Source organism: Emydura macquarii, unplaced genomic scaffold, assembly GCF_026122565.2.
Source record: "Emydura macquarii macquarii isolate MOO-44397 ecotype Brisbane River unplaced genomic scaffold, CSIRO-AGI_Emac_v2 contig_2768, whole genome shotgun sequence".
Classification (NCBI taxonomy): domain Eukaryota; kingdom Metazoa; phylum Chordata; order Testudines; family Chelidae; genus Emydura; species Emydura macquarii.
In genome coordinates, this window is record NW_027132905.1 from 17,011,602 (window position 1) to 17,155,780 (window position 144,179).

At 44.5% G+C, this 144,179-nt stretch overlaps 1 protein-coding gene and 1 long non-coding RNA gene across 3 annotated transcripts; one reads left to right on the forward strand and one right to left on the reverse strand.

Moving 5' to 3' along the window:
* Positions 1 to 55,284: 55,284 nt before the first annotated feature.
* ADRB2 (adrenoceptor beta 2) lies at positions 55,285 to 110,832 on the forward strand. Of its 2 annotated transcripts, none has more exons than XM_067566386.1 (2): positions 55,285 to 57,081; positions 58,030 to 67,580. In XM_067566386.1, the coding sequence occupies exons 1-2, from the start codon at positions 55,899 to 55,901 to the stop codon at positions 58,092 to 58,094; spliced, it is 1,248 nt and encodes a 415-aa protein (XP_067422487.1). In that variant the 5' UTR covers positions 55,285 to 55,898; the 3' UTR covers positions 58,095 to 67,580. The 2 variants fall into 2 exon arrangements, with proteins under 2 accessions (XP_067422487.1, XP_067422488.1); XM_067566387.1 differs by lacking the exon at positions 58,030 to 67,580 and adding an exon at positions 109,133 to 110,832 and having other exon boundaries at positions 55,291 to 57,081.
* LOC137165218 (uncharacterized) lies at positions 67,929 to 69,275 on the reverse strand. Its single transcript, XR_010923302.1, has 2 exons — positions 69,010 to 69,275; positions 67,929 to 68,368 (listed from the first exon to the last, which is right to left on the reverse strand). It is a non-coding gene; the product is annotated as an uncharacterized lncRNA (long non-coding RNA).
* Positions 110,833 to 144,179: the final 33,347 nt, after the last annotated feature.

A 144,179-nucleotide genomic window follows, 5' to 3' on the forward strand; every position in this document is an offset into this window, starting at 1 on the left:
CGAGAGTTAGTAATCTAAATAAATAATTAAAAAGGAATGGGTTAAGCATTAAAACCATTATTGACATTGCTGTGTGCTGTGCTACAATGGGGCCATGGGCTCCTCAGAACTTGGCTTGGCTTGCATAGGCCCCAGCCTGCAGTGTGGGTCTGGCATGCCTGGGTGATAGGATGCGCCATATAAAGGGGTGAAGCAACAGGTATGCTCCCCTTGTCTCTGGAGAGCAGAGGGAGGCAACCCTTCTCTCTGAGGCTGCACGCCACTCAGTGCTCCTCCTAAGGCAGTGCAGCTCTGCACTGCCTTTAACACAGAACTGGGCCTAACTGGCATGATCTAGCCCTCAGTGAAGGAATCAGTGCAGACAAAAGCCACTTCGCATCTGACACTCCTCCTTAGCTCAGTCCCTGGTAAATATGCCACCCTAAAATGGAGAGAATTCCTGGGAGGGCCTTGACAACTGGGCTTTGGAAAAAGCAGCCCTGAGCGAGATCCCTTAGAAGCAGGACTTTTCTGGGATTCTAGCAGAAACACTCGTTTCTCCAAAGGCACATGAGCTGGGGGGTTGTTTTATACACCCTCGATTAGCAGAAGAGTGCACAAGAGAATCTCCAGCATTTTATTTTCAAAATTCCTTAACACCCTCATTCTTCTGTCCTGCCTCTGGTGTGGTTCTGGGTTGAGGTTAATGAATAAAGTCGGCTAAGTATAGTTGCACATCATCCTTTCTTTGGGGACTTTGCTTCTGATAGAAACCCTGGCTTTTGGCATGATTTGAATGAAGCAGTACTTCTTACTTAGCTGCATTAACCCAGGCAAGGATCACAGGAATGTTTTAAGGAGAGACTTGAATGGAGAAAAGCAAGTGAGCAATTCTGAAGAAACAATGACACCATCCCTTTCGGAGATAAGGCAATGGGATCTCAGAGAAAATATTTAAGGTCTATCTGCTTCTATACGGTTGAACATAGCATGGCGGTAAGAAGATCAAATTGGTCTTCAGACTCTTCTCACTCCACTCCGTGTCTTAGCTCTTTCTCTGGGCTGCAGCTGGCCAAGAAGTCTTGCCGTTCAGAGCTGCAGGCTTTTTGGGATTAGCAGGCAAAATGGCAAGGGGCCCAGCGGCTTTGGGCACAACAATGTATCAGCCTTTTAATCTGTTCTCGTTGGGGGTTTATCTAGCTGCAGCCTGGGAAAATGTGTCTTTAAATGGCACTGAAGATTAGAATTGGAGGATTCTGGGGTCAGATGAAAGGGGCTAAATGGAAGGGAACTGAAGAGGAAAACAAGTGTCAGGCATGTTCTCACAAAACATAGATAATGAGCCTCATCGTAATAAAACTGGTCAGACGTGTGTAGAAAAGGAGCTCACAAGGATGGTGAGCGCAGGCAGGTGCTGTAACATACAAATATTTGGTTTCACACTTTTGCTTACACTCTTTTGTAACTGTGTCTGTTTTGTATACCTCACTTATGAGGATGACAGAGGAAGGTAGAGTGTTGTTCTAATGACCTGCATGGATCTAGAGACAGGCTCTCCTGAGACTAATCGTGGCTCTGCCACTGATTCCTGAGTTCTAATCCCAGTTCTGCCACTGACTCGCTTTGTAGCCCAAGATAAACGATCCCTGTACAAAACCTGAAATAATGGGTCTTACACAGGAGAGCACTACAGGGCTTGGGCGGACATGAAAACACTCCTTCTAGAGCATGGCGCTCCAGCTAGCTCCTACCACAAACCAGGGGCTGCAGCAATGTCTGCTCCGCTGTGCCCTCCCTCTATTCCCAGATGCAGGTGTTTAGATTAGTGGACTAGCAGTTAAATTAATGATGGGAGACTGAGTTGTCTAACCCAGACAAGGTTGGGCTGTGGACATTGTGAAGAACAAAGGGTGTGAATCAGCTCTGAGGGAGCAGGGAGCAACAAACCACCCCCTCTCTCGCTAAAGATCTAGAGGAAGCAGAATCCAGCATTCTTCAGCCAGACGGAAAGTCCTCATCGTGTGGGGCTTTCTGAGAGTAGGAGTAAAGTGAAGACAAACAAAGGACAACCCCAACTCGCCCGGGAAACAGATGTAACTCTAAGCAGGGTATATAACACCTTGAACCTCAAAAAATCACACAACTCCTTGCAAACGTATCAGACTTCATACACTGTCAAAACAGCACATAGGGATCCCTTCATTTGTCAGTGAACTGCAGCTGCTTCTGGTGTGGACCACAAGAGCGTATTAGCAGTGCACAGCCAGCAACACTTTACAGAAGTTTAAAATGGGTTTATATCCCAGTACACATCCAGCTGAAACCTCAGTGAGAAAGTAATTACCCAAGTTAGAATTGAGCCTGCAGTACAGTGCTAACACCCGCTGCTGTTGCCAACAACACCACAGGACCTTATAATGAGCCCAGGCTGCCTGCCAGGATCTGAGTTTTAACATTAAATGTAAAAACCAGCACTTCCTCCATCAGCAGAGAAACCCCTGCCACTTTTGCAGGAGTTGTACTTAGTGCTTTCTAATGCTATTCTGTTTTGTAACATCTAGCTCTCTGGTTACACCTCAGGGTAGGGCTGCAGGAAGGCAATTGGGAAACTAAGGCCTTGTCTACACTAGCACTTATGCTGGCAAAATGTTGTCAGTCAGGGGTGTGAAAAAACGCCCGCTAAGCGACATAAATTTTGCCAGCATAAGTGCTTGTGTAGCCATGTTGTGTTGATGGGAGAGAGCTCTCCTGCCAACATACTAAAACCACCTAAATGAGCAGCGGTAGCTATGTCGGCGGGAGAGTGTCTCCCACCGACGTAGCACAAGTTCACACAAGCACTTATGCCAGCAACATTTATGTCACTCAAGGGGGTGTTTTTTCACATCCCTGAGCAACAAAAGTTTTGCTGGAATAAGAAATAAGGAGTTTTCTTGCTTCACTAAGTGTTTCAGTAACAAAAGAAAATCCCCGTAGATTTGTTTATTCAAAGAGAGATTAAAAAGTCTCACGCTATATCAGCGTGACAAGTTCTGCTTTGGCAAAACAACACAAAAATAACAAACAGACGAAGAAGACGGGAGACTAATAACCCCGTGTCACACCAAAGAGCTTAGGATTTGTTATTCTAACACCTTTGGAGTCAATGAAACTCCGTTCTGTATGGCACTTGCTGGGATTGTGCCTAGAGTAACAAATTAGAAGGACTTTGGAGAAGAGAAACAAATGGGTTAAAGGATTGGAGGTACTGAATTGTGAGGAAAGTTTAAAAAGAAATATATTAACCAAATGATAATAAGGGGACAATACAACTATGTGCAATTTGTGAAAGGTGTAAAAACCAAGGAGATAAGGGAATTGTTCAGGATCACCTAAGGGATGTAACCTGGAATAATAGGATGAGCTTAATGGAAGGATATTAATTAACTAATTAAATTAAAATGATTAACTAAAGGAAAGTTCAGGCTGAATGTCAGAAAAAAATTTCTAATGGTAAAATCCACTAGGCTGTGGGATATCTCCCGAGAAAGGTTGGAAGCACCACTGGCTGAGCCATTTAAAACTAGACAAAACAACTTGAGAAGACACTACTGGATACAGTCCTACATTGGCAGGGCAATAGGCTAGCTGATCTACTAGGTTTGTTCCATCTCTGACTCCTATGCTAATGATTGTTTTAAACATTGAATGATGTTAATTTCTACCCAACCTGAACTACAGGGTGTTCCTCTTTCTCACAGCACCCATCCTTAAAAGTCATATTGCAGCCACGGTCCTTCCAGTCTAGGTCAGTCCATAGAGCCTGCTTTGCTTATCTGGGACTGACAAACTACCCCCAATGCTCTCAGTGTTCCCATCTTTAATCCTTGCTGTGTATTCACCTCTTGATGACAAACAAAACATAATTCTCAGGTCACTAATGTTATAGATTCATAGAGAATCTTTGAAGAGTCATTAATTTTTTTATTAATTTACTTCTTTGATACATTTTTTCACAGTTATACCTTGAACCCAAGGCGATTCATAGGCCTGATGCCCTGAGAAAGTGTTGCAGGTCCTTGCCCCACCCTGCTTAGCTGTGTGTGTCATGCTATAACAAAGGTCTGGACAATTTGGAAAGAGCCCAGAGGAGAGGAACAAGAGCAATAAAAGATTTGGAGAGGTTTAGAAACTCGACCTGTGAAGAAAGATTAAAAACTGGGCATGTTTAATCTTAAGAAAAAAAAATTAAGGGGGACCCGATAACAGTCCTCAAGCATGTTAAGAGATGTTATATATAGGAGTGGGATCAATTGTCCTTCATGTCCACTGAAGATAGGAGAAGAAGTAATCAGTTTAATCTGCAGCAAGGGAGCTTTAGGTTAGATATTAGGCAGAACTTTCTAATTAGAAGGGTAGTTAGGCTCTGGAACAGACTTCCAAAGGAGGTTGGGGGATCTCTGTCATGGGAAGTTTATAAGAACAGTTTGGACAAACAGCTATCAGAGCTATCACAGGCATTGGACCAGATGACCTCTCTAGGTGCCTTCCAGCCGTACATTTCTAAGATTTCTATGATTCTATGGAAAGCTTCAACCCTATTCCTCCAAGTGGACATTAACTTCATGTGATACACCTCAGGAGATCTTGCTTGTGGTAGCTGGGTGTCAGCTCTTGTACCAGCACTAGCTTTTCGGCTAGTCAAGCATTCTCCTCAGGGCTCGCTACCAGGCCTACTTTTGCTTCACAGATTTACAATAGGTGCACCCTGATCCCGCTGAAGAGCTTCCTCCCCTTTAGTGGCCAGCACCTGCCACTAGACACTCACAGTAAATATGAGTTGTTGCTACTCCCAAGGGCATAGCATACACACACCAGTTTGTTTGATTCAACTGAGTAGCAATTCCTATATAATAACACAACACTGGAATCTATTTATAGTGAAAACAAATATAAGTTTATTAACAAAGGTTAAGATGTAAGAGATAGTGAGCAAGAGTAATAAGAACAATAGGTTACAAATAAAACAAAAGTATAACATGCATTCTAAAGACTAAAACTTCTTAACAGGCAACAACCCTTGTCTAAAGCAGTCTTATCTTACCTAAGCCTTTTCTGCAGCATTTCACCCTGTTTTCATGGATGTAACTGCACTGCCTGGTTACCCACTCAAGTGCAGGATAAAAGAGAGGTCTTGGTGCCTTCTTCTTATAACAAAAAGTTCATTGTCTTTGTTTCAGGAGTCAGGATGACCCCCATGGGGTTCAGACTCCAGCATGCTCTCCTCTGGTGAGTTCACATCCCCCATCAAAATGTTTTTGCTGTTGACTTTACATGCAGTTGGGGCTTGCTTTGTGTTGGCTTTACAATGCTTAATTTACATTGGAGACCGTGGCGGATAGGTGAATTCACATTCCTTTGTCTGGCTCAGCCTGCTTGCCAGCCCTGCCTGGGACATAGATTCTAGATATATTTTCAATACATACATACATCTTCTTAAATATCACCTCTGCATACATCACACCATGATGAGGAGGATTGGTGTGATGTAAGCGTCCATGACTCATCTCTCATAACCCTTTTTGGGTAAATACTATGAAAGCAGTGTGTTAGGTGGAGTGAATTTGTTAGGCCTGAGAGGAGCTGCTGTTACAGAACAGTGACCCCCGTGCCAGTTGGCATTGAGGGGCTCTTAAGGGCACATTACCTCCCATGTCTTACATATGACACTCCTGTTCATACACCCCAGAATGATACTGGACTTTTTTCAAAACTGCATCACATTGTTGACTCCTATTGAATTTGTGATCTATGATAACCTCAGATCCTTTTCTCAGTATTACTGCTGAGCCAGTTATTCCCCATTTTGTAATTTGATTTTTCCTTCCCAAGTGTGGTACTTTGCCCTTGCCTTTATTGAATTTCATCCTGTTGATTTCAGGCCAGTTCTCCAATTTGTCAAGGTTGTTTTGAATTCTTTTCCTCCAGAGTGCTTGCAACCCCTCTCAGGTTGGTGTCAGCCATACATTTTACATGCATACTTTCCATTCCATTATCCTAATCATTAATGAAAATATTGATTAGAACCAGGCTCAGAACAGATTCCTGTAGGGCCCCACTGGATACATCCTCCCTCCCGCCCCCCAGTTTCACAGCAAACCATTGATAACTACTCTTTGTGTAGTCTTTCTACCAGTTTTGCACCCATTTTACAGCAATTTAATCTAATTCACATTTCCCTAGTTTGCATATGAGATTGTCATGTGGGATGTGTCAAAAACCTTACTAAGATCAAGATATAGCATGTGTATTGGACAAAGTGAGATGACATACTTAGGAAAATAAGAGTCCTTTAGAATATTGGGGAAAGCTGGTGAGTGACTCTTGATGAGTGACTCTAATATCAAGTTCCAGAGGGGTAGCTGTGTTAGTCTGTATACAGCAAAAACAACGAGAGTTCTGTAGCACTTTAAAGACTAACAAATTTAATTTCTGCAGGCATAAGCATTTGTGGGCTGCAACCCACTTCGCAGAAATTAAATTTGTTAGTCTTTAAAGTGCTACAAGACTCTCGTTGGTTTTGCTGTATACAGACTAACACAGCTACCCCTCTGGAACTTTTTAAGGAAAGGTTCATCTCATTTCAACCACAATTCCTAGCCAAGAGAAAGCTGAAGCATTCAAGAATTGCACAAAGAGGTCCTCAGTGCTATGGTGCTCTCCATTGTAGTGGTGCGTGTCAGATCCCTTTTGCTCACTAAATATTTTAATACATTTTCCCAGGGGCCAGGTTATCTTATAATTGCAGGTTTCTTACATTTTCCTCTGAGGCAGCTTGTACAGATCACTGTTGGAGACAAGATATATGACTAGATAGACAACAGGTCCGATCCAGTCCGGCACTTACTATGTCCCTATGTAAATCTTCAACACAGTTAAATAATAATTATACTTCCCCTACTACAGCAACTTTCAACTGAGATTCTCAAAATTGTTTATATAGACTTCAGGAAATTAAGTCTCTTTATGTTGTTGGATTTTAATATTTCCTCTAGTTTACAGGGAAAATTGAGGCACCCAGAAGGAAGTTACTTGTCCCCAAGTGAGTCGGTTAACAATGAAAATCCACTGTGAGATTCTCACACTAAAATCAACTCTAGAACCTGGAAAATTCCTTATGGGCTATCCGGTGGCTGGCACATTGGCTGGTATTGTGCCATGGCAGTATTTACACTCAATAATATTCACAATCCTATTGAATTAGGAAATCAAGCCACAGGGGAACAATAGAACTTTTCCAACACTAACTGAGACAACGGTGGGTGTCTGAAGTCTGCTGACTGACATGACTTGTTTGTGTGCTCGGCTTCATTTTTTATTCTTTTGGCAGAGATGTGGAAAGAGTTTTCCAGTCTCATCAGACTCTTCCAGTCCCCTAATCCTCATGTGAATTTGGCCTTGAGATTAAACCCAAAAACCCATCTTCTAGCTTCCCCACTGTGACTTGCTGAACCTGAGTCGGGATTCAGTCACTCACTCTCCAGATTGGGCTGGGCTGGGAGTGTAATGAAGGCAGCAGGCTTGGCTCTGGATGAAGAAGAAAGGCTTTGTATCTCTCTCCTGTGACAACCCCCACTCCCTCCAGCCCCTATTGCTAAACTCCATGCTCCTTGAGATGATTGCTATGACAGAGACTTTGAGGGTTGGTGGCAGGAATAAAGAGAATGGAGGAAGCCCTCAAAATGTGTTTCTACCCACACAAGAGAATGTCTGTGGGACCTAATTACCTGGGCTACACTGGTGCAGGGAAGTACAAAACTCACTTCCTCTCATCAGTGATGCTCCCCACATCTCAGTGGAAATTCTCCCACCACCACCACTCTGCAGGAGGCTGGTGCTGTCCTTCCTTGAGGTTTCTGCCTGAGGAGGGCAGCTTTCTTGTCCACTGGTCGTTCCATGAGACAGACTTTCCACTGCTGTGCCAAGTTGAGTCAGGCAGCAAAGCACAGGTCCATGTGGCCTAATACTTGGTTTATAATCCCCTCAATGGACAGAATAATTACCTCTGAGGGGTTTATAGTTCTACTGCCCAGAGAGCCGGTTGCTGCTGTTTGTTGTTCTGAAGTTAGAGGCAATGGTGTGGGGCTGGAACTGATCTGGCTTTAGAAGCCTATCTCTTCACTTCTAATTAGTTGTTCTGGATTGCCGCTGGTTTGTTTTCTCATTCCATCATCCATTCCAACATGTTAGATCATCATTAAAACAATCTGAGGGTAGGTGGTGGGGATTTGGTTTGGCAGCAAACAGAAACCAGACCCAGTAGCTGTCACAGTTTGGCAGAAGACAGAGATTCTGACAGAAGCTGGAATCAACTCAAGACAATCCCTAGGAATGACACCAGACCATGTAGTTTGTGTTTCAAACAGAAAATGCAAATGATAATTAGTACATGTCTGCCTACAAGAAAACCTGAGGACAGAAACAGTCTGCTTGAGATTTATTCCTCCTTGGAAACCATTCCTCAAAGGTTTGGCGCTGTCTGATATATTATTTCTATGTGTATCACACCTTCAAGCCTGGGGAAGGATGACAGCATACCTTCTCTGTCAGCCAATGCCCTCCTGCTCCATTGTTCTATGTCAAATAAGGTTAGCTCAGGAAGGGTCACCCCCTCCCATGAAAGTTGTAATTCCCAGAGTGACCCAATAGCATTGGTGAAGACTGATTGGATAACGCTGTGACAGGCACGTGCAGAGGTACCACCTTTTGGAATTTTCACTTATCAAGCACCATAGATTTTCCAGTGTGGCTGTAGTCACAAGTGAGGTGTTAATAAGAGTGGCAAAGAAACTCTTCCCAGGCAGATGACTCGTGTGTGTGTGTGTGTGTGTGTGCGCGTGCATAATAAGCTTCAACAACCACCTATGTATAATTCCCATCCTGTCCTGCTCTGGTGGACTTTGCTCTGCTCTACTGCCCTCAGCACAACACATCACAGAGGAAGGGAATTAATGTTACTTAGTATTTGGCTGTTTTCCCCAGATTAGATGTTGTTGACTCATTAGGCAGCTGTGTAACTTTTTCTGAAAGGTTAAAGGTTTCCAATCAACCTGGTTGGGAGCTGAGAAAGACCTGCAGACTAATGACCCAAACGGATTGAATACGCCCTTTTGCAAGCTACCACAGCAAATCTCTTGTGAAGGACCATGGTCACAACAGTACTTATAATAAATTTTATTATGAATAATTAACAAATACTTAGCCCTTCTTGGCACTTTCCCCATCCAAGGAGGTGTGTTACGAATGTTAATGAAGTGGAGTGAGTTTCTAAAAAGTTCTTACTCTGTGGTTAGGGGTGCCGGCTGAGGGAATAACAAACTCGTCCAAACCCTTATTAAACAGAGTAGACGGTGACCCAGTGTAGTTCGCTCTTTTTATCATCCCACCAAGCCCTTAACATGGATCAAAAAGCCAAAATGTCCTTTTCTGATAAGAGTGCCAATGTGAAGTTGATTACTTTGGAACACAAAGTCCTCTGCCCGGGAAGCTACAGTCAATATTTAGTGAAACCAATGTTGATGACACATGACACCACTTTCTGGACTCTTTCTGGACTCACTGCCCAAGTCCTAACATCAAAGAGATATTACTTCTTTTCTCTATCTGTTGAATGTGTTCATGGGGATAGTGTAATGCTGCAAAATGGTCCATTCTTTCCATTAGGCTCTCTGGGCCAAGTCCTGTCCTCAGTTACGCCTGTGTATTTTCATTAATCCAGTGGGGTTTAATGGGTGTAAATGAGAAAATTGACCTACCAGTTTTATCTATCAACTTTTTCCTCATTTCCTTTGTTACTTACAGAAGAGTAACAATAGGGTTGGCTGCTGATGATCAAACTGCCTGCATCTTTCAGAAAACACCATGTTTAATTACTCAGAAGAGCCTGCCAATAAGGGAAACATCAGGTTACTGAATCCAACAGTAACAAGGAATCCTTTGAATAATGTTCTTCCTGAACTTCAGTGGTTATTGCTGCTGATTCCTGCTAACTGGATTCTTTCTGTTGCTTATTCACATCTTTAATGCCACAGTGGCAAGATGCAGTAATTCTGATGTCATTGATTTAGAGTATCAGACTATAAATTTAAATCAAGGTTTGAATAAGAAAAAATACATAAATTTGGACTTAAAATGAGTATAGACCTTGTAATGAGGTGCAGATGAGAGACATTTACTTGATGGAAATAGAGATTGATATTGTCAGGATGAGACACTGACAACCATTTATGGATAATGATAATTCAATAGCACAGATATGACAGATATGGAAACTTTCTTATAGATGTAGTAATAAACTGCATTGATTTATCATTTGGCATCTGAAAGGAGCATTAAGATTTAGAAGAGAATTTGGTCTTTCTACAGTTCCTTTTATCCTCCCATATCCCAAATCAATTAAGAGAGCATTGGGTTAGATGCTAGTTATGCAGTGATAGCGTGGGTAAATTTAGAAGATATTATGTGCTCAATAACAGCTCACACACAGCCTTGGACATTGCAACTTGTTTTATTGAGAAAGAGAGTGCTGGCCATATCACTTGGTTATCCATTAATATTTTGCAAATGAGACACTGGCTGTGGAGAACTACCAGATGTGATGCTGGCTGGATTAAGGGGACCATTTATGATATTTAACATCAATATTTCAAAATTACAATAATTCATATGAGACAGGCCATATCAGATACCGTTAGAAAGGTCATAATTTGCTAAGTCTGATGATATTGTTTATGTGCATATGTCATATTTGTATTGGAAGTTATGTATATGTTTGATGTAGCTGTATTTCAACTTGTGCTGTGTTTCTGGGCGACACCCCAGATAGGATGGCTGCAGCACTAGACTGCTTAATGGCCCATTAAGGAAACTCACAGTGGGAGAAGCCAGGGATACACCTGATGAGTCACCAGGACTTACGCATGTGACCCTGGACTCCATCTTATTCCTGTAAATTTCCACAAGCAGGATGGAAAAGACCAAGGGACATAAAAGGCACCTGTACCAATGTTGTCTTCAGTCATTAGTCTTCACCTACCTCTGGATCAAATCATCTACAACTGAAGCTGTGAAACAAAGGACTGAGATGAGACCAATCCAGGTACTGGATGTATACCAGAGGGACTATACAAGCCTGCAAACTCCGCAATTCTACTGATAACTTTATATATATGGACTTTCAAATCATTTGTATCTATTTGATTGCTTTAATCATTTCACATTTCTCTTATGGCCGGTTTCTTTCCTTTTATAATAAACCTTTAGTTTTAGTTACTAAAGGATTGGCTGGCAGCGTGGTATTTTGGGTAAGATTCAAATTTATATTGATCTGGTACTGTGGCTGACCCTTTGGGGACAGGAGAACCTTTTTGGTAAAGAGCATAGAATTTTAAATAACTTATCTCTTTACTGGACCTAGTGGCTTATTGGAAGCCAGAGCCTGAAATGCAGTAAAAGGGGCTGTGTATATTTTGTTTTAGCTTCTTGGTAACCAGTGTAGGGAATCAGAAGCACCATTTGCAGCTGGTTGGAAGTCTGACTTCAGTGTCACCCACTAGTGCTGGGAGAATCTACTCTCCTTTTGCAGCCTGCCCTGACCTTGGCATTTTCAGGTGGTCTACCCTAGGCATGGATGGGTCACACCAGGGATTGGCACATCAGAGACCTCTGTTTAACATCTCATCTGTAGGATGTAATCTGAAGGTTAAAAATACCCTAGACACTCAAGACAGACTACTATACCTCTGTCTCTCTTGCTTTCCATTTCTTTGCATCATGTCTCCCACCATCTAGGGCATTGTTTTTCATTGCGAAGTGAAGAAGGGATGCATAGAGTTTGCCAAAGTGAAGAATCTTTAATAAATGCCAGACTGTTGTGCTCTTGAGTCCTTGATCTCTCTGGCCTCTTCGAATCTGTAAATGGTCCCATCTTGATAGCCAGTGATAGAGCTAAAGCTCTTCACAAACACTTGTATGGTAAAGAAAACAACAAATCAGCAGAAAGTAGGTTATCTATCAAACTGATCTTTCAGACCACCCGCCTGCCTCCTAAACCAATAGACTTTTGACATTCCTCTGGAGCAGCAACAATGATTGGCAGAGGCTGTCCGAGGTGGGGATGGAGGAAGGAGTGTGTGACAGTCAGAGACAGTGCTTACAAGCAGGAGTCATAGGTACTGAATTTGTCATCTTGTCTTCTCCCTCTTGATCTAAATTCAGCTAACAGAGGTAGAGTCAGACCAAAGACTCATGAAACAAGTGGGAGGCAGCAAACAAGCGCTCCCCTGCAACAGTTCGAGGGAACATGGGGAAGTCTTTGCCTCTGGCTGAGTCTGTAGGAGCTGTGCTAGGCTTGCCTCTGCTGGAAGTCGTTCTGTGCATGCTTTCCACCATACAGATGCATCAATGTTGCACAGCTGATGCCGCTGCGTTGCCAACTTGCCTGAAGCCTGGCAGCTGCACCTAATTTGTATTGAAAAGAGAAAATTTCAGACAACCTGGTGTTCAGTAAATAGTAGCAGCCCAGGGAACCTACAGGGAGCCATCATGCAATGATCCATCTTGAGATGAACAGCCTTTTGCTAGGATCAATCATTAATCTTTCTTCATAAATCATTCCCTCAAATCCTGTAATAATTTCTGGTACTTTTCTCTTAATTCCTTCCATTTTATGCAATGTCTTTCTCATTTCAAGTTGCTTAGAACTGGAGCCCATATTCCTGAAGAGGTCTCACTTGAGCCAGAAAGAGTGTGTGACTTATCTCTTGGTTCTTGACTGACCTCCATCATTACAGAAGCTGAGTGTCCGTCACACGATGATTCTATGTATGCAGATCAAAATCACATTGACCCTTTTTGTTGCCAGTCACTCACAGAGCAAACATATCTAATTTGTTGTCCACTATCACCCCAAAATGCTTTTCAGCTTTACCTACACCCATGTTTATTGCATTACTACAATTCTGTGAAAGTTCTGGGAACCTAATGAGCCTTTTGCTGTTTTACCTCTGTTCTTGTCTTTCAGAATAAATAAAGTTATAGGGGTACATCTGTGATATAAAATAGGGCCCAATCAGAACTGGAATGTGGTGTAGCTTTTGATATCTTACAGTATTCTTATCAGCAAGTTAAAGAAGTATGGGTTGGATGAAAGGCTATAAAATATAGTTTCAGCTGGGAAACCCCTATCAGTTTCTGTTGTGGCTTTCCCAGACAAAATAGTGCCATTCAGCAGCAAGATGAAAGACCTTTTCCTGTTCACATTCACTATCTAATCCTGTCATAATCTGCTAACCTTCTGACTCACAATATGAACACTGATGTATTAGGCACAATATTTTATGTAAAGTTTTTATTCCTGTTCACCCAGATGTTATTCTTCAAGTTCTTAGAGTCTCTGGTGAATACTGTGCCAGATTTCTGCTCTCAGTCACATCAGTATAAATTTGAAATAACTCAGTTGCCTTTGATGGTGTAACTCTGGGTTAATGTAAGCGTAACTGAGAGCAGAGTCTGGCCCAAGAAGTCTTACTCCCAGACAAAATAGTGCCGTTCAGCAGCAAGATGAAAGACCTTTTCCTGTTCACATTCACTATCTAATCCTGTCATAATCTGCTAACCTTCTGACTCACAATATGAACACTGAATTAGGCACAATATTTTATGTAAAGTTTTTATTCCTGTTCACCCAGATGTTAGAAATAGTCTCTGTGAATACTGTGCCAGTCTTACTAAAAATAACAATTCTCCCTGGGAACTCAGAGCACATGGAAGGTTTTTCTAGCTCACTGGACCCAAGTAGTGTCCTCTGCCCTCCTCACTAGACTTAAGCAACAACCTGATATTTGCATGCCATTATTTGTATAGTTTATTATTTTTATGCCATGTTTTGCTTTTAATTAGAGAGTTCTGATTCAGTTCTAAAACAAAAAAACCTACCAACCCCAATATTTGAACAGGATGATTTGGTTAAATATTGGGGCCAAATTCTCTCCTGCTGTGAACCCATTAAAGTAAATGGAGTTAAGTCAGCATAGCACTGAGCAGTAGAATTTGCATCTGAACTAGAACAATTATGTTTTTTAAAATACTAGATTCAAGGATTAATAATATATTTTGGGGTCTGGCATGGTGTTGGCAGATGGTGAGCTGGTTACACACACGCACACAAAGTTCTGCCAATGCACCTTCTCCAGACCTTATTTTAACCCAGGAATACCAGTTATGGTGGTGACATAGTACTGTAGTGCTCACATACAAAGCTTTGGTTAAATATGGGATCAATCAATCAGAGTACTAAAGAACTAAAAACCTTCAAATACGTATTCAGGTAAGATTTGCGATACCCACGTGTTTTCATTTACCATAGCTCCCAAAATGGATCATCGCTGGTACTTTCTCACAGCAAAGACACTGATTACATACATTGAAATAAGAATTCCATCTATGTTAGTGTAGGCTGGTGGCACGGTCCAGCCAGAGGCGTCGTGATCCTTCCTCGGGCCCAGGCTCCCAGGGAGGCCACAGCGCTTTGGTCTAGGGGGATAAGCTGATGGCTTACTAGTCTTTGGCCCCAGCCCCCGGCGGGATGGGTTTCTATGGCAGTCTGTAGCCCCCTGGCCCTCATGTAGGGCAGGGTTGGTAAGGAGTCCACGACCCCCGCCTTCCAACAGGCAGGGCAGACCAGCAGTCTATTGCCCCAGCCCTCAGGCAGGGCAGGGCAGGCAAAACAGTCTATAGCCCCCGGCCTTCCCACAGGTGGGGCTAGCAAGTATCTGGTGCCCCTGGCCCTCAGACCAGGAGGGGCAGGCAAAGCAGTTTACAGCCCCCAGCCCTCAAGCTGGGCAGGGCTGGTGAAGTAGTCAGTAGTCCCCGGCCTTCCAACAGGTGGGGTGGGCCAGCTCAGTTGTCTGCAGCCCCTGGCTTTCCAGGAGGTGGGGCAGGCAAAGCAGTCTACAGCCCCCAGCCTTATTGGCAGGTGGGGCTGGAAAAGCTTAGCCACCTCTGGGTGCTCAGAGGAAGCCAAGCACTCCCAAGGAGGTTAGGGAAGGGGGGAGGGTGACGCAGGCCCACCCGACTCCACTGCATCCCAGCTCAGGGCCCTATCAGTGGGAAAACAGTTTGCCACTGAGTCAGCAGGCCTCCAGCTGCAACACACTGACAGGGTTTTGCCCCTGACTCAACCACTTGCTAGTTGGCTGGCCTTTTATACTGGCCCTTCCTGTCCTGGCTCTGCCTCTTTTCTCCTGGGTTGTTTGGCCTGCAGGGCCTTGTTCTGTCCAGCAGGGGCATTGTGACCCTTCCTTGGGCCCAGGCTCTGAGGAAGGCTACAGCACCTTCCTACAGTTATCTACAATAAGAGACATCAGGGTCTTGCTCAGTCTTTAGTTTGGTGAATTGTAGCTTCTTTTGGGGCCTCCATAGCTCCTACATGGCCCCCTTCTAGTCCAAACAAAACAAAACTGCTAATTATTTTGGTATGCCACCTCATTCTTCTGCATCCCTCCACTGGCAACCCCTGTTTCACTATCTGAAGTTCAAGCAGGGCTGGATTTAGGGCCAGGTGACCCAGGTGACTGCCTGGGGTGCCAGGCTTGTGGGGGCGCACCCGGCTTGGGGTGCTGTTTTTGTTGTTAGCGACAAAAGGGAAAACAGAATGTTTGAAGTAAAATGTTTCAGGCATTCCGTATGTGGATTCATTTTTCACTAACCTCCTAGAATGTTCTGGACCTTTGTAGAATCTCATGGAATCTTCCAGACTTTCTGAGAACTACATTTTCCTCAAACCTCCTAGAATGTCGTTAGCCATGCCTCCCACGGATATATAAGGGATGGGGCATCACCAGTCAGTCAGTGAGATATAAGAACTAAGTGATGTGAAGTGAGAGCCCAGCTGTGATATTGTGAACCTTGTTTAATTGTGAAAGTGTACATGTGCGTTGGGAGAGGTTGGGGGGGGCGAAGATGGGAGGGGTCGCTGAAATGGATGGGGGAAGTGCCAAAGACTCTCCTTGCCTGGGGCTGGCCCTGAGTTCAAGCCTCTTGTCCTCATCCCCAAGGCCCATCACATCTGTGCCTCTCCCAGCTTGTCCATTCTTGTCTCTTATTACATTAGCCCTTCCCCTGCCCCTCCTGCTGTGCCAGCGATGCTGGCCTCATCCACGCCATTGTCAGAGTCTCATACAAACCCCTCTAAAAGAATATGTGCTCATGTCATTAAAGACTGTCTTAATTCTGGCCTTTCCTAACTTTTGAGTGCTTGACTTTTCAACCTTGATGTTCTTTTTGTGCAATATTTTAACATAATAGATATAAAAGATATGTATATATTTGACAGTATCCTTCTTCATTCTTTCACTTCTCTTCTTGCATTGTAAGCTCTGGGGGGCAAGGACTGTATATGTGTTTATACAGCTTTTAGCACGATGGAGCCCTTCTCGTGACTTTGGTCTCTGGAGGCTACTGAGCTATAAATATTAATTAGCAACCATCTGTGCACAGGAGAGTGTCAGACACAGCTCAGGAAACAGAAAGCCACAGACGTTATCGAAAGATCCTCTCATCCACACACAAGAGGTTGCAACAAGAGGAAACCCTCAAACTTTGACTTTTGTTTAAGTTAAGATTTAAAATTGTTTCATATTTCGCTTCTGACTTGACAAGAATCCTCATGGGTCTGCTTCTGAAAGAGAAATCCATAGGGCTCCAGATGGGGTCATGTGAGCTCTCAGCTGACTTTCCCCGCAGATGACAAGTACATATTTAATTCTATTCTATTCTCATTTGAAATCTAGTTCTTTCTAAAATTCTTTATCTGTGTCTTTACCCATCACCTAAGTTTCTCCTGGATCATTCTACACTGGTATCCTTTTTTAATGGAAGGGAACGACTGGACAATGATAAGTGTAGCAAATTATTGACTGTGATGTCAGATGTAAAGGAGATAGACTGGAAATAAAATGATCTGAGTTAGTGGCTCTACCACCAATCTTTGGGCAAATCCCTCATATCTCTGTGCATTGCCCCCCCCCCCCCATCTGTAAATTGGGGATACTAATACAGATCTACCTCACAAGGGTGTTGTGATGATAAATTCAATAATACCTGAGGTTTGCTCAGATACTAAGGTCATGATGGCCAAAGAAAAACCTAAAAACAAAATAAAAAATAACAAAAGTTCCCACGGCAAAGATGCCAGCGCCTGATGCCCTGTCCCGGCTGCGGTGAATGAAAATAAATGAGATGGATAATACCTGGAAGAGTGTGTCAATGAGTTCCAGTGGAACACTCCCTGCTACATTCCTGCAGTGGCTGGAATGTTGCGGAGTTGACAGAATTCCACAGCCCAGCTCAAAGGCTTCAAAGGCTGCAGCTATTTCCTTTGAGTCATCATGGTGAAAGAGCTGATAAGGCTGGGCCAAGAGTCAGTGTGATGCTCATCACTGTCTGTATCTGTTTGAGAGTATGGAGCTCTCAAGAGTGTTGTCACTTGGGGTTGGGCAGGAGTGTCAGACTCCGTGTGCTTCGTGTTACAGGTTGGGCACTCATTCACTCCATGTACACACATGGGTTAGGTTTCACTATGGATTGCCTCCTGTTGGGAATGTTTTCTCAGTGGAAATGATGCCAGTGAGAACTTGTTGAAGGAGGGGACTTGGGAGAATACAGTCCCTCTTCTGCACCATTAGGAGTCATGTGACAGGTGAAGGTCTGAAGGTGCCATTTACATAAGCTCCAGTACTCAGAACACGTCTTTGAACCTCTTGAGGTTCCTCCACATTCATTCCTTGCCCAGCAGCCTTTGGCACCATCTCTCATGCCACAGGATTGCAATGCCCCATAAACACCTTGTGACACAGGTTTCCAACACCACAAAACACTGGGAATGCTCTGGTACCCTGACATGGCCCAGAAGACCCTGTAAGAAGAATCCTAGAATACAGATCATGCACTTTTTCCAATTGGACAGGCATCTTGTCCTAGCAAGGAGGGCTGCTACGGCTATCAAGCTCCACAAGTGTTGCAACAAAGGGCAGGGTAAAGGTCTTATCTGAACTAATTTGAATCTGAAAGAGGTTCTTGTTCAGGGACTGGACAAAGATTGGAATTGTCTCTTATACTTTCTGACATGGCTCTTTGATCCTTTACCAAACCCTGCTCTGACATATCAGGGCTTATGCCAGTGTACCAGTATAATGAAATCTAGAACAACCCAATATGATTTGTTTTGTGGGTGTTTGCCTCCAGGCGTAAGGTTGCCATTCCCAATCCTGTGTCTGGCTTCGAAGTGTTGCATTCACCTGCTGCGTCCTCCTGGATTAGACTCACCAAGTACTCAGGAGTCTATAAGAGGGAAATAATTTATTGGCGCTTTTACAACTTCTAGGCAGATCCAGGAGGTAGTTGAGCACATCATTGCCTCCTGCCTGCTGCTCAGAAAACTGCTGCTCCCAACAGCCACGGAGCCTTCGGGTTCCAATGTTTCTGTCTTTTTTACACTAAAACAACAGAGTCAAAACAGCCCATAAACCAACTGAGCTCTGCAACACCCTGGAGTTTCCCATATAGCACTAAGAAAAGAGCAGAGTAGAACTAACTGGAAACAGGGGGAAATTTCTCAACTTTGATTTTTCCAATTTTTTTCTGTTTGCTTGGTTGCTTGTTGTTTGTTTGTTTAATTTAAATTTTGCTGAAATTTCAAAACGCAAAAAAATTCCAAAATGCTGTAGAGCAGATGGATGGCGCTAGTCCAATATGTACATGTGCTCCTGAAATCCCTAACATATCTAGTGCCTGAGTCCCATTCCTGTTGGCACAGTCTGAACGTTAGAACTCTGAGCGTTTTAAGAGAGACACAATCTGCATTTGAAGCTAAGAGTCTGTTCAGGGTCAGGAAGATGGTTTAAATGGGTTTCCAATGATGCTGCATGGTGGCCTAACAATGCTCCCAGTGGAGTCAGTGTTATCTTAGACTTCAATGACAATAGAGTAAGGTCAATGCTGAATGCATTGAAAAATACCATCTTGATACTGGAATGCACTTTTAAGGGTAGATGACATCTGACGGGCTGTTTCCTGACTCATTCTTCATTGAAAAAGACACTTGCTAACAAAGCCAGGTTATGCAGAGAAAACAATGTTGGGGCAATGGGGTTTAATCCCTGAGTCAGGATTCTGGTCCTATTTCATTGCATTTCACCATTTGCATAGCTTGTTTTCTTTTCAGTATTTCGATGCATTTAGCTGGAATGTAGCTGCAGTTTTGTTTTAATGAAAGGACATTTAGTCAAAAGAAATCCAGACAAGTTAAGAGGAAAGCAGCTTCCAAGGGGCCCTAATAATTGGTCAGATGTTATCATTTCCGCCAGCCACTTTCACTATTCCCAGTGATTCTCCAAAGTCCTTCCAACACAAACAAGATGCTGTTCATCTAGGCCTCCCCAGGTCTTCCGCAGACACATGAACTCACTTCAGAGGGGATAAATTCCCCAAAGTTGTTTGCAGTAACTACTGTCCAAGAAATATACTGCTGCCCTTTTCTTAAAGATAATTTCAAGATGCCGAAAGTTCATGACTTAACTGTCTAATTTAATTTATTTCACTTTTGAAAACTTCAGTAGCTGAACCAGTGCAATGTGAAAGAAATAAAACACCCAGACCTGCAGCTGCTAAGGAAAACCATCATAAAACTGTCCCAGCTACAAAAACGTTTCTTTTCCTCACCATTTAGGGAGACTGGTGAAACCAACAAGGTAGAGAGGAAGGATGAGCCAATGGTTAAAGTGCTAGTTTAGGATTTTGGAGACCTGCTTTCAAGTCCCTTCACTGCTACAAATTTCCTGTGTGACCTTGACTAAGCCACCAAGTTCCAGATTTTTATAGGTATTGAGGCATTGCTCTGCTCAGCCTTGCAATTAGGGGAAGGTGATTTTTCTGGTTCTGTGGCCAAACCAAAAAATCTGGGAAAAAATAGTTTTGGGTCAACCTGAAACAACAATTTTTCAGTTTTTACTCATTGAAATGAAACAATTTTACTTACAGTAAAAGAAAACATTTTGTTTAACCCAAAGTGAAATGTTTTGTTTTGATTTAGTGTGTGTGTGTGTGTGTGGGTGGGGAATTTGGAGAAGGATTTGTTTTTGTTGTTGTTACATCTAACTACATTTCTAAACAAAATATCACTTGAAACAAAAAGTCAAAATGTTTTGTTTTTAAAATGTTGAATAGAAACATCGAAAATCTTTTTTTTTCCAGCTGAAGCTATTTGCCAAATTCAACCAGAAATCACAAACCCTTTCAGTCAACTCAAAAGTGCACTATTCAGTGAATAAACTATTTGCTGAAAAATTTCACTCCACGCTAGTTGCAATGCCTACCTGATTTAGGAGCCTGTCTTATTTTCAAAAGTGACAACTCATTTAGGAGCCTAAGTCTCACTGAAAGTCAATGGGATTTAGGCTCCTAAGTGTGTAAGTCCCTTTTGAAAATGAAACTTCGGCTCCTAAATCAGCTAGGCATTGCAATGCTGAACAGAGAAATGCCTAAATACCTTTAATAATCTGGGCCTTAGCCTCTCTGTGCCTCGATCTCCTATAGGGATAATGGAAATAGTAACACTGCACATCTCATAGGGGTGTTGAGAGAACATATACTGTGAGGAGCTCAGACATTTTGGTAATGCTGGACATACAAGCATCTTAGATAGAAGTCTGAAAATTCACTTGCCAAACATTCTATACAGCTCAAATATAGGAGCTAAGATGTCATGTTCACTACACAGAGGCTACTGCAAAACTATTGGTCTAAACTGCAGAAATTCTCTTTATTTTTTATTTCTGTAACACAATGGGCTCAGTTTATGTCAGGACATACAAGCTTAGAAGAATGTTATGGCTTCATACACAGGGCTAGGAGATTTGCTGCAGCATCTTAAGATGCTGTTCATTTTCTCCAGCTTCCTAGGGATAGTCCTGTCCAATATATTGGGAGAAATTCAGTGTTTTCTGCAGTTCAGGTAAATGCAAACTATGCTGCAGTCTGCCTTGAAATCCATGTGAACTATGTACCAGGGTGATGGGCACCATCTAAAAACTTAGTTAGATAAATAGATAGTAGGATGTTGTCTTCATTGTCATCACCATACCTTCATTCTGACCATGGTACAATGAAATCCTCGCTACGTGCTACCCAATGTGGGTGCAGAAACCCTGCAAAGACTGCTACTTTATCTCTGGTTTCATTATTACCAGCCATTGTAACACCTGCTATACAATCTATGGGTCTCCATTCTCCGCCTTCCATCACTTTGGAGAGGAGTAGTTGTACAATGGTGATAATAAGGACAAACATTATGTATAAAAACCCTGGACATTGAGTTTGTGCCTGATTTAATCTCTTCTAGGGTCTAAATAGTTACAAAGTCTCATCTTGCTATACTGCTAACTTGTGTCAAGATCACAAAATGAAGAAAGCATCTCAGGAAAAAGAACACTTTTTGTGGTAATTTGAAAAAGGAAACCAAAGAAACACCTGATTAAATCACACAGACATTTAACTCCAAGGACATTCTGAAAATTGATTTCACTTGTGTGGCATTGGTGTAACGGAGGGAAAAAATCTTATTGTCTATTTACTTTGGTTGCAAAGATGTCTGTTTCAATTTTGACAGACTAGTGCATAGAAAAGGTGTAGGAGAGAGGAAAACCATCATCACTAATAAACTTCATGTAGCTTCCTGTAATTCAGATAAAGGGCCCATCACAACAAGGCATCAGTAGGTAGCAATCTGAATCTTGCTTTTGCATGGAAAAGAAGTCTGTTCTTGGCCATATAGAAAGTTCCTTATCTTAGGGTTTATGTTTTACTCTTTTTCGGTTTTATGTCTGATGTAAAAAGTACCATGCTTGCATGAACTCACCTTTCAGATAATAAAATACAACTTTGGCACTAAGAATCTCATTCAGCTTTACTTTAATGCTGCACTTTCCAACTATAAAAAAAAGTACATCTGTACTTCTTTTTTATTTCTTATATTAAATGGTGGTCTTCTTCAATAACTGTAGGAAAGTGTTTGGAAGGTACTTTTCTTGCAATCTCCAGTATGCAGCAGTACCGAATACCTGGATATAGATAGTACATTTAGCACCTCCAGATATGAACATCTGTGAAATATTTTAAAGTGAACATTTTTGAGAACAAGGTAAAATTCAAGAGACAAATTTTCTGTACAGTATAAGAATAAATAAATAAACAAATAAATAAAAAGGCACTAATAGCAAAATATGTATTCATTGCTGTTTTCTTATTGAAACTGTGTTGTCCTGTGAACCTAAACACCCTAAATAGTCAGATGTGAAGACATTTCATTAGCAGGACCACTGCCAGCTACTATCTTACTCATTCCTTTGTGTAATGTGTGGAATATCTTGATGATGACATATGCTATAAACTGCCAAACTGATGAGCTGGGTTTAATTAGCAACAGGCCACAACCCAAACTTCAGTTCTAAACATGCCTAGATTTTAGGTTGATCAAATCAAGATTTGAGTTTTGCAGCTTGGATCCATCCCTGACCCCTTGTCAACGTGGGACTTTTCAACTGGCACTAGTGAGGGTATAACAGGTTAATTAGAAATGTATCTTTGCAAACAACGTAATGAGGTGTGGTAGCAAGAGGCATCATGAAGAAATGGAACTGCAGTATTGATCCTGAGAGACATGGCTCATATACATGATCCAAACCCACGTACCTGAACTAGGGAGCCCTTGAATGGCTCATATTACTAGACTGAGCTTGGCCAAAATAATCCAAGCGATTGGTCAACTGTTGTGTTTGCCATTTTACAAACATTGCAAAAATTGCCTTTCTTCCTCTACTGCTCCTCTCCTTCCATTCCTCATCTGGCTGGGAAAGCTCCTGATTCAACCTCAACCAGTACAGCAGCTTTCCTGGACAAAAGCTAAGAGACAAGTGGGCAGAGTTTGCCTGGCAGCAGACCTCATTGAAAATGTCAGATCAATGCCATTGGTCTAAATAAGGCCGTTTTCACCGTGCATGCAATGCTACAAAAGTGGTCAGTGCTATATTAGGGGTGCCAGAACACAGAGACACAGCTGCTGGTAGGACTGGATACCTGTGCACAGTGATAGAGCCCATAATGGAATTATGAAATTACTCTATACAATTAAAATGTAAGAACAAGTGACTCCCAAGAATGTGACCATTTCTCCTCCCCTCTGTGTCTCTGTTTTCCCCTGATAATGATTGTCGGTGTGTTTTGTGCCTAATTAGTGAGTGTTTCTGCCTGGCCTGCCTCAGATCTTGACACAATCACTCACTGCAGTGCTGAATGCCTATTGATATCTCATCAGGCTCAGTGGCATTCTGCTGTCATTGGGATATTATCCCTTTGGTAACATTTAGCCCTGCATAGGTCAGCATGCTGAAGCATTTCACGTCAGTCGCATTAAATCAATGAGACAGGCCACTGGCTGACAACAGTCACTGTTTTTCAGTCATGCTTTCTCCCCCCTCCGGTGAAGTTCTCTTTTTAAAATAATCACATAGGACTAACTTTTCAAATGGCAGTGCCTGAATTGTGTACCCAACACATGTGCTTGTTGAAATAGACAAGTGAGTGCATGACACGTTGACCTGTCTGCAGGTGCAAAGACCTGTTTTGCGCATACAAATGCATGTTTTGTGAATGCAAAAAGCTATCGCTTTGCCTGTGCCCATATTGTGGAGATGTGAACTTAAGCGTGGTTATGTCTTAAGCACTGTTATCATAGGTGCAATGTATCTGACTTTTGCTCTGGTTTGAGAACTGTTTAGACATTGAGCAACCTGATGGGCTACTGCTGCAGAATGCAAGATAAAATAACAGGGATTCACCCTGAGAAGAGCAAATATCTGAGAAAATCTTGGATGCTCCATCCTCAGACTTCCTTTGGAAGGGTTGCTTGGGAAGTTTCATTCACTTTTTTTCCTCCCTGTACCTACTCCATGAGCAGGTTTTAAAGATGAAGAAAAGAAGGAGAGAAAAAATTCAGATGAACAGTTCCAGTTAACAACATGAGGGTAGGCAGCATGGCTAGGTCTAGGACTGGGACCCAGGAGGCCCAGATTCTGTTCCCAGCTCTGACTAGTTTTGCAGCTGAGCCTTGGTAAATCATTTCACCTCTCTGTGCCTCTATTGTTCCTGGGTAGATTGCACCTGCCAGACTGCAGAATATGCTGGGCTACCTCCCGCTACAACCACCTGCTATGCTGCTGCACGGTCCAAGTTTGTCCACAGAGCATGCACCTGCTGTGATGTTGAACACTTCAGGCAACTTCACCTGGTCCAAATGGCTAAACATTCTAGGCCGGTCCCCGTAGGAATGTGCCGTGCTGCTGGGTATAACATCAGTACCCTAATACTAACAAATGTGGAGGGAGGATGGCAACTCAGCGGAGCAATGAAAGGGGCCTTCTTCTTCACACTACTATGGGAGAAGTTATAGAGAGCACATGACAATATTACTGTGGCAGGCAGCTGTGACCCGCTCTGACATTGGTGGGCGATTCAGAAGCCTAGATGGCTTCCCTGAGAGACAGATGCAGAGGAATTCTAATGTTTAATAAAGTTAGAGCTAAATCTTGGATGTATTCCCCACCTTTCTGTCTCTTGTTTCTTTACATTCCAGGTCTGGCTGGAACATGACTATGCAGTAACCCATTGTTTCCATAAAAGGCCCTTTCAGCAATCCATTGTAAAATTGGGGAGCCTGTACTGATTTATTTAGTTTTCCTGCCCATGTGTCTCAGTCTCCTATCCCCCTCCCATGCATGTACTCTATTCCTGCACCAATTCCTTACAGTTAGACTAAACAATTGTTTCCTGTAGCTGAGGATGATAACCAGACCCAACCGTACGCTAGCGTTCACCCTGTGAACTACATTTAATCGAAGGGGTGGGTTAAAGACAAAATAAAAATAACTGTTGTCTCTAGATCCAAACAGGAAAGGGCCATAGTGGACTTTGTACCAACCTGTCATGTCCAGTGTGAGAGGTTTTGCATAGCCCAGGATTTACCATGGGATTTTGTGGGTTGCTTTGGGTTTTGCTGACAAGTTTGTATATTGTGAAGATTAACAACCAAGATTTCATGACCCTGGGAATTTCCAGCTGAAAGGAAAACCAGGCAGTTTCAGTGGATTGCAAGAATGTCCTGAGATGGTTGATGGAAAGATTGTACTGCATTTAGCCCTCTTTGGGCTAAAGGGCATTTAAAAGCTCTCTGTGGCAGACAAAAGGGTCTCAATAATGGTTGAGAATGTCACATTTAACTGCAGTGTGGTCTTGGCCTCTGACCCCTAAATGGGGTTTACAGTTAGTCCTGTATATAGTACCACGTGAGCATCTGCCCTAAACCATAACAAACTTCCAAGCATACTTAAAAATAAGATTTATATGCTACACAAATCCAAACAGCAAAGTATTGGATATGACTGAACAGCTCCCTGAGGACTAGCAGGCGGGTTTTTATTGCCAGGTTCAAAAGGAAATATTAGCTCCTTAAGAATGAATGCTGGGTCCTCAAGTGGTCAATTATCCACCGCTCATCTTTAGAAACAAGGACATTTTCCCATCAACACACCATGGCCAAATACCACATGGTACCTTTTTAGTGCCTTGAACCAGCAAAGGACTGAGCCATGTTCTTATTTAAGCATGGGGGGAAAATAGCATGACTCACGTGCTTAATGTTGAGCATGTGGTTAAGTGCCTTGCTGGATTGGCATCTAGGTCTCCATATGTGATTGATGTCAATGGAAGCTGTACACAGGAATCTACACTGGGATAGAGAACTGAGAATTATAGATGGCAGAACCTTGAACACCTATCTAAGACCTCTCTGCAATCGCCTCACAGGATCTGGAATGCTAAACCTTAGAAAAATGTGACAACCCTCACGCCGATACCTGCTCCTACTACAGCGTGAGGGAGACCCTGGCGCACGTCTATCTTGAGTGCGCCAGGTTGCAGCCCCTCTTCCAGTTCCTCCAGAATCTCCTGCTGAGGTTCTGGCTGCACTTCTCCCCGCACCTGTTCATTTATACCATCCGTGGCCCCACGAAATCACGGGACCTCCTCGTCAACCTCCTCCTAGCCCTGGCCAAACTGGCCATCTACAAGACCAGGGAGAGGAGGTTGGCCGGGGGGGCGCTCTGCGACTGTGGGACCTACTTCCGTTCCCTTGTGTATTCACGCATCCGGGCAGAGTTCCTCTGGGCAGCGTCCGCTGGCTCCCTTGACACCTTTCGGGAGCAGTGGGCACTGTCCGGTGTCCCCTTCTGGTGCCTTTCGTTTAAACCTGTGACCCTCACGTCCCTTTCTGTTTTTTCATTAGTTGTCCCAAGTAATCAGTTGCGTTCCAGGCTCAGTGGCTCCTCCCTTAGGCTGGGGGAGGGGCTTTAGCACTTCCTGGTTTGCAAACAGATGAAGGAGAGGGGGTGAGGGAGGAGGTTCCGTGCTAATTTTGTGCAAATCTTCAGAAACTATTTCTGTATTTGTACTTTGCTGACATATAATATTTTGTTCTGTGATGTGACAGAAACAAAATACTGATATGTCGACTGTAATTCTAAAGTAAAAAATAAATAAAAGAATGATTTCTTAAAACAAATCCCTTGTGGTTAGTGCCAGCACACTTTGGAGTCTTTTCTCTCTTCAATGATTGTGGCCAATATCTAGGAACTCTGTGGGGAATTAGATATAGAGATTTAGAAGGAATAATAAGCCTCCTTTATCTTTTCCAGTGCTAAATTTTGTTAGTTTGTTTAGGGACTTCTTTTCTATTCATTTTTCACTTTGACTAAAGGTTTCCTTAGTACCTTTCAAAAGAGCTTCAGTCTATAACTAAATAATAATAACAACTCATAGTGCGCACTTCTTCTCTCTCTGTGTGTTCGTGTCCTTGTGGGTGCAAACTTGCATGGCTAGATATGCTTTTGTGTGTCTCTCTGTATGTGCACATGCCATTTGTGTGAGCTTGTGTGGATACATGTGGTTTATATGTGTACTCGTATATATATGAATGGGCTTGTACGTGTACATGTGGGTCTGCAGGTGCGTATGCTTATATGGTGTAAGTGTGCACATGCCTGTATGTATGCATGTAATGGTTCTGTGGGGGTACGAGTGTGTTTGTGTGTGGTTGCACGCTTACGTCAGTGGCTGCAGAACACAAAGAAGACCTGGACGAGTGAGATTGAGTGTTGGCCCTTTGCTGTCTCCAGTTGTTGCTGTTGACCTTCCATTTTCAGCAGTTGTTTTTCTTCATACTCTAACTTTGTTAAATTTGCGTATGTGAAACAGTTAACAGTGAATCCACTGCACATCCATAATTGCAGTGATAGCCCCCAAGATAGAAAAACATGTGCTTGTAAAACTATGGCAGGGGGGACATTCTTTCCCAGTGAAAAAGGCTGGGAAATAAGTGACCACGAAACCACACATAGCTCAGGCTGTGCTTTAAAACTGGCAGAATTATCTTCCAAAAACATCTGTCCATATATTCTTTCTCTCTTTTCAATCCAAGACACAGATTTTTGAAGGGGTGGAAAGAAAGGTGTAGAGGTTCAGAACAACAACAAACAACCACAGAATTCACACGTAGCAGCAGAAGTAAATCTCTGCCCTTTGCCTCTGTTCTTTCTCTGCTGTATTGGATCCTAGTCAGGTGATCTCTAGTCCCTTCTCACAAGTACAATGCAGTTGTGCTTTCCATGTTGAACAAATAGAAATAATCTTGGACAAATGAATTTAAAAAATCCTTCTCTGGTCTTTCTGCCACTGGCTGGGGTAAAAATGTGCCTATAGTGCAGCAAGTGTCTTTAGAAATCTTTGTATTATCTCCCCATGATCTCATCCAAGTATTAAAAACCTGTTCATGTTCTGCCACATTGCATCCAATATGATATGGAGGAGCTGGGCCTGTAGTCTGGAACAGTGCTCTGCAATGCCATGCAGGAGTCCAGAGTTTAGTTCCTGGACTTTTCTTGCCAGGGTTTAGCAGGAGCTGAAGGGGATAGAGGGGCCTTGCATTGCTCATCAATCAATGAACTCTCCGGCTGATTAAAAACAAAGCACTGATATGTTCTAAAGCGAGCCCCGCATTCTGTTTTGGCTGGGAGAAGGGTAGACATGATATAAGGCCACAAAGCAGAGGCAGAACATAAAGTGAGAAAAAGCCAGAGGACTCCTTAAAGCCTCTGAAAGGGACATTGGAAGAAAAAACAATCACAGAGCATTTCCAGGCCATAGGACTGTCCTCTGAAGTTTTTGCTTCTGGGAAAAAAGAAGCATCACTATTCAGCTCTGACAAAAAAAAAGATGTAGAGCTGACAGCAGATGGATAAGGAAGTCAGATTTCAGGAAGTCAGAGGAAAACAGATGACTTGAGAACTGCTTTGCCAAAACCTTTTCAAAAACCTTCCCCCAAAGGGCAAAGCAGCAGTTAGTGAGGTCATGAAAGTCATGGACAAAGATCTAAGCAAATGGTGAAAGGAATACAATGGCTTCCTACAGTGCAACCAAACTTTAATTGCTGCCTTTTAGAACAAATATGATTTTCAGCCATCGTGCCTCTCATCACATGAATTGTCCTTATCACGTGACTTATAGCACCTGGTTCTCCTCTCATGTCCCTCAAGTTCAATTCCATTGAAATAGATGGAGTTATAACAGCATAAAAGCAATGTTAGTGGATGGCAATCAGGCTCATAGTCTTCATTTGTCAGTAATAATAATGATGAACAGATCCCTGTTGAATGTTTAATTTTGCAAAACAACGAGAGTCCCGTGGCACTTCAAAGACTAACAAATTTATTTGGGCATAAGCTTTCGTGGGTAGAAACCCACTTCGACAGCTGCAATTTTTGCAAACATAGAGTGCCTTAGAACATTGTGGACTCCTGGATACCAACTGGCTGTTAAGAAGCTCATGATTTATAATATGTCACAGTGGCAATGCACAATTTTTTTTCCTTTGAGTAAAGGATCCAAAGCTCACAATACTCTGTCCTTATCAGCAGAAACATTTACTAGGGGATGGGCCAAAAGCTACTGACGCACGGCTCTGTTTTCTGAAGTGCTTTGCCCTATTTCTGTATGAAATACATCTGTATCCAATTAAATCTGTCAAGCTGTATCAGCGAGCATATATGTGCCTCTCTGTGTGTGCATAGGAATTGTGGTGCTGAGCAGATAGAAATTAAAACTAAGATCCTTATTCCGAAATATTGGGACTAGATGTCTTTAAACTGTGTTACTAATGATGATGACGCTAAAACAAAGCGATCTTCCTACCAGCAGAAGTTAGTAGCTTCTAACAGTCTAGAGGTAATGGGGACACCAGGCTGCAGAGACTGACACAGTCATTATACATAAAGGACAGTTTGTTTGGCTGAACCAACAACCCAGATAAAAAACAAACAACAAAAAAAGATCAGCAATTCTTTCACCAGTTGGAGGACAGAGGAATAAAGATGATGCATTGAATTTGTGTCATTTCCTCCAGAACGGAAGACTAGCATTCAGATCGCAATTGGATCAACAAAAGAATGAATGTAGTCTCAGCCCAGCCCCTAATTTGTCTGCATCACAAAATCACCAGATAGACCTAGCACTTGATGCTCCCTCTTCAAGAGAGGCCCTGGTCTGGATTAGTAAAGTGTGCAGGGTTCTGTACAGAGCTGCATTGGAAACGCTGAGAGAAGGGCAAGGCCTAGGATAGCACAGTAAAGCCAGGAATGAGGGACATAATGGCAGTTGTTTTGGGGGCTAGGACTAGTTTAGAAGATGGTGCTACAGATCACCACTGAGACGCATTTACAGAGCTGTGTGGAAATCTTGCACAGAGCATGCCTTCACTAAACTGTACCCAGTAAGGGCTATTATTTAATGAATCCTAAAATAAACATTAAAAATCCTGAAGTATTACTGTGCCGACCCAGCCCTGGTGGAGTTCCAAAACTGTTCCTTGTGCTAATGTCACTGTGTTCAGGTCCCGGAAGCTTGGCTCCTTGGGTGGAAGGGAACACACAATGTTTGTTTTCTGGGCCCCTTGGGAGGGAATGCATTCTACAGTGCCAGCCCAACGCAGCTAGCAGTTCAGAACCCTCATTGTGTCAGGTCAGTGGCACACTAGGGACCTGGGTTTGGAGAGACGTCAGGCTTCCCATGGAGGTATGGCTGCACTCAGGCTCCAGAGAAAGAAGGCAGTAGGGTGTGTGTTCAGCGAACTTTACAGCAGAGTATCCTTTATTGGGCTAATTCCCAAAGAGGCACTGATTCTTAGTAAGTGGCTGTATTGGTGTCAGCCTGCAAGTGGGTAGCTAGGAGAAATGAGTAGGTGATGAACCAAGAAGAGATCAGCAAGATTATCAGCTGATGATGCATTCAATATTTTCATTAATGACTTGGATAATAGAATGGAGGGTACGTTTATAAAATTTGCAGATGACGTTAAGCTGGGAGGGGTTGGTAGCATTTTGAGGGACAGGATTAGATCAAAAGGACCTTGCCAAATTGGGAAATTTTTCTGAAAACAACAAGCTGAAATTCAATAAAGACAGGAAAGGAAAATCAAATGCACAAATTCGAAATAGGGAATAACCGGGTAGGTGGTAGAAATGCTGAAAAGGATCTGGGGGTTATAGGGGATCATAAATTGAATATGAATCAACAATGTGAGGCACTTGCAAAAAAAGCTAATACTCTGGGGTGTATTAACAGGAGTATTGTATGTAAGACATGGGAAGTAATTGTCCTGCTCTACTGGGCACGGGTGAGGCCTCAGCTGGAGTGCTGTGTTCCATTCTGGGTGCCACACTTTAGGAAAGATGTGGACAAACTGGAGAGAATCCAGAAGAGAGCAGCAAAAATTATGAAAGATTTAGAAAACCTGACCGGTCCGGAAAAGTTAAAAACTGGGCATGTTTAATCTTGAGAAAAGAAGAGTCTTCAAACATATTATAAAGAGGACTGTGATCAATTGTTCTCCATATCCACTGAAGGTAGGACAATAAATAATTGGTTCTATCTGTAGCAAGGGAGATTTAGGTTAGATATTAGGAAAAGCTTTCTAGCTGTAAGGATAGTTAAGTACTGGCATAGGCGTCTAAGGGAGGCTGTGGAATCCCCATCATTGGAGGTTTGTAAAACACCAGTCAGGGATGGTTTAGGTTTGGTCCTGCCTGCAGGGGGATGGATTAGATGACCTCTTGAGGTTCCTTCCAGCCCTACACTTCTATGCTTCTATCATCAACATTGACAGCCCTGGATTTTTGAGCACTTGTTTTCCCTCCAATGACATTTATTTGGGTTTGCTATTCAGTGACTAGAGACTAGTTCAGAAGAGATCAGTGAAGAAGGCTGTTTGATTCCAAACCCAGGCCAACACTTTTCACTGCTTCTTTAGCTTGAAGGGTCAGTACATTCTATTTTCTCTCACATCAGGCAGGGAGAGGTGAGGGGAGACTGAAATTAACAGGCTAAAAGAACACAGGGTGCTTTCATTTTCTCTAATTGTAAAGTGTCTAACACACCTTGATTATCATTATGCTCGGGGTCTAGCACAGTTAGCACTTCTATCCACAGACTCCTGGAGATCTTCACCTGCCGTCAGAATTACTTGGCACAGTGAAGAGAATCTTTCTGCCTGCTGAGATTCTGGAGACAGCATTTTTCTGGAACATGTCTAGGAGTATGCTGCCAAGACAGTCTTCCTTTCCTCTGGTTCCAATCATATCATTCCCATGTTCGAATTTCTTCACTGGCTTTCTCTTGCCTTCTACATGAGGTTCAATCTATTAGTTTTCACTTCCAAGGACCCTGCACAGCTATGTCTCTGCTCTTATTTCTCCTGCTCTGTGCTCTCTCCAAGCCTCATTCATCACTGCCCACTTGTATCCTTCTCAGTTTTGTGACATTTTCTGTGCTGCTCCGTATTCTTGGAAACGTATCTCTCTCTTATGCCCCAAACATCCCCACCCCTCCTTCAAGTCCCTCCTCAAATAAATCTTCTTCAAATAATCTTTCAGCTATCACCAATACAGATTCCTACAGACACTACCATCAAGTTTGTCCTTTCACCTTACATATATCCAAACTTTTTTTGCGTCTGAGCAACATTGTAAGTTCCCTGGGGCAGGCACCACATCTCTTTCTCTGTTTGCAAAATACTGGCCACATTGCTCGCACTCAAATTGTTGATGATGACAATAATTCATAATTATTAATAGTTAGAACGTTCAGCCTATCAAAAAACAGATGGCTTGATTCTCCTCTACAGCTGCACAATATCATTGCTTTTAATGGAGTTATTTCTGATTTACAGGAGAGTGAGAGACACATCAGACCCAGAATATTCATTAATTAACTTTTATAGTACTATTTTGCCTTGCCATATCATTGCTGTGGACACCAAGGGCCTGATACTCCACTTCATTTCATCAGTGTAAATCAAGACCAACGCCACTGAAGTCATTGGAGTTACAATGATGTAAACAAGGACAGAATAAGGCCTTCATAATATTTAAAACATACAACTCCCCCACTCCAAACAATATTCTCTTCCCTCACCAACACTGGCTCCTGAAAACACATCTAACCTATACTCTGTGCTCTACAATAGCTTCCCTTAAAACATCCGGTCAAGGCCAGGGTCTCAGTCCTTCTTTTCAAAGTGATCAATGGGCCCAGCATAGCTAAATGATCATCCAAAGTTCCAGTATGAGGATCATGGTCAACAGCTCCACTTCTCAGAGACAATGGACCTTTCTGCCACAAAGCTTGTGTGTTCAGGAGACAGACCTTTCTTAGGGGACAGCCTGAGACTATGGAACAAACTCCCACAGGAACTAAGGACTTTGCAAACTTCACCACCTTCCGTTCCAAGTGCAAGGTCATTGCTTTGACCTGCCTTTTCTAATATAAACCCGGAGCAGCTTGTACATTATAAACAACAATATAACCACCAAAGCAAAACACTTCACTGCACACCTAATTCCCCAACTTGGGAGAGATTGAAAGAGAGAATGAACCACATGTAAGAGATATCAGTCATGTCACTTAATGCAGTATGGGGAGCTGCTCAGATACTATAGTGATGAGGGTGGTATAAAACCTATATAGACTAGACTAGAACAGAACAGTGCTGTAAACACAATATATAGCCCCAAGAACTAAAAGTAAACCTTAACCCAAGTTTAAACCAAATAAATTCACCTTACATTGTGCTCTGAAAGCAGCAAAGTTCAGGGTCCCACTGACTATTAAGGGGAGTGAGTTCCAAAGTTAGGGGCCTCCTACTGAGGACACGCCACGAGCACTGGGAAGTTCAGCTGAGGTGGCACAAGAGCATCTGACATGTCAGGAGGCATTACAGCTCTGATTGCTCAGTCCCTAGCCAGAGATTATTAGCAGGAGAAGTGGCACAGCAAGGAATCTAACTATATGTCAAAAAACTGTATGCATGGAAACTAGGAAATGCTACCAACCTGGGGCCCAGTCCTGCAACGTGCGGTGCACTCTCCTTTCCTTGTGCGTCTAAATCCTGCTTGCATTGAAGCCAATGGCAAAGGTCCTATTGATTTCAATGGGAGCAGGGTTGACTTCAGTGAAGATTTTTGACTCCTTGTAGGCTTGGCCCTTAACCCTCTCCATGGAGCGGGCCTTGGCTTTGCCATGCTTTTCAGACTTGGGGCCATATTAAAATATAGATGATTTTACCAAATCTTCAACCTCCCTCCCTTCCCCTCCAGCTGTCACCATTTGATCTGCTCTTCCTCTGCCATCACTGCTGGTTGCCAAGTCTCACGTGTGCGGAGGGAACTGTTCCCTTTTCTCTGCAGGAAACTGTGAGCACACTGCTCGACTTGCCACAGAGAGAAGAGGCTCACAGGAACATAGGACTTTTCATATCAGATCAAAGGGCTGTTTCAGCTGACCTGGCATTCTGCCTCTGGCAGCAGCTTGTAGCTGATGCTTCAGAGCAAGGTAAACCCTCCCATCCCCAGTAAATGCCTTTCATGATAAATGCTAAGCTTTTTATCGACACGCATATCTCAGAGATCAGCAACTCTCACAAAAGAGATACCAGATGGAACATGCAGCAGTTAAATGGGGCTGTGGGTCTTGTAAGATTCTGATAAGTGGGAGGGGATCTTTGATGTATTTGGCCGGGTTCCAGTCCTGGCAGGGATGTGCACAGTAACAAAAATGTGGCTGCTTTTTGAGGGGCATTTTCTGTGCCCCTCTACCACTGGAGAAATTGGCTCTCCCCCTCATGTCCCTGGGTCTGGAGGAGCTGTCATCTCTCACCCTGGCCAGGGACACAAGGAGCTCCCTCTACCCGCCTCAGCCCCAGCAGAGTTCTGTGCTCCTGCTGACTGGGGGGTCCGTGCCCTTGCTTGTCCACAGTTGTGCATGTCTTGGAATCCTGGGTTCCTAACCCAGGATCTAAGATCCTGATTCTAACCTCCCTGGTGCAGAGTACATCACTGTATAACTCCCAGGACCAGCTATAGGCTCATACAAATGCATTCTGGATCATGGACTCCAATCATGACCTCAGGCACTTGCATGGATTTTAACATGGTTACTAGTAGCGGGCTTTTTTTTAAATTTTAAATTGTGATGCATGACATCCTGCTATTACAGCCCTGATCCCTTTCCTCCCCAGACTTGACCTGTAACATTTCTGGTTATTCCAGTCCTGAGCCCCTAGACACCTCTGCAGAGTATCTCATTTCTCACCTCCAACACCACCTTCATGTCCTGAGGCTTTCCTAGAGACTCATTGGCAGGGTCAATGTTGTGGTGTGGACAAATGTGATATAGGTGGGAAGAAAAAAGAACATAAAACTCATGAGGCTGTAAATTAAGATTTGAACCCACATCCCAGGGTTGAAAGGCTGATGCGCTAACCCTATGACAAGACCCTAGCCATCCAGGTTTGTCAGGCATCTAGCTGATTTTCATCTTCCTTCTTGCTCACTCCAAAAAATAGCACTTGCCACAAGTTCAGGGAAAGCAGAGGGCACCCAGGAGAACCCCTTTCCAAGAAGTCAGCTTGTGAGACTATAAAGATTTTACCTGTTCCTCTACTGCATAATTGATTACACTCATGACTTTCCATTTCACTCCTAATTTCTGCACCTGCTACATGGCTATTTCCATGTTTCAGCTGTTAGAATATCAAATAATACTTGCTTTGAAATCACTGTCTCATGTCACAGCAGCGGGAAGCTGAGGATTAGCTGAAAACATGTCTTGTAAAGGGGATAATCAGTTATCAGTTACAAAACTGATCTGACGTCTCTCTCGTTCAGCAGCAGAAGTCACTGCAGACAAAGCCCAGAACGCTAATGAGGCCTTTCCCCTGTTGTAACTGAAATGGTTCTCAGTACTGTTACTGTACTGTGACTTTTCCAAGAATTCATGGCAAGGTCTTCCTAGAATAACCATGAAGAAATGGGGTAATCTGGGTATGGAAGTTAGTTACTGTGCCACAGACAAGAGGGTGGGCATTTGGCTATCAATTTGTACCTATGGGAACCTATGGCCCTTTCCCTCCCCCTCAGCACCTATTTTATATTCACTGCCTGAGTTAAAAGGAGTGCAAAGTTACTAGAGCTTGGTAGAGGTGGTGTCAGAAGCAGAATTTGTTCTATAGACATCTGGGCACCACTCCTGCAGTTTATCACTCTGCACCTGCAGCCTGTCTACTGGCCACCATATGAATCTCGTAGAAACTGCAGATTTCTCTATAGATTCCCACAGTTAGAACTTCGCTTGAGTCCTGACGACCCACACCACTCTCTTTTCTAGTCCTTGGCTCCCTCATACAAGCTCTGTCAATGCACCTCAATCCTTCCCTGTACAATGACATTCCAGTCCTGCATGCCCCAGAAAGCTTAATCAACACACCTCAGTATTACCTTGCAAAGTACTTTCCCACAGCCCCATACAACTTTGTTAATACACCTCAGTTTTGACCTGTCCCAACCCCAGTTATTTCAGTTCTATGACACACACAGTTCTTTCAGTGCATCTCAATGAGGCCTGCAGTATCCCCAGTTATTCCATTCTTGGGTCCCTGACCAGCTTTGTCTATGTACTTTATTTTTGACCTGTAGTACCCTGTTCAGTGACTAGCTTTCGCTGCCTCTGTACATTTTGCAAAATTGTGCAAGAATCTGCAAAAATGTGAACGACGACAAAACCTTGTTTCACTTCCAATCTAAGCAGCATTTGTACTCGTGTCTTCCAAGATTAAAAAAAAGTGCAGAAAGTCACTGCACCATCCCCATCCCCAGTGATCAGCACTACAATCACCTTTCAGTCTCCTGATTTTAATATATCACTGAACTAACGTACCAATCTTCTTGTAATGTGCATGTCCAGGCACCATTTATCAGCCAATGTTGATATACATGGGCCAAGCCTTTCTTTGGAGGGTTGAATTATTTAATTTTGAACAAGTATTTACATAATGAATAACCAAGCATCCAGCCTGTTTTTGGCTTTCACATGTAGCAATGAGGCCAAAGCTAAACACTTAGTGTATATTTTTTATATTGTTGGGTAAATATTTCCATAGTAAGTAGGTCAGTAAAGTGAGGATTTAGAATAGAGAAGACATTTTACAGGGCTACAACCTTTTGAAGGTGCTGTGGGTCAAATGTTGGCTGACAATTTCTATTTGCATGACAAACTCCAAGGACATTGGTGTAACGCACACTTGAAACAATGCTTGTGGGTTAAATCTGGATCTAAGGAAATCAAATCTCACTAGATGGTAGTATCCTGATATTGATCATGAACAATATGTTTCAGATCAATCTAATGACAAATGGAAAAATGAAAAAAGGAGATGGTACAGGCTCAGAAGAGACGGTAGCTCAGTTTTCAAACTTGAGCCCCTTGCCTCATGTCTTATTTGGCCATTGAGAGACTCAAATTTGAGGCACCTATGTTCTAACCAGAGCCCACTAATGCAGCATTTTGTTCATTTAGCTTCAGCAGCCAACTTTGAGAAATGACTTCCCAGATTCAAGGGAGCAATAAAGCTTTATTTAAAAATCCTTTAAAAGAATAAGATATCTAAGCTAATAGCTCTAATAATTAGCTAGCTAACCTAACCAGCCATTGATGTCACTGGTAATTCTGCCTGTGTAAGGGCTGCAGGATCTGGCCACGAGGTTTTGGGGACCACCCAGACCAGTCAGGCGTTCTGTCACCACCTGCCTTTTACCTTATGGGTGCCTTGGTGCCATGCAACTATGGTTCAGTTCCCTGACACCAGTAGCCACCCCACAACCATAAGGTCTCACCCTGGCTCTCACCAACCTAGTTACTCTTTGCACAGGAACACCAATAGCCCCTCAAGTCCCAAATTTCCCCAGATTCACTCTTCCCAAGTTTTTAAGAACCAGAGACTTGGACCATTCCCCTCTGGGTTTGTCACTCCAGAAGGCGTGGAATCAGTCCCCCAGTTATCAGGTCATTTTGGTACTCACACTCAGCACATTTTGCACACCGGAGACCTGCTTGGGGTAAAAATAAACAAAAAGTGTATTTAATAGAAAAAACACAGATTCAAAGATGAAATAGTAAGGGAAAGCAAACATAGACAAGTTACACAGAAAATAGACATAAAAACCACCTTTAGGCGTTACACTTCCGTACTTGATAAACCTTGTTTTCTAATACAAGTTACCCATTGCCTTTGCACAATTTCCCAGAATACCACCTTATCATAGAGGAGATCCAGCTATTCCATTTTCCAGTTCCTGCCTACAGGCTGTCCTTCAGTTTCTGGATGGTCTTCAGTCCAAACCCCTTCCATCTGAAAAAAGGGTTTGCAGTTTTTTTTTTCTTCAGTCACTATGGATATTCAAATGAGAGAAACTCCCTAATTTCTTGTTTTCCAAAGACTGGGATTTTCTTTTCAGTTTCAGGTTGTATCAACGTTTTCCCATTACCTTTGATTGTCTACCATTGTCTTTTCCTGGGCTCAACAATGGATGGGTACTTGAAGGTATTTTCATGTAAACAACTGGCTTGGGAAGTGCCCCTCCACACTTGCCTGCTTCATCTGCCCTGTTGTGAGGTGATGTTGAAGCTGTAGTACAGATTATGAGCACAGTTTTCTATGTACACAAATACACAGATTCATAACCACTGTCTGTATACATAATGACCATCAAGTCCAGAACATTACAAGCTTTCATAAAGGGTCTTACTCAATATACTTTTATTGTAAAATAATACAATGTGCAATCAGTCGGTTTAACTACTTGTTTTGCGGTTTAAACCTGTTCTCTTCTTGGGATGCCTGGACCCTGCTTGTCATACTGGTTGTAAGAGAAGATGTGTGTAGGACATGTGTTTAGTTTTCAAAATAGAAATGAAGGGCCAATCTTGTGAGATGGTGAGCACTTCTTGAAAGATGCCAAGCGCCTTCCTCTTTCTACTCACATTGACTGCTACAGTGGAAGTTGAGAGCACTCAGTATTTCGCAGGGCTGGGCACAACTATACTTTATCCTTCACTTACTTTGAAGCCCTAATGAATTAAGGTTCTTTCTTTCTCCCACAAAAGCTGATGACCTGATAATAACGCTTACTAATACAATTGACACAAGTTAGCTAATTAATTCTTTCAAACTCTTGCTTATCTGGAAAAAGAAGGGTTAGATGATGATTTATCCAAATAAATCAGTGGGAGAGCCAGGACTACAACTCAGGATTTCCTGGTCTCATGCTTAATTCAATGAACAATGCTGCTAAACTGCCTCCCTTGTCATAATAAACAGTAGAAGGACAGCCACTTTCTGTATTCCTTGGGCTGCTTTAGCTTCTTGAATAAACCACCCTAGTCAACCCTTGCTGGGGTAGCATAGGCCTTTGAACCCAGGTCCTGGCAGATAAATGATGGAAGTGCTGATTTAAACAAAAAAGTATCAAACTGTAATTGAATAATTTTAAACATGCCAAATTCCTTATGTTATTTATTTTGGATCTTAAGAATTTAATTTTAAAAAATACACATTCTAAAGCTTTGTGGTTCTCCCTTAACTAATGCGATAGGAATGAGGTACAGATTTATAAGGAAAGGGAATAAATGCCTTCCTAAAAATTGTTTATCTCCTGTTAGGGTTTATAGACCAGGAAAAGCCTTATGTCCTAGATGTTGAAAGGAACAAGGTTCTTTTTATATTTTTTATAATACGGTGGGGAACTGTGTCTTTTGTATGTTTCACAATACAGTTTTAGATAGTGTCTGTAATAGCAGACAGTTAGCTAACTGGTCTCCTCCACACCTGTCTGTGAAATTATCTAGGATATTTTAAGTTTAGACAGCCTTGTTGGAAATACATCCAAGTAGCCATGGTGACAGCAAAAAGGACTGAGTTGCATTTGAAAGGTGACTAAAGTCCTTCACCTAAATCATTGATCATGCCCATGTAATAGAAAAAAACCACATCTCAAGCTAAGTTACACATGGATATAACCTATGAAACAGCCACCAGTGCTGAGCATTTCAAAGCCATCTAGGAGATCTGGACAAGTCTAATGTGAGTTGGGTGTTCAAGTCCCTTAGACGGATTTGAAAGCATCAGCCCATTCCTTTTAGCTATATGAAAATAGTGTGGTATGAATGTAATACTCATGAGACTAAAAATCTGTATAGCAGTAGGCAGAGTTAAGCACTGTCACTGAAATTAAACGCCCGTGTCTGGCCCATGTCAGCTGACTCAGGCTTGTGAGGTTTAGGCCAAGGTGCTGCTTAATTGTGGTGTACATGTTCAGGCTCGGGTTGGAGCCCAAGCTCTGCCACCCTGCAAGGGGGGAATGTCTCAGAGCCCAGGGTCCCGCCCAAGCCTGAACAGCTACACCACAAGCTGCCCTGTAGCCCAAGCCCCATGAACCTGAGTCAGCTAACACGGACCAGCCTACCCTAAGTGGGCAGGAATTGTGCAAAATTCCCACCATGCATGACTGTGTCGATGCACCTTAATCCTGATCTGCAGCATTCCTTGTGTGAGCTGTTTCAAGAGCCTGGCATGGCTGTGCCAGTCCTGACAAGCAACAACCCTCTGCCACTCCAGTCTTAGGACACCCGCCCTTTCACACGTGTCTATATACAAATAAATAGAGCAGTGGTTATCCGCGTCAATCCTGACCTGCTGCATTTCTTGCTAATTCTGGCCTGAGAAAGCAAATCATAACAAACATATATAATGTATCTATCGTGTTCATATTCTATCCAGCGGGTCATTTGTGGCTACACTGTGAACAAGGTAAGGATGACTAAGTAACTCGCAAATGGCACCAGGAGAATGTGTGTGAGGTGGGAGGGGTATGTGTGTATGAAGATTATATGCGAGTCATGGAGATAAAAAAAAATGTAGCTGCCCTTCAGGCCAACGCAAACCCATATTTATTCACTTCCCTGTAAGAATCTCCAAATGGTGGGGCTGGGAACAGGACAGATCTACACAGCAAATGAAGGTGAGAGGGTAACACAGATAGGCATACCTGATCTAGCTTTAATCTAGTTAACTTGGGTAGCAATCATAGTGAAGACATGCTATCTGGACTTCAGCGCATACTAGAAACCTGACTACAACACTGCCAGCGACATACATGGGTTGCTAGCCCGTGCTGAAGCTTATGCTGCCACGTCTACACTTCTCTTACTGGTGCTAGCTTGATTAAAGTTAATCTGGGTATGGCCTTCTTCTTTTGCTGAGTAGACATACCCCAGTATGGGCTGACGCAGTCATGCTCATCTGGAAATGATCTGCACAGAAGAACCAATGCTGAGCTTCCTTCTTGCTGCTTAGTCACAAAGATGGTTTTAGCTGAATTATATGCTTGATACCTTTGACGTAAGCCATGTTTGTAGTTGCCCATAAAAGTTTATGGTGTGTGAATTTTATGCTTGTGAGGCTGTATATGTGGCCCCTTTTATCCATGGAATAGGCACTGCATACACTGCGGCAGTGCAGCTTTCCAAAAGTGGTGACTTTCTTCCTCACCCAGATGCCTCAAATCCACATTCAGCTGGACCCAGCGTTAGGGGTGAGATAGGAACGCAGTCTCCACCGCCTATTCAGTCTTTGGGTTCTTCACTCAGACTGGGTAAAAAGGGGCCATTTAAGGGGACTGGGTATAAAACAGCAATATACTAGGGTGGTGTTGTGTTAAAGCCATCCAACCTCCCAACTTCTCACCATTCCTAGCCCTCGTAGGTAGTATATTCTCAGGGTTTCTCTCTACTGTTTTGGCAAGGTGGGTTCACGCTCGCTATGTCACCTGTCTCTCCAGGTTCCAACCAGCTCTTAGGAATCCCTCTCTCTACCTTTCACTCCTGTGAAGTGGGTGCATCAGCTATTCTAAAACCAAATGACTTTGACCTTTGAAGTGGGAAGTGAAGGGCTGGGGAGGGACCAGTTCACTACAGTACTATTTACAAGCACTCAAGTGCCACTGTATTTATTTATTTAACTTTCTGGGGCACTGCCAGGACCCACCCCATGTTATGCCAAATTCATATATTAAACTTTTTCTGTGCCTCCCAGTTTACTGCTCATAGCCCTCCCCCTGCCCTCAGTAATATCCCAGCAGCCTGGATGAAGTCAGTGAGGTTTCATGGGTGCAAGTGAGAGAAGAATTTGGCCCCATATATATATATATATATATGTAATGTAAGTAGGAAACCTGAGTGCAGAAATTTACCGTGGTGGGAGCCCAGTGACTGAGGGGATTCTATAAAGACTCAAAGCAGAAGACTGTATGACTGGGTCCCAGGGAAAGAGGCAGAGGATCCTGCAAAGAAACAGTAAATTCTGTGCAGGTTACCATGGCAGGATCTCACTTAGGATTTATCTCCATTCCTGAGTTAGCCTGGGTGATTGGCACCTGGGTTAGCCTCGGTTAGCCTGGCCTAGATGTGAGCAGCCACACTACAAAGCCCTACCTGAGTTACTGTGTCCTCACTGAGCTCCCCTGTGTATGTCATCAGGACGTACATACCCCCGGATTCTTTGTGCTGCAGTATGCTGAGCTGCTGCATGATTCTTTCCCAGTGAATTGTGGGAGAACTTGTCTGTCCTTCTGTGCACATGGAGGGAATTGTGGGAAGGCATTGGAGGACTGTCAATACTCGGGTGATTTAACTTGTGTCCTTGCTGCAAAGCGGGCGGTTTACCAGAAAGAGTGAGAGCAGAACCAAAGTCTAGCTCAAGCCCCACACCCCCATTCATGTCAGCTAGCCTGGGTTGAAAGTACAATCAAACTCAGAGTAGAAGGCGTGCGGACGGGTTAGGGTCTACATCTGATTAACAGCACAGGTTTTTCTGCAGTGAAGATACATTGGTTCCCTTCCCCGAGGAACAGCAATTATAAAACCATCTGGTAGAAAAATCACTCCATCGTACCATACAATAGCATATAAGAACACCAGTCAGAGTTATAATTGCATGGACTATTAACGTACAATAACAGTGCAAAACACCACTCACTGATACCATCACACTAATGAATGCCACACACAATAGTAAATCTAAAAGCAATTAGGTGCATTGTTTAAGAAGTTACACACATTTGTTTTGACCTGACACAGGAGGCCTGGGTGGATAAGCGGATCGGGTGGTCATGGGATATGGCGCCTTTTGCTTCCAGGCGACCAGCTTGGATTTGGCTCAGGTTGTCAATGAGCAGAAAAAGTTGATAGTTTCTGACAGGTGGGGAAGGGAGGGGCCTGTGCAAGATGAGTTGGGGAGGGGTGGGATCTGAGTCCTGTTCTTAGTGAGCAGATCCACATCACAGAACACAGCACCACACTTGGCCTCAACAGACAACCTCTAAAGAAAGATCAAAGAGTGAATGAGCTGTGAAGATTTAATTCTTATTTGGCTATCTATGTTCCTAATGTCCTTCTCACATCTAAAGGCTATCACAGATCAGGTTGAGGCACATTGGCCACAGGTGGTGAGTGAGGAGTTGTGCTGTCTTTGCTCATGTTGTACCTATTCTAGAGACTTTAGTCTCCAAGGTTGTCAATCAGCATTACATTCACTTCAAAAGATTGCCTCCCCCAAAACTATTGACATGAGTGCTTGTGCCCTCATGCAAAAGGGCTAGATGTGTTACTAAAAAAGAAAATGTTCCATGACCCAGTCAGCATGTGAGTGTCTCACACAGCTGGCATAACTGGCCATGTGCCCCCACTTGGACTCTGATGACCTGACCCCTTTTTAAACACCAAGTCACATAATTGGAAGAATGGCTTGTAGAACATGTTTTATGGAGTGCAAAGAATATGAGCTGCATGGCCAATTGTCAATGAGATGATTGCTCTTGTTTTGATCTTCATTACTATTTATATTATCATAGTGCCTCGGAGATCCAGTCATAGACCAGGACCCCATTGTGCTAGGTGCTGTACAAACATGGAACAAAAAAATGCTTCCTGCCCCAAACAACTTACAATCTAAGTATAAAAGAATATAGAACAGATTAATCCAGACAGACAATCAGGGGAACCAGGACACTGTGAGACAATATTGGTCACTGTGATAGATGTGGTCTTAGAATACTTTATTCTTACCCTAGCCAACTTCCAATGGCGATTCCTTTGCTTTCTATAAAAGAACCAAGAAGAACGGCTGTCAGAGACTGACTGGGAAAGGACAAGGCTATATCAGAGACAACTAGATTAGGGGCCAAGATGGCTACCTTCTTCTAGAACAATGCTATGGATTATACATTGAGGAACCAATACCTACCAGGCACTGTCTACATAGCCCTTGCCAGTGAACACCTCACAAACACTAATAAATGTTTAGCCCTCTGAGATGTAAGGAAGTGTTATTCCCACGTTATAGAGGGACAGCTGAGGCACACAGTGTTACAATAACATTTTCAAAAGCACCTATGTGATTTAGGAGTCTAAAACCCACTGACTACAGCCCTTCTTTGTAACTTTCAATGGATATTACATTTCTAAGTGACTTAGGTACTTTTGAAAACGTTAGCCTAGGTGACTTGTCAAGGTCACACAAGACATCTATGGCAGAGGCAGGAACTGAACACAGCTCTCCTTAGACCAAATCCAGTGCTTTAACTACAAAACTCTCCTTCTTTGCTTTTCATCCTTCCCTTACACTTTCCTTCTTTCACGATTTGTCAGTGACTGTAATTCTTCATTACTAGATTCTGACTGTATTGGCCAGAGAGGGGATTGGATTCTTGAGTGAGAAGCTGAAAGCAGTTCTTCCCCTCTTCCACAACTGACCTTCTTGTTGAGGAGAGAACACTTGCCGGCCCTTCCCTATGGAGAGAAACTGGAGGAAGGAAAATGGTGGCAGTGGTTTTTATATCAGGAGCAGAGGGGCAATAATTCACTTCCACTTCTTCATACTTGCTTGACCCTGTTGCTTCATTCCCAGATCTCCTTTTTCACCCCCCATGACTCTACTCTTCTCGTCTCTATCTTCCCTTCCATCAGCCGTTGGAATGATCTCATAGAACTGAAAGAAAAATCTCTCTGACCAGAGCCACACAAGCTATTTTGGGTTTGATATGCAGCAGATTTGATAAGAAAGCTCTCAGGAAAAAACGAATTTCCTCTTGGACTAAATAGAACAGGGAACATACTTCAGCACACAGAGTTCCCTTTCCTATAATCTTGTGAAGTAGCCTTTCTAAAATTAGAAACCAGGGGTGAAATCCTGGACCCATAGAAGTAAATGACAAAATGGCCCTTGATTTAAATGGGGCCAGAATTTCACTATTAGCCCACTGCTATTCCACATCAAGGGTTGAAAGGCAAGAGGGTGAATAGTTCTATGCATTTTTCATGATTTCTACTATGTTGATCCTTCTTGTTGTTCAGTTCCCCACATATTTAGTAGTATCAATTGTCTTACATTTAGAAAGCTGTAAATCCTATATGGTTTGTGTCCTGGCTAGTGATAATAACGATACACAGAATTTTTATTTGGCTCTTCCTCTGAGGATCTCAGAGTGTGTTACAAAGGAGATTAAGGATAATTACCATCATTTTACAGATGGGACAATTGAGGCACATGCAAGGGAAATGATTTGTCAAAGACCACACCATGATTCAGTAGTAGAGTCATGACTAGAACCCAGATATTCTGATTCCTAGCCCCAGTGCCAGCCATCAGACTACACGGCCCACGCCTTGAAGCCTACCTCTCTTCTTGTGTTCTGTAAGAAGGGCTGAAATCAGCTGAGGTGCCCATGCTGACACTGCCATATTTAAAAGTCTTGGGTCAGGATGTTTTATCTGAAGGATCCTTGCCTTGGGAGCCCATTCCCCTAGCTGGTCCATCAGAGACTGAATTTCAGGGCACGTTACAAGGCCTGAGATTCCAGCTTTTGCCTCAGGAGAATATGGGGAGACTTAGGGTTCAATTATTTTTATGCATCAACTCTCCTACTGTAGGAGCACAGACAGTAGACTGTTTATCAGTATTTATCATCCTCTGTTGGAGCTGACTTTCATGTAGTCAGCCTGCTGTAGTTAGTTCCTGTGGTAGGCATGGCCAAATTCATCCTTGGTGTATAACTCCATTCACCAGGGATAATTTGGGCCCATTGTGTCTGATGGGAGAGGGCTTGTTCTAGACAGGAACGTTACAAATAACATTATGTGTTACCAGTATCAGAGAAGACACAGAATGACAATTAAGAAAAGATTTAACCTTTCATCTCTGGACAGCTAGGTATCCGTGCTTAGCTGTGCACACACAATTCTCATTGATTTCAGTGGCAGTCCTGCCCATGTATGAGAATTTGGCATAGGATTAGGTTACAAGTGAAAACCAGTTATGAGTCGCTCAACCTAGTCTGCCTACATCATAAAATTCCTACACTATTCACATAAGAGTCAGTCTCCGCTCCAGAGAGGCCCAGGGACACAGAGTCTGCAGGACAGGACTGAGGTGTCACACCAGGGCTTGAGGGAGGATGAAGAGGCGTCAGCATTAGAACAGCAGGGAGTGTTTGCAGAACAGGATCCAAGTGCATTGCCAGAACTTTGCGGCGGTGACTCAGCCTGCATTATGCTTGGTGATAGCTTGTGCTGTCCGTCACCCACACTTATGAGCACCAAATTCACTCACCAGCCCCTAGTAATAATAGAAGCTTTTTCAAAAACACATTTATCTTTAACTATTATTTTGGAGCTTCCTTTATTTCCTCTTTTGCCTTCACATTGTGTCATTTTATAACCTCTATTTACCATTGTTATTGATTTATACAGGAACAATTTAGCACTTGTTCTGAAGACTATAAATTCCCCGTGTTCAGCTGTTGTATCCGATATCATATTTCATATTAAGCAGATCAAATATACTGGGATGATTACTCATCTTGACCAGCTTTCTTTTTCCCCTGGTCCTGTCTGAAAGGCTGTTCTGATGGGTTAACGATCATAATCTCCAGCACACACTGCAGAATGCAGAAAGAAGATCAGAGGATGTTGTTTAGCCTGCTGTAAAATAAAATACCCCTTGCACAGTGCTCCTGCAGACTGCCCACACCGGGCCTGTTCATGCAAGGGTCTGAGAGCACATTCAACTTTTGTTGACTCGGTTGGGCAGTGAAAATACTTTCCTCCTGACCTGGAAAAAAAATCTCTACAACTCATTCAACTCTTGACCATCAAGGGCCCTAAATCCAGACAGTGCCACTGCGATGGAGACCTGTCCACTGAACTGAGACCCACCAGGCTGATTTCACACAGTTGGTAACCATGAGTCAGATTGGGGAGATTTCTGAATCAAACTGTGAATTTGTTTTGTGCTGTCAGTTGCAGTCTGGTTTCTTTGTGTCCTCGTTTGTGCATTAGAGCATCCATTTTGTAATGGGGACTTGACACCACAGAGGAAGATTATGTCTGAGAAACTGTGAGAGAGCAATCCAGGGCCACACCAACGCTAAATGACTCTCCTATACTGGAACAATGGGTTTTCTACTGGTAGGGTGATTGACTTTGTATGTCTGTCTGCACAGAAGCTGACAGGGGAGTTGAAACATGAAAGTCTCCTGGCTGAAGCACAATTGGGAAATGGGAGAGAGAGACTGTTTTAGAAGCAGGGTGCTTTTCTAAGCAAGAGGCCAGACCACCACCACAGGCAAACCCACCAGGTTAAAGAGAAAGAAGGTAGGAAGGGCTGCCTGGTGAGAATGCTGAACAACCTCAGGACTCATGTGGGGGTGAGATCAGAATATGGGCTGTACATTCAGGATTTTGCTGTCTATAACTCCCTAAGTCCCCAGTGTGCTTTATCAAGAATAAAGTATCTGTGGTTAAGAAATCCCTCTGCTAAGCCTGTGTTGCTTGCTTTCCTGCCACGTTGTCCCAGCAAGGCTTATCAAGAAACTTGATGAACTAGAGATGAAAGATACTGTAGCCAATGGCCGATCTGCAGAGCCATACAACAGCCCAACACCACCCCTTAAAAAAGAGAAAGAACCATCACTGAATAAAGCAAGAAGATTTTCTTTTCCATCTGCCACCTAAGGTGTCTGTTCATCACCTACAGCCCCTGCCAGCCTGATGACTGAGCCCAAGACTTGTGCAAAAGTCAGGCCATTGGCCTAGATTTGACCTAAATGTCTTCTCCATTATATAGGGGAGCATAAACAACAGGAGTTCTGTGGCACTTTAAAGACTAACAAATTTAATTTTTGTAGGCATAAGCTTTCGTGAGACTCAACTCATTCTGTCTCTGCATCTGACGAAGTAAGCTGAGTCTCACGAAAGCTTATGCCTACAAAAATTAAATTTGTTAGTCTTTAAAGTGCCACAGAACTCTTGTTGTTTTTGCTGTATACAGACTAACACGGCTACCCCTCTGGCACTGTTCTATAGGGGAGCATGTTTCTCTGGAGCGCAGAGGCAGCATGTTCTCCCCCTGTGGGAAGGGAACAGGGGTGCCCCACATTTATTCCATGGCAGACCCTCTGGCAGAAGTGTTGACAGATTCTGAAGGGAGCTCCCTTTTAGCTCCTTTTTGGTTGTAGGAATGGCAGCTACACAGTGGAGCCTCAAGAGTGAGGGCATAAAAGGTAGGAAGGGAGATCCTCAAGACTCTCACAGGGAAACGGAGGGAATCCTGAGATTAAAAACTCAGGTTCATTTATTACTTCAGCGTTAATTTCAAATTAGATTAAGGCAAGCAGGCTGCAGCTCAAAACAAATATAAACATGTTCCTTCTCTAGTAATTCACGATGCCAGGTTAATCTCAAATTGCCCCACCTCACAATTTAAAGAGAGAGAGAAAGAGAAATAAAGAGCCACTAGGCCAGATTATTTTGTTAACACAACAATCCCTTCATTAAAGCTACATACCTCCTGCCAAGCTCTTTTGTTTAAAGTTGAGACAAATCCCTGATCAGCTGTGGACTCACCTCTGCCCCTAGAAAAATGCTTAATGGGCGAGCTGACCCACTGATGTTTCCCATCCACTGTTTTTTAATTCTCCACAACAATCAGACCTGCCACAGATGTTGCTATGGGGACCACATTCAATCTCTGCTGCTGGGCTCTATATCAGCTGCCAGACAGCATTGTTTTGTGTGCCTGTTGCCTTTCAAGAGTGTCAGAGTCAAACTTAGACCTGGTCTACACTAGAAAATTAGGTTGGTTTAACTATGTCAGTCGGGGTACAAAAAATCCACACCCCCTGAGCGGCATAGTTAAGTGGACCCAAGTCCCCATATATACAGCCCTAGGTCAATGGAAGAGCTATCACCTTTTGGGGAGGTCCCTACAAAAATGGGAGGATCCCTCCTGTCAGCATAGGTAATGTCCACACTGAAGTGCTGCAGCTGTGCTGCTGTACCGTTTTAAGTGTAGACAAGCCCCAGGAGAGACAAGGTGGATGAGGTAATATCTTTTATTAGGCCAATTTTGTTGGTGAGAGAGACAATCTTTTGAGCTATATAGAACTCTTCTTCAGGTCTGGGAAATGTACTAGTGTCACAGCTAAATGCAAGGTGGAACAGATTGTTTAGCCTAAGCGGTTAATTCATATCTCAAGGGACCATTGAAGGTGAAGTGACCCGTTAACACCCCTCCTCCACATGTCATGACAGGCAAATGTAGGACCCCTGGGAGGTTTGTGAACTACCCGTTCGGGGAGGATATCCCCTGGCCTGGCCTCTTCTGCCCAAAGCCATCTCCTCCCTTCTACCACCTCTCCCATCAGAGCCCCACCCCGGGCAGCTTGAACACCAGCCAGGGTGTCCAGGTGGCCCCAGTGAGCACTGCAGCACCACTGCCAGGCGGCCCAAGCGCCATCAGAGCCCATGCCCCAGTGCTTCCCCACCCCAACCCATCCTGGCCCCAGGCTGGCCGTCCTCCACCCCAGCGCCCCATGCCCCCGCCACTGACAGAGTGCACCAGCACGGATCCAACCCGGCCCAGGCTGGCCGATCCACCCCAGCCCCTGGAGCACCACCGGCAGCACCGTGCTGCATCACAGGCCTGGCCTTACTGCCAGAGTGACAGCCTGGCCTGCCCCAGCAGTGCAGAGCCAACTCACCCTGGCCCTGGGCTGGCCGGTCTGCCCCAGGCCTGGCCAGAGCGCCTCTGGCCTGAGTGCTTCCAGCCCCTGAAGTATTGCTGGCCCGTGCCGCACTAGTGCCAGCCCACCCTGCCCCTGGCCTGGCCAGTCTGCCCCAGCCAGTCTGCCCCAGGCCTGGCCAGCGCACTTCTGGCTCAAACGCTCCCAGGCACTGGCCTGCCCCACCACTGGGCTGGCCGGTCTGTCCCAGGCCCTGGAGTGCCTCTGGCCTGAGCGGTCCCAGTCCCCGGAGCACTGTTGGCCCATGCTGCGCCACACTGCCAACCCACTCTGGCCTTGGGCTGGTCAGTCCACCCCAGCTCGGTGGCCTCTTGCACCTCAGCCCCTGCCCACTTCAGCGGAGAGGCCAGCTAAGACTACCACCGCCACCAGCTGAGCATGGGCAGGGCCCTGCCTGGCTGTCAGGGAAGACTAAGCCTTCCCTGATCTTATAGACCCGGTGCCCATGGTAGGACCCAGGGATCTTGAAACGTGTGTTGTGGAGGGTGTTGATCACTGTAGCAGTGGAGATATGTCTACTCTGCAGTTTTGCATCTGTTGTTTTGGCAGGGGTAGCGCTGCTTTGAGTTTGTGTGTCCTGGACTGTAGGGGGCCTTGCTTCTGATGATGAGCTTGGTGAGATTTTGGCCTAGTTTGAAGGCCAGAAGATTGGGTTCAGAAATATTTCTTACAGGATGGGGTCCCCCTCAAGTATGGTTTGTAACTGTTTGATAATATTCTGCATAGGTTCCAGTATGGGGTGGCAAATGACAAGTAGAGGTCTGAGGTTGGAGGGGGGTTTATTGAATCAGGTTCTCTCAGGGTATTCAGGGAACAATCAATTGCATATATACAAAATGGGAAATGACTGCCTAGGAAGGAGTACTGTGGAGAGGGATCTGGGGTCATAGTGGATCATAAGCTAAATATGAGTCAAGAGTGTAACGCTGTTGCAAAAAAGCAAACATCATTCTGGAATATATTAGCCGGAGTTCCAGAGGGATAGCCAACAACGAGAATTCTGTGGCACCTTAAAGACTAACCAATTTATTTGGGCATAAGCTTTCATGGGCAGAAACCCACTTTGTCAGATTTCTGCCCACGAAAACTTAGGCCCAAATAAATTGGTTAGTCTTTAAGGTGCCACAGAACTCTTGCTGATTAGCAGGAGTGTTTTTAGCAAGACAGGAGAAGTAATTCTTCCCTTCTATTTTGCACTGATATGGCCTCAACTGGAGTACTGTGTCCAGTTCTGAGTGCCACATTTCAGGAAAGACGTGAAGAAATTGGAGAAAGTCCAGAGGAGAGCAACAAAAATGATTAAAGGTCTAGAAGACATGACCTATGAGGAAAGATTGAAAAAATTAGGCTTGTTTAATCTGGAGAAGAGACAACTGAGGGGGGACATAATAGTTTTCAAATACATAATGGGTTGTTACAAGGAGGAGGGAGAAAATAGTTGTCGTTAATCTTTGAAAATAGGACAATCTTACTTCTGCTTCTTATAGCTATGCCCAGAGCAGATAAGAAGTTCACACTAATTGTCCATCCACAACGAAGAGTCTGATTTTATTCATTGACCACAAAAACTAGAATGGGTCAATGTAATTTGAGTAGTGGTTCTGCTGCTTTACAATCTTCTTTACATAGAAAGGATTGCGGGCACATGTCCCAGAGTTTGCAGCATCAATTATGGTGTGCACGTGGTGCCTTTTGAACATTTTAAAATGTTACTGGAGCTCCAATTTTATGGTTTAAAGCCCCAGAGATCTCTGAAGGCTTCACTTTGACAAGATGCCAATGGTACAATCCTGGCACCATTGAAGTCAATGGGAGTTTGGTAATTGGTTTCACCAGAGCCAGCATTTCACACCAAATATTTTCCCATGAACTCATGCTATAAATATAACAGCCCTGATTCTTCACTATGTCTGATTCAGAGCTGTCTGGCCTCAGCGTAAGTCAGAGCTGGAGAGGTCCTGCTGTAACTCAGGCTACTGGTGCTGCTGGCATAAGAGTCCTTCAACCAGCAGAGGATTGGGTGAAGTGGAATTCAGCCGACCTTCCTTTCCCACTCTACTTGCCCATTATCTCCTCTCAGCTATTGCTCTCCTAATAACCCCTCTCTCCCAATTATTTTCTTCAGTGTATCCACTGCACAGTGTGCATCACTGGCTGTAGGGCAGGGGAGAGGTGAATGCATGTGCAAAAGACAGCTGGAAAGACCAAGCTATAAATGGTCTCAAAGCAAGTGAGACTGCATTAAACAATTATGAACTAGATCTTCAGCTGGCATCAACTGGTATAACTCAATTAAATCAATGGAGCTATACTGATTTACACCAGTTGGGGATCTGGCTCAAAAACTATGGCTAGAGATGTTTTTATGGTATAACCCTGTTTATCCAATCTCCAGTTAACTAAAACTCCTGGTTTATCAAAGGTCATTTATGTTCCCTACTGCAACATCCAGAGAGCTTTGCTTATCAAAATCCCCATCCTTTCCAAAGGCTGGGGTATTTCCAGGGGAAACAGGTGGTGGATAGATCATCAATTTTATTTTTTTAAATGTTGTTCATTTTAATAATGTGTAAGATACTGTGTGCAGGAGTGGCTTTTAACTATAGAACATGGGAGGAGGGTCAGAAAATGCTTGCAGTACAGTGACTGATACTTCTTCAGAGAAACCCATGCAACACTCAGGAAAACCTCACAGCTGAAACTGTGTCTTTCAGCTGCTTTCTTGTTTCTAGTACCTCACTTACCTTTCTTTTTTAAAACCACAAAGCTTTTTATAAACTTCCTATGTACAATGTAGCGCTCTATAAAGAGCAGCTCTGGGCCTAAACAATACATACAAACAATACATCCTAGGTCCTAGGAGCAGCATTTACATGACACAGGACACCTAGTGGCTTTGAAGCAGTAGATTCTGAGACGTTTGCTCACATCACAAGGCCTGAGAGGTGATGGGTACAGTGAGAGAAACAGTAACTGCAGGCAGGTTTACTCTGCAGAGCTTAACAGCCAATGTTTTGTTGCTTTTATATTTAATTTTCTATTAGCAATAGAAAAATGACGCAGAATCCTGAAACCCTATGAATGTTAAATGTCTTAATAACTTTAAAGTGTGATTCAACATTACTGATCCTTCAGAAATCAAAAGAAGATTAATCATCAGTGCTCTTCTTCAAACCCATTTAATTAAGAATAATATTTGCATTTGTGTAGCACTGTTCATCTCAAAGAGCTTTGCAAACTGTGGGCCCCATTCTCCAAACCCATGCACGCATAAGCAGTCCTTACACAATAGCTCTGCTGCAATGAATTGAATTACTTTTGTGAGTAAGGTCTGCTTCTGTGAATAAGGGTATACATATACCTACAGTACCACTGAAATGCAGCTACATCTGGTTTCCAGGGCAGCAATTAACAAGTTCACAGCACACTGCACAACTATGGATGGAGGTGTATTTTTAGCCAAAGACACCACAGCAATCCTTACCCTTAAATGCCAGGGGATCTTTAATGTCCATGCAAATCACAGGCCATGGGACCTCAGGTTTTAAAGTCATGTTCAAAAGACTTCACATGCTGAATGAAACACAATTTATCTTGGAAACAAGAGTGCTCAGTCAATATGGTTTCATTATAAATAAACAAGCCGATATTAAACATAAAAGGCAGAATTATCTCCATTTAGATTAAAGGGAGTTTGCTGCAGTCTATTCCCTAACATAGCTAACTGCTTGCTTTTGGAGAAAATGCTTTTACATTCAGACCAGCAGACTAACCATGTCTGGCTTCAACATCACCAAGTGGAATGCACTGGAGTTAGATGATCTAACTGTATTTCTCAAATGTTTGGGAAATCACTGGATACATTTGGTCAGTACCATGGTTTTATTGGAGATGGGTCACAGCTGTCATTACAAGCAGATGTGCATTAACAAGAATACTCTTCAGAGCTCTTGAGAGAAAAGGCACTCACTCACCCCATGCATTTGCCACAAATCATTTAAATTAGAAGGTATTAACCTTTAATTTGAGAAGATTCTTTTTTCTGAGTGTCAAGCCAGATAAAATAGGTACCATCTGTATTAACAATTCTGATCTAAGGTAGAGGGGAAAAAAACTAAAAGAAGAAGCCATCATGTAACAAAAGCTCATTAAAAAAAATCCTTCCTCTCCTTCACATTGCTTTTCAGGAGTCAAGAGGTCTTTCTATACTTACCAGGAATTCAGGAAATTGTAAATCCAAGGAAGAATAAGGTCTTTTTATTACTGTTAAGGGCCTCAGTTATGAGCTGGACTATCCTACAGCAGATTAAAAAGGGTATATGGGTCTTTAATTCTATAGGGATCCAGAGTACCAGATGTAGCTCAAACAATGTGTCGGCGATTGGGGTCTCTGCTCTTTCAGATTTCTTGAATCCTTCATCCTTTCCCCCTGCCATCTTCCAACTCGGTCCAAGTCACATGGCGGCCCTGCCATCCTTACTCCTGTGGAGCGCTACTTTCCGTGGGAGTGGTCGGGTTGAAGTGGGTCTAACAGGAATAATTGGAGGAGGCAGATTTAGTTCCTGTCTCAAAATGACTGTGCATAGCATAACACTTCTCTTTAGGCTTCTGACTCTCTGCTTTCTCCCGGCAGACATCGCCATTAAATCATGAGTTTTATTTTCTGCTACACCTTCCTAATCACGAAGGAAGTTTACACTAGTTAAATGACCTGATTCCAGGGATCATGTGCTAAGTTTAGACATGCATTTCAAAGGAGGGTGTAGCAAGATAAATACTGTAATTACCGAAACGAAGTCTATTTCGATGCCTAATTTAGCCAACAAAAACGCTGCACCGACTGCTCAAGAACTTTAATTTGGCTGATCTATGCACAGACAGATCTATATGCGGTGTCACTTTGCTAAGTGTTTAAAGTGGTTAGACAGGTGATTGTAACTGCCTGCGTTTCCTAGAAATGCACACTGCACACTGTAGACATGTACCAGAGTTACCAGATGATTTTAATTAAAGCTGAAAAAGTCAAACTTTTCAGCTCTAAGTAGCTGGCAAACGGCCTTTGTGAGATATGCAGTAGTACGCCCCTAGGGAGACGGGGTGGTTTCAGTGTGAGGAATTCCTCTGCTTTTCTGTTGTACATTGAGTGTGTATAACTCCTCACTGCACCGAGCCACTGGTGGTTCCTGTGCCCCCTTCCACTTCTAGGAGCCTGCGGGAGTTGTGGATCCGAGAACACGCGGCGATCGGGCACGCACTCACTAAGAAGAGCGAATCACCTGGCTCGGGAATGGCGCAAGCGAGGGGGAATGCACAGGTAATGGTGAATACGGAGAGCCGTGCACAACCCTACTAGCCCGCAGAATGAATCGAAACCTTCACTGCTGAACAACAACAAAACCGAAGCGCCAAGGAAGGCGCGTCTGCCTTTGCCGAGGATCCGGTGCGGGCTGGGTTCCCAGCGAGCGCCCCGCTTTTCGAGTCAGGTGCGAGCGGGGCAAGGAGCGATCCGGAGTGACTACGAGCTCTGCCAGGAGCCGGCAGCCAGGGCTGGGGCGTGCGGAGTAGGGGGGAACGTTTGGGGGCAGGAGCGGATCAAAGCGGAGGCTCCACGGTCATCTCTAGGGCACCGGGAGGCACCAGCAGTGGGGCTGCAAGAGCCACTCTAGGAGGGGGCAGAATACCAGCAGGAGCACTGTCCCAGCTGTGTGTGTGTGTGTGCGTGTGTGTGAGTCTTGCGAGCAGCCCATTGGCTGGGGGCTGCCTGATGTCACGGCTGGGTGTTCCTATAAGCGCCCCAACACATAACGGGCTCAGGACACTTGTAGACAGGACTCCTGGCAGGGCAGGAGTTGCCCGGGCTGCAACTGCTGGAGGGGAGGGGGCTAAAGGGAAGGGAGGGGGAAACAAACAAATGCAAATCCCCAGCCCCCAAACCGTCCGTCAACGAGTCTAACTGCAGGAGCCCCCCCGCCCGGCCAAACCGCCGCCTGCATTTCTCGGGGGGCTGCCAAGCTCGGATCTCAGAAAACCTGCGTGCGGCCGGGACCGCGAGCCAGCGCCGACCCGCCGGACCCGGCTGTGCAGAGGCGCTCGCGGAGCGCCGGCTGCGCGCGGCCGGCATCGGACTTCGGCCGGCCGGAGTGGTGCATGTAGAGCGCGAGCGGAGCGCGGGAGTGCCGCGGCCGGCTGCAGGACGCCATGGGATCGGCGAGTTCCGCCAGCGCCGGGTTCGCTGCGGTCAACGTGAGCAGCAACGCGAGCGCGGACAGTTCCAGCCTGTCTCAGGACGTCTGGATGGTGGGCATGGGCATCCTCATGTCCGTGATCGTCCTGGCCATCGTCTTCGGCAACGTGCTGGTCATCACGGCCATCGCCAAGTTCCAGCGGCTGCAGACCGTGACCAACTACTTCATCACGTCCCTGGCTTGCGCCGACCTGGTGATGGGGCTGGCCGTGGTGCCCTTTGGCGCCAGCCACATTATGCTGAAGGAGTGGAAGTTCGGCAACTTCTGGTGCGAATTCTGGACCTCCTTAGACGTGCTGTGTGTCACGGCCAGCATCGAGACGCTCTGTGTTATTGCTGTGGACAGGTATTTCGCCATCACCTCCCCCTTCAAGTACCAGAGCCTCCTGACCAAAAGCAAAGCCAGGATGGTCGTCCTAGTGGTCTGGGTGGTGTCTGTTTTGACCTCCTTCTTGCCCATCCAGATGCACTGGTACAGAGCAGACGGCCAAGATGCCAGAAATTGTTACAGAAACGACAGTTGCTGTGACTTCTTCACCAACCAAGCCTACGCCATCGCTTCTTCCATCATCTCCTTCTATTTGCCTTTGGTGGTCATGGTCTTTGTCTATGCCAGGGTCTTCCAGGTAGCCAAGAAGCAGCTGAAGAAGATAGACAAATGCGAAGGGAGGTTTCATCAGCAGAACAATCTGCAGGAGCAGAATGGGCGAGCAAGTCACAGGAGAACCTCTAAGTTTTGCTTGAAGGAGCACAAAGCCCTGAAAACCTTGGGGATCATAATGGGCACCTTCACTCTGTGCTGGCTGCCCTTCTTCATAGTCAACATCGTGCACGTGATCCAGGACAACATTATCCCCAATTACCTCTACCTTATCTTGAACTGGCTGGGATATGTCAATTCCGCCTTCAACCCCCTCATTTACTGCAGAAGCCCGGACTTCAGGTACGCTTTCCAGGAGCTCCTGTGCCTCAGGCGGTCTGCCCTGAAGATGTACGCCAATGGATATTCCAACAGCAACGGGAAAAGTGACTTCAATGAGGAGGACAACGGCTATCACTTGGAACAGGATAAAACTTGTGACTTGCTGGGTGAAGAAGCCGGGCCGCCTGCCGGGGCAGACTTGGTGCACTGTAAAGGTACTGTGCTGAACGGTTGCGTTGAGTGGCAGAGCATCAGTCATAGCACACACGAGTCCCCGCCATAGAGATCAGCCTTTAGAAACATAAGTCCAATTCAAAAGGCACCTTAGAATGTAGTAGCTGCTAGAGAACTAAAACTAGCAACCTTTAGACAGAGCTGAGGGAGATGCCCTGGTCGCGGCGGGGAGGGGGGGTGTGTTGTGTTTATTTGCAGGGTGTACAAGTATATATTTATATACACATTCATTCCTCTTCCACCGAAGGTTATTTTAAGCCTGTGGACGAGGCTCATCCCGTGAAGAATGTCTGACTATTGTGGTGTTCTTGTTACTGTGTGTATCTACCTCATAGATCTAGTAATACTAATCACACAACCGCTGCCCGAATAGCCTAGCTGGACTCGTGTCCCTTGGGTGACCGGGGTGTCTCACAGCACAGGGGAAGGTGACAGGCCCAGCATTTGCTGCTGCAGGGACGAGTCAGGGCGCGCTTTCCCACCCTTTTAGGGGTGAAGTCTAAAGTTTACTTCGGTGTGCAGGGCACGTTGCGCAGGGAATCCTGCGTCTAAAGTCCTGCCCGCGGCACACAGCGGTGGCGACAACTTTAAACGAGGCTCTCATTGACTCCAGCTAAGAGTGGATCACCTCCCCCGCACAAAATGCTCATTAACGAGTAGTTCGGATGATCGCTTTTCAGATCGGGACAGTAAACACACCTTTCACCTGCCCTCCATTTGAGATCGGCATTTGCTTCCCACTCACACAGATATGACGGGCACATTCTCGTTACTGTGCGTTATTTAAATCCCCGAGACCTGGCTGGGAAATGAAGGGTCTGGCCAAGGTCCGTTTATGCTAAAGAAATCAGCCCCTTTCCCCCCCTTCTTAGAAGCTTCCCACGCTGACGGTGGGCTTGTGTCCTTCACTTGGGATCTTTGTTCCACAGATAAATCTTGGCACCCGGAGAGGTGTGAGCAATGCACAAATCCCAGAGGAGTTAAGGAGGAGTAAGCCCATAATTATTCGATGGTTCGCAAAACGTTGCTGCACTTTGCATCAGCCGAAAGCTGGCGGCCAAGGCGCTGGGAATGCTCGGCTAGGACTGGGACACGGGAAATAACAACCTCAGCCTTCGCTGCGGGGCACCCTGGACCTGATTCCTCCGCCACCAGCCGGGGAGGAGCTGGCGCTGCCCTGGCGGGCGGAGAGCGGGTCTGGAAGGTGGCGGTGGCGGTCAGAGCAGCGTTCTGCTAGTCGCAACAGGTTTCAGCTCAGCGAGGAGCCCACGAGCAGGTCCCGTTTACAGCCCCCATCCACTATTTCGGTTTAAAGACCTTTAAAAGCCACTTCAATGGCAAGCTTGGCAATACACGTGCCCCTTCCCCCCCCCTTTCTATTCTGGCATCAGAGGCAAGTGTGGAGTAGGCTAAGAGACACAAGGGGGGCTTTCAAGACTCGTAAGCAATGACCTGCTGAATAAAGTGTGGTTTGATCCTGGCCATTATGTTGTTATTATTATTTATTAAGCACCTCAGTGTGCTTGGAGCCCTACCCCTTCCCGTTTTAGACTCTAAATAATGGGCTTTTGGAGTCACTGGGCGTATTGATCTGGGCAGTATTTTTCCCCCTCCTAAAATTTCCCCTTTTAGTATCCCCATGTTTCAACTGTGGTTACACCACTGCACCAGCCCCAGCGCTGCTGGGATAATGGGGTTGGCAGTCTTGGCCTTTATGTTGCTCTTATAAAGCATTTTGTGTAGCCTTTGAATCAGTATCCCCCATCTGGTGAGGGCTGGGAACATCATATCATGGACCCAGACCACCGCAGCGAAATCCTCCCTCCACATCCAATAAACTAGCTCTTCTTGTACAAAACAAAACAATCCAATAAAACATGTGCTCACCACATAAATGGATTTTAGTCGCAGACCGAGGGTATGGTGTAAAATCACAGACAATTCTTCTGGTCAAACCTCTAGCTAAAGGTTTTCCCAATCTTTCAGATAAAATAATGTTTATTTAATTCAGAGAGTGTTTGGTCTCAAGAGACAGTGGATATGGAAGGCTGGGTCAGACCCCAATGTTTCCTGCTTACGGAAAACTCCTTTGGAAACCGACAGATTTCTACAGGGCTCTAATAGGGTTCTTGAAAATTACCACGAAACCCTTTAGCATTTTAAAGTAAATTACATCATTTCTGGAGGGATTTCGAATCACTCTATAGGATTCTTTACAAGAGAGATACTTTTGTTAAATTTGGTAGGATGATTTAAAAAAAAAAACAAATACAAGTCTGTTCTGTATTACATTCTATAGGACTTTCTCATTAAAAAAGAAAAGTTTGGGGAATTTGGGAGAATGTAGAAGACTATGATTGTAAATTTCACTGAGAAAGTAACTGGAAAGTTGTCCTGTGTGCTGCTCAAATCACAGGCATTCTTCCTGTCAAACCTCTAGCTAAAGGTTTTTCCAATCTTTAAAATTAAATAATAAGATTTGTTTAATTCTGAGAGTGCTTGGTCTCAAGAGACAGTGGATAGGAAAGGATGGATCAGACCCCAGTGTTACTTTGTGTTTGTGGCCCTATTTTATTTGTTTATTAGCTTTTCCCTTGACAGGTTTTGCATGTTGTTCCTGGGTTGCAAAACTTGCTTCATGTTGACTGAAAGCTCCCCTGGGCTGTCAGATGGGAAGCTAATCCTCAGACACAAGTGGACAGGTGCGGGAAGGAGTACAGAGACCTGCTGCGGGGGAGTGAAAGGGGACAGCTACTTTTCAGCAGAGTGGTGGCTCTGCCGTTGCCTCTTGAGGCAGGAAGCCAGTGATCTGAAAATTGGCCTCTTCCTTTAGGCTCACGTGGGCATTTTTGTTTAAAGGGTGTGGCATGCCTGCAAAGAGGATGTGAAAGAGAAGGGTCCTTTCACATGAACAAGACAGAGGTGGGGGAAGATCACACACTGGGTCCCCTACAAGGCAGTGACACATTTTACATTCCAATCGGTTCTATCTATCTATGTATTTATATGCCAAATCCCTCAACATTGTATCTGAATGCTTAATATCTTGGTAGGTTGGACTTTTTCTGTTTTGCTGCTTTGTTATTGCATTCTATTAGTACAGATGTGCTGTCTTAGATCACTGCTTTGAGCTTTGATCAATTTGTTTGAAGTAGCTTTTGGTCAATCATGGAGTTATGCAGAGGTCAGGCAATTAAGAACCCTGGTTTGCTTTTTGCCTTCCCTTTTTTTTTTTTTTTTTTTTGCCTTTCCCTGTACCATGGGGCATGGGTCACTTGCTGCTGGATTCGTTGTACCTAAAAGTCTTTAAACCATGATTTGAGGATTTCAGTACTTCAGTTATAGGCTAAGGGTCTGTTACAGGAGTGGGTGGGTGAGGTTCTGTGGCCTGCATTGGGCAGGAGGTCAGACTAGATGATCATATTGGTCCCTTCTGACTTAAAGTCTATGAATCTATGAGTCTATGAGAACATTTTGACCAGTTCCCTAGGATTCCAATAAGGAGTTTCCTGGTATAGTATCTTAATGGGATGAAACAGAGAAAACAAAACCAAAGGAAAAAAAAAAAGGCAAATATTAGTAGTTTTCAAATGGTGAGCTGCTCCCAAACTCAGCTTTTGTTTAACCACACATCCAAGCCTTTGCAGTGAACAGACTGTCCACCAAGAATATTGTAATTGGTGTTTCCAGTGAATTTGAGTGACCCTTTGCAAAGCATTTGTGATAACTCCTACCACCTGTTCATGTAAAGCATAGATCGTCTTCTTCTTTTGTCCTTTCTGTACTGAAAATACTTTTTGCACATGGGGAAGTTTCCCGTTGTTCCTAGGAGCTGCTGAGCAGTCAGGAAGCTCACGTCTCCTAAGCGTTGTCCTGTCAAGTGAGGCCTGCTGCAGAGATTATCACGTGAGCGTAACGTGGTGAGGATTTGCCTGCTGAATTCTTACCAGCTAACGTCTGTGTATCTTTATCAGAAATTTGTACTTTGCTCTCTTTCTGGGGAGATCTTTGTTGTATCTGTTAACTGCAGATACCAGAGGGATATAATTAATGAATGGAGTCCCCCATCTGGTGCATACGTGACCTGCCTGACCCAGTGTCTGGGTCTATAAGCAGGGCCCTCACAAGAACCTTGCGCTGGCCCAACTGGTAAAAGGTATGCTGAGTTTTCCCACATGGATGTTGCTCTTTGCAGAATGTACAGTGTTTCTTCCTATTGCCCAACTCGCTCACCTACCCTCCAAGCGAAGAAAGCATTTTGTTTAGCAGCTAGTAAGCATTTGTAGCCCAAATCACCTTCATAAACCTTTCAGTTTGTGCATGGTCATGCTTGGGATTAACTTTTACACCAAGCAAGGTGGTTATTAAGGCAGGAAAAAGTCTGAAGTCAGGTTCAAGAAAGGTTATTCGCCGGGGAGGGGAAGGGACCTGCTGCTGCAGAGTTTGGTGCAAAATGCATGGGGGATCTTTCTGGCCACACTTCCAGCATCTTGGAGCCAATTGTGAAATGTGATTAAGGGACAGACTCACTGAATCTGTGAAATTAGAAGAATGCTAAGGCAAAACTAAACAAAAACAATGCTATGTTATCTTCTGCACCTTTAACAGTTGTCCCTAAAGAATATGGCCAAATAAAAGACATAAAGCCAGATACCATGCAACACAGTGAAGGGGGGACTATTTATAGCTGAGTTCGCAGTCACAGTACATGCACTTGCACTATTGTACTACTCTGCAAAGGTATATGCCCTGAATCTGCAAATTAAAGTGGTGTCACTGTGCCATGTCTTTTCTGCCACAGGTGATATGGGCTCAGAGACTACTAAAGTGTGTGTGTGTGTACAGGAAGAACTAAGGAATTCTGGGCGTGTATTATTCAAATCGCCTCTAAAAAGGTGGAACGTGAAATAAAAAATAATGGCAACAAAATTCAAAAGAAAAATATCACACGTTCCTTAAGCATGCAGAACATTCAACCCTGTGGACGTCTGTTGGAGGACTGTAGAGATAACTGTGTATTGTCCATATTCCCTTTTAGGTTCCAATTCACCATTGACCTGCACCTTGGAGGTATCATTTTGCACTGCACCTTGTGTAGTCATTTGCCCCAGTATAAAGTTCAAAGCAGGTGTAAATGTTACCATTCTGCTTTGTTTTCACAGCCACTGTAAACTCACTTTGCTCTGGTGTAAATGATGATACAAGGTGCTATAGTGACTTCAGCTCTGAAACATTTTGAACTGTACACACACACACACACACACATGCACACACACAGATGTCAAGCCTTGTCTCAACTATTGGCTTTTATGGGGAAGGGGATTTGAAATTTCTGTTCCTTCCTCTCCTCAGCAAGGCGGGCCTAGCCCTTTGGAAACAGTGACTTAAAGAGGTTAATCCTCCAATCCTCCTTCACAGGATGGCGGGTATGGATGTTTTTACAAGGAAAGTTTTTCCTGGGTCAGGACTGCAGGGCTGAGCCCAAAGTATATTCAGAGAAAGGGAATGTGATTTGAGAAAACTTCTTCCTGTTTCATTAGCCGTCCGCCTCCTGTGTGAGGTGAGTTCCAGGAAGTTCCTGCTTATCTACTATTGACTACCACCTAGCACCAAGCAGAGATTAGAGTTTGCTTTTAGGAGGTTGCCTGGTGCATCTCTCCTTGCTGTTGATGTCAGGCTGTAAGCAGATCCTGGATATAGTTTAATTCTCATATTAAGCCTTTAAAAGACAGTCAGTTCCCACTGAAGCAAACACGCAGAGTGATGACGTTACAGGATACGTGCAATTACTGTTAGGGGAAGTCACTGGGTCTACAAAAACACTCTTTCTCCGGATAAACATTAACAGGCTGTCCTAGCAGAATGAAACCTGACACAGTACAAGACATAGGAACTCAGAAAATCAGGTGTTGTTTGTCAGTGAAGCTTGTTTTGTACAGTACAAGGATTTAGATACAGGAAGGTGTTGTGCAGTATAGTAAACACACATATTCATTATCGACATGTTGCATATTCTGCATCAGTGTGTCTGTATTAATTATTATTATATAGCAGTCCACAGGAAGTGAAAAATAGTTACAAGTTGTGGTTATCGATTTCCTCCCCTATGTTTGTTAGTCTGAAGAACCAGCAACCACCAGTTGCTTGCAGTGTTTGTAATATGAATATACCCTCATGAATGGAATTACATGCACATGTGACATGGAGGATACGCTCCAGGACAGGGTGGTTTAAAAGATTGATTGGACCAAGTAGGGAGGAAATGTCCCCCTGCCACTTGTGAGGTGATGCCATTCTCTTTAGCAAGGACCCGGTCCTGCTGTCATTGACATTAGTGGCCAAACTTCCATTGACTATAAGTGGGAAAAGGAGCAGGCCACAAGTGCAAATAAATGCTGTATCCTCATTGCAAGTACTGTGCATATTTTGTCAAAGACCACATATGATTGGTTATTTTATATTCAAACTTCAAATGCTGTTGCTGAGTGTATCTGAGGAAGAGAAATGAACAGGGATGTGGCTTCTTTCAGAACCACAGTGATGTTCAAAGCACTGGGATGTGGAAGGATCAGGAAGCAATAGATTATTAACTATGCAACAAGGCTGGGAAATTGACCTGGATAATATGGCACAGATCAACACAGACAGGATGGGCAAAGAAGGCATCGTTAGTCACTGAGATTTGCATGCAGAGCACCTCACAATTACTACAGATTTTACTTTTTTCCTTTAAGTCAACACAGATGAGGTGTGAGAGATGAAGGTCGTAAGCCACCTGAAGTTGAAGGAAAGGATCAGCAACTTCTTTGGAAATCCACCAAACAATAAGTCAAATTCTCTGGTGTTTAGTTGTGTGTTACTCAGTATTTCTCAGCCAAAACTCTCGTTGGATTTGGCTCACTGAAAATTGGTGACCTTCCATAGAAATGTGACAGTTCAGAGAATGAAATTGTCTTGGAACCAACCAGTTCCAATAAGGGCCAGTTTATTGTGTACGTTATATTGTAACTGCCACAAGGAGACTAAAAAATGCAGAAAGGAAAACCTCTTGTCTGGTCATCTATTTTGTAATAAAGAAGAAAATATCCTAGTAAACATCAGAAATAGGTATATATAGATAGAGTATCTGGGTCAGATCCCCAGGTGGTGTAAAGTGACGTCAGTGCAGCTATGTCTGTTTATACCAGGTGAGGATCTGGCTCAGAGTGTATAATCCACATAGTGCTGCATTCACTTGTGAAAAAAGAATCCTAGAGAATTTCGCTGTCGCTAAATGAAATACCACGTCCTGACCTAAAACAATGTGCTCCACTGAAAACAAACAGGTCTAAATTCTGTGCTGTTGGTTTGCACCTCACACAACCCCTGCAATGTCAGTCAGATTGCACTGGATGTAAGTAGAATATTTTTTTACCCTTTGTGCATATATATGTATAGTATCTGTGAAAATATTTTATAGTGGGGGTATCAATGCCCTTCACATCTACTGCTTATTGCACTTTGGCCAAATAGAGTTTTGCATAATGTCACGCTCAGTTTTGTAATTCTTATAATTCTTGTAAGTCTCGGTGCTGTAATTCCTGGTTTTGCATGGTTGCAAAATAGTGTCGTAGCTTCAGATCCCTGAGTCATTTTGTTTTCTGGTAGCTGCATTTTCCACTTCAGGAGCTGTCTTCACTCCATTCTCCAAAGCAGACATAGGATGTAGAGTTCCTCCACTGTGTCAGTCTTTTGCCTCATTGGACACATTCCTGGAGAGCTTATGTTTGTGAGAAACCTAGGCCTCAGAACATGAACTGTCAGTATCAGATTAATTATTGATGTGTGTACAATTACCCTATCAGAAGTATGCTGATCCAGGACCTAGTGTTTTGATTCTGCCTGTGGTGAATTTTGGAAACTGGGTTTTGCTCCGTGCCCATCTCGAGATACTGTGGAATCTCTCTGTCTCTCAGATGTGCTTTCCTTAGTCCAGACGTATGGCATATGCTGTAGAACCTAGCTAATTCACCTCCCCTGAAGTCAGCAAACATCACTAACTCCCTACAGTAATCAGCTGAAAGGCACTGCAGGTCAATACATATTATACAGTAGTGTGATATCAAAAGGGCATGATATACAGATGTATAGAGGATCCAAGGTTGTGAGCTGAAGGACCAAAGTGCAAACAATTGAAGTTCCACTGACAGTACATGTAAATCTACCCCCACTCCTTTCTCCTGCATTCTGGGCCAGGTATTTAGCCCCTACAGGCCAAAGTTTGATTAGGTCTGTGCTGGGCACGTTAAAGGTGAGAGCAAGAGCTGTGTTGAGACAGTGAGCGGAGGCAGGGAAAGGGGCAAGGAGGGCTAGTTACCAAATATCTAGAAATAGCAGCAGCCTGAAATTTAAAGAAGTTAAGAAACAAGAAAAAGCCACTGCCTCTCTGGTGAGGGAACAAAAGGGTGAGTGAGCACATACTGTGCTCTACAGCTTGTCCATGTCAGAAGGCTCTACTTTTTTCAAACCCTTTATTTATTTATTTACTTACTATAGGGGACATATTTTAGCCATTGCGCGAGGCCTCCAATTTGACAGTGCTGGGCAAGAGTAAACAGAATGCTGAGATCCTCCCCCCTGCATATCCCTGCCTTCTTGTGTTACAACTGCCCTGTCTCCCAGAGCCAGAAACACCCAGAATGGCAAACAGGAAAGACTTTCTCTCTCTCTCCTCTTATAGCTTCCTTTCTCTTCTACTTCTTTCGCTTGCTTCTTTTCACCAACTTGGCAAACCCATTTCCCAATGAGATCAGCTCATGGAGTGACACATTTCTCTCCCTCCTCACCCTCAGAGGCTCACTCCATTGTTTACTCTCCCTTTGCTCAGTTCATGTTCTGCTGTCTGGGATCTCTGATCCCCAGCTGTATGGCAGCTGCCCTCCCCCATAAATTAGGATGGAACAAGGCTCCTGTGTGACCTTGTTATCAGTAAGTGAAACATGTTGGGCAAAATATCTTATGTCCCAGCCCATCTCCCTCGCTAAAATCAATAAGTGATGTTTTCAATGCACACACTTGGGCCAGATTTTTGAAAGTACTCAGTATGTAAGGTTCTTATTTCGGCGCCTGAATGGGAGTTGTTGGATGCTGAGCTCTTTTGAAAACCTAGCCCTTGGATAACAATTCTACTAGAAGCAGATTTAAGTTATTAATGGTAGTGTAGACAGACCCAATGGATACTGAAGGGAGTCCATAGGACCCACCACTTCTTGTGATACTACAAAGCGGGGAACTAAAACTTTGCCCAAAACTGCAGCTTGCCAGGAGCCCCGTGACGGCACTTTAATGCCCTGATGCTGCAGCTGATAGCACAGGGCAGACTGTTTCACCCACGTAGTGCCATGTTGAAGCTATAGCAGGTTCTGTGTGGACATAGCAGTCCATGTACTGTCAGCGGTAGGATCAGGGAGCATGTGTGCATAATATGGAGCAGATAACTAGCCTAATCTTTAATGTAGAAGTGCCCCAACAGGTCTCAGCAATGCAGCCTGGATCAAGACACAGCATGGTGGGAGCTGTGGTTTCTATGGGCCACTTCTCTGTATTAGAAATGAAGGCTGCACTATAGATTCCTTGGGCCGTCTTTCCTATAAATTGCTGCCAGGGGCTATTCAGAAGACCACACCATAATAACCATGATGCATCACTCTTTGACCCCAGTTTTACACAGGAATCACTGTGTAATGGAGTGAAGAATCAGGCCCAATATTTTGCAAAGCATCAGCCTGGAAAGAACACTTTTCAATCACCAAAATGGGCTTGCAGCTCCTAACATTAACCTAATGATATCCTTTCTTGCTGCCGGGAAGGTGAGAAGATGGGAGAAAAGCTATCTGAATTTCATATTGCTGGTGCCAGTGAGAATGCAAGGGGAAATATTTTCTTGTTTATTGTCCTTGCTAAGGTCATTTTTGCACAACTGTATATATAAAAATATACAGTAACAAACAGAAAGGTATTTTTGTTCTTATAGCTAGCTATATATGAAAATATGTATGTACAAAGTTTGAGTATTTATTACAGGCCCTACTGTTTGACGTGTTTAAATAAAGAATATTTATGGTACCGCTTGTGTCCTTGTTCTGCTACCATTTTGGCTGGCTGCATTTCTCACACTTTTTCTCAAGTGCATCTGATGAATCCTCCAAGATTTGGAACCCAACCAAACCAGCCATGCATTAGCAGTCACTGTACAAAACCTTCTGGCATCTACCTAAGATTTTCTTCTCTTGGAGCCTGATCTTATGAGGAACTGAGCACCTTCATCTCCTGAATCCAGTAGGAGTTGAGAGTGCTTAGCAGTACCCAGGATAGGGCGCTCTTGGTGTTTCATCTCACCATCCAGGGCTATCATTCTAATGTCTTTCGAACAACCCCCTCTGCTCTTCTATCTGACCACATTGCAAACAGCATATCACTGCCTTGAATGAATACAGGTCACAACAGCATTGTAGCTGCGTCGGGCCCAGAACATAAGACAGACAAGGCGGGGGAGGAAATAATTTTTATTGGACCAACTTTCTGTTGGTGAAAGAGACAAGTTTCCACACTACACAGATCCCAGACCTGAAGAAGAGCTCTGCGTAGCTCAAAAGCTTGTCTCTCGCACCAACAGAAGTTGGTCCAATAAAAGATATTACCTCACCCCCCTTAGATCTTGAATGAATAATGTGCCTTTGCCACAGAGCAGGCCTGCTTAGGAGGTGCTGTTGAGCACTTATTTACAGCTTTGTTAAACCACTTGGTCACTGGTCTCCAGTGGTTAGTGTTCCAACGGGACTGCAGAGAAACAGATGTAAATACTGGGAGCATTCCCCTCCTAGATTAAATCATTTAAAATGAGACAGGATCAAGCACTAGAAAACTACATTAGCAGGAAATGGCAACAGCTAGATCAGTCCTTTTCATTTGTACCTTCTATAACTCCTTGAAGATAGGTCCAAATCAGATCTAGAGCAACTACGTGGGGTGTTTGAGAAGTAGGATAGTGTTATGGCTCATTTCACCATGCAGATAAAGGTTCTGGATAAGACCATAAAAACACAGGACTGTAAGGGACCTCCTGGGTCATCCAGTCCCCTGCTATCACAGGCAACTCCATCATATAAATACATTTATTAAGTTCCATCCTAAAATCAATTAGGTTTCTTGCCCCTACTATTCCTAGTGGAAGGCTGTTCCAGAACCTCGTTCCTCTGGCTGCTCCAAGGGACTCTTCACTGCAGGTGACTGAGAAGAAACAAAACAGTTAACGTCAGCCAGAAACACAGCCTGGAGTGTTGCAATGAAAAGTATTTTCCATTCTTCATGCTACTTAAGGCTGTGATAAGGGCTTCTGCAGTGACAGGCCTGCGTATTTCAACATTTCCCCTTCCCCCAAAATAGCAGGGCTTTTCAGAGGCATGGCCTAGCTCGGGCAGGGAAGTGGTTAAATCCAGCCATTGCCAAAGCCACCACAGCTATCCAAATTCTGATCATTTTTTCACTTGCAAGTATTAGTTTTAAAGGGACTGAGAACCCGAGAGAGATACCCAGCCTTTCCTGGCAGGGCGGGCCCTGAATTGGAGCCAGACCTTCAATGGGACTTGAGAGCACTCAGCACTGCACAGGATCAGCCCTGAACTTGAAGCTAGTCTCCTCTTTCAAGTGGGAACCTCATACTGGAGTACATTTCCAGCCACATTACACTGTATAGAAAGGCATTTTACTCTTGTGGGGCATACCCACCAATTCCCAAATCCATTTATGCTTGAACCAGGGCTTCCCTTCTTCCCCAACCTGCCTCCCCCTCAGGTTTGATCCTGCCCTGATGTCACAGTAGTGACACAAGCAGGCCCTTGTGACATCACAGTGGTTACTATGAAAATTACCTGCAGTCTCACAAACACCTGGCTTCATTTCAGGCTCAAGCAGCAGGGAAACCTGGTGTGGAAGAGAGGGATCCTAACTAACGACAGTCCCAACCCCCAGTTCTAAACGCCCCTTCCTAGGCTTTAGGGGGTTCAAATTCCAGGGCTAAATCCTGCAGCTTCAATCCTGTGAAATTTATATACAGCAAAAGAAGCCTCAGGGAAATCCCTTCCAAGTCCTTTCTCCTGAGGTAAATATTTCCTTCTGGCAAATGCCTGCTGGTTCAAGAGCCCCTCCTTAATCTTTTAGGTCCTCAAATAGAAGGAAACCCATCAGGCTGCTTTGGGTGTGGGGGGAAAGCTCTCCCCCTGAGCCTTCAGTCATTACTCCCATCAGAATCTCCCAGCTGAGAGCATTACTCATCCCTGTCTGAATCTCACCACAGCTGAACCATTGCAACCTGAACTCTTGCTTCTCAAACCTACTGGCACTCACAATGTTACATGATCCAGGGACCAGATCCTGAAGGTACTTACTCAATATTTACTCAGCCTTTACTAATTGATTTTACAATGAGTTTTGCCTGAGTAAGAATTGAATAAACCTGAGTAAATAGCTCATCCTCGGGCTGTGGGGGCAGATGGCTCAATGAGCTAGACCTTATGGGGCACATATTTTTAAAAGGAGACATGGCTTCATGTAACAGATCTCACAAAGTTACAGGGACTGCAGATGTGGGGGAAAGAGGAAGAGAAGGAACTGATTTAATTATTTAATTCTTTATCACAATATTAATCCTGGACCCCACTTCTGCACCGTTCACTATCCAAGTGTTTTCTCATTCCTGGTTCAGGAACCACCACCCTTTTGATCCCCCTGATTTATTTATTCTGAGAATAGATGGCCTTATGAGCAGGTATCCGTATATGTTAAATATAGGTTGTCATTCCATATCCAATGAGCTCCTACTTGAAACTAGTCCCTATGAGCCAGGTCTCTGTTACATCAGTGTAAATGAACCTGGCATCCCTCGCTTTCAATCAGCCTGTTCTTTGGGGAAGGGAGACTGCCTCCCACAGTGTGTTTGTACTGGGCCTAGCGCAGTGGAGCCTTGATCCTGACTGGAGTTCCTGCATGCTACTATAATACAAATCAATGATAAGAATATTGCAGATTTACACTAGTGTAACTGAATTCAAAACCTTGCTCTTTTTTATTTCCATGCACATTTTAGGTTTAAAATATCCCTTTTGTTCTAGATGCAGAAGTCTTCTGGGTATAAAGTTTGTCTGATCAAAATACTAGGAAAAAAAATCCCTTCTCTTTAAGATAGGAAACTTTAAGAGGCAGAGCCAGTGCTAGAGTATTAGGTGCCCTAGGAGACTTTGAGCCTTATACCCCCCCCCCCCTTAACGTGAATAAAAATTCTGCATTTAAATTACATATTTATTTTACATGCACAAGAGAATATTCTGATACAGATTGTACATTCTCATTGATCTTTCATTCCACTACTGAGGCCTGTTTGTTTACATATGTAGTTTCATGAATTCATTCAGTTTTTTGCCGTTGCCCAAATCTTGCCACTCTAGGCGACTGCATAGTTTGCCTAATAGTTGCACTGGTCCTGATTAGAGGGAGAAACGTCACAGTGACCACTTGCTGGTTTGGGGTTGCTAAATTAGTGCTCTATCTCAGAGACTAGATTTTAGGCTGTGAGCCCAGAAAGATTTGATCTTCCCCACCACACCTTGTTATATACAGGTCCCCATTTTACCATTCCCACTCCCCTCTCATTGATCCCACCCTCTGTACAGGTGCTGTGATGACTGGTCAGGACTCTGTCTTTTCAAGAACTAAATTCCAAAGCAAAGGGCCAATGTGACTCATCCTAATTAAAGCAGAATATCTTCAGACCTTGGTCATTACTCAGGCGGTATGTCTGCATTGTAACCTACAGGGGCGTAGATTTTAAGAGGATTGCCTATTATTCTGCATCTTTGTCCTTTCACAGTCAGATTCTGCTCTCAGTGATATTGGTGAAAATCTGGAGTTAACTCCACTGACATCAGTGCAACACCTGATATTAAACTCTGAACAAGCATAGCTTGTGAAGCACAGTTGCTAGCCTGGTCAAGAAACGATTGCGGAGAGGCTTTCACAACGGTGCTGGTGGAACAAATGTTACTTTATATGGCCCATTTCCCCAGTGTAGACAAGGTATCAGTGTCTTCAGTTCGTATTTTGCTCAGGGCTTGATTGTGAGATTCTCCTGGGGGTGTAAATCAGGAGTAACACCATTAAAGTCAATAGTTACAGCGGGGCAAGGCCAGGGTGAGATCAGAACCAGCCCTTCACAGCCTCTCCCACTCCGTCTGATACTCATCAACACCTTTCTTTCCCATCTCTCTTCACACTGTAAGGCAAAAGCCAAATTAAAAGGAAAATGGACATCAGCCTGTAACTGAGACAGTTATAGCAGCCTGCTCCTGGAGGGAGTAAATCTGGTAACAGAGTAGTCCCCATAGACACAGCATAGTTCCTGGCTGAAGCGGTTGAGAACCAAAGACACCCGGCCAAGCTGAGCCTTTTTCCTACCTCACCTGGCTGCAGGTGCCTTCTGTTTTTGCGACGGCCGACATGTTAGCTGACATAGTGGGGATTGAACCGAGGACCTCCAGAGATAAAAGCAGGACAGCTTCAACTACAGCATCACTGCTCCCTAGCAGCATTGTAGCATCTGTGGACTAGCACAGACGGGGCTACTGTGCTCACTACGGAGTTACATTTTCAAATGGCAAAGATGCTCTTGGAAGATCCTGGTGTACCAGGCAACTGCATAGCGGGGCTGTGATACAATGAGAGGCTATGGTTGCCACTCGAAGTAGAGGGGAATGGAAGAGACTCCACAGCTTGCAGGATCAGAGACTATTTGAACTAATTAATATCTGTTTAGGGCAATGAGAGAGGGAGATTGGAGAGAGAGGTGTGTGTGGGGGGGAACAGAACCATGGCAAAGGGACTGTATGACTTTAAAAAAGACACCACCCACTAAATGTGTCATTTGGCTTATTCAGTTCATTGTGAACAACTGGCAGGCTGCCCTAGCCCCTGCAGGAGAGAGCATTCCTTCTCAAAGGGGTTCTTGGAAGTATTTATTTCTCGTATGGAGCCCTGCAAAGAGATATCACTGAACTGTCCAGCCCTGAATGAACATCTTTCAGTCTCCCACCAGGAGGGTAACGTACAGACACGCTGTTCCTTCTGTGCTTCCAACCCCTCCCTTCCGAGTTCCTAATGCAGCCTGTGGGCTGACATTTGCTCGCAGACTGTAAGCGACAGTTGTGGTCAGTTCTCACTAGCAATAAAAGGTGATGACATACTGTACGTCGCCAGCACTGGGCTGGGGCGGGAGAGGTGGGGGTGTGTGACTTATCCAGCTGCACTGCACCTAACAGAATGAAGAGCAAAAGAGTCAAGTGATCAGTGGCAAAGGGCCCAGGCCATTCCCAATAAGGAAAACTCAGGAGCACAGCATGCAAATGAAGTGTCACCAGCCTCAGAACCAAAGGTGGTGGCAGCTGGCAGGACATAGCAGATAAGGATGTTGATTTTAAGTCTGACTCGTTCACTTTGGCCTGTGGAGAGAAAAACAAATTATGGGGAGGAAAAACCAAACCACAAAGCCTCAGCTTCTTTAGGCTTTCGTAACTGCTGGCTGGAGCAACGTTCTGTTCAGCTGATCTCTGATCACATGCACACATCTGATGTCCTTCCAGCACCAGGCTTAGGGAGGTCCAGAGAAGTGGCATCATCTTCATACGTCTGCTCTGGATGCAGGCATTTATCAGGCTCATTCCGCCCGCCGACCAAGGGACAAACATCACAACATGTCTCCCCTGGTGGGACAGTACTACAGGATTCTGTGGGAATGGGCCAAAACACTAGAGCTTGTGCTACAATGATACTGCAAAGCTCTGGGGGATTTACCCTAGGCTGGAGGATTTTTCTTACATCATGTTATCCAGTGTGCCAGAGTTGAACGTCAAACCCCATGTGCTTTAATGAGTATCTTTCTGAGGCATAAGAGTTTCCTCCAAGCTGAAAATGTTGGAAGAGCAATAAGGGCATTAAGCTCTTTGAGGCAGGAGTATCATTTTGTTATGTACAGTGCTCGCATAATAGGGTCCTGGGCTCATATCTGGGCCTCCTAGACAATACAAATAATAATTAACAAAAATAATAAATAATAGCAGTGTTGCCAACCCAAAGGATTCAAAGTCCATGGGCTAGACCTCTCCAAATCATGAGATTAATATAAAAATCCTGAGAATTTTTAAAAGGAATACATTTTGGATTCTGAGTTTTGAGTGTTTAGAGTTAACTTTTTCAAGCTTTTCTTCACACCCATGAAGGTTAGAAACTTAAAAAGAAGAAAAAGGAAAAAGAAAAAAAAGCTGCAATGTTCACATAATAAAAATACCCAACAAACCCACAGACTCCTGCTAAAAATCACAAGAGTTGTCCAGTGTATGGGCCAAATTCATCCCAGGAGCAGACAAAAGGGGTTGGGGCATTGGCCAACATCTAGTCCTAGGATGAAATTCCCACTCTTTGTGTTCACGGGCGACCACGAGGCAGGATTTGAACTCAGATCTCCAGAGCTGAAAGGCAAGTGTACTAATCTGCTGTGTCACTTACACCTCCCGTTATTGTTTCTTAGGGTCTGCCTACACTGCAATTAGAAACCTGTGCCTGGCCTGTGCCAGCTGACTCAGACCAGGGGAGCTCCAGTGAAGGGGCTGTTTAACTGCGGTGTAGACGTTCAGGCTCAGGCTGGAGCCCGGGCTCTAGGGCCCTGTGAGGTGGGAGGGTCCCAGAGCTCAGGTCAGCCCGGGCCCAAACATTTACATTGCAATTAAACAGTCCTTGAGCCTGAGTCAGTTGGCACCAGCCACCAGCAGTGACTAACTGTAGTGTACACATAACCTTAGTTCCCTAGGTCATAAACTGCAGGAGGATTCATCAGTGTAAAGAAAAAAACATGAGATCCAAGATTCAAACACTTCTTTACTTTCAAGACACTATACTGCGATTGTCATGGGTGAAATTCACCCCTCGTGTAGCCCCAGGATAGTAAATGGAGTTAAAATAGGGATGAATTTGGCCCCGTCTCTCTGATTACACACCTGTCCACCTGGAATTCCACTGGTTCCACAGAAAATGGAAAAGCTCCTGGCCCCAGTGGGCTGGGAGGGTTCTGAACCAACCCCAGATGCTGAGCAGTCAGTAGGGGCACATCTACACAGCAGCTGGGAGGCGTGATGCCATCCCGGGGAGATGTATCCATGCTAGCTGTGCTCGAGCTAGCATCTAAACATGGCAGTGAGGCTGAGGTGGCACGGGTGGTGGTTTGGGCTAGTCACCCGAGTATGACCCTGCCTGGCCCCCTGGGCAGCGAGGTTGGCAGTCAGGTTTGACTTAGTGGAGTGTTAGGGCTGGGCATAACCCCATGTCTGATAGGACTCTGAACCAAACCCAGAATTTAAACAAGGTGCTGGAAACATTTGGTGAGTCTCGTCCATGTGCAGCTTCTTCATGCAGAAGGCAGTCCACCGTGGAGCTAACTTGCTACCATTCACTCACTGGTGATGAGGAAGTGTCTGACTTCTGGGTCACAGGTAGAGTTTGTTGCAGGAATCAATTTGGACACACCTCTGCTCTGTTTGTTACCTTGGTATATATTTAGAGCCTTTATTTAGAAAATGTTCTTCACCAGGAATGTGTGTAGGCAGGCTGGGTCTTGGGGCTTTCCAGCTCTTTAAACAGGTGTTTGTTTCAAGAGTGAATTGAGGGCAATCTGGGGGATTTTCGCCTTCCTCTGTAGCATGGGGCACAGCCCACTTGCTGGTGGATTCTCTGTATCATAAAGTCTTTAAACCATGATTTGAGGACTTTAATAACTCAGTCATAGGTCAGGGGTCTATTACAGGAGTGGATGGGTGAGGTTCTGAGGCCTGCGTTGGGCAGGAGGTCAGACTAGATGATCATATTGGTCTCTTCTGACCTTAGAGTCTCTGAGTGGCAGGCCAGGGAACTCCATTTAGCCTTGGTTGCCAACCCTTCCCGCCTGTCCTAAGAACAATCCCATTCCAGTTGGCACAAGGTGTCCTAGTGCTAAGCTGGTATTGCCTTCCCCCCTCCTGAGCATTGGAGTAAAGTGCTGCTCCCCTGAGGATACAAGTAGCAAGAAGCCAGCCAGAGACTCCAGCTGGTAGGAGCAGCAGCAGCCAAAGAAGAAACTGCTGCACTTGGGGGGACGAGGAGGTAAAATGGGGCCCGGTTGTGGCAACCTCTCCCAGCACCGTAAACGTGCAGGGAACCTCTCCCCCAACTCTGGGGGCACTAGAATGCAGGTGGTTCCCCCCTTTATGTGACCTGGGGGAAAAAACTGCAGAGAGGATCCAGAAACTGCAGCTGGTAGAAGCAGAAGCAGCTAAAGAAGGGACATCTAGACATTCAAAAACTTCCTACAGTTTTTCCTGGACTTTCTCTGTTTTGCACTGACTGGCTATTTACTCCAACCCCCTCCTTCACAGTCTTTTCCACTCAGCTTCACTCCACTCCTGTCCCTTCTTTTCCTCATCTTCCCATCCCCCTGGCTGGGTTGCACACCACTGGACCCCCTGCCCCACCAGCATATGCACAAAGTCATGCTGTGTGGCAAAAGTGCGGGAACGCTGTTCTGACGTGCATTTTGCTGATTCTTTACTAAATTCACCTTTCCCCTTCCTCTCCTCCCTATGGGACTAACACCATGTTTGTTGTGATCCCACTGCTCACTCTGCATGTGTGTTCTATCCCTCCCCACACCCTGTGTCTGTCTTGTCTATTTAGGTTGTAAGCTCTTCAGGACAGGGACCAACTAGTACTGTTTGTACAGTGCCTAGCCCACTGAAGGCCCATTTTTGGTGGGTCGTTAAGCTCTCCCCTTAATAAACATGATTAATAATAATAAAATGCATGGCTGCCATTGGGAATCAAAGCACTTTGTAATGTAGGGTTCAACAACCGGGATATCAAGAGTTTTAAGGAGAAGAAAGAAAGAAAAGCATACTGCCATTCTCCATTAGGCAAAATAGACCTGCAGACATGATCAATGTGCCTAGGACTTCAATATACCTATGTGTGAATATACCCGTGATGAAGATAATGCAGATCCCCAGGGAGGGTATATTATTGCAGTTTTAAATCTCTGGAAAGCCCGCGGCTCAGCCTTGTAAAATTGACATGCAATTTTCTTAGCCCAGCCACAAAGTCTACTTTCCTGCCCTTTGCACTGATGGTGGGGGCAAAGAAAAAAGGAATGATATTTTAGTCTCCCATCAAAAAGCATTACTGGCACCAGGGCGAGTAAGTAGATTTTGCACGGCTACTTAGCTCATTCATGACGGTTGTGCCTGAGGACAGCTGTGCCTGCGTATGGATGGCACCATCGCCTGCACTCATAGTTGCAGCTTGACTTGCTTGCCGCACCCCTTGTTTAAACCCTGCCTGGCCCCTCCAGCATTCTTTGCACCTGGCCAGTCAGCTGCATCCTGCATGGTCACTTCTCCCCTGTTCTCTCACTTATAGCTGCCCCATCATCTACTGTACAGGGCAGAATGTTCTTCCAAGTTGTAGCAGGCTAGACTCATCTTTTCCCTCCCCTCCCCCATGCTTCAGCCTCAGCTGCCTGTGCCACAGAAGCAGTTTCAGAACATTCCTTCCTTCCACTCGGAGGCAGTGACACGCCTCGCTGATATGTTAATCCTCTGAGAGCTGCCACTAGCTGGGAGCATTGTCAAGTGGGGCCTTCCCTTGGTTTCGTTCTGGGAACGTAGATGAACAGCAGCCTTGTTCATCATTGACTCCCTTCCAGCCTGAGCTCCCTGTGGCATTTCCACATGAGCCCCAAGCCTCATTTCACACTCGCTCCACTATGATAAACACGGAAGTTTGCATTTTGTCAAAGGTTTTTACTGGAAGTTGGGAGCCAACAGTCCAGCAGCTGTTGGTCCAAACAGTGACCTCATAGAGAAATCTTGGCAAAAGGTGCCTTGTTTTCGAACGGGCTGCATACATGGGACCCTATGTGACTGAGGCACAAGGATATATTATCTCTTCTGCATTAACACAGGAGCAAACCCAGCGTGACCTGAGCATGCTTACTTAGCCAAGACTGAGATTGCAGAGCACGGGTGCCCAGAACACTCCCGGTCAAGGGCATATATTAAATCCTTCTCAGAGACCTACTAGCCTAGTGAAGACGTTTCCTCCGTCAAGAGACTTCTTGTGGTCTATGGGATGGTTCCTGTTCCTCCAGTGACCTAATTCCACTGCACAGCTCTGCTCAGCTCAGAGTATACAGACTGTAGAGCTGCGTGAAGGCTGATTTGCTGTGGGCAGCAGAGACAGTTAGTGGGTGCTAACAAAGGAAGCGACACTGTCTGAGGCTGTATTATAGATAGGTGCAGCAGCAGCCACTGATCAGGAAGTGGGTAGGATTAAAACTAGAAATAAGAGAAAAAGATTGTATCTATTTATAAAAGGAGGTGTAAGCACTTCAGTCATGTCTGTAATGTTCTATCCCTTCCCCCCAAAACCCCTAACTGTGAGCTCCGGAAGCACAAGTTAATTCCTGAGATGAGGCCGGGCCTCAGATCACGAAGCACAGTTTACTGGAAGGGAAATGATCCTAGGAATCTCAATCTTCTACACAGCATTCCTCACAACTGCCAGTCCCTTCTCAGCAGGGTGTCAGGACATGGCCCCTGGGCTGTGGTAGAGCTGTGTAGAGTGCCAGGATTAGAACAACAAAAGAAGATCTCAAAGTGTAACCTACCGGTGAATGTGTGTTAGGTGTCCCCCTCGGTGCCCAAACCAAAGAAGATGTGGGTCTGACAGGTCGCTAGCGAGGCTGGTTCTTTAGTTCAAGAGGTGAAGCCTTCTGGTTTCGGCGGTGGAGGTCTCTGGTCTTTGGCCAGGATGGCAGCTGTCACAAAACTATGTTATAAATATAAATATTAATGAATTAAGCCTCACAGGCTCCCCAGGAGGCGGGTGAGTGCCCTTAGCCCAACTGAGGTAACTGCGTTGCCTAAGGTCCCAGAGGAACCCAGAACAGAACTGATTTCCTGGCTCATACAAGGCTGTTTTCTCCTTTGAAACAATGGGAGATGCTCCAGTGTAGGCCTGAGAGGCATTATCAGAGGGGCCTGGATGTCAGGTGACTGTAGCAGCAAGGGGTGCTGCATGTCAGGCTTGAGATGTCCTGGCAGAGCCGGGCAGGAGGGCGGTGGGATGGCACAGCAACATTGCCAACTCTCACATGTTTATTGTGAACGTCATCATATATTTGTCTTTCCATCTCAGCTCCTGGGGTCATCTGACTACAAAAGAATTTCTGCTTTCATTTAAAAAAACATAAGTTTCTTGTCCACATGGTTGCAGAGAAATGCTTGAAAACGTGACCCCGTAAGGCTAAAAATCCAGAAAGGAAATAAAAATAAGCCTACATTTAGTATTTTTTTAAAAGATGGGACAAAAAGTGATAGGCTTAATCTGCAGCAAGGAAGTTCTAGGTTAGATATTATGAAAAACATTCTGTCTATAAGGATAGGTAAGCACTGAAATAGAATCCATTCCAAGGGAGGTCGTGAAAACTCCATCTTTGGCGATTTTTAGGAACAAATTAGACAAATACTTGTCAGGGATGGTTTAGGTTTATTTGGTCCTGCCTCAGTGTGGGGGGCTGGACTAGATGACCTCTCGTTTCTATGATTCTATGGTTTTTGGGGAGCTGACTCCTGATTTTTAAAGTGTGGGGCTGGTAGTACCAGTGCAGTGATTGTCTCTTCTATGGCTGGCATGAACTGAAGCTTCTCTTTTTCATGAGTGCTACAGTTTTCTTTCCTTTGTTCACTAAGAAAAGGTCTGTCCCGCTAGCAGTTCCCCCTCCTCATCTCCAGCCATGTCTTTGGAAGCAGAGACTGGATCAAAGGAGGCCAGCAGGCCAGCTCAGACTGGTGAGGACAGGCTGCTGATCTTTGCCAGGAACCTGCATGGGCTCTTAATCTTCCTCTCCCTTCCTTTCCCTTCCTCCCTCTTCTAGAGTTGCTCAAAGTCAAACCAGGTATTTGCCTAAGGCAACTTCTTCCTTTTCCTCCTGCTAGAGATTATAAAGACAGGTTGTGTGTCTGGAGAATGTCTTCAACAAGCCCTTACACAGAGAGCAGGCTATCTGTGGCAATACAGTTCTTTCATTGTTTCCCTCTGTTCCCAAGCTTTGCCTAATTGTTGGAGTTTTGTTTTTTGATGTGTCACTTTAAGATTAATAACAAACCAGCTTCCTTCTCCAAGGCTTCTCTAATTACCTCAGGCCCATTATTACAATGGGCGTGGAGCAGGTGTGTGGCTGTCATTCTGAGCTGGTGCAGTCATTCTTTTTCGGTGAGTGCATCCAACAGGTACAGAGATGAATCTGCATGGTCTTTTCTCTCTCTCCTGTAACTCCCTCCCTTGTACTGGGCTTGTTTTTAAGCATGGCCACCTGTTGAAAGCCAGTGAATGTGTGAGCAATGTGGCATTTTTCCTCCAGCAATCGACATTTTTTCCCTCTCTCTATAGAAAGACACATAGAAAGTGTGGAAAGAAAGGAGTTCAAACACAGGATTTCACTGACTGGGACTCCACTTAGTCTTTTGTGTTCAGGACTCGCCTAGCCTACTGTGTGTGTCTCTCCTTGCTCTCCCCTTCTTAGTTTATTTTTAATTCATATTAGTTGATTTGCAGTGGCTCGCAATGGTCCCTGTTTGGGTCAAGCCCCATTGTACTAAGTGCAGTACAAACACACAGGAAGAACCAGTCACTGACCTGAAGAGTTTAAAGTCAAAGGCCTATCCTATTAGCACTTATGCACATGCTCAACTTTAAGCATGAATGTAAACCTATTGACTTTCCTAGGGTCAAACTCAACCAGTCAAGGAGAGGTAGAAAGTGTTAGCCTGTGCCTACACCAGGGAAAAAGTTATGGTTAGTAAGTGATTAGCTAACATGTTAGCTTACCTCTTTGACTATGTCGACACTATGAGTTAGCGGTGCGATTCCTAGTTCATATACATATACTCGCACTAGCTCTCATAGCTAAGCTGTGCCAGGTATAAATCCACCAGAAACTGGTTGGCATGTACATAGCATGGCTCAGCCATGCCACCCCTGCAACTGTGTCTGCTACTGCAGCTATGTTACTATTCAGACTCTCACTAACTCAATGGGCGCTAGCATGAGCATGCGTTTGGCAGCTGGGAATCACACCCCTCGCTCATCGTGTAGATCCTTTGATTAATGTAGACATACTCCCCATCTTACCTCTGCTATCTCCACTGATGAGCAGTCACAATTATCAATGTTAATGAGTGGAGATTGCACCTTTATTGTTACTCAAATGTGTGTGAGTTTATGGTGTGTCTCTGCAAGCTTAAATATTCAGGCTCTGCAAAAAAGGCTCCTCAACACCTGGGGCTCATTTGAAGGCTGACTACATTCCTGGAGAGAATGAGGGGTTTCCCGGGTTTGTGAGCCCTCCTCTGAGTGATGGACATGAGAAGCAGGATCTGTTGGGGGGAAAAAAATCACACCCATGGTCTGGAAACAAGAGTCTATAGTTAAGGAACAGAACAATGAGTCAGGAAATCTGGGTTCTGTTCCCAGCTGTGGTCAAGTCATTTCACTTCTCTGTGCCTCAGTTCTCTCATCAGTAAGATGGAGATAGAATCATAGAACTGCAGGGCTGAAAGAGACCTCAATGGGTCATCTAGTCCAGTCCCCTGGGCAGAGGCAAGACTAAGTATTATCTAGACTAGGGTTTCTCAACCTTTTAAGTAGCAAGTACCCCCTAACTTCTGAAAATTGTAATAAGTACCCAACACTCAGTTTTCCATGGGGTTTTATATTTACAGATTAATGTGAGCTATATGTTGGAAGAAGGGCTGAGTATATAAGGTTGTGATATGACAGATGTCAGATCTAGTGTGGGTAGGGTTACCACCTTTACACCGGGGGGCACAGCTCAAGTAAGTACCTGGGCTAGAGGTGATGTTGGCCAAAGCTAGGAGGCTTTGAGCAGCATGCCAATGCTGGGGAATATAAAGCACTGCACCAAATTTTACGCCATAGATTTGAGAGGAGGAAGGGGTGAAAGAGAGACAGGGAAGGAATGCAAGAGAGAGAGAAACAGGAAAAGAGGGTAACTGGTGAAATCTGGGGCTGGCATAGTTGTCAATTTCACTGCTCAGCCAGAGCAGTGAAATTGACAAGTTTTCTGGGCACTGGGCTTTGAGCCAGGGAGGAGGGCTGCCACCTGGGCAAGTTGCAGGCGGCTGCTACCTGGCTGCCAGCCCGGGAGGTGGGTGACTGCCACCCAATCCGAGCTGGGGTAGAGGAGTCTTCCGTGCCAGCTGGAACCCAGGGATGTGGGCAGGTGGCTGCTGCCCATCTTCAAGCCGGGGCACTGGAGGCTGTCCCTCGGCTTGGAGCCAAGGCATGGGTGGCTGCCACCCAGCTGCGAGGCCAGCTCGCAAGATGCAGGAGGCTGCCACCAGGCTCCCACCTGGGAGCTGGGACCCAGCAGGAAGTGGGGGGCTGCTGCCCGCCTCCCAGCTGGGAGCAGTGACTGAGCAGGAAGCGGGATGCTGCTGCCTGCCTTCCCCAGAAGCCCGGGGCTCCCACATGCCTCTCATCTGGGAACTGGGACCGGGTGAGAAGCGGACTGCTGCCGCCCAGCTTCCCCAGAAGTCGGCAGCTGCTGCCCGCCTCCCCTTCACTCTGTTTTTCCCCGGGTACCCCAGCCTGTGTCTCGCGTATCCCCAGAGGTACACATACCACAGGTTGAGAAACTATGATCTAGAGAATCCCTGACAGGTGTTTGTCTAACTTGTTCTTAAAAATCTCCATTGACAGAGATTCCACAACCTCCCCAGGTAATTTGTTCCTGTGCTTAACTGCCCTGACAGTTAGGAAGTTTTTCCTAATGTCTAAAGCTAAATCTCCGTTGCTGCAATTCTAGCTCATCACTACTTGTACCTGTTCTCAGTGGGTAAGGAGAACAATTTATCACCTTCCTCTTTATAACAACCCTTTACATGGTTGAAGCTTGTTATGTCCCCCCTCCCCCAGTCTTCTCTTCTCCAGACTGAACAACCTGTTTTTTCAATCTTTCCTCGTAGATTATGTTTTCTAGGACTCTAGTCATTTTTGTTGCTCTCCTCTGGACTTTCTCCAGTTTGTCCATATCTTTCCTGAAATGTGGTGCCCAAAACTGGTTACAGTACTCCAACTGAGGCCATAGCAATGCTGAGTGGAAGAATTACTTCTCCTGTCTTGCTTACAACACTCCTGCTAACATATCTGAGAATGAGGGCCACCTAATATTATTCACCTACGTCACATAATGGATGAGGGAGTAAATTCATTCATCTTTGAAAAGGGTGTTGAGAACCTTGGATGGAAGGCACTTTATAAGTGCCAGATATTATCATTACTTGGCATCCAGGACAGGAATCTAAACCTCAGCCTGATCCGATTTCCAATAGAGATTCAGCAAGACTTTGCTAGCTGTTAATCAACACATTTTGTTATTTTGCCAGATTTTACCTAGAATGTTGTGAGGTTGTCTGTAAAACAGCCAGTGAGAAAACCCAGGGCTTTCGTTTTTAAAGCACAGGACACATTTACTTGAGCTAACAGAGTAACGCTTAGCTAGTTGCTGTAGAGGGCCCTGATCCTCTATACGTTACACTTAACAGCAAGTCCTGAATAATCCTGCCTAATTTAAAATCCAACTGCGCCTCTCCCCCGGCACAAAAACCTCACTTTTCTTTCACACTAAGAGCTTGTTCATTTTTTCTGTATTTCCTTCCCTCTGCTGACTGGAGAGGTTCAAAATCCTAAGCATCCCCAGAGATTTGGGGATTCGCGGGATTAAGCCAGAGCTGGGCACTTGAGTACATGACGCCTGGTGTGACACCATCAACTGTGGTCACTCTGGCTGCCGTGACCGTCCTTAGTAGACTTGCATGTTTGGTGACCAAGAGGGTTTCTGTTTACACAGGACTTTCTTCTTTATATCCACCCTATTGTGTGCTTCATTCAGGAATGCTACATTCTGCTGTTTGTGATATAATAACCCAGCACCAAGGAAGCAATTGTCTCACAAACACCAGGGCAAAAATCGCATAATGAATCAGGCCGGAGGAGCAGGCAGGTTCTACCTGGGTAAGTTTCTGTACACACATTAATTATAGATTCATAGGGCTAGATCCTACCTTGGCTTTTTCTGAGGGAGTCCCCAGTGATTTCAGCCAGGATTTCCACATGCTGGTTGTTACAAACAGATGACTCATAGAATTAGACATATTAGGTCATCTTGTCCATTGCCCATAGCCCAGTGCCAAATTGTTCCTGCACCACAGTGTACATACTTACACTTGTGTTGTGCCTAGATGTCACTGGATAAATAAATGCAAGGGGTTTTTAAAGTAAATATTATTGAATGCTTTACCCAGTTCAAATGATGGGGCTTCCCCCACTTCCCTTGGGAGATCCTTCCAATATACCTCAGTGCCTTGTATTTTCTGTTAGCCTGCCTACATTTGAGGTTTGCTCAATTTCATCCCATTACTACTAGTTATTTCCCCTTAAACCGTGCTTAACAATGATTATTATCGGTATTTGTGCAATACTGACAGTGTGATCAGTGCTGCACAAGATACAAAGGAAATCTTGGTCCCTCTGTCCCAGGAGTTTGTAATCTTCATAATTATTTTCCTTCCTTGGTATCTACGTGTTTCAAAAATTGACAATTTGCATTATTGTTGTGTTGTCCCAGGATACAAGAAAGACCAGGTGGGTGAGGAAATATCTTTTATTGGACCACCTTCTGTTGGTGGAAGGGATAAGTTCTTTCAGACCTGCAGAAGAGCTCTGTGGAACTCAAATATTTATCCCTTCCATGAACAAAAGTTGGTCCAATAAAATATATTATCCCACCCACCTTGTCTCTCTCAAATATTTATAATCAGTTATGTTCCACCAACCCCTTTATTCTGTCATTTGGCCAAATTATGTGTGTTCAATGCTTTTAAATATATCCTCACTATTTCTTTTAATTTCCTTTCACATTCTTTCAACTGCTGGATTTACCAAGACATATGGGTTCATTACAGAGTTAGATTATAAAGCCAGAAGAAACCACTGTGGTCATCTAGTCTGACCTCCTGTATAATAAGGCCATAGAACGTCCCTGAATTCATTCATGTTTGAACTTGTGCATATCCTTTAGAAAAACCTCCAATCTTGATTTAAAAATTGCCAGGGATGGTGAATCCCCTGAAATCCTGTTTAAGTTGTTCAAATTGTTAATTACCTCACTATTAAAAGTCCTTTGGATACTTTCCTTAGTTTTAAGCATTTCAGTACAAGAAAGAGATCAGCAAAATGCAGTCTACTTAGATTATAAGTTCCTTGACACAGAGACCATCTTTTTATTCTGTGTTTGTACAGTGCCTAGCACAATGGGGTCTTGGTCTGTGACTGGGGCTTCTCAGTGCTACTATAATACAGATAACAAAAATATTTTTATTAATAACATAAAGGAGAATTCAGAGACGAGCAACCAAACAAATTAAGGGTTGGTTTATGAGGAGAGATTAATAGAATTAAGTATACATAAATAACCTGAAATGAGAATGCTCTGGTGGATGTTGAGTCAGACAAGAGCTGTAGGCTACACAGTAAAATGGTATGAGCCATGATGCAGGTAGACCCCAACACAGAAAAGCCACGGGAGTATCAGTTGAGATGTCTGGGTCATGTGAGACGAAGAGGCACAGAATATGTTGGCCAGAGAATACAAGAATAGTAGTCACAGAACAAAAGCTATGAGGAAGACTCAAGAAAAAGTGGTTCAAGATGCTGAAGGAAGACATGAAGAACGTTGTCATCTTGGAAGATGCACTACACAAGAACTATTGGAGATGAAGAATGAGAGCCACTGACCCTGACTAATTGGACATGGCGATGGCGAAGAAGAACGTATATATGTAACTTGCCTGCACCTTCTTATACTAGGAAGATGTTAGCATGTGATGGCTGTTCAGTAGCTTATGTGAAATGAATTCAGATGCCCTCATTCTGAGTTCCAGTGGATGGCTTTCTTGTCACTGAAACCAACACCACAGATGGTATTAATCTGCACCTTTACTGGCAATCTCAATAGAGAGGCCAATGGTCATGAAGATTGATCTCTCCTCTTAGCCCTGACCCAGAGGGACCCCCTGCAAGGATAAGTTATGTTGGAAGTCAGTGACTGAGAAACTTGCACTACAACTGACTGTACTGCACCTCTCTTGTGGGTAAATAGAGGACTTCAGTGTTTTGATCTGTCAGTGGCTTGGCTTTTGTCACTATGAAATGTATCTTTCAAAAAAAAAAAAAAAAAGGGGGTGGGGGTGGGGGAGAGGAATCCAGAGGACTTTTCCCAGGAGATCATCACAGCAGTTAAGAAAGTCCTTAAGAAAGTAGTTTAAAAAGTTGAAAAGCCTGTTAGGGCTGTGATACAAAACTGTCACTGTCAAATATCATGGGACCATCCACAATTTTAAATCTGGTACCATGTTATATTTTGCCTTCACAATACTATGTGAAATTATGCTGCAGAGTCATGATGTTGTTATGTAAGGATTTGGTGAGTCCAGAAAGGTGAAACTCCCCCACCACCAAAACATTAGGTCTCAGTGACCCTTTAAAATCCTGCAACAGCTGTTTCTAAATCTTGCTGGCGATGTTTAGATTTTATTTTCCGCGCTTGGAACTTTTTCAAGCCTTGTCTGATCTCTACCATCCCTTCTGGGGATAAGGAGGATGTGTCCTTATGTCGAGCTGTATGTCAGGATGAGATTTGAGCTGGAGATCAGCAGGTTAGGAGGAATGCCTGGGTTTCCTGGCTGAAAACACAGCTGAAAAAAATTGCTAATGAAGCAGGGAGCAATCAGGATGTTGGAGTGGGTGCTCCAACCAAGCATGGAAGATCACCGTGACTGAAACTATCATTTCATCAGCAAGCAGAACTCCACCTCACATGGAAATCTTTTTATATCTCTGTGGCAGATGCCAACCTCTTGCTCATTTAAAATGGTGATTGCCAGAGTTCTCTGCAGAAAAGCCCCCCAGGTCTGATATGGTGCAATCACAGCCCAAAGCCAGGGCCTGGAAAAACAGGCCCCACTCCTGGAATATTATTTATCAGGGTGTTACATGTGCCCCACCCATGAATTCCAGGTCATTACTTTTAGTCTGTTTATATTTCAGAACTAGGTCACACGCCTCCTGTGGCGTTGTGTTGTGTCATGCTGCATTCTGTCTACTAAATTATCAGCGGGGACCAGCACTTCAGAGTTGCACCAGTTGCTCAGTGGGCTGTAATGTTAGTTTGATGGATGAAGCCAAACAAAAAGTACTGTAACTTGGTCACCTTTGGCTTTGACACTCTTTTCATAGGTTCTTCTGTTCACCAGTGCAGCCATGTGAAACTCAGGAACATTTATCTGCTCAGACACAAAATCTACTTGCCCCCTCCCCACTTCAAGGTGCTGATTAGGGTAAAATGAATGTTGTTCTACTTATTGTCGAATCAAAATTACTCACACTGGGTGAGTGAACCCAATTTTGAAAACAGAACGTAGCCTCCAAAGTCACTTGGGTGCGTTTGAAACTTTGTCCTAGATTTATCTGGCAGCAGAGAATTAAAGAACAGTTGATTCTTCATCCTTTTCCCATCCATCCATTGAGCTACATCATTTTAGCATGAGCATCACTGAAGTAATTAGGGTCCATGGATATCCCATAAAGGATAACATGCTCAGAACCCCAAATGGCACAACCAAGGCTAGAAAAAGTGCCCCTCCGGCTCTTTTTAGGCAAGTTATGTATACTTAATTCTATTAATCTCTCCTCATAAACCGATCCTTCCAACTCTTAGCCGGTGTGGTTGCTCGTCTTTGAATTCTCGATAATAAGAATTTATTTATTATTTGTATTGCAATGGCACTGAGAAGCCCCAGGCATGGACCAAGACCCCATTGTGCTAGGCACTGTACAATGCAGCATAACTTGCTTGAAGTGAATGGATTTACTCTCATTTACACTGGTGTAACTGAGATGAGACTCTGGCCTTTTGAGTTTTTTCTATTCGGGTTACATATCACTGGAAAAAGCAAGGAGGGAGGAGAACAGTCAGATGCCATACATTCAAGCAGAAAGACTGTACAGATGCATAGTGCAAGGAAACAGTCAGGATAGGCTTTCCACTGAAGGCGCATCCAATAGGCATAAAGGGTGAAAGTGACAAGGGCTGCTCAGTCTCAACCAGAAGAATTCAGAATAAGAGCTTCCATTTCTACTTCACTGGAAGACTGCAACAGTGCTGGAACGCACCAGCCTATGATTTATTACAGAGTGGAACGATTTGCCAACTAGCGTGCAGGTTTTGTATCTATGCGCTGCACTTCCATAAGAGAGCTCTACTTTCAGTTTTCATTCCCCGTCTCTCATTTGCCTGGGTTGTCTGCAACTGCCATGCAGGAGACTCAGGTTTGGTCCCCTGTTCCCCATCTCTCTGTGACAGGGCAGCATCCTCATCCTGCCTCCTGCTCCATCAACACAGACTCAGAAACCATTAAACACCCCAATGCTGTTTATTTACATTGGCTCGTCCCAGCATGTTACTAACCCAAACACCATCATTATTTAATCTATTCTACGAGGAGGAGGATGCTGGACGGGGAAATGCTCTGCGACTGTGGGGCCTACTTCCATTCCTCCCTTCGCTCACATGTTTGGGCAGAGTTCTTTTGAACTGCATCTGCTGTCTCCCTAGACAACTCTGGGGAGCAGTGGGTGCTCTCCGGGGTTCTCTGCTCAGTGTCCCCTTCCAGTTCCCTGCTTATGACCCTGTGACACTCACTTCTGATCCTGTTGGTCATTAGTTGTCCCTTGAACTCACTTGGACCCTGAGTTCAGTAGCTCCTCCCTTTAGGCTGGGGGAGGGACCTTCAGATGTGGGAGGGCTTGCTCCTGCCCACCTCCAGAACTCAATAGGTGTTGGTTCCTAGCACTCTGCCATGCTTTCATTTGCCCTAGACAACATGGACAAAAAATACCACTGCAAAGAAACATACCGACCACTCCAGTAAGAAGATGAGATGTCTTGTGCTGCTGCATAGTATTCTCCAATAAGGACGGATGCTGCTCAGCCCTGAAGGGAACCCAGTCCAGTTCTCACTGCCTGACAGATGGTGACCACCAGTGAGACCTCCAGGGTGAGAGTGGCAGTGTAAACAGGAGTCAAAATGAGAGTGATCCTTCGGTTTCTGGCAGCGGACACTTCCCTACAAACCCCCAGCAAAAATGGGTGGGGGAAGGGGAAAGATTTGCAGTCACAGGAAGAGGCTATCGTGGAGTGAAATGGCATTTTGTTCTGCTCTTTTTGGTTTGTTTTGATGGCAATTAGTTTTTATCCAGCGAGTAGGACACACAAGATAAATGAGCAGGGTCAGGTTAGTCACCGGCTTCAGGATGCTGCTCTTTGTTTGCTGGTTTGGCGCCTGATAAGGAGGCATAATTAGAAGGCTGATGTCAGAGGCTACTGAGCTCTGGGTAGTTTCAGTTTCTGGGGCTGCTGTTGCAACGGTTGCAGAGCTTTTCTGGGGTGGGAAAGCCAGACATGGCCTCAAGGGCGTTAATATTAAAAGAGTTTTGGACTCCTCTGCAACCGTTGTGACCTGTCACTTTCAAACAGAGGTGGGGTCCTCAAGCACCTAAACGTAACCGGAGCACTTACGTTCTAAAGCAAACTCAACTGTTGGTCCCTTGGGCTCTTTTCCCACTGCTCAGTCCAGAACAGGAATAGCCATTCATATGCCGAGGTAGGGTGAGGAGCACGTTATGGGCTTGTTCCTGCTAACATTATTGGGAGCTTTGCCACGGATTCCAAAGGGAGCAGGAGTGGGTCCTTAGCGTATGCCAGTCCATAGCTAGTGAGAAGATGTTTAAGTGGGTCAAATTGTCTGTAAGGGGGAAAAATGGTTTAAAACCAGCAGGCTTTAGCAGCCAAACAGGAGTCGTTGCAGGAGATGAATCTTCATGATAAAAAGGCAGCCGTACCCCACTGTGCAGCCTCCAGGTTCCATTGGGGTTGTGTTGTGCTACAGTGGAGACACCATGACCCATTAAGGCTCGGTGCCGTGCTCCCTGCCTTTAGCTGTAAAGGGCAGGATGGGACTCCCTTGTGAGATCACCAGCATTATACTCGCACTGGCCAGAAGAGACACTGCAGAGCAGGACACCTTGTGAGCAGCCCTTGCTAATTGAGGGAGCAAGAGAATGGAAACTGAGTGGAGTCTCCCGCCTGCTACACAAAGTGCTAAGCACAGATCCCTGGGGCCGGCTGCAGGTCTCTGAAGTATTTACAGAGCTGGCCAGCATGTTTTCTTTTTTAAACAAACGTCCTTATCTGGGTCACTAGCACCATCTTAATTGCAGCTGAGAGAATTGTAAAGGATCCAATGTATGGGCCAACATTTACACACTGCTAGTTTCATTTGCACTCCATTCAGGAGGAGAGCGCAGAAGTAGGTTAGTCAAAGTAACTCCTGTTTTTAGTCTGTCTCAGTCGGGGTCCTCCTATGCTAACACAAGGCTGCCATGTTTCAGATTCCATCACTGGAGGGGAAGTGAAGTTTTAAATAAAAAATAAACACAAAAAAGCAATCCCCTGTACACTCGTTTCTATGGAAATTACACACACATGCACCACAAACAGTTCAGATTAGGGTTTTATGTCGGAGGGGGTGAGCGTCTATCTGGACCCTGGTGAACAAAGGGTTAACTTCAGCTTATTTTTCTCCCTTACCATACACAGGTGTCAGAGAAGGGCTATAAGAGTGGCTAATAGGAGTGAGGTAGATCTTGGGGAAATAATGCTGCACACCAAGAGCCATCAGACGGGAATGATGTTTATTTCAACCTGTTTACTTCCTGATCCTTATGTTACTTTCTCATTGTAGACACTAATTCTTGAGGAAGAGGTCTTTCTGACTGTGAGTGGTTTCTGTCTGCTGAATCATTTCACAGCTGACAGTAATGGAACATCGCCAACATTGTCCACCACAAGCATTTAAAAGTCCATGTGTTTGGGTATTTTTAGAAAAGAAGGTTTGAGTTCTTTTTCTCTGCCTTCTGGTTAATGAGCTGTTAGGGTGCACACATGTCAAATACTTAAGCTTTCCTCTGCAGACTTGAGAGCCAGGTACTCCTTCATTTTTTACTTTATTATGAAAGCTGAGATCCTCACCTAATCACTTGCCCCCAGGAGCTGGACTTTTGAATAAGCACAAATATCACAAGATTCATGTTAAAATCATGGGAGTTGACAACATTGCCTGCCCTTGTTGAAGCTAAAATTAATTGATAGTTCCCCTTTAGCTTTAGCTCTCCACCAAAGCTCTACAAAAGCGATTGCGAATCTTTGACCAAACAAACACATTGAGCCCTGAACACCCACAGAAATCCTCAAAGATCCCCCTGAAACTAGATCAGCTAATACATGTCCCTCTGCACCCCCAAACTATATATTAATCCACAGTGGTCAAATATTACAGTGATGGACCCAGTGTAAGAAACTGAGCAGAATAGAATGTGAAGTCTTCCCGGTGCAACTCTAAAAGGTGACGCTTAAAGAATAGATCATCAAAACCATCTTCAGAACCCACTGCCTTTGGCCCATGCCTTACATCATTCACCTGACCTGTGGTCCAGGAGTTCTTTCTGGACATTGTATCCAAATATCTATATACAAATATAATTAATATTTTAAAAGCCCAGGGAATAACAAGATGCATACTGTACAACAAAGCACATCTCGGGACTTTCCTTTGTTCTCTTGTACCCTTCCTCCACCAACTGTAGCCGTGTCAGATCCAATTTATGAGTTAAAAAAAAAAAAAAAAAAAGATTTAGATCAAACTCCTAAACGAGGGATCTATTTGTTTTTTTGTTGGTGAAGTGCCATGTACATCTATGTTATTGTGTACATTATTATGAATAATTCATATAACTTTTATGAGACAGAATGATGGTCCAAAGCAGTGACACTCAACGCAGTGGTTCAGGAGCCAAATTAGTGATCAGCATTACCCAAAAGAGTCACAATGGTGTGAATTCATTCTTTCATTTACTGTAGTGCTGTCTATTCATATTTAAACAGTATGACAGGGGAAATATTTAGTTTACATAATATTATTCTCACAGCAAAATGACTGACCAAGTAGTATTATTTTATCAACTACAGCTGGTTAATAACATAGTAAAAGCCTCCTTATTGGTTAATAATAAAATCACACAGTGCTGTAAAGAGTCGCAGGAGACAGAAATAAAACCCAAGTCTCCTGAGTGCCAGTCCAGTGCCCTATCCTCTGGACCAGTGATACTCAGACTGAGGCTCACGAGCCACAAGTGGCTCTTTAATCTGACTGCTAGTGGCTTGCTGTGTGACCTGGGGCAAGTCACTTAACCTCTTTTTGCCTCAGTTTCACCAATGGTAATAATGATACTTAAGTCCTTTGTAAAATGCTTTGAGAGCAACAGATGAAAGGTTCTCTATGAGAACGAGGTATTATTACATTAACAAAATGGATGGGATCGTGCATCGCTTGTGTACCCAAAACACCATGGATTTCGCCAGGAGTTTGACTGGAATAAAGAGTATATTTGGACTCATTGCATTATCCACACCTCAGCCCACCACGTATTTTCAAGCAACAGCACTACTTTCCCTCTTCAGTAAGGTTAAGGGAACCATCTCCTTTGTGTAGCCATGTTCAGCTCTTAACAGTTTCTACTGTCATGTAGAGTGGCTCAGGGTCGTATTATCCATTAGGCACAATAGGCACAGTGCCTAGGGCCTACAAAACTTTCAGGGCCTACAAAAAAAAAATGTATATATAATTTTTTATTTTTATTTAAAAAACTATTTATTAATAGCTTAAAATCAAATTTGTTATTTCGGTCAGGGGGCCGACGAAGGCAAGTGTGCCTAGGGCCTACGAAGGTCTTAAAAACGGCCCTGGAGTGGCTGGCTTTTGGGGAAATGAAGCTTTTGCATCTCACCCTGCAACCATTTGTATGCAATCAAAGGAGGAAAGCGATACTGAGAAGACTGAGGCCATGTTTACACTGCCAGTACTATAGCAACAAAGCTAGGTTGATGGATGCATGCTTCCACTGGGGTTGCTGTGCCTACATTGTTCCAGAGGGGTAGCCGTGTTAGTCGGTATACAGCAAAAACAACGAGAGTTCTGAAGCACTTTAAAGACTAACAAATTTAATTTCAGCAGGCATAAGCTTTCGTGAGCTTCAGCTCACTTCCTCAGATGCAGTTAGTAGAAATGATACAGCAAATAGGTAACATATATAGTAGGCAACATTTACATATCCAAGGGCATAGATAACAATGGGGTATGTGGATAAAAGCTGGTACTTGAGTCCTAATGACAACCATTGAGTAGGAGGTGAGAATGGGTGATCAGAGCAAATTACTTCTTGTAGTGAGATAGCCATTCCAAATCCCTGTTTAAACCCAGTTTGAATGTGTCAAGTTTGCAGATAATTTCTAACTCAGCAGTTTCTCTTTCAAGTCAGTTTGTGAAGTTTTTTTGGAGAAGTACAGCAACTTTCAGGTCAGCGACAGAGTGCCCTGGGAGTTTGAAGTGTTCTCCAACTGGTTTATGGATGTTATTTTTTATGTCTGATTTGTGTCCATTTATCCTTTTGCGTAGTGATAGTCCAGTTTGGCCAATGTACATGGCAGAGGGGCATTGCTTGCACATGATGGCATATATAACATTAGTGGATGTGCAGGTGAATGAGCCCCTTATGGTGTGATTGATGTGGTTAGGACCAGTGATGCCTACACTGGGGATGAGGTCAGTATAGCCAACAACACTCAGGGGTGTGGATTCTTCCTCAAGAATTAGCTGTGTCAATCTAAGTTTTAAGTGTAGACAAGGCCCGTGGGAGAGATGGGAGGGAGGAACAGAGTGCATTGTAATTCAGGGGGAGAGCAAAGGAGCAGAATGGAAGCAGTCTCTTTCACAGAGCACGATGCCCCGCTCAGCTCTATTTAACTTAATTGTCTCATTTCACCTGCAGAAAAGAAACATGTACCGGTAACGAATTCCTGCAGTGTAAAGTCACCAGCTGTGGTGCAGCAGGGGACGCCACAATTAGAAAGAGAAGAGTAAAAGTGTTTGACTCCAGCCCCCTCACACTGCATCTATTCCCCCATGCACACGCTGGGTTAATAGGCTGACTGGTGTTTAGGGACTTGGCTCTAGGGCTATAAACCATTTCCCACATTCAGCTTAGTTCCACTGTGGGTTATTGACCATCCACATCGTGGGCTCACATGGGAACAATGAATGCAGGGGAAACAGCTACAGAGCAGGAAACGCACATGACAGAGGGACGGAGAATTTCCTCGTCATCAGGCCTGTTAGGGGTATTTCTAGTCAAGAAGTAATCTCAGTGGGATCCCTGCAGGAGGAGAGGCATTTGCAAAAACACCTCTAAAATACAGAAAGCAGGTTAAAGCAGGGATGCTGTTGGAAATTTCTTAGATACACACCCACATATTGATATTCAGACATTACTACCATTACAGTCATAAGACTAATATCAATTACACTGGGATTGAGAAAATGAGAACAAAAGATGATGGGGAGTAAGGTACCAACTATTCAAACAGAGTCTTCTGGTAAATAAACTTGGTCAGGTAGAGTTCATGAGGGGGCCATAACAGAGCTTTTGCATTCTCTTTGGACAGTCAGTGCAGAGCCAGTCTTGTATTTACTTTGTGACATTTCCTGCTCTCCCCACAAAGGGATTACACTGTTGCCTCACTCCCACATGCGAGTGTGGTGCTTAGAATGGAAACGTATTTCTTTAGCAGTTTGGTTGCTTCCATCATATCTTATGCAGAAAATGTGTTATTGCAGGTTTGCTCATAACCACTTGGCTGCACATGCTAGATTGTAAATGTTGAGTTGCTTGTGAGTTTTCGGCTGGTTATATGGGCTATATGTGAACCACTGGATGGTTATCGTAGGGTTGCTGCTGTGGATGTTGTTTTGTTACTACAGTGTTTCTTGTTGGATTCTTGTAGACTTCTAGGCCTTGTCAGTTCACAAGAAGGAAGCAGGAAGGGGAGACTGAAGTGACACTATGATGGATACGTGTGTTCTCACAATGAAATAAATCTGACAGATCTAATGTTTATCAAGATTAGTGGGTTTCTCAGGTTATTTTTGAATTTCCCAGCATTCATCATTTCAAGTCAAACCCTCAACAATGTTTCAGCGTAGGAGGATGGGTTTTACTGGCATTTACATGGGAGCGGTCAACTTGATTAGGCCCTCAACAGATCTGAAAAGGAATTCTTTCTTGGCGTTGTCACCCTCCAGGTCTTCTTTCCACATATGTACAGCAGAGAGAGAAGAAATCATCCATCTCCTTGTTGATGGTAACAACTAAAGCTACCCTCTTGTGCGCCAAAAAACAACTTGTGCGCACAGCTTTACCAATAGATTGGATGGTCACAAAGTTGGAGGTTTTTAAACTAAGAATTGTTACTGGTTTTTCCCCAATTATTTTGGCTAGCAAAGTAGTAAAGATGTAACATGATCAAACAAACCACCAAAAATACACTCAGAGTTTCCCAGGAAATGTTATAACAGCTCAGCAGTCAGGAGGGAATTGCAGTTCATACTCAAATTTCACAAACAATTGTCTTACATCTGGGGAAGTATTTCCATCACTGGAAGCCAAGTGTCCACAAAGTTCTCCTCCTTTAGACTCAGGATCAATTTTAATATTATATATTTGAAAATAATGTTTCTTTGAACTCTCAAAATGGGCCCATGCCTGTACTGAGTAATCCTACGATCCTGTTATGGTACCCTTGTCTTTCCTCAGCCCATGGCCTTTTTGTTTGCTACTCTCACTCATTGGGTTGCATCTAATATTAGACAAGGCATGGATCTTGGCTTAAACTTTCCAAAGTGGCTTGTGCGTTTGCTTGTCTCCATTTTGGGATGCCCAACTCGAGACATCTTAAAGGAGCCTTATTCTCAGAAGGTGCTGAGCACCTGCCCTTGGGGTGCTCAGAAACTGACACACTGTAAACATTAGCGAGGACTGGACGTCTTGGCCAAGTTTATCTTTGTTCCTTGCTCTGTAACATGTCTAGCAATAAGAAGGATAGACAGCTCCCAAAGGGTGCATTTCCTTTGCAAGCCATTTCCAGCTGATGGCTTTGGGGAGTACGTGAGATTGATGGATCTCTGTCCCTTTCCTACTGAGCAGGTGGCCACCTCACTAAAAATGCCACCACAACTGGCACTAAGGACCCCTATTAATGGCAGACCTAGCAGAGACACAAAGGACTGAATGAGCCATGGAGACTGAGCTTCCATTCCATCCCTAGTGGGAATCTCATTGCATCAAGACAGAGGCACAGGGGAAGCTTGCATGATTGCATTACCTCTTCAATGTATGGAGGGCTTCAGATTCTCAGGGTGTTGGTTTTGGTAGCTTTCATCAAGACTAGATTCAGTTTTTTAAAATAATCCAAGCTATGTTATAGTCATGATATTATTCATTAAAGCATCAATTGTTGGAGTGGGTTCCAGAGGTTCAGAATCAAAGACGCAACATTTAAAGAGGCCAGGTTCAGGTTTTAATCAAGTCGACAGCACCCCTCCGATTTCAGATATATTATTCCTCTCCATTCAAATACCAGAGCAACTCTTCAGTTAAGGGCTCTTGCTGGTGGAATTTACTAACAGCAACCGAGCTCTTGACTGAGATTGCAGCCAGGATGCCTCTCCTTGTTCTAGTGCGGCAGTGATTACACCCAAGCTGTCTCAAGAGCACTATGATCTGGTAGTGCACAGAGCCTGCCACGCAGAGTTTAATGTCGGACTGGGGAAGAGAGAGCGAGGGTGTCTTATGTGATCCATGAGTAGGCAGTTAGCAAGAAAATGTAATGTATCATTTGACACGTCATGGCTGCATGTGTAAGCCTGGTAGGAAGGGAGGAATGCTGTTATCCCATGTATATGAGCCACTGCCATATTGTGCAACCTTCTGAGACTGGCAGACATCAGCCATCTCAACAGCTGTGTTTAATCCCTTCTTTCATTACTGATTCTGTCAATTACCACTCCTCTTACCCCTGTTTCAGTTGTCAGAAGAGGAGTGTGGGGAGAGGGAAGGCAGTCTCTGTATCCACATTTTTAGAGAGCCTAACTGAAATCTGCAGTCATGAAATCCTATAAAAGGAAGCTGTCTCTCTCTCCATTTCTGCTTTGCTTGGGTTAATAGAGGGGTTAGACGCTACGCAACATCTCTCAGGCGCTCGGCTACTGCCATGGCAGATGCCATATAAGAACACAGAGAGCAGGAGAGGGAGAATGTTTAGTCAATGTAACTTTGCTTATTTATTTTTATCAACTGTAGCAGTTGAAAATGTTGTTTTGATAATAGCAATTAAACCCAAGCTAGAGTCCTGTCCACACTGCACTAGAGCCATATCAGCAACAAGAAAGTTGAATGTGCACTGGATAGACTAGGGTCCAGCCTACAGTATAGAACTACAGTTCAGGGGACTTGGTTCCAAACACTCTTGTCTTCGTCATAGTTAAAAGCTGGGCTTTGGTCCTGCAGCGCAGACAAGACTGAAGCATGTTTTAAGCGTTTGCAAATTGTGCTGCAGCTCTCCAAAGGTCAAGTCTGCAATATGGCTCGAGAACCTGGTGAGGCTCCATCTGCATTGCAAGAGCAAACTGTGATTTACATTTAACATTGCGGGCATGTGCTCATCTGTAACCTGGAGCCCCATCATCATGATGTAGCCGTTACCATCTTGTCAGGGCCTTGAATATAAGGAATGTATACTCTGATAGGCTGTGGTTTCTTTATCTTTGTTGCAAGTTCCCTACTGAATCCCACATAGGGCAGTAACCCAACATTCTGGTTTCACCTCCTTTCCCCTTCTTCTTGACAATGACCAAACGCTTCCTAAGTGGAAATTAAACTGCTGCCAGTATTTCAGGGTGAGACAGTTTGCAAGTTCCCCTTCTCATGTGGGGGTGGGGGGAGGAGGGGAAGAGAACTGGCCTCATCTTCATAGCCCTTCCTCTTCCCCCTCCCCCCGGTAGTTCACATCACAGTAGCTCTGTTGCATGGAGGAAACCAGCCTCACAGATTTGAGCGCACAAAAGTGACACCTGAAAATATTTTAGCATGCATGTATGCATGTACTAACACACACACAGCCTTTTGGTCATGGAAATACAAGGGAGGAAAAATTATTGCTGGCAGAAACACCCCAAGCCCTCCTGACTCTTGTAAAATCAAAAACTCTTATCAGGGTGGAGTTTTTACAGCTTGATTTTACAGAGTTTCAAGGGACTTACAGCACTTGTGGGACCTAGGTCCAAATAGTTCAGGGACCTGAAAACAAAATCGGAAAAGCTGGGACAGAAACAAGAGGGAGAAATAAGATAACATTGCTTTTTAACGCCTTCTAACCAGCAGGTCTTCCACATTCTGACTGAACTCTAGAGTCGCTCAAATTATCCCTGAAATCTAAAATGGTATTTGGACATTATTTCTCGCTGAAGTAACTGAGAACCCACTTTGGAACTTAGCAGCTGGACTGTCATGTAGACCACTTTACGAGCCAGTGATTTTCACTGGTATCCCTGGTAATACCTAGAAGTGGCATTCTGATGTGAAATGAGTTCTGTGTAAACAAGGATAAATGAAAGAGGGAACTTAGGGCTTCATGCATGCAGCATAATGTAGGGGTGTTGTACAGTTAAAACTGTGAACTGGTGGTAAGTGGTTGATTAGCAGAGCAGAAGGATACCGCTAGGGCACTAGCCTGTAACTCAGAAGCCCTGGATTCAACTTCTGTTCTGCTGCAGACTGTGTGATCTTAGGCAAGTCACTTGGTCTCTGTGTCTCAGTTCCCAAACTGTAAAATGGGGCTAATAACACTGTCCTACCTCACTGGGCTGTTATGAGGATAAATACACTAATGACTGTGAGATGCTCAGATACTACGGTAGAGGGGGACATATACATAACTACATGAGGTGCGTAGGCCTTCGTGTATCCGCTTGCTGAAGCTTGGGTTAGAAGTTTGACTTAGACTCAGTCATTATTAGATCCATGCAGGAGAGACGGGTAAAAAGAAAAAAATGGGTGAAAATTGGAGCAGACAGGAATAAGCCACTGCCCTCCCCCAAATTCAGACAAAATGTAAAAACAAAAAAGAAAGAAAGCTGAGACGGGCAGACAGAACAATTCTAATATGCACGAAGCTGAATAGCCCTTGGAAAAAGCCCACTCATTTCAATTACAGGGACAAAAGGGTTTTGAATTCAAACTAGTTTTCCAAACCCTGTAAACCCTTCAAGATAGTTAGAGGGCTTCAGGGCCTCAAACTCCTCCTCCTTCTGCCTTCTCCCACTGCGCTACCCCATATCCATCAGGACATGGTCTCAGGATATTTAAAGAGTCTATAAATGACAGATCCCCAGCTGCTGCAATTCAGTGTAGTTAGGTTGGCTTCAAGGGGCTTTGCCAATTTACAGCAGCTGATGGTCTGGCCCATGATGTGGTGATCCTTGTGGTAGGTCAGAGACAGGACTCTGTTGTACTGAATTGTTTTTTTATTGATGCTGCTGGACAGAGCAGACCATGCAGACAGAGGGAGTTCCCTCTGACTCCCCACAGCTGACTCCCAGACTGACTGACACATCATGTGCTGCCTCAAGTCACCACCCAGGCTCTCCCTGTGTATGTCTACACTGCAGTGTAAACCCCGGGTTCAAACTCAGGCTCAAGCCTAACCCCTCTTCTATCCACACACACAAATTGTGCTAACCCAGGGCACAGATCCAGATCCCAGGACCCCATGGGGGTGGAGGGACCTAGTATGAGTCGTGCCATGACCCAGGGTCCAAGCCCTATTGCTTTGCAGCGTAGATGCTCCCCCAATGGACTTGTGCTCTGGGAGTCCTCTTAAAGTATCCCTCAATCCCACAGGCTGACTTTCTTTTCCCACTGGACACTGAAGTTTTCCAACACTGCACTGTGAACAAAAAGCTAGAGTGGCCATATTTTGGGAGGGCGCTAGGAAGTCTGGGATATCGGGTGGTTGGACTTGGCCTCCATAATGCAGTGTAGATGCTAGACACGCAGGTTGGGTCCCAGGATTCAACAGTTCTAACCTGGGGTTGCAAATGAGTGTAGACCCTCATGCCCTAGGTTAACACACCCAGGGTCTGCTAACTAAAGTTCTACTAACCCTTGGCTTATATTGCAGAGTAGACATACCACCTAAGTCCCAGCAGATATGTAGCAATTACGGCATAGACTCCTGACTACACATTAGAGAGGACGTTGGGTTGTAGCCTTGCATCAGAATGAAAACATTTGGCATTGTCATGATACAATACCAGAACATCATGGCCATGTCCACACTGCGATTAAACACCTCTGGCTGGTGCATGTCAGCTGACTTGGGCTTGCATGGCTCTGGCTATGGGGCTGTTTAATTGTGGCATAGAAGTTTGGGCTCAGGCTGGAACCCAAGCTTTGGGACTCTCCCACCTTGGGGGTCCCAGAGCCTGGGTTCCAGCCTGAACATCTACACTGTAATTAAACAGTCCCATAGCCTGAGTCCGAGTCAGGTGACAGGGGCCAGCCAGGCATGTTTAATTGCAATGCAGAGACATACCCCATATGTAGTATTGTGATGTCCTGATGCACTGATTTCATCTGGCCGGGGCAACCCAGATTTCAGCTGCTTTGTCTTGCCCAGTGTGATGCAAGACAGACAGCAAAACCTGGAAAGAACGCTTTTGTGACAACCAAGATGGATGGCAACCCTCACTCCCACCCTCCTGAACGTACATATAGATCTACGAGGTCTGATTGAAAACAAGCAGATGAAACTTTTTTCCTTAAATAAAAATGCTGCTGTGTCAAAACTGAAGTGTTTCAGGGAAATATATCAGTGTAGATGACATTTTTGTCATGAAGAGTTTTCTGGTCCAGGGTGGAATTTCTGGTCAGAGCCAGAGGGAGAGAGAGACAGACAGACAGACACCCCAGAACAGTAAATAGACAAAAAAAATTTTTTTTTTGCATTAGAATGAAAACAGTTGGAAAACTTTCAAAAGTCCTTGCAAAAGTAGAGTGGTGTCAAAATGTTGGTGTGCAGATTGAAACCCATGCTTCGCATTTTGGGAGGGGGTATGTATATGCTGGTGGTCAAGGTACTGACCTGCAATGTACTGTAGGAGACTCAGTTACAAGCCGCTGCTCTATGTGACTCAGAGCAGAGCTTTTCATCTCAGATCACTCAGAATCAGTCAGAGCAGGGACTTGAAGCTGGGTGTCCCCCATCCAAGGGGAGTGCCCTACCACTGGGTTATTGGCTATTCCGGGGTCGGGCTTTCGTCTCTCGTGCTTGTGTGTTTTCATGAAACATCTTTAAAATGTCTCCTTTCTGTTCCTCGTTGGAACAAAAATGTATTTCAAAACCTCAACATTTTTCGCAAAAAGGAATTGCTGTTTTCCAGCCAACCCTAATATCTGTCCTTCAGCATCTGCCTCGCTCACATTTGACCAGTGGCTCTGATGCTCAACCTTTCCTTCTCTAAATAAATCAGGTTATCGAATACTACAGCTCCCAGGCTCCTATCATTATACCACTGCCAGACATTGCTGACACACTAGAGCGTTCCTTGCAGCCATTTTGTGGAACTACAACTCATCCTGTTACACACTGGGAATCAGTTCCCTTTGTACCTTAGTCTGAGATGAAGACGTTACTGATACTTTCCTATAAAATAATCTACCCTAGAGCCATTTTGCATTCTGCCTTGCGGGACAGAGCGGTAGCCATTTAGCACTCTTTCTTTGAGCTGTGTGGCAAGATGCTGTGGGCAAATTATAGGTGATAGGTGGATGGGGCACGAGATACAATAATGAGAGTTCCTGATGAGTGATCTTTTCATATGTGAGCCATTAGGTGAGACAGGAAGGGCGGTGAGGCGAAGATGTGGGAATCAGTGAATACAAAAACATCAGTAGGAAAAGAGACTTCTCTTGTTAGAAGCAGAGCCATTACAGTGCTTAGCTAATAGACTCTTCTGATGTGCTGAGTGTGCGAGAGGGATTTAGGGTAAATCCTAACCCCTGTTTTGCCCCAGCCATCATTTCACCTCACATCCAGTGGACACCAGGCACACCCGGACATGATGTGGTTCCACTGCACTGGGACAGCAGGATTTGGAGATTGTGCTGAGGAGAGCAGAGCAGGGAGGGAGGGACACCCTGTAGGCAGAGTGGGGAGTTGCGGAAGAGTTGGCTGGATGAGGGGTGGGGCCGTGGATCCACCAAGCATTTCTCCTCTGAAAGGGAGTGCATGTTGGGGGGGGGGCTCCTGCAGCCCTGAGGATACAGTAGAGGACACTGAAGCATTCTGCTGGCAATCCACAGCCTAGAGACGATTTCTCCTCCTGCAGCCCCCATTGAACCCCTCACCACTAATCCCCATTACTCAGAGTGCTCTTTGATGTCCAGTTGTCAATATGGATGGCCAGGGGCGTGTGCAGACATTTAAATTTTGGATGGGCACATTCTGTGACCCAGGGGAGGACCACCGGCCCACCCTGCCGGGGCCCCTCTGGAGGAACTCTGTGCCCCCCACCTTCCCTGCTGGGGCCCCGGAGGAGCAGAGGAACTCTGAGCCTCCTGCCGATTATTTGGGGGCCCCGTGCTCCTGCATGCCCCCCGTTTATGCACGTCCCTGTGTATGGCTTGGGTTCACAAGTGTCATTTTTATTTTCCTCACAAACAAATGATTGCCCCCACAAAATGGCTGCCTGAAGCCTCTACTGTGCCTATCACAACTGAACAGAAGCATTTCCCCACCAGTTTATCCCCACTTTCATGGGGATACAAAGACAGGAAATATGGTTAATGAGTCCAGCTGGCCTTGTAGTTAGCAAGATAGTAAGACACACGCATATGCAGGCTGTCACATTCCTCCACCTGGCACACAGCTCAGTTTCCCGGCCATGTCCATTGCACTCTGGTTCATCATACCATCACGTCTGTTCCTTGGTGAAGCTTGGGCTTCTCATAGGCAAGCAGGAATTGGGAGTCATGAACAGGGAGTGGGAGATTTCTTCAGATGGCTTCTGTTTGGAAACTCAAGTTTTAGTTTGTGAGCTCTGAGGAATTTAGTTCCCAGATCAGAGGAGAGACTAGGAGAGGTCAAGCAAATTTCAGCTCTCGCTGGGTTACGCGGAGCGGCAGATAGCTAGCATTCCAGAACAACATCTGAGTTTTGCATTTATAAGACAGATGTTTTGGAAAACCTGAAGTTTATTTTAATTGTCATCTTCCAAGCCTCCTTCCTACGTGCGCACACACATTCAGGAACCATAAATAAGAATTCTTTAGGCGATGCAGCTCTTAGGACAGCTCGCCCTGTCTTCTATCACTGCCTGTAGATACTGTATGCTGCCGAACTGATTTTCCTCACACCAGTTTTACAGCAGTGTATATCTGCTGTATCTGAGTCTCCGCTCATTGACACCAGTGTACATAGGAGTTGCTCCACTGATCTCTGGGGAGTTACACTGGTTTTACACTGTTGAGAGAGGAAAATCAGGCCAATCGACTTTTATGGTGTTACTCCTGATTTATACCAGTGCCACTGAGAGGCGAATTGGGCCCAAAATGTTCAGAAATAAGAAACTGGACAACCACCGGACATTCCCAACCGGGATAACATAAAAGCAGGCCAGAATCTGATCTCAGTTACACTAATATAAATCTAGTGTAACTCCATTAGAGTTACCCCTGATTTACATTAGTGTAACAGAGTTCAGAATCTGGCCTGTCATCATCCCAGTGTGAAGTTTTGAGAACTGCCTGAAAATATGTAGATTGTTTTTTTCTTCAGTAAAGCACTAAACCTATGCTCCTATATAAAGTGTCAGGCTAGGTTGATCCCTGGGGTAATCCACTATCGTCAGTGGAGTTACACCAAGGATGTATCTGGCCAACTAGTTTTCTGCATCAGCCATATTATGATGGCAGTGAGACTTTGTAGGGCAGGTAATACCCTCTAACATTGCTACCACACACCCAGTACCTTTGCGAACACTCCTGCCTCGTGCCTCCCAGGTTACACTCCTGAGGCACTCCTGCCCATATCTCCCTGTTGTGCCTTATGGTTTACTTTCCTGTAATAGTAATTAATTCATTGTGGAATAGCACTTACTGGTCCCAAATGTAGATATCACACAGTGTCTGCAGGTGCACCTGAAACTGCCTCTGGGGCCAAATGCAGTGGGATGCTTGCTTTGTGGAAGCATGGGACACCCGATCTAGATATTGTGCACTGGCCTCTACTTCATCACTGGGTCTTATTTAAGGTGTTGACTTTGATCTGTACATTTCTGTAGGCCAGATTTTCCCACCCTTATTCCCAGTGGGGACTATTCACAGATAAGGAAGGGAAAGTAGGAGAATCTGACCCTGTGCCATTTGGGTCCTGGCTACCTCCGAGCTGCCTCTCCTTGTGTTACAGCACAGCAGCTTGAGCTGACAGCCCCGAGTTTTTAATAGAAGAGGAGGTGGAAGTAGGGATTTTTCAGGAAAGGGCTCTCGGCTCAGGAACTCGGTTTCCTAGAGGGTTCGTGGGAGCTGGAGCTTGTCCACCTTCAGGGATTTAAAGAGGCGTTTGCCTGAGGAAATACTGGCAAGTGTCTGAATTCTTCTGGCTTTAACAGCGGAGAAGTGGAGGGCCAGACCTGCAGTAGGTATAAATCATGTGGCTCCATTAAAGTCAATGGAGCAATGCCTAGTTACACCCACCAGACTGAAGTCTTTTATTGGCTTGTGGCCAATTTGTTAATTGTTTTTAAACGGCTGTTTTTTTAATGAGAGCATATGTGCTAAGAGATTGTCACTTCCAGATTTTATACAGTGAAGTGATTCCACACTCAGTGTAACTCCCGAGAAGTCACAGAGCATGAGGCACCAAAGGGGAGGAAGAGGATCATGAATCTCCCCAAGAAAAAAAAAAAGAGGCTTCCTGGCACACACAGTTGTGAGGATATTCTAGACCAGTGTTTCTCAATTGGTGTTCCGTGGAACCCTGGGGTTCCGCGGGAACACTGTTAGGGTTCTGCGAGAAAGTGACATTGTGCCGCCGAGAGCAGCTGTTCTCCGCGCCACTGAGAGTAGCTGTTCTCCACGCCGCCGAAAAAGGGAAGATGTCTCGGATTTTTCGGCGGAGGGTATCGAGTATGAGTGTAATTTCCCTGCGGCGCCTAAAGGGTTCCACGGGGAAATTTAATTGAGAAACGCTGACCTAGTTGTTTCTATATAATTTGCTTATTTCGACATTTTTTTTGGCCCCATATGTAAAAATACTGTTTGGGGGGTTCTGCAATTATTTATCGAGTTCAAAAGGGTTCCGTGGCCAAATTTAATTGAGAAACACTGTTCTAGACGCTCCAAATCTCCTCAGAGAACAACCCTTCATAAGGTGGCAATGGCCAGTCTCACAGACAGAGAGGAACATGACAAACTCAAGAAGAAACGCAGTCCTCCCTTTAAGTTCTTATTACCTGAAATGCATGTGGCTCAAGGGGATTGGACAGGATGGATGTGTACAGTAGTGTAAAAATGAAACATTGCTCTTCATTTCACTCTCATTGTCCCATCGAAGTGAAAAAAAAAAAAAAAACCCTCCCAGAGTCAGCAATCCTGGATCTCAACATGAATGGAAGAAGAAAATCACCGCTCCAAAGAGACTAATTGAAGAATAGTCACAAAAAGTGAATGAAACTGTGATTGTTGGCACTGGAAATCTGAGTCAAAATGTTCAGCTTGTCCAATCAGGAGCCAGAAATATGCAATGTAACCTATGTGTCCAATCAAAACTAACCAACACACTTTGAATTTAGAATACCAAATAATCACAATAAATGCCTCATACTACCTACAGATGAAGAATCAATGACTTTTACATGTATGGGAGTTTGCCTGAGTAAGAACTATGTAAGGACTCAGGGTTAGACCTAAGAGTTGCAGGCAGTCAATACTCACAAGACTGAGTGTGTAGCACAGCCAAAACGTGGCTTTTCTGAAGTTAGAGAAGTGGGTAGTTATGTTGTGGTTACTATGTCCTATCAAATCCAATCCTGATCTGCTTTTTTGGACTTCATACATATTAGTTGCCTAGCGTATTCTATCCCTTATTTTAAAGCAAAGCCCCTGTAAACATTGGGATCTTCTCTTAGAGGTTGCAGTGTGGCACTTCTGCAAATCTCAGGAATTTAATTAGTGTCCTTGTCATGTTAGCTCAAAAGCTCCACCTATAGGAGAACTGAAAAAGATCCCTTCAGGCTCCAACTTGATAAGATAGGAGGAGAAGCTTCACTCACTGATTCCGCTTTTGGCATTCAAGGGAGGTTTTCACATTTCATTGCTGAGTCTGATTTGTTTCACCTTTGCAATGTTACTTTCAACTTTATGATATTCTTATTTTTTGCTGTTAAACCGTTAGCTCACGGTTCTTCACTGCACCTATGGTCCAACAAAACCAATGGAATCTTAATATCTACCAAATTCCACCTAGGAAATCTTAAGGTATTTCAAGTTTAATGAACTGCTAGATTGCAAGCTTTTTGGAGTCCCAATGATAATTTCTGATATGTTTCAATAGCTTGTGATACACTGTGGACAATGCGAGAAACAAATCAGATCCAAGATTATTTACTGAATCGGTTTCCCACTAGGTTAGTGTTATGTGTATATCAGACCAAAGCCCGGGTCTATTTTAATAGCTGTGACAACAGAAATATTAATTGTCCGTAGACCTTTTTGGAGGGGGATATACCAAGGGCCATATTTTCTTCCTTTTTCTTTGTGTGGCTAGTAGAAACCTTCATGGTAATTAAAGTGTTTTAAAATGTTCTTTTTTGTCTTTGGGGTTTAATTTTAAGTTTCGTTAATTAGTATTTGTAACTACTATTGTTACTGAATAGCCATCTCTCTCTCTTACATGCATACACACAGGCACACTGCTGAAGTCACTAGTGAGTTTAGAGATCTTTATCTGAGCCACACAAAATTGATCAAAGTCTCTTTTTATGAGAGAAGCTGGCATAGAAGAAAGTGCTATCTGTCAAGATAGTGGTGCATTCGCAGAGCTGAATGAGAAAAACTTGCATTGCTTCTTCCCACGCTATCCTGGATCTAGCCAGCACTATCCATTCCCCTCACTAGTTTCATTAACATTTAATCCTATTTACATCTCCCCTCTCTTCCCCCAAAGAGTGACAATCACTTTCCACTGCTGCCAAAACAACACCGTTGGTCTGCTACATGAAGCATGCGTGGAATGGTTCTTTGGGGAATTCTGAGCCCTGGACGCTACAAGTCCTAATCACAATAAAGGAAGGAAGAGTACTCATCATTGGCTTATTCATTCAAGAATTCAGAATCCTTGAGAGTCTTTCCCCCAGCTCAGGAATCAGTATCTGTGTGAAAACTATAGTGGAAAGTTTAAGCCAATTCTTCTACTGTATTACTCACATTGGGGCCTGATCTAATCCCCACTGAAGTCTAAGGGAAACTTTTCATTGTCCTGGGTAGTCTTTGGATCAGGCCCATAGTGAATATCTGGGAACACTTTATTGCAAAGTTTTCCTCCAGCTGTTGGGTTGATTCCGTGTCTCAGTAGCAGAGCTCAAAGCTGCTAGGATTTCCCAAGGAAGCCCCATTTCTGTTTCCATGCTGGGCAATGCTTGCCCCAAAGCCTCATGCAAAATGTGGTGCTCATCACAGTGAGTTCAGTGCCCATCTTCCCTCTGCAGATTTCAGTGTACAAAATAATCTTCAAACCCTGCAAAAACTATCAGCAATTCATATCAAAAGAGCCAGCAATTCTGTAAGTTAGAAGGAAGGAAGGGTGGAGAGGGGACTGTATTTTACAGAGCAGAGACAGCACTGGTGGCTTTAAAACCAAACAGAGCTGGCCGCCAACATTATTGTAAATCATCTGTCTCATTATGGAAGTTTGTCTTCCAGTCTCACCCGAAATTTAGCTTTATTTCTGTGTTGGTTACCGGGACATTTTTCAAGAGATGCATTGTGTTTTCATGGAACTTCAAGGTCCATCCCCTACCCCTCTGAGATTCATAAAAATAGGTCTTTTAGGGTTTTTGTGCCTAAAATCATCATAAAGTCATTCATTAAAATAGCATTTAAAAATAAAAACAAAATCAGATCCAGGATATTCTCTCTCTCTCTTTCTGACACCTTTTCATCTGCAGGATTTTAAGAGCTTCTCTTTTCTATCTATCATTGCGGTCACTGGGATACATGAGCACAAACAATCAAGAAAAGCAAAAATCCCTCTGACAGACTGTGCTCTCCACCCTTTCACAGATCTGAAAGCCAGAAGGGACCATTATGATAGCTGAGTCTCCTGAAGGTTAACATGCTTTTGTCTAATCCAGATTATTGGGCTCAATCCGAGGGTAAATGGGAGGAGTTTACTAGGCCTGTGATATGCAGGAGATCAGACTAGATGTTCTGGTGGTTGTGATCCCTTTTGGCCTTAAGCTCTATGATCGTCTAGCAAGCCCTGAGAGTGTCTATGGAGACATTTCTTATTTATTTCTGTTATTTGCTCTCTGCAGGGAAGTGACTCTGAGCTATTTTTTTGAGTTGTTGTTGGGGGGAGGGAAGGGAAGTATCGTTTAGCCGTTAAAATGCCCAGAATTGCCTTCTAAACCACCAAGCTGCCCAGTGTGCGCTCTCCGCTGAGCGGCTTGTGAGAGGGTTGAGAGTACCTGAACGGAAAGCACAGGCCTGTGGTGGAAATGTCTCTGGGCATAGTGACAACACAGCCCCACCTACATGCAGAAGGAAAAGCGTCAGCAGCTCTCTGCCAGATGCAAAGAACATTCTCCAGGGAGAAGCAGCACAGCACAGCTACCAGCAATTGAGGAGAATAAGGAGGTGTTCGCATTCTTTGATGCCCCATAGATAGTGGTGTCCCCGGGGTTGCCTGTAAGTGCCGGTGGGGAGGGGCTTATAGGTGATCATGTCCCAAGAATGGTTCTTCACCTGACTTTTGCCGTCTGGGAGGCCCCCTAAGATACAGCTAGGCCTGTTGCCTGCAGCTGAGGTAATCAGCAGTAGATGAGCCTAGTTAGGCTCAGAGACTTGAAAGAGGGGACTCGGGCATGTTGGCTGAAAGTCAGAAGCCAGCTGCTCTCCCTAAAGGACGCAAGCAGATCCTATTGAGTTTGTATCCCGTTTGTAAAGGGAGCCAGCCTCCAGGGGAGGCAGACCTAAGTGCTGTCCTTTTTCTACTGTTCGTTATGGAGTCGAAAGCTGCATGAAGGGACTGTGGCCAGATGTTTCATTTGGTTATGCTGGGCGTGGGGGTTGGGGGGGAGACGGACCCGGTAAATACACCTGAAACGCCAGAGAGGGCTTCCCCTGGGATATGCTGCCTGCTGAGCTTCCATCTACATTTGTGGGTGCAGGCTTTGCTCACTGAGCTCCAGCTTGAGTCTTGGCTGCGGTAACGTGTGACTTGTATGCTCAGTGACTAGAGCTGCTGGGCAAGGTCTCCACTAGCTGGTTAAATACACGTATAGGCCATGTGGAGCCAAGGAGAGTTTAGTCACCAACTAACAGGAGCAGGATTGGGTGCTTAAGTGACTGGGCTGTAGTTGGTGGATACAGCCCACATCAGTGTGTGAGACATTATAGCGGGGGAGGTGTAAATCTCTTTCCCAGGACTCACATTTTTTTGGGCCTAGAAAAAATGACTAATTCCCAAAGCTGATCATTTCTCTCTCTGCTCCACAGAGATCCCTGGGTGTCCTGGAACGGTTGAAAGTTGAATGGGCTGAAGTGTCTTCCTCACCCCTCGGAGCTCACAGGGGCTCTGGAGAGAGAAAGCAGGAGCACAGCCATGCTTCCCTGAGAGTGGGGATACTGTGGGAAACTACTGCTTTGGCAACTGCCTTCATCCTGGCCCATCACCCATAGTGAATCTCCCGAAGGAGAAGCTGATGAAGGTGTAGCAGCGAACCAGGTGAGCATCTATCAAGCATCTGGGAGGATGTAAGAGGAGGATCTGCACTGACAGAGCCACATTCCAGGAACCAGCCCTGTAAAATCGGATCCACTCTGGGAAGGTGGGCACAGCACAGCCCAACAACATGGATATCCAAGCAAGGGGAAAGACATCCAGGGGGTTCCCTGTCATGCCAGCCTGGAGAAGCATAGTTTCAAAAGGCAAGATAGCTCTCGGGCTGCACTGTCCGCTCCACTGGCCAACCTTCCTGCCTCCTGGCCAGGCCAAGGGATTGCTAAGAACACAGCCATGGTTTTTTTGTCCGCACGCTGGCTGTGGCTTTCAAATGAAACAGGAACCTTTTAAAGACTAGAAAGACAAGGGGCACTGCAGTTCACTTTGATTTACTCTGGGTTACTTTCTACCCCTGGCATCTTCTCTGTCTGTTTCTTCCTCTGTATAGACAAACATCCAGTACACCACTCAGTCCTACTCAGACAGAAGAGGAATATTAACATGGGCCAAATCTGAGATCCTTACTTAGCACTCCCACAGACCTGCAGTGCACTGACTTCAATGACTGTAAGACACTCAGGATTCGACGCCATATTTTTGCACTGAGCAAGGGTGGGGAGAGATCTGCTTCACCTCTAAACTTTTCAGCCCTTCCACACCTTTGGAGGCCCATTTTCAGATCTCAGCCCCAAATGCCATACCTTGCTCAGTCGGGTATTGAAATCAGTACGCGGGCATGTCAATCCTTGTTGAAAACTGGGCTCCCTGCATTTTTAAACAGATAAAAGGGTTCAAAATGAAAAGCCCCTGGCTTGCTTATTAAGGGCTTGATCCTGTGTGGTTCAGAAGATGCCTAGCATTGTCCATTAGACACTCAACCTCCAGTGGCAGGGGAGTTGGGTAACCAGCACCTTCCAGGAACTCAGCATCTTAAAAGATCAGGAGGCCCCTAATCTCTTTACCCATGTTGCAAAGAAAAAGACAGTGAGCTAGGAGGTCCATGCAACAAACCATAGGAAAGACAAATTCAAACAGTAGGAAACTGATGTTCTTGAAATTTCTGATGGCAAAGGATTATCTTGTATGCGAAGCATCCTGCCCATCTGAGTGAGTGCAGGACTCTGCCCATCAGCTTGCTTAACAGCCCTTCTGAACTGTACATACCAGCTGTGGTCATGGAAATTCAGAGCTTTGCACGCAGCCCTGTTTTAACACGAACTGTGCACACAGATCGGGCTTCCGCCTGGCAAACGTCTCACGAAGGGACAGTTGGGTTTGTTTATATTTATTTATTTATTTGCTGCTTGATGTAAAGATGTTAACACAAAAACGAGACTGCAGAGTGATGTAGAGCAGCTTCCTAACCTGTGTCTGTAAGTGGGAGCCACCGACAACATGCGTCATGCCGTAAGCGGATCTTCAGCTCTAGCAAAATAAAAGCAACCCATTTCACTGGGGTTGTCTGACGTTTAGAAAAAAAGAGGCTGCCGTCTGACATTCTTTATCTGCCGTGCAGGATGTGCAGAGAGTGTGTGTGTGTGTGTGTGTGTGTGTGTGAGAAAGCGAGCGAGCATGACTCTCACGGGTACTTTATATTCTTAATATTGTTTTCTCAGCGCTGCCATCTACAACAGGATCAGATTTCTTTTATATACAGTGGCCTTGTATGCACCTGGAGGCCAGGTCCTCAGCTGCTGTAAATTGGCACATTTCCACTGAAGGGGAGGCACACTAGTTTACAGCATCTGATGATCTAGATCAGTATCTCCAATGTGCCCTACAATACAATACCATACAGTGTAGTGCAACCACTGAGATGCTGGCTGTGAAGTGACAGCAGGAAAATGGGGTAGCCATTCTTTTCTCATCAATAGCTCACGTTCCACCTCAGCCGTTAGAGCCTGTTTGATTGAGAGAGTCGATGTTGGCCATAGCTGAATTTGGCCATGAATCTCACTTCTTTAAAGTCAGAAATCCCCCATCCCTTTGTCCTGAATTTTCACTGCACACCAAAAGCTGTGCTGGCTCAGAGAAGGGACTCTTGCCAGATTGAAGGGGACAGAAAGCAACAGCGTCACACTGGAGTTTGTGGCAGCATGATGCAAGAGGAGAGGAGAGGTAGACAGGGGTTTGCAGGATGCCTTTTAGGTGGGCACAAAATCTTCAGTCTGAAAGTTGCCTGTAAAATGCATCGGGTGAGAAATGTTCCTGTAGCACATGGTAGGTCAAATAAGTAGAGTCTGGGCAGGGCACTGTGGAACTCTTGTTATACACAGCAGGGGTGGAGGTAGCCTCCTGGGTGCATTATACTAAACTGCCAAGGGGGCACTAGCCCCCTGCAGCAGCACCCTCTGCACCTTGACATCGCAACCCTAATCCCAGCCTGTGGAGGAGAGGCCACAGGGTCACGATAACTTAGGGGCAGCTGAGCCAAACCTGAGTAGTGTTGTGATCCCATGCACCAGGTCACAAAGCCTGGAGTGGGGAGCCAGGCCCATCGCTGTTGGACAGGGATGAGTGCAGGGTGGGCTTCCTTCCAACACCCCGCCTTCTGGGGCCTCCCCTCCACACCGGGCCAGGAGAAGTCTATGTCTGCCTGGTTTTGCACCCTGGGTTTCATGATTTCTGCAGGTGCAGTTGAACCCATGAACCCATAATAGAGCTACCCAATGTGCAGCCTACTGGAACCAGGCACAAAATTAAGCAGATCTCTTGCAAGCATCTTAAGTACTGAGGCCCATATTTTAAAGGTATTAAGGCATTGCTGTGCTTAGTCAATGGGATTTAGGCTCCCAAGTGCCTAAATCACTTTTGAAAATGAGACTTAGGTGTTGGAACACTGAATGCAGCCACGCCTAAATACCTGTAAAAGTCTGAGCCTGAGTGATCACTGAACACTATTGCTGGAATAAAGGCACGACACAAGACATGCTGGCATGCCCAAAGAATACAAGGGGCTGGTCTTTAGTTCCTTGCTTAAGTCACCTGAGATGAGTGAGGGTCCCATGACAAGGATCAATATCCATTGACTCCAGTTGCTGCTGTGGGGTTGGCTGGGGTGCTTCGTCTGGGAAGAGCAAAGTTGTCAATGAGTGAGGATCCCTCCTTTTAGCAAGAGCAGCCTGTGAGCTGGTATAGACCAGGTGAGAACTATCGTCTTTTTATCTGGAACGAGGAGGAGAACAAGAACCAGATCAAAGTTGGAACAAAAATGAGGTCTCCAGGATATAACAGTTACCTGATAGAAGATTTTGGAGGAAAGATGATCAGGCTTTAAATCGTCAAGGTATGTAACTCTAAGGCTTCTTCTTTGAATAACTTCAGATCACGACTCCACATATGCTGTAACTGCCTCTCTAATGGATCCCTTGTACTGTTTGTATCAGCCACTAGTGACATTATATGGAGTGCGGGGAGTGGATAGCGCTACAGCTTTCCCAAAAGCACCAATCAGGGGAAGTATTCAATGCCTGCGTCATTAGAGAACGTAAACGACACATTGTTTTAAACAGATTTCACTATTACACCATTCATTACAAAGCATCATCTGGATCTTAAACATAAAAGAGAGCTTAACCAGGACCTTAATATTTCAAGATATTTGAATCAGTCATTTAACATTACTGTGAGTGTGCCTTACATTATACGCACAATATGTTTTGTGAACCATCTGATCAACAATGGGATGTAATCTATCCTCTGGCATATTCACTCTCCACTGAGCCAGGAACGTCTGCCCTGTCAGGCTGGTGTTATATTGTCCCAGATCTTCCTTCGCAATCTCCCCTTAGCAGTGGTTTCCCCCTCCTCTCCTGCTCAGGAGAGACAAACATTGAAAGGATATAATGGCATGATGGCGGCTCAGAAAGAAACTGGCCAATCCTTTGGGGAAGAACGTCCATAGTCAGACAAACCTGCATTCCACCAGCAGAATGTCATTGGCTATTATCCAGTCCTTGTGTTATCAGTATTTTTGTTGGACTATTCATCTTGCTGAATCATTTTCCACCTACATTCCTCTCCCCACGAGACTGGAGATCCTGAAAACAGATAATTGCTCTGTGGAGCCGACCCATCTCGCTGTGTCCAACACGTGCACTGACACCCTGACTCCTAGAAGCAGGGCTTAAAAGACTGTAGGACGTATTCAGCTGTGGCATCAGTGGGCACAACTCAGCGGAAGGTAAAGGAGTGTTGGTCGTGTACAGCATGGCTGAATTCAGCTTAACTCACTGATGCCAGACAGCAGATGATCTTGGCTGCTGATGTCCTCATGGCTCCAGAGCACAGATATGTCATAGAATCATAGAATATTAGAGTTGGAAGGGACCTCAGGAGGTCATCTAGTCCAACCCCCTGCTCAAAGCAGGACTAACCTCAGCTAAATCATCCCAGCCAGGGCTTTGTCAAGCCTCAGCTTAAAAACCTCTAAAGATGGAGATTCCACCACCTCTCTAGGTAACCCATTCCAGTGCTTCACCACCCTCCTAGTGAAAAACTTTTTCCTAATGTCCAACCTAGACCTCCCGCCCTGCAACTTGAGACCGTTGCTCCTTGTTCTGTCATCTGCCACCACCGAGAACAGCCTAGCCCCATCCTCCCTGGAACCCCCTTTCAGGTAGTTAAAGGCCGCTATCAAATCCCCCCTCATTCTTCTCTTTTGCAGACTAAACAAGCCCAGTTCCCTTAGCCTCTCCTCATAAGTCCTGTGCTCCAGCCCCCTAATCATTTTTGTTGCCCTCCGCTGTACTCTCTCCAACTTGTCCACATCCTTTTTGTAGTGGGGGGGCCCAAAACTGGACACAATATTCTAAATGTGGCCTCACCAATGCCGAATAGAAGGGAATAATCACTTCCCGCGTCCTGCTGGCAATGCCCCTCCTAATGCAGCCCAATATGCTATTAGCCTTCTTGACAACTAAGTGAGAGACAAGCGTCCTGGCTCAGCAACTAGGGAGCTCTGTCAGTGTAGCTCTGATATAACACCTCACCTCCAGGCTTAACCCTCTGCAGTAAGCAGCAGTAAGCCTGAAGCCCTTTTGGCACCAGTTCTCACACTCAAGAATACAAGGTAATAAAAGACAGAGAATGGGCATATCCAAGGACACAGACTCATCTTGCTCGTGAGATGCTTAGCAATGCACTCCGTTGCTTGGTTGATTCCCACCACTTGGCAGCCACGCAGCAGTGCTGTCATTGGCCAGCCTCCCTGCACTCTTTACCTTTTACCTGTAAAGAATGCACATGGAGATGTGGAGAGGAATGAAATGTGGAGCAGTTCTTTGACCACACCCACCGCCACGAACCTGCTCACACAGTCTCATGCCTGCAAGTCCATAGAGTCATCAGCCTGCATCTCTATAGCATGGTACCTTGATTTCACTTTGCAAATATAAAATCTAATGATACTATGCATGCTTAGGGCACCTTCCACTGAAGAATCTCAAAACACATTACAAAACGCCTCAAGTATCTTTTTTCTGTCTAGTTCCAGATCCAAGCTGGGTCAGCCCACATGGTTTCAGTAGGATTTACCTAATCCAATGTGTATGCATTTATCATCTCAATATTTCTTTATACTCCCTACATTCTGAACATTTTGGATGTTTTAGTTCCTAGAATTGAGTGACCTCTGAGGTTTGCTATGGTTTTAGGGACAGAGCAAAGAGTGATTAATTGAACCTTGCTTTCCAAAAGAATATTTTTTTGAAAATGCCCAGATGTCCACAATTGAGCTAAATATTTTTCTGAAGTTCCAAAAAGTTTCATGCAGTCCAAAGCTTCTCCCCCGATCCCAAAAATAACTGCAAGGAGATCTTCCTAAGCTTTTGGCTGCAATAAAACACAGCTTCATCCTTTCATGGTTAGATGTGCAAACTTGAATTATGGCAGCTTAGATTGTCTTGATGGGAGCATGTAAAATTGCTTTATGTGGCTGTTAAAGAACCATGTTAATCTGACTGAACAAGCAGCACTCACAGTGGTGTCCAAGTGGGGATATTTTATTAATCTATTTAATCTCTCTAAAGGAAAACAGCTCTTGCTTACACCTCACAGCAAAAGGACTGCTTTAAAATCAGTTTACTCATTCTGTGCTCTAGATTTCCCTGGCACTGTGTCATTTTACATCGGATTAGGTGTTTCATTTTTGCAACTGTAAATTGGTTCATTTTAAAACCATATTTGGCTTGCCTTTGTTCCTACCTTGCAAACAGTAGGGGATGCAGAATGCAGCAAAGAGATCACAAACCTTTCACTCAGACGGTTTGCTTCTACAGCAAAGCAGCAGGAAAGACGTCATTGCTCCTGAACGAACTGCAACTTGTTCATTATTTGTTACTGACAATCCTGTAATTATTTTATCCAGCCAAGGTGGCAAGCCCATAGTTAATGCTGTGAGAGGGTGTGATGCTGTCTGGATTAGGGGTGACCAGTTATAATGTTATTTAATATCAATATTGCACAATTACATTAATGTGTACAAGATATGCCATGTCAGGTATTATTGGAAAAGTTATTTGCTAAATATAATTATATTGTTTATGTGCATGTAACATCTGTGTATCTGAAGTTATACCGTATTTCTCCATGTATAAGATGCTCCCATGTATAAGACGCACCTTAATTTTGGGGCCCGAAATTTGAAAATAAATGTATTACGGTACATCACCGGTAAGTACCACTGTATAAGACGCACCCAGTTTTTAGACCCCAAATTTTTCGAAAAAAGGTGCGTCTTATACATGGGGAAATACGGGTAAATATCCATCTGGATTTCAAATGTTGTTTGCTATTGGAATAATTGTGTGTGTCCAGTCTAGCTAGATTGTGAATGACCAATGCCAGTTGATGGACCAGCAAAGGATACTTAGCTCTCACAATGGGCCATAAAAGGAGTTCGTTCCCACCTGGTGAGCCTTCCTGTGGACGCTTTAGCCAGATAACAAATAATGGCTGCTCCTATGATTCAACAAAGCATGCAAGAGCAGTTGACTTGCTCAGATGGCCCTGAACTCCATCTTGTCTCTGTGAATTTCCACAAGCTTAGCCAGAACAAAGAACATCCACCCAGAGGGCAGAAGGGATATAAGGTTCTGAAAACCATCCACAGCTTGTCTTCATTCCTGCTTCCTACCTCTGGATCAACTCATCTGCAACCGAAGCTGTGAAACAAAGGACTGAGACTAGCCAGGTAACTGGGTGTATGCCTTCAAACTCCACAGTTCTACTGAGAATCTGATATATATGGACTTTACAGTCATTTGTATGTATCTAATTGCTTTGACCATTTAACATTTCTCTTATCATTTGTTAATTTCCTTTTATAACAAACCTTTAGTTTTAGTTACTAAAGGATTGGCTGACAGTGTGGTATTCTGGATAAGTTCCAAACTTATATTGATCTGGCAATAAGGCTGACCCTCTGGGGATCAGGAAAACCTTTATGGTAAAGGGAATAGCATGCATTTTAACAACTTATCCCTTTTCTGGACCTGGTGGCTGATTGGGAGCCTGAGACTGAACTGCAATAAGGGGGCTGTGTAGCTTCTTGGTTTTAGCTTCTTGATAACCAGTGTGCATGATCAGAAGCACTATTTGTGACTGGTTGGTGAATTTATTGCAGTGTTTGCTACCAGTTTGGGAGAATCTGCTCTCCTTTTTGTAGCCTTCCCTGACCTTGGTGGACTACCCTAGGCACAGATGGGTCACAGAGGGCATCCACCCAACTTATGTAAACTATATGGTGTACAGCCCTTCTGAGCTGTATCTGTGCTTCTTACAGAGAAGCATTAGAGATGGTATGTGTCATGTTCTGTATCAGATAGGGACTGATCAGAGACCTTGCTTATACGCACCAGATGTAGTCATCCTAAGATCCTTTAGTGCTCTGCCCGGTATGGTTGACGTCTGTCATATGGCTGAACTGTATAATACAGTTTAGCATTCAATTACATCTCCCCCTTTAAGTTCTATATTCCTATCATTTACAATATTTACACTATCATGCTGTCTTTGAAGCTCAGTATGTATCAGTCTGTTAAATGTCCCTGCATTGTACTGATTTTCTAATTACACAGCCTGACTGCATAACAGCTTGGTCATCAGGCTGTCCAGTAACTGCAATGGGTGGGTGTGGTTGGTTTGCAATCCCTGGGTCTTGTTGTGCATCTGCCATCTCTGATGTTTGAGTTGTTGATTGTTCTTTCTGAGGAACAAACTGTAAATGTCAACCGTTTCTGTTCAACTCTCCACTGTCAGTACTGATCACGTGATCTGGGCACTGAATTCTTTTTCTTCACAACACCTGGCGTTGTCCATCCGTTTTCTCCATCCAATTTGACATGAACATGGTCACCAGGCTCTAGACCTGGCAGTTCTCTAACTGCGTGACATCGGTTGTAAAAATGTTCACAAGCTGTTAGCCTTTTTATCTGATTTTCTTGTCTGACCACTTTGGAGACTGATTCTTTTCCAAAGTTGGAACACTAGTTCTGAGTTATCTCCCCATCAGGAGTTGTGCTGGACTATATGCAGTAGCTGCTACTGGTTTAGATCTCTAACTCAGAAGAGCAAGGAATGGATCTTCCTGCTGTAGGATTACCTTGGCTGTCTATACAGTTCTCTCAGTCTCTCCATTTGCTTGTGGGTCATGTGGGTTGCGAATAATATGATCAAAATCATATTTCATGTGGAATGACAACTTCTGCTGCAGTGAATTGTGGTCTGTTGTCCATCACTATCTGGAATACCTCAGTGAACAAAAGTGCACTTCAGTTTCTCAATAACATTGTGAAATGTGATGTCATCAAGTACATTATTTCCATACACCTGGAAAAAATAATCCACTGTGACCAGGTAATTATGGTCTCTGACTTTACATAAATCTGCAGCTAGTCTCTTCCAAGGTCTCTCTGATAGGGGTGTTTGTATGGCTCAGCATTATCTCAAGTTGATTTGTAGTGGATTTCCTTTCCAAAGTCCAATATCATCAAATCCTCCATCAAGTTTTTTCACCTTTCTCACTAGGTCCATTATGGTTACCACACTACAGCTGAGAAGGTTGTTGGTCTTTGGTCCTTTGATCACATGCACTCTGAATGCATAGCTTTTGTCTTTGTAAGTAGTTTCTGTGATGATCTGGCCCATGCAGTTCAGACTACCTCAAGGGCTAGTAGAGCTGTGTCAGGTGACTTAAGCTCTGGAAGGGGTTGAAGGTGACTGTAAATCCCTTCTGAGATGACTATAACGTCAGCTCCTGAGTCAGTGTTAAAGTCAATAGTCTTGCCATGAATATTCAGTTGCATTCTTCAGGTAGGTTCTATGTCATTACAAGTGATGGGTTTCAGCAACAATAGCTGTTGATTGTCTCATATATGTCAACTCCTTGACTGCTTTGGTGTGGCAAACAGCTTCAAAATGTCCCTATTTCGTGCATTTATTACACTGTGTTTCTCTGGCTGGACATGCATCATCTATTGGGCTGTGACTATTTCCACACCTTGTGCATGTAGGCTGGGATTTGTCATTTGGAGTCTGGGAGTTGTCTCTCCTTGCCTCAGGGGTTTTATGATAATGACTTTTAACACTCACATGTCAGTTTATACCTTCACAGCTAGTTTCAGGTTTTTCAAGTTGCTCCTGCCTTTTGTTCTGTTGTTTGACTAATTCTGACTGTTTTGCTATCTGTATCCCTGTGATTAATGTTAAAATTCACTTCAATTGTAACTGCTGTGAAAGACTTTTATCTATTAATCCATAACCATCTGTCTCTGATGTATTCCCTAAACCACAGCTTTCAGCCAACATTTGCAGAGCTCTTATAAAACATGCACCATTTTCCCCTGGTTCTTGAATTCTCTAGTGAAAACATGATCTTTCATAAACCACATTTCTCTGGGGTATCAAGTATGCTTCAAACATAGCCAGAACCCTTTCACAGTCATCTTTGTGACTAGTTCCAGAGGGGTAGCCGTGTTAGTCTGTATACAGCAAAAACAACAAGAGTCCTGTAGCACCTTAAAAACTAACACATTTCTGCAGGCATAAGCTTTCATGGGCTGCAACCCACTTCGTCAGATGCATGAAATGGAAATTACAGATAGGAGGTATATATACATCCAAGGGTAAGAACAACAATGGAGAGGGCAAGTACTAACAAAGTCAATTCAGTTACAGTAGATGAGGCCTATTCACAACCGTTGATTAGAAGGTGAGAATGTGTGAACAGTGACAATTACTTCTTGTAATGAGATAACCATTCCAAGTCCCTATTCAGATGCAGTCTGATTGTGTCAAGTTTGCATCTGAGTTCCAGCTCTGCAGTTTCTCGCTGAAGTCTGTTTTTGAAGTTTTTTTGTAGAAGTATGGCAACTTTCAAGTCAGCTACAGAGTGTCCTGGGAGATTGAAGTGCTCTCCTACTGGTTTATGAATGTTACCATTTTTTGTGTCTGATTTGTGTCCGTTTATTCTTTTGCGTAGTGACAGTCCGGTTTGGCCAATGTACATGGCAGTGGGGCATTGCTAGCACATGATGGCATATATTACATTAGTAGATGTGCGCAAAAGAATTCCATTACAGTATGGAAGAACGTTTAAAGAGGAGAGTGAGATACAAAGGACACAACTAGGAGCAAGGCATAGAAGTGGAGGCCTTAAAAAGCAGTGTGGCCTAAGAGAGACAGACTGCTGGATTAGAACTCAGAAGACCTACCTGCCAATTCCTGCCTCTGCTGCTGGCCTGCAGGATGACCTTGGGCAAATCACATCTCCCCGTGCCTCAGTTTCCCCATCTGTAAAATGGGAATAATAATCCTGACCTCCTTTTGTAAAGAGATCTCCACATGAAAATTGTTATATAAAAGCTAGGAAATAGTTGTGTGGACTCTGATCAGTGAGAATGAGAAATTTGAGCCTGCAGCTGCAAGTAGGAGGAAGATCATGAAAGGATTCAAAGAGGGAATTGGCATGGTGAGATCAGGAGCCCTCCATAATACTTTGATCTTCTTTAGGCCCTTCCATCCCCATTTAAAATAACTTTAGAGAGTCCGAGGTTAATGAGTTCAGCTTCATATGCTCCCAGTATCACAACCTCTACCCTAACAGGAAGTGGAGCAGTCCAAAACTGGAATTTATTTCAGGATGGGGAGTGGGGGGGGGGGAAAGGGGGCAACTTTAACACTCTTGAGCATGCCTTTAGATTTATCCACAAAGCTGCAGCATCAGCTGTGCTGGGGAATAGCCATCAGCTTAGTTATTCTCTAGAGTTCCTCTACTCTGGATAGCCACAAGAAGCAGCAAATGACTAAAGGGAGTCACCCAGGAAGACATTCCTGGTATTCTGAGTCCTGGTGTTCCTTCAGCCTGAGGAAGAAGGGGAGGAGCAGAGAATGGACTGGTCTCAAATATAAACTTTTTTTCATAGTTTACATTTTCCTTTGCTAGTCGTTGGTGGTTCATAGTGTTAAGTTCCCTGGCTCAGGTCTCATTACTCAACTACTTTGGTTGAAGAAATAGCACCTTCCTCCTAAGCAGAAGTTGCTGTCACCTGACTTCCAGATCTCAGAATCTCAGTTAACAGGATGTCATTTTTACTTGACTTGTGCGGTGATTCAGTGTGCCATCACAACAATGTTAGCCAGGCCGCTACAATTATGAACATGGTGCCAGGCCTGCTGCAGGTCTGGCAAGATGTTTATAACTCAACACGCATGCAACTTCAATAGCATCTCTTCTACCTTGTCCATCATTTCTTTTTCTGCATTGCAAACTCCTGCAATCTTTTACTGTTTACTTTCCACTCTGATACTTATCTCAAGGCTGTATCAACTTAAATTTCTGAGTGCTGAACCTAGCCAGACTCATAGGTAACAAGGCCAGGAGGGACCACTGTGATGATCTAGTCTGATATCTTGTATAAAACAGTCCATAGAACTTCCCTGAATTAATTCCTGTTTGAACTAAAGCAGATCCTTTAGAAAAAACATCCCATCTCAATTCTAAAATGGCCGGTGACAGAGAATCCACCTCAACCCTTGGTAAATTGCATCAGTAGTTAATTACCCTCACTGTTAAAAATGTATGTGTTATTTCCAGTCTAAATTTGTCTAGCTTCAACTTCCAGCCATCTGATTCTTGCTATAGCATCTTCTGCGAGCCCATTAACAAATTTTAGTTCTGTATAGGTACTTAGAAAATGTGATCAAGTCACCCCTTAACCTTCTCCTTCTTGAACTGAATAGGTTGAGCTCCTTGAGTCTCTCTCTCCAAGGCATGTTTTCCAATCCTTCAATCATTCTTGTGGCTCTTTAAACACTCTCCAATTTATCAACATCCTTTTTGAATTACAGACTCCTGAACTGGGACAAAGTATTGCACTAAGCAGTCAGACCAGTGCCATATATAGAAGTAATGTAACCCCCCTGCTCCTAATCAATATTCCCGTTTTTATATCCAACGATCACATTAGCTGTATTGGCCACAGCATCATACTGAGAGCTCACATTCAACTGATTATTGACCTTGACCCCCGAATCTCTTTCAGAGTCAACCACGTCCCAGGATAGAATCACCCATCCTGTGTACATGGCTTACCTTCTTTAATCCTAGATGTACACATTTACAATTTAGACATATTAAAATGCATATTGTTTGCTTGCATCCTGTTTGCTAAGCAATCTAGATTGTGCTATACTAATGACCTCTATTATTTACCACTTCCCCAATCTGTGTGTCATCTGCAAGCTTTATCGGTGAAGACTTTATGTTTTCTTCTACATCACTGATAAAAATATAAATGGCATAGGGCCAAGAACCAACCTACTCCATGATGATTCCTCACTTACAATTACATTTTAGGACCTGTCAGTTAGCCAGTTTTTAATCTACTTAATGTGTGCCATGTTGATTTTGATTTTTGACCCTTTTGATTTTTTAAAACAAAATACCAAGGGGTACCAAGTCAAACACCTTACAGAAGTCAGAGTGTATTTCATTAGCACTAGTACCTCTATCAAACAAACTTGTAAACTCATCAGAAAAAGAGATCAAGTTATTTTGACAGGATTGGTGTTGCATAAACCCATGTTGATTGGCATTAACTATGTTACTCCCCCTTTAATTCTTTTTTGACTGGGTCCAGTAGTAGCTGCTCTATTATTTTGCCTGGAATCAAAGTCAGGTTTACAGGCCTATAGTTACTCAGACCATCCCATTTATTCTTTTAAAATATAGGAATATTAGCTTTCTTCCAGTCTTCCAGAATTTCCCCAAGTTCCAAAAGTTATTGAAAAATCAACATTAGTGGTTTACGAAGCTACTTGGACAGCTCTTTTAAAACCCTTGGATTCAAGTTATCTGGACTTGCGGATTTAAAAATGTCGAACTTAGTAGCTATTGCTTAGCATCCTGTTTACCACTGGATTTAATGAAAGGACTAATGTGACTTTGGGTTTCATGAATAGAAGCATCATATCATGGAGACAAAAGGTGACAGAGGCTCAGACATTATGGCAATAGGCTGTGTTCTAAGAAGATGATAAATAGATGGCTACATGATAATCCTGGACGATTGGAAAAAGGCAACATAGTGCCCATCTTCAAAAAAGGAAAGGAGGAGGATCCAGGGAACTACAGACCAGACAGCCTCAACCTCCGTCCCCAGAAAAATCATGGAGCAGGTCCTCAAGGAATCCATTTTGAGACACTTTGAAGAGAGGAAGGTGATCGGGAACAATCAGCATGGATTCAGCAGGGGTAAGTCATGCCTGATCAACCTGATTGCCTTCTATGATGAGATGACTGGCTCTGTGGATGTAGGGAAAATGGTGGAGGTGATATATCTTCACTTTAGTAAAGTTTTTGATACAGCCTCCCACAGTATTCTTGCCAGCAAGTTAAAGAAGTATGGATTGGATAAATGGATTATAAGATGGATAGAAAGCTGGCTAGATCGGGCTCAGTGGGTAGTGATCAACAGCTCAATGTCTAGTTGGCAGCCAGTAACAAGTGGAATGCCCCACAGGTCGGTCCTGGGGCTGGTTTTATTCAACATTCAAGGGGAATTCCAGGGAAGATGGAGCTAGGCTGTTCTCAATGGTGGCAGATGACAGAACTAAGAACAATGGTCCCAAGTTGCAGTGGGGGAGGTCTAAGTTGGATATTAGAAAAAACTTTTTCACTAGGAGGGCAGTGAAGCACTAGAATGGGTTACCTAGGGAGGTGGTGGAATCTCCATCCTTAGAGATTTTTAAGGGGCAGCTTGACAAAGCCCTGGCTGGGATGATTTAGTTGGGGTTGGTCCTGCTTTGAGTAGGGGGTTGGACCAGATGACCTCCTGAGGTCCCTTCCAACCCTAATCTTCTATGAGTTTATGATCTGCCAACAGCAACCATAGTTATTTGCCTGTAATGTGGTCAAAGTATGTCTTCATGATATCCAGCCAGTGTTCTCTTTGGTTTTGCATGAACTTCCCTTGTAGACTCTTCTTCTCCTCCAGAGACCAGCAAAATCCATGGTTTTTTTTGTTCTAGGGGCCTGATCTGTGATGGGGTGGACTCCCTTGGCATGCCTGAAGCAGGTGTACTTTTGGAGTTAAAAGGGCAGTGAAGGTCCATGAGCTGCCTAGAGAGGCTAGTCAGGATCAGCAGCTGGCAGAACCAAAAGTAATTATTCCTCCAGAGTCTAGAAGAACTTGGAGCAGGCAGAAGCCAGTCAGGGCCAAGGAGGGAAGATAGAAAAGGCTGGTTGCTTCTTCCAGGGGCCAGTGAATTAAGGATTTATAATATAACCCACAAAACTTGGCTTGGTTAGAGGCCTAACTCTGATCACAACTTTTTGTTTAGACCAGCAAAAGATTGGTTTATGCTATGGAATTTAATGCCCAGCTGGCCATCTTGAGTTAAATATCCATTTATTGTAAAATTAAGGCAAGCAGGTAAGACACCCACTGGCTCATGTGAGCCTGTGACACCAGTATTTCATGATCATCAGCCTCTCACAGTCTTCTTGCTCCAAGTCAGACAGACACAGAAGCATAAAGAGCATCCAGTCGCTCTCTCTGCCTTATCCTGCCATTCCTGATGTCTACCTTCCCCAGCAGGGCTTCTCGGATCTGGTGCCACCACCAGTTTCCCACTGAAGTAGCACCAGTATTCCTTCTAGTCCTGTTCTAACAGATACTAACAATGACAGATAGCTCTGCCCTGCCTTTCATGCTGGGAAGAAGATCTATGCATCTCCTCATTGCATCTGCCTTCCCCTCTATTAGGCACAAACCACTTATCAGTAAATGTTGGGTTAGATAACTGCATGCCGGTAATTTATCATAATTTTGAGTATTATGAAAGAACTTTAAGGCTTTAACACTCCACTTTGGTTTCCATGGAAATTGACAAAAGAGCCTTCTTTAAATTGCAGAATTCTGGCAGAGGATACACTGCTGGGAATGATTTTGCCTCATCTGCTTGTAAAGTGGCCTTTTTCTTTTTATGTTTTTATTTATGTTTATTTATCCACAAAAACGTGGATCTGGGCAGTCAAGTTACTGATCCAACAACAGGAAGTGAAAACTGGGGAGAAAAAGGTGTTATCAAAATGGAAATGTTGGCAATTAAATCCCAGAAAATAAAAGTAAAATGTATCCAAGCCTGATTTAAAAAAAAAATAAAAATAGACCTGCTTATTGATGCTGACTTGTGACTTGAAATTGAAGGAGCAGAAGGGTACTTGATGTTTCAGGGTGAACTATTGCACTGCTGTTCTTTGCTGCAACTTCTATGGTGAGCTGGTGTTCTATGAAGTGTCAATGAAATTATAATGAGCCCGATAATGGACTATTCAGATGGATGGAAAGACTTCCATTGACTGGAATGGCTTTGGATCAGGCCCAACATACATAGTATAACTGGCAAATGGATCAGTGGTGGAGGTACATTTTACTTCACCTGCCATTAGGGTTCAGCAAAGTGGTGAATGCATCCCCCTCTCAGCTTTGGAGAACTTTAAATTCCATTCTGGTTTCCATCATCTGTTCCTGCTTAGCTATTGCAAAAGCATGCCTAAGTCACAGCCACTACAAAAAACATACCACAAAACAACTGCAAACCTGGCCATCTTCACTTTTTTTTAATTAAATCCCATTTTTTGATTAAATTATTTTAGCCAGCTCTGCTTAAATAACAGCCAATCTTGTTTCCAGCTACCCATCCAGTGAGCATCTCATGATTTATGAGTGTACAGACTCTGGCTGGCCATAGCATAGACATTCAGGAGTCACTCTTGGAAAGTCAACCTTGAGATGATTAAATTAGCTACAGAGTTTATTGAAAACACACACCCTCATCCCTTGGCAAGACCATGGGTATTCAAGACATGGGTATTCAAGGCATACTCAGTCATAGCCTGATGTCTGTCGAAATCCTGCCATTTAAATGAAGATGCCAGGCCTGCCATGCAATAGTCACAGGTGTAATAGCTGCTATTCCAAGTGTATTTCTCTCCCTCAGCTGTTAAACTTTTGCAGTGAAAAAGAATATCATGCATTGTTTGATTCTGACTGTGTGCTTCTTGTCATTTTAACCTGTTTTGATACTTCAGAGAGTATAAACTCCATCAGCTGCATTAAAGAAACACCTGACATTTTACAATCTGTGCATATTAAATCACTATTAAGTTTATTATAAATCTTTATTTAGAAAGTATAAGCAATTTTAAAAATCATTGCCCTATTGAGACCGAAAATGCAATATTCAGCATTAGCTTGTTGAGGTTCAGGATCAGGAAACATACTTCCTGGGGTCTCCTCCTCCTCCTCAAACTGGGATCCTCATGGTAGGTTTAGTTTAATGCTATTTCTGTCAATGATAGTGGAAGACGAGTGAGTCTTCATAAGTCTTAGTGGAATGTAAACCCACACCATACTAGCTATTTATATTAGTCATGCTGGACCTCCCAGATACAATTATTAGTGAAGCTCTGAACACCATTGTTTCTCTACATAGGCCTACCTTGCTCCACCATTAATAGAGGGAACATTTAACCTTTAAAATTTAGCCTTATGGAGCGAATCACCTTCATGCTGAGTAATTACATGTGATTGCCACTTCTAATCGAGCAGGTTAGAGAGTTGCCTGCCAAGTGCAAATGCTTCAGGAAAAAGCAGTGCCATTGCCACCTGTACAAGAGGGAAAAAGAGACTTTTCATACCTGTTATCCAGAGCCAGGCTCCACTGTCGCCATGAGGGCCAGAAAGTCCCCAGGGCGCAGGAGGAGGAAAGCGGTGTGACCCCCCCCCACAGGTACAGACCCCCCTTCTCCAGGTCAGCTGGGAGGCGGTGCCATCTGGTGGGGATCCCTCCTGCTCTGTGGGGGGGGCACATGAGGCCTGTGAGGGAGGGGTGCTGAAACGCAAGCATTGGCCCCCGGATACTGGAGACTCACGGTTTGCCACTGCATCACCTTCTGGCTACACTACACTAATACCGCATGGAAAAATAAATACTTGTTTCCAGTAAACCCTGTAAATAATGGCCTCATTGTTATTCCTTCCTTTGGCGAAGACAGCCTAGTCCTAGCATGAATCCTAATGAACTAATAGGGTATTAATGTGGGTTTCATAGATGTTCCCAAAGGAATCTGTACTGCTGCAAAGCATTAATATTCCATTCTTCTTCCTTAGTGCTAGGTGTTACATCTGGTACAAATGGTCCATATCAGCACGGTTCAGCTGTGAAGCAGTGAAATCTACTGGACAGGCCACCAGTCTACAAGTCAGGAGACCTAGGCCCTATTCCCAGCTCATCCACTGAACTGCCCTGTGTCCTGCTCTCAGTTCTGGTCTCTACATGTTACCATCATACAAGTGATCAATTTTTAAAAAAGAGCAATTGTCTCTCTTGCTTGGTGTCCCTCCCCCTGTTGTACTGGAAGATAACAACGTTCCAGCTAGTCTGGCATCCTGCCTTCCAAACCCACCAGGATAATGGACCTTAGATCTGTTCTGTCTTCAAGAGTAGCCAGTGTTTTAGAGGAAAGGGTAAAAGTAAACCACCATCCTGCCTGTAATACTTCCACACTCAGCACTGGGGGAGGGAGAGTTTGGGACAAAATGAGGGATCTTTCTGATTGCTTTGCTGGTGATCAGTTTACGCCCTGAAACACAAGGTTAATTCTGTGTTAACAAACCTGGCACACTGGGATTTCTCTCACAGGAAGTTTCAAGTGAGGAAACTAGGTGCTTTAGTCAACACCAAGAAAGAGAAGGAGCAATATAATATAGCAGAAGAGCTGTGAAAGGAGAGAAAAGAAATAGAATCAGGTTGTTTTGCTATATATTCTCCTCTTGCCAATCCAGGGGCATTTGGAGAGCTGGAGATTGAAAGCAGGAGTTCAGAAGGTGCAGGGATTCATGCAGATTCAATTCAGAGATGAAAAGTTGGACTAAGGTTTATAACATAACGGCTGCCACAGAGAGAGCTCAGAGATGCCAAGTGAAATGAAAATCCTTTTGATCTCATGTACGCATCTCACATCTGATTCATTCTGAGATACTTTTCTGACCTCTTGACTGTTCAGCTAGCTAGGGATAAGCAAACTGGGCACAGCTTTCTTTTAATAAGCTGAGTAATGAATCCGTTACCAGCTCCATCTCTGGAAGCAGGTTCCACACCTCACTTTGAGTCAGTATCTGAGTAAGGAGCCCATTCAATATCTGAGCAATTAAACCTAAGAAGAGCATGACCCTACAATGGAGGGAAGGAGTGGAGGGGAAGGGATAGCCTCACACAATCAATAACACCAGGAGCAGTAGTAGGCAAAGTCTCCAGGCCAGGTTTGATGGAGCAAGTCATATTATTATAACTGTCAATAAAAAGAAATCAGACAAGCCAAAACCGTCAGACAGGGTTTAAACTGACCAAATCCAGTCGAAGGGCTAGAGAATGTCTGTGGCTACAAGACACATGACAGCAGACATGGCTCGCCAGCACAGAGGAAGATGGAAGGAAAATTAATATGAATGAACACTGATCACATCCTGGTTTGTTCTGCTCAGAAGGGGCAGTAAACAAGAAGGGGCCACATGCGGATGGTGACAGCGTGTTAGGGGATAGGCGGTGAGACCTAGACTCCTTGCCCACTGCTTTTAACCTAGCCCAGATCACCAATGACCTGGTGTTGTTACCTACTGCAGCTCTCGGGTGGCTTACATGATATGAGCTCGTGGGGGAGACGTCAGAGAGGTTCTAAACTGTACTGTCCACAGCACAAAACACTTGGCTGCCTAAATACAGAAAGCAGGTGCCACTTCTACCCCCTACTCTGTCCCCTGTACACCGTTCTCGCTGGATACAGCGGCAGTCACAACGTACCAAGGGAGACCTTCCCCTGGTGCAAGAGCAGGGAAGGGCTGACATAAGTGTCCCTACGCTGCCTCCCTCGCAAGCCCTGGCGTTGGGGACAAAGCAGGTGCAGCACTGGGGATGAGAGAGAGAGAGAGAGCATACCCTCACTGAGAACTATGCAGATTCTGCACGGCTGCAGAAGGAACGTACAGCCTGGGGAGGCTGCCGGTGGTTAGAGAAGCCTGAATCTGGCCCAGAATCTAGAAAGGGCAAACACCCCCTGGCTTGAAGTGGTTTCCATCATATACAGGGTTTACAGTTTGGTTCAATGGCTCTCAGCACCCCTGCCTCTTGGTACTAAATGACCCAGAGATTTGGCCGGAGGAGGGGGTCCCTCCAGAGCCTCTTGCAAAGAGAAAGGCAGCCATGTCTAAGCCTCTTTTCTTACTTTGACCCAGAGGCAGCTGGCAGGCAGGGCTCAGCTACAGGTCTGCAGGGAAAGTACTTTATAATTCTGAGCATCCACACAGCTTCGCTATGGCAACAGGAGGCACCTTAACTCAATGAAGCTTTATCTTTATTAATTGATCCATTATATAGCCCTGACTATAAAAAGTTTATCGCTGAAACCTTGGCACAGCATCCCATGGGATGATATCCTTGGTGTGTGACATAGCTTCTCTCCTCCAGAGCGCAGCAGTCCTACACCCCATTAGGATCACACGTGGGGGGAGAGTCTGTTCCCTTTGCATACCTGGATTCCTGTCCCAATCAAGGCACAGGAGAAGATAAAGGCTTGTTTGCTGTGTGTGCTGTTAATAAACCCTGTTCATATTTGACAATCGCGTGCCCGTCTAGCGGCTGAGAGAATGCGGGGCTTAGTGCAAGGGTTTGGCGTAGGATGGTGGGGTTGAGCAGACATTTCTGGTTGGTTGAAAGGGTTTATTTATAAGCACCAATCAGTCATGTGGAGGGGGTGCATTGCAGCTCTCGCATTAACACAGCTCCCCACTTGGCACCCTCTCACTTCTGCCAGAGGAGCTGGGAGTTTCTATTCCAGGGGCGCACATAGCTCCTGAACCCATGGTACCCTCACAACTCTCAGGGGAGCTACTGGGGCGAGTTGGGGGGAGTGGAAAGTGCTCCCTTTAGGACTTTCATTAACTAGAGATGAACCCAGGTAGGATCCCCTGCTGGAGTTTGCAGCCATTTGTACCTGCATCGACCACCCTCCTTTCAGCCAAGGCTTACTGGGCCTGCTCCCCTCTCAGTTACGCTGGAGTAAATCAGGAGGGACTCCAGTGAAGCCAGTGGAGCTACACTAGTGCATAACTGGTGTAACCGAGTAGAGGATCAGGCCCACGGGTGGAATTACTTGACTCTGCCTCTCCCCCGGAACTTCACCAGCTCAGATTCCCTCAGCGCTTGACTCCATGTGACCTAATGTAACCCAGGGCCCAACTCCCTGTAACACTTCTTCAGAGGGGATGTCACAGGATATTATTAGAGGAAGGAAAAAGGAACTTGGCTCACTGACTCTCGCCTTGGCTGCACCTGTGTCTGAATTTCCCACTGGACCCTTTACCAGGCAATGAAAGTCCGTGACTGAGCTACTTTTCCATCCCCGTTTTGGGGTTAGTCTTTCCAGGGCCTCGTTTGCCTGTGAAAGCTCCACGGCTGTCCCATGCAGATGTCTGCCTGATGACAGAAGTGCCCTTCATGGATGCCCTTAACATTCTGCCCTCAGCTACCCGGACTCTGCTGGAGGGCTCCTCACGTGGGCTAGTCTTTTTCCTCTCCATTTTTCCAGCCACTCGCAGCAGCTGATGGTTGCGGAGGCCACAGCCCAGATAAAAGGGACACACCCAGGGTCTGAATCCAGTCACAAGCACTGGTGACCTTTCCCAGTGAAACTTGGTAGCTGTGCCCACAGACACTGCCCACTTTGTTCAGGCCACCTTCTGAGGCCCAGAAAGGACAAATAGGCAGAAGTCAAATCTCTCCAATAGGAGTCTGCTTTCCATAACTTCCACATCCCCTGTGTTGGGAGGCGAAAGGGTTAAAATCTCTCTCCCTAAGAAAAAGAGGATCCACGACCCAGATCCTCAAAGGAATCTAAGCTCCTAACTTCCACTGTCTGCCCTTTCTGCAGAGAGAGGCAATAAGGTAGGATGATTCTGATCAAGAGATAAAAGAAGGTAGGAGTGTGGAAGGGAGAGCATGTTGTGATTGCTCTAAAATGAGGTGAGAAACCTGGAGCACTACCTGCATTTTCCTTGTTCTGAGGGAACTTTTATTATCCCCGAGAAAAGGGACTAACTTTAACAACCTACTAAAAAGAGACTTATTTTGCACAGGAGGCTGATCCGGTGTCTTGTGTATCTAGGACCACAGAGCTTGACAAGTTCTGATGCAGTGATGAATGCATATTCTCTCTGTGTAGCTCCCTCCCGAGTCCTTGCCCATCATGGAGACTCTACACAAGTGGAACTCATTTCTGAGATGCCCTCACTGAATAAATAAGGTTCTACTGAGGCAACAAGGTACAGAGAATAGGGCACGGGAGCGGGATTTGATAGAGCTGGGTTTTATTCCCACCTCTGTCACTGAACTACTATGACACCTTGGGCAAATCACTTGCCCTCTCTGTGCCTCAGTTTCTCTGACAATAACATGGGAACAACAATAGCGACCCATCTCTGTGAAGTACTTTGAGAGCAATGGAGTTAGACCTGCTAATGTCCCCCTCCAGTATTAAAGTCTAGTAGAAGAAAGACAAAAGGCTTCACTGAATGGGAAAGTTCCTCTCATTCCCCAGTGCTCATCTGGATGAGAAAGATTTGTCTACCCTTTTCAAATGCTGGGCTTAGTCTGTGTCAGATTTATTTCTCTGCCTTTAGCTGATTAGGGCATACTTTACCATTGCAGAAAAATGCTTTAGCTGAAGGGTGTCTGGTTGTGATTCATAAGAGATCATTTATTAAAGTAGAAATTGCACCACAGGGCCACTAAGAACTAAGCTAAGGAGATACAAGTGATCGTTCGCTTAACAAAAATCTGCTGTTGAGACCCTCTGCCTCTTTGGCGTTGGCTTGTACATACTGAACAACTCTAACATGTGGGTGCTTAGCTGACCTATATATGCATATGTTCAGCAGCTTGGACTCTCTAGCCAAGCAGGCCCAGAGGGAGATTAGCTTTAAAGAGGATGCCAGCAGCTCAGATACAATGATGATGGTAGTGGCATATGACCCCAAATAGAATAAAAGGGCTGAAGAGCATCAGGCATTCCCTACTCAGTTACCTCAAAATAAACTGCCCTTCTGAGTCTGTCCCCCCAAACACAGGCTGCAATACAGAATCTGTGTTGAGTCATTAACTAGTTCCACCCTCCCCAAACACAGGGTGGAGCATAGCCCCCCCCCCCCCCATCAGGGCTATTTTAAGACCTTCATAAGCCCTAGGCACACTTGCCTTCCTAGCCCCCCCGACCAAAATAACTAATTTGATTTTAAGCTCTTAATAAATAGTTTTTTAAATAAAAATAAAAAATTATATATAATTTTTTTTTCATAGGCCCTGAAAGTTTCGTAAGCCCTAGGCACTGTCCCTAATGGATAATATGGCCCTGCCCCCCATGCACACATACACCAGATGCCCCCCCATTGCTCCAATCAAGCAGGGGGAAACAACTGAAATGTGCCAGCTACCTACTTCCTGCAGGCCTTCTAGACCAGACACTGAATAGCAGTATAACCTGTTTATTGAGTTACTTGCTTTACTGTAGTATCTGGGTGAGCCCTGATTGCAAACTGGAAGAGATAGCAGATCTAACTTTAGGCCCCTCAGCTTTGGTGTCCCCCTTCAACTTAGAAGCTACTAGCTCTATAAGATAACCCTCTAGGAATACACTCATGAGTGGGCTCCTATTAAAGGAAATAAATATATGTATCATTGAACTACTTTGCCTAAAGAGCATACAGACAGATTCAATTAAAGATATAAAACAAAGGATTTTATGCTTCCCCAGCTCTTGAGTACGGTCCCAAACTATAATTCAGGGTCTAGTGTAGCTTTCCTACATTCTGAGCTAGCTCCTTAGAGCATCAAAGTGAAATAACTTGAAAAGCCTCTCTCTGGCCTTTTATGTCTGTACCCTGTGCCCTTGCTGCCTTAGTTCCTGTCATCACACAGGTGCTTCTGTAAATTTGCATCAGCTGAGCTTGGCTAGGAGCAGTAGTTAGTAGGAGTGGCTGAGTGCTTCATAGCTCCAGAGTGGTGGGGGCATTGAATGAGGACAAGGAATTGTTTCCTCATCAGCTAAAATAACTCTTAACTTTGTGGGATAGTGATAATGGGGAAAAAAGCTAGCTTAAAGATTATCCGGTTTGCTATGAGATTCTAGTCGAAAACTTAGCTGAGTTGCCCTCATGCTATATCACTCAGTTATCTAATGAGCCCCTTCTCTGGGAAAGGGGGGGTTTCAGCTCTGTTCTGGGAAAAGGAAGGAAAGAGGGAACATTGCAGGCTTTAAAAGGAAAAGATCATGAGAGAGAGAGAGAAAGATCATTCTTATTCTGTTTATCTCCCATATTCATGTGTGCCTATAGCAGGGGGCTTAGAAGAGGGGATACTAAATGAGAATACCCAGGACCTGAGCAGCCGCAGCTCCCATTGACTTCAATTTGGAGTTAAGGGTTCCTCAGTATCACAAGATTTCTAGTGTCTTGTGGGGGTGAGAAACAAGGTTGCTGCATCTCTCATCTCAGCAGGACTGCTGCTTTCAGGAGATCTCTAAACAAATAGCAAACAAGGAGATGGCAAGGAAACGTGAGACATCTTGGTCCTGGGACCCCAGCAGATTAGAGAGGTGGTGAAGGATCACAGCATTTACTGAAGAGCACTCTGGCTAAAATTTTCAAAAGTGGCTAGTGGTTTCAGGTGCCTCCATTTCTGGGTGTTCAGACTAAAGTACCTTAAGCAGGCTGATTTTCAGAGGAGTGGTGCTCAGCACTTTCAGAAAAACCTGTCCCTGTAAGGTATCTCGAGCTGAGCAGAGAGAGGTAATTCCATTTCCTGGAGGATTTTGATATATTGACTTTTGGTTTCATTTTGATTGCAAACAACCCCTTCCTCTCCCCAGATTTGGAGATTTGCCACGAAGGGGTCTGGAGCCCAAGCTCCAAGGCAGTATGTGCGGCTGGATTTCTCTAATTCTGTGAAACCTGGAAGCTCTGGTGTCCCCAATTAACAGGTGGTCCACCTGTTGAGCTGCAGGTGGTGTGCTGTCCTGAAGCCGCAGACCCTGTGAGGTCAGACTGTCTAGCAGCTTGCCTGGCAGGCAGGATTCTGTTGGAAAAATTGAACCTTCTCTGTAAAACATTTTTGATTTTGTTGAATCAGCAAATTCTGATGAAATAATATTTTGTCAGAATTTTTCCAACTAGCTTCACTCTCAGGTAGGGTATTTAGAATCAACGTTGAAAATCCTGGCTGCACTCCTGGAGTATCTCCTAGTTAGCTCTATGCTATTCTAGCTTTAGATAGTGTATTCAAGGCATGTCCGAGTTAAGAAGATGCTGCATCACTTGGTTTATAATCACCATGAATTTCCAGTGAGAGCAAAGAGGGCATGATATTTCTTCATCTAGCTTATGACAGAGCTGTGGGAATAACTGCTGCAGAAGGACATCAAGCTAAATGGCATAGCTGGCTCTTACAAAGTCCCCCGATTACTTTGACTATCATCAGTAACATTTGCAGCTCTGCAGGCTCTAGACTCAATCATAAAGGGATTGCAAGCTCAAGCTTCAGGGCCTCAGCTGATTGCCTGGGGTAGGGGAAAGGAAGTACAGAATTACACATTTAGCTTTACAGGGCTGTTTTATCTCCTGATGAATCAGGTATTACTGTAACTAGAGCTGGAGGCAAGATACTGCACTTGACTGTCCAATGGTCTGATCGAGTTTGACAACACATGTTCCTATGTGAAGAGTTAACTCAAGCAAAATTGGTTCTCTTGTTTCTGGATGGATTGTTCTACTTTCTTTTCCCCTGGGTTAAAGATTGTCCTTGTCTGAGATACATTTGCATCGCATGGACTCACTTTGTTAGGGTTTGGGTCTATGAATTTGTTACCATGGCAATTAAATGTGAGAGGCAATAACTTCACCTTGCGCTCGAAATACACAGCAATTCTAAAGAGAAAGTTCATGTCTGACAAAGCCTTGGAAAGCATAATGAAACAATAACAAAAGTACCTCTGACGTTAAATTGAATTAATTGGAATATAATCTTGAAAAGTGTATTCTTGACTGCATAGATCAGTTCCTGTAATGAGAAATAGTACACCTGTGTTATCTTATTCATGCTTCATTCTGCATGTAAATCACTGTAGTTGGGGAGGATTCATCATGCACTTATATAAAGAACATTTTGCTGTGTTTGTTTTACAATTGGTCAGAATCCCTCGATTTAGACGTGATGAGCTTAACCTGCCACATTTGTTCCTAAGTAACCAATGTGCGTGGTCTGTGCAGCATACCCAGCAACTGCCAGGCTGTATGGACAGAGGAAGTAACTGGAAACCAAACCCAACTCTCCCGCATGGTGGTTCCGCAAGGTTGCTGGGCCGATTCCACTTCCTCCACTTAGAAGCAGGAAACCTGTAGCCTGCTTAAAATAGTAAGGGAGGGAGAGAGTCTCTGCTGCTGAAAGTGGCTCCAAGACTAACGCTTACAGACAGACACAGTCCCTGATTCCAGCCTACCCGGAGTATTACCGACTTCCCCAGTTAACTACAAGATTTAAAAGTGCAGGATGGTATGTCTGTCAGGGCTGGTCACAATGGGGTCCCCTCCTGCTTGGAGCTTCTAGGCACTGCTGTAATGTTAGTGATAAGAACACTAGAGACTCAAAGCCTGCTTGGTAGGAGTCTGTTGGGATCTAGTGTCCTGGTTTGGTCCTGTGTTTGTTTATCAAATACACAATGCGTTTCATTACATTGCAAGAACATCTAATTCTCAGCCTGTAAGCTCCATGGGCCTGACCCGCAGTAGCTCTGTGACCCATTTGCACTGGTTATGCTGGTAAAACGATGATGCAAAACGGCCACACTGACCCCTTGCTAGGGCCTTCCCTGTTGGGTGTAGTGCCCCTATTTGGCGTTACGTGATCTCAAGCTGACCCCAGATCTAGAAGAGAAAACCCCCTCGCTGTTGTCTCTTCAATGAATTTGGTCCATGACTGTGGATCCTGGGTGCTAGGATAATCCAAATAATTGATGATATGCCTGGTGTACAAAAGCACGTGCATGCTGGTGTTGAGCAGTGCATTCAGATTGCCCTCCAGGATGTGGGAAAGCAGCCCTAAAATATCCCTACAGTTTGGTCTCCTAGTTGAGTTGGTCTTCAATCCACATTGCAAATCTGGGCTGTTTTACATATTGCCAATGCAGCTGTCCTGGGGTCAGAGTCCCTCCTTAGGGTTACTGAAGTGAAAGCCGGGCACTGGCTGCAGGCCGAGGGTGAGCTCAGCTAATGGATTTAGATTGGGCATTGTATCTGTGAAATTCCAACTCGTTCCATGACACCAGTGGGACATACAGTCCCCTGGGGGAGACTGAACTTGAGCTGAACTCTCACTTCTTTTGTAATAAACTGGGATTCAAGCCAACCATTGTGCCTTTGAAACCAAACCTGAGATCCCAGGAATGGCCAAAGCTCTAGGAGCAAAGTTCGTTCCAAATTACTCCAGCTGGATTCTCTATAAGGTTCTTTCCAGCCACTGAAAACCTCCCAAGTTCTAACCTGAGCTGTGTGTTACAAGGGGACTCGATAAGTCAGTTCCTGATCCAAACTTTCCATGAACAACAAAACTTTCCATAACCTTACTCCAGAAGACCTCACTTGACATGATGATAGGAGCTCAGTGTCAGGGGAGGAGAGCTGAGTCTGAAGGCCACTGTTTCCTAAATTAGTCCTGACAGGTGTCTCTGATAGCGTGGCTCCAATATTGTCCGGCTGAATGCGGGTCATTAGGATAGCTCAAAGTGGATTGAGTCTAAACAGAGCCCTTCCTCTAGTGATGCACAGGTATTGTGTCCAAACACCTGCATGGGAGCTCACTGAAACAGCAAAAGGAAGCCCTTCTTCAGAAGGAAGGAGCTTAATCCTTGGCGTGTCTGACAATGGCCGGGATTCAGTGACTGGTAAAGGTGTTTTGTTTGCAACCTCCTAATGACCAACAGGTGACTATTGGGATTGGAGGCAGTGTAGTCTAGTAGCTAGAGTACTCAGGAAATGGGTGTCCTGTTCCTGGCTCTGCCATTGGCCTGCATTGGCTCTTGGGCAAGTCATTGCCCTACTCTGGGCCTCAGTTTCCCCATCTGTTAAATGGGGATAATGACTTATCCTCTTTGTAAAGTACTTTGAGATCTACTAATGAAAACCTGATATAAGAGGTAGGAGTTACAATTGTTATCCCCATTTTTGACAGAATTTAACAAAGGAATGTTACCAGGCGCCTGTAGAGACAATCATCATTATTTGTTATTTATAGAAAACCAAATCCTCAAGGTGTAAACTTTCAACTATGCAAAAATCATGAAATGAACGTGCTTCTTGATCAAATTCATCAAATTTCACTTACAGTGAGTGACTATGGGGAAATTGGCCTCTTCAAGGCATTTGATGAGGACTGTATACTGATAGTGATACCTGTGGTATCATCAGTTTAAGGTTTTCTTACTTCACCAGAAGGCCTCTTTATGTTTACTTCACTTTCTCTGAGCTATTCCTTGTTTTAGATCCAGAGGGATGATTTGCTTTGGCAGTAGGGTGGCAGTTGCCCCCTCCCCTCCAACTTTCCATAGGTCTATATGCTCCAATATGTCTCACTCCCCACACCCCTGACTTTGCAGGGTACAAAATAATCCCATATAATATCGTATAGGCTGACACAATTTTGCCCCGCCCTGAAAATTTTTCTGAAACGAGGCCCCTGTGTAACTGCTCTCCTGGTTATGTTTTACACATATAGGGAGTGACCACATATTTTCAGTCTTAATTGCTTTTTTCTTTAGGTTAAACAAGAACAAGAGAGAACAAAAGCAAAGTCTCCATAAGAGAATATGTTGAGCCTGTGCATGTTTTCTCTATAACCGGCTGAGTCTGATTGGGACACAACATGGCAGCACATCAAAGCCTTCTAGAACTTTAAAGGCAAAGCGCTGATCAAGCAAAATCATGATGCTCCCTTTTAGCTGCATCTACTGCAATACTCTTAGACAAAGCATGTGCTAAAAGAGTAACAAGAGGACAGCCCACTAGTTTTGAAATGATATGGTTCCACCATCTTTGTCTACCTAAGGGGGGAAAAAGATCATTTGACCTAGAGAAACGGGGTGGAACCACAATGAAAATAATAGGAATTATTATTCCTGTCCCTAAGTGAGAAAACAAACTGATCCTGAATTCAGGATCCTGTTGTCCTTTACAGAGGATTATCCATGTAATAAAATTAGTGCACAAAGGAGAATGTGTTAAAGGGCCAAAAGAAAATGTTCTGTACTGGACCCAACAGAACTGTTTGAATGGTCCCTTTTTTCATTTTAAAGGTCTGAAAATCTGATTAGTAAGAAGCAGCGTCAGTTAAAGATCAGCTGTGGGCTCTGAAGTGGGGTGCTGAGTGTTCTTAGCACCGAGAGTGCTCTTGCTGTTCACAGGTATTTCACAGCAGTGAAGACATCTGGGCTCTGCGAATGCACTGAGGGCTCTGGAGATGCTCATTGGCTGTGTGTGTGTGTGGGGGGGGGGGAGGGAGAGTTTTCCTGTTACAACTGATGTTAGGCTTTCTGTTCAAATTTACCAGCAGGAGCTGTATTCTTACAATAGAAACCGACTGTGTTAGCTAGGTGCTGTGGCGTGGGTCACTGTTGGGGAGCCCCAGCTTTTCGGTAGTGTTCACTGTATCCTCAAATCACAAATTAACCCCGGAACAACTCCTTAAATCACCTTTCTGTAGGCTGCATGGTGTAGCCGTCACTTCCTTGTGGGGGCCATGGAACACCAATCCCCAGTAACTTGTCGGGCACACCACTCCCAGGCAAGTGCTGTAGATACTTCAGCTTCTGGATGGCAAACAGCATTCTGCCCACTGCCTTCAGCCACCACTGACTCCTGTGGGGCCCCTGGACATCCGTAATCCACTGCTTCCCAACTGCCATGGAGCCCTCCCCCCACCCAGTGACCTATCGATCTCCTGATTCCCCCTTAGATTCATCACACTACCCTCTGCTGACCTATTACTGTTTAGCACCTTCATTACAATAAATGTGAAAGACCTACTGAACTAGACCCATATCTTTCTGCCCGTGCATTTCCAAACTGTCCCTCCCTCTGGCTGCAGGGTGCCATGTTGTCTCATCATGCACCTTAAAATCATACAAGACATAAGATGGGACATGTGAAATGCCCCAGCAACATAATCATCAAGCCTGAACCAGAGAGCTCTGTGACTAGAACTCATGTCTCCATGCAGAGCGCCACTTGCAGTCCTATTTCTCTTAACCCGTGAGCCAGGAGTGACGTGGAGGACTTTGCTGTAGTGATATGGTTGCCAAAAAGTGGGGCAAGAGGAGATGGAAGCAGTTCCCAGCACCTCCAAAAGAGGGAGGGGAAAAGGTATATGAAGATTTTTCATGTCTCTGTAGTTGTCTTGATGCGTGACTCAGTCATATTTTGTGTTATGACTCGTTCTCTGGTCATGGGAATGTTGCATTCAAATTATTCTCTTAAATGCTCTAACAGTCCTTTGTTTGCCATATTCTGTGTCAGGCCCCTTAGCAACCTATAGGGATGGAGGCAAATTCTTTACTGTTAAGCTTTAAGTAGAGCAAGTTGGGGTAGGGCATAACATTTTTAGTCTTGGCTAACAGTTAAAGAAAGGGTTAACCCTTCATGACCCTGTAAGCACTGGGCTCTGGCGAAGGGAATGTCACATATTTTCTCAAGCAAAATCCCTCTGGACAATCAAGGAGCAATATGATGGACTCTGAGATGAATCCAATCTATGTCCAGTCTTTCTCAAGTGAAAAGAGAGTGTCCACTGCTTGGTGTGTTGTGCTGTGGCCTTGAAATGGAGGGTGAAGGGTGCTGGAGGCTCTGATTGGAATGATGAGATCCCAAGCATGAGAGCATGGAGGGCAGTGCATGAATATAAGTGGGGCAGTGTTTTCCAGCAGCTATTCCCCTTCCACCACTGGGGACGTCAACAAAGAGGCAAAGTGCAGGTGACATGAATGGCTACAAGTATCAACGTACCTAATTAGAGAGAGATTGGACAAGCCTCTTTGGTGGATGTACCGAACGTGCCTTCTGTTCAATTAGCTTTTTGTCTGTCTAATTCTCCCAGCCCAAGCCTAAGCTGCAGACAAAGGAAATCATCTCCTTGCCGTTTCACATGGGGGCTGGTAGAAAAGGGAAGTCACGCTGAGCACCTCTCACTGCATAGCTGGAGAGCAGTTTCCTAGCTACAGGATTTGCAGAAATACAAGGTTAACAGCAACAGCAAAATGATCAGTACCTAAAAACCCTCATTTCCCCCTTCCAAACCTGCAGAGCGTGACGTGGCCATGCAGTCCACCTAGGACTCTTGCTGTAACGCCCGCAGGGCTGAATCTCATGTGCATTCCCTACAGCTCCTCTTTTTCTGCAGTCTATGTCTATGGGAGGCACCGTTTCACCAGGACAAGAAAGGTAAGCATCTGCCAAGATTACAGTCAGCATCACATCATGGAGTGAGGACCCAACAGCAGCTAAAAATGTTCCAAATTAGCCCTACTAGGGCACATTTGCTGACTCTAACTCAGTTTTGCACCTGTGGCAGCTCTATCCTATCTTCCTAACACACAGTTCCATTTGTATCCTTTTGCATGTTTCTTTGCCTGTAGACAACTAAAATAAGGACTCTTAATTGATTTGCTGAACAATCCATTCCACCCAATCCAGTTCTTGGCCCAGGGAGTTTTCCATTCTGATCATTTTGTAAGGACAAAATGCTTTGTTTTATATTATTCTACACAGAAGAAGAATCCATCTGTACAGACACGCCATCCTATACTACAAGCTTGTCTGTGCCTCGTTAGTACTAAACCAGTCCTGCGCCTTTGATCCGCTGAACTTGATGGACTCCCAGAAGGATTAGGTCTACATCTAAGGTCAGGACTAGAGCTAGGTGAACTCTTTACAGTGAAAAATTGTATTGAACAGATTTTGGCCCTTTTGTCTCTGAACTGACGCTTCATTTTTTACAGATGGGTCAGTATGCAGCAAATACTGGTTCATAGACGCATAGCTCAGCCAGTGGGAAGCTGCTTGAATGCTGTTGACGATGCCTACAGCTTCAAGCACTCGTTAGGCATAGTTTGCTATTCCCACGTTGTGTTTGGTCATCTAAATTACACTAGGATTGTTTCTGATCCCTGACTGGATGACTCCTAACCCCACAAAGCTTCCAAAATAGCTGTGCTATCATTCCCTGACTATGAGTCCAAGACAGAATTTAGGGGACTCTTTGGTGACATTCGGCAATACAGTCTGTATTGGTCACTCAGAATCTGTCTCGCCAGAGAAATCCACAGGCTCCATCTCTGTCCAGCAGCCTCAGTAAAGAATCCCCATTGTCTTCACTGAAGCAGAGGGACACAACATGTGCAAATCCTTCCAGCACCAATACTTGTGCAAATATACAGATACATGTGTCTTCAGGGCATGTCTCTTGTGAGGCTTCTCACATAAATATCGGCAGCATGCAGATAAAAGGGGTCACAAATAGCATTTCCCAGCTCAAGCCAGGACCCAGAGAGTCCAATTCCACTAGTCCTGGCCACCATTCCAAAAGCAGCTTAGGAGATCCGAGGAAGACAGTGCCTCTTGGGTCAGTGCTTTGATCTCAGGTGCTTTGGAGTGTAATGTCTGGGGTACGAAGAAAGCCCTTATTCCTCTGCTCAGAGAACCATTTCATATGTGCGGAAGGAGAGCATTTTGAGGTAGGGTCATCTGAGCCAAAGGGAAGGGTCACAAGCATCTTGTCAGCAGATGTTGACTGTCCATTCTCCCTGTGCAGGAGAGCAGTCTCACAGCCATCTGAGCTCTGACGTCCCGGGGGGGGGCAGAAAACTGATCACACATTCTCAGACTAGAAAAATGCCGGAAACTACGGAACCCTTCAGTGTTCGAACTGGAATGGAATGCAAGAGGATTGCTTCAGTCCTGCTGGGACTGATGCTTACGCTTTGGACGCTTCAGAAAGAAGTTAAGCATTTAGCCGCAGGTATAGGACCTCTGGGGGAAGACTGTTAGAAAGGATATATAGGATAAAGGCATGTCATTTGCACCAGTCCCATTGCTCTGCTTTCCAAGAAGGGTTTCATATGGGTAAATCAACCTCAACTACTTCTCTAGCTCAAGTACAGGCATCTTAAGGGAGAGGGAGAGATGGAGCCAGCCTTAGGGAAAATTGTGCCCTGGTGAACATGTATTTTGTCTCCCTTGGCCCTTGTTGCCTCCCCAGCCTCCCTCCCCCCCATCACCCCAAACTCCCTTCAATAGCCTCTCACCCCAGGCCCACCCTGCTTCTTGCCTCTTGACCATGGCACCCCACCTGATCACAGTGCCCTGGGCAGTCGCCCACATTGCCCATCCATAAGGCCAGCTCTGCGGAGAGAGGTGAAGGAATAATCCATATGTTATAGTGAGAATTCCTGAGTCAGGGAATCCAAGGATCACTGATTGCATTTATCACAGAAACCATATCTCACAGGAAGCTCTACCACAGATACTGAGTTCTCTGGGAGTGTGCATGAGGGAGGTGTGACTCAAACAAGACTGATTATATGATGTAGCAATTGGGGATCAGCTAAGAACAGAGGGGAGGCGAGTGTTCTGGGTTCCTTTTTTATTTTTGCCACTGACTCAGTGCGTGGCTCTTGGCAAGTGCCTTCATCTCTTTGTGCCCTGATTTTCCCTTGTGTAGAAGGCGAATAATAATACCTATCTTCCCCATATGGATGGCTACAATTCTTCTACAGAGGTTCTTATTCATGTTTGCAAAGCGCCTGGAGACCCTTGGATGAAAAGGGATATGCCAAAATTGTGCATTACTTATTAATTTGCTGTACTTTCTATCATTTGACAGAAAAACAATTATATTAATATTCTGTTACCCTGGGGAGTTTCTGCAGGCTGAAATATAGGAGACCGATTAGGATGTAAGAAGTGCAGACAGCAATCGCATTCCCATTACCTAAGCAACATGTGGTGTCATCACCAGGCAGACTCTCTCAGGCATGAATAAATATTTATGCTTTGTTTCATCTTTAATGTAGAAGTTGTGTAATTGTTAAATGGCTTTTGCCTTCAAGTGAGGCTTAATTTCATTTTAATTTGAATCTTGCTGAGCTGATGAATGGGAAAGGTCAATGAAAAAGCAAAAAGCTGTTTCATTACCATACTGAAGAAGTAAGATGGTGAAAAGGTTAAGAATAATTATTTACACCTGGCCTCCTATCTCCAGAGCCCTGGGAATGAAGGGGGGGAGGGGTTGGGGAACAAATAAAAGGAGGTGATGGAGTGCAGTTAATTTTTAGGACACAGCCACTGCCATCAAACATCATGGGAAGCTGTGCAAAGTGAGTCTATGATGAGCCATCCAGTGACCTAGCTGTTAATGCTTTGCAATGCCATGTGAGTTAACCACGTCTAACTAACGGTTCTGTCTCTTTTCCCCCCTCAGGCCAGCAAGGGATACAAGTGGAAGTGGAAGCAATGCAGGTTCTGTCCCTTGCCCAGCATTTCCACTCCCCAAATAGAGAGAACTGTAGATGGGTAGAAGGGCCTGAGCAAAATCCTACACCATCATTCTCTTAAGGGTTTCTACAAAGCCTTACCAGGTCTGGAGAGTTTTCCCTCTGCATAGTAACTTCTGTTTACTAACCCTACAATGCTCCACTCCTCCCAAATCCTGGTGTTGCTTCACTTTGCCCTGACTGAAGGCAAAGTATGGACTGTGAACAGGATACATCTGGTCTGCCTCAAGGAGCAGTTTCAGGGTGACACCTTTTTACAGTGCAAATGTCAGTTGTCAACTGCCATCTGCGAGGCAGATCAGCAAAAACTGTGATGAGATGTGCCTTTACCTTATTTTATCAAGATAAATTGGCTTCTAGTCTAGTATATTCATAATTAATTAGACACGATCATGACTCGGAAGTGTCCATCTGCTATTGTGATCTGAGACGAGCGCTAATAAGTGTGCAGATGTTTCCTGAACCTTCATAGAAAGTTCATCTCCATCTATTTTTTCTTAGTGCGGGTGGGTTTGCTCTTCCATGAGGGTTTGTTAATGGTCTTCTTTGCAGAGCCAACGTGGTGAAAACCTCAGACAACAAACCACAGCCTGGCTGTCATGCTTCTTTTCATCAGC

Excerpts from the sequence above, each read along its gene's own strand:
- ADRB2 (XM_067566386.1), top strand. The coding sequence starts at position 55,899 with ATGGGATCGGCGAGTTCCGCCAGCGCCGGGTTCGCTGCGGTCAACGTG. Across the intron at positions 57,082-58,029 it reads AGACTTGGTGCACTGTAAAG|ATAAATCTTGGCACCCGGAG; the intron begins GTACTGTGCTGA and ends TTTGTTCCACAG.